Genomic DNA, 121896 nt, shown 5'->3' on the forward strand with positions numbered 1-121896 from the left:
TGGTGATTTTTCGGCGATATTGGCAACTGGCAATTTTATTTGTGTACCTTTGGCATCATTTTTGACAATGATTGGCTATTTTGTGTAATTTCCCGTATTTTTCTGAAGGATATATACATATATATATGGTCAGACTATTTATAAAATCATATTTTTAGTTTCTTTAGGGCATTAATGCATTTTTTATGTAGCATATTCCGTCTGTTTTTAGTTAATATAAAAATTCTAGGCCCAGATATTACTAATCTAATACCAATTACACCAACTGAACAATTTTACATTTGATTTGGAGGTAAATTATCAAATCTGCCTGCTTTTCATCATCGAGGACCGCCTCTGGTCTGCGGACAATAGGTTGAGAAACGCTAGACTAGAGAGAGAAATGACGAATAACGCAAATAATTTTTGAGATATTTACATTTTATGGATACTGTTGATCAGTTTTGGTGTTCATTCACAAAATTAATATGATCCATAGCAGTGTATTTCTCTCTCTTTTTTTTTTCCTGAATATTCTGAGAGGGAAAATAGACGACTTACTGATGTCACAGGCAGAGAGTGCGGAGGCCTTCTATCTCTAGGAGATGATGCTTGACCGCAGCTAAAAATTGGGAGAGCGCCATCTAGAGTCGTCATCGTCAGTCACCGTTTTCAGCGCTCTGTGCTTTTGTTGATTATTTAATAGTTTATAATAAAAAATTGTGCAATAAAATGTAGCTAATGTACGTAGGAATGTGTGAGGAGTATTCTGGTGTTTGTTTGAGGGAATCTGTCTACAAATTCAAAAGTTATTGCTGTTCCACCGTGGCGAAGTTTTAACGGTCACCGTTGGGTCTGAGTTGAAAGAAAGAGATTGGAAAGAGAAAAAACATTGGGTGAGTTTCTTCAAGCTTTCATCGAAAATGAATAAATACGCCTCCGGATTTCATTTAAACATAATTGAAAAATAACTGTCAACATAGTAACTGTGAATGTGCCTGTGTCTCCCCCCCCCCTTCCAAAAAAGGAAAAAAAACTTCTCGGCGACAACGAACATGGGCGACCTCTATGGTTGAAAATGTAAACAAAAGCTAAACTGCCAGTTGAGTTCAAAATTATATCAAATATAAATTGCTGTAATTAATAGAAGCCCAATGCAACATGTTCCTCTTGTTTTTTGCCCCTGGTATTATTGTCTGCCATACAATATTTTGGAAAATTTGTATTTGTGGTTATATCAATGATCTGCCCTAGCTAAAGTACAAAATTGTTGCCATCGACATTACTATCCTGAAAACTGTTGGCTCGATTTCATTTGTTCGTTTTGTAACGGTCTTTAATTAATTTGTACATTACTTTCATATCCTATAATTTTCTGTGTTTGCAGCTCAGTAATTTTTGTCAATTTCGCGGGTTACCGGGTTGGATGTGACAATTTATATATTGGTGGTGAAGAAAAGCAAAAAATTTGCATACTAACTTATATGTATATATAGAATGATTGACATCCAATTTTACATTTCATAAATTGCAAAATTTGAAAAATTTATAAAAAAAAAAAAAAGTGTTCTTCGTATATTTTTGAAACTATTTTTTTATTTAACCCACCTTCAAAGAAAATTATGAAAAACCACACAGAATTTGATGTCTCACTGGACTTGGATTGTAATTACAACGAGGCATCATTAGTAAAAATGGGGAGGAAGTCAAGGTATTATCTTAGATCCTACCTGCAACAACAGGTAATACAAGACTCAATGACGGAATATCTTGATAAAAGATCGACGGAGTGTTCCAATAGTTCCTGTATTGAAATGATGTCACCTACGTCGTCCATATTTGAAACCGAGACAACAGAAGGCTCTCTTAAAACAGAGACAACAGAAGGCTCTCTTAAAACAGAGACAACAGAAGGCTCTTTTAAAACAGAGACAACATCTGAGCAAAAGGACCCACTTGCTGATGGTCAAAATTTCAATACCGACTCTATTATACAACCTGAACTGAAGATACAAGATGAAATTTCTGGGGTGGAAGCTCAAACTGATGAAAATGTTGATGATCACCTTTTGGACTCTCCAAGTTTTCTTGTATCAGATATATTCTCTGGTATTGTTGGACTTTCGAATGATCACCATTCTACTCCAAACAACAATGGAGAAATCAACAACTTAATCATGGACATTATCACCGAGCTATCAATGGAAGAGAAAAGACATCATGTAGAATTAACTGATGCATATAAGCTCAATAATGAAGGAGGTACTAATGCACAGTCATCGTCCCCGGCATCGGTCTCCAACCACGTACCTTTGCAAGCGGAAATAGAAGCACAGACAACTGAGTCAGAGAAACAGAATACCAGATTGTTATTAGGATCACAGACAACTGAGTCAGAGAAACAGAATACCAGATTGTTATTAGGATCACAGACATTTGTTTTTACTCCTACTGATGTCATTCCATCCAAATTCTACATGATCTCACCATTTGGAAACAATAATGATAAATACATTAATGATGGAAATAAGCTGGGAGGCGAAGATGATATTGATAAGTCAACGGAAAATTCAAATCCACGAGTTGTATCTGACAAACAGGATCCAGAGAACGGCACCATTATTCGTGACCTTAAAAGTCCTGAAAAGTTCCTGAATACCAACAGGGCAAAAACTAAACAGAATCCAGATGACAAAGACAATAATGAACATACAAAGAAGAAAGTCAGCAAAAAGACCAATAGACCTGCTGTTGAAGGTAAACTATCCGACCCATTGAAAAGAAAACCAACAAATTCTAATGGGAGCAAAGAAAAAAATAAAAATGATCCCATAGCCTCCACATCACATGAGTACTCTGAACAAGACTGGATGGAAATCATTGCTACAGAGCGTTACAAGAATAATGTCTTGAACATCCAGGACATCTTCCAGGAGATCATACAAATCATAAGACATTCCACAGGCGAAGGCAAGACGTTTAAATTCGGAATTCCAACTCAAATGCGGAAAAAAGCGGAAAAATTGTTGGAAATTGTCAATTTATGGGCTCTTAGCTCCCATAATGATTTAAAAGATGCTTCTACTCAGACTTCGGACAATGTTGAGAAGAAAACAAATACTCCAGAAAAAAACTCTACAACTAGCGACACAACTTTGGCAACTAGGAAAGACAAGATGATACAAGTTCCATGTCCAAGAATTTCTTCTCCTTTAACACAAAAAACCAATTCGTTAACCTCACATAATGAAAACGAAGATGACAGTGCACCTTCATATGTCATTGTAGACGAGTTAGATTGTAATACCTTGCCCTTTCAAAAAGTCACTTATAGGAGGAACCAAAAGAATCTAAAACAACGAATACATACAGTATTATTATACAAAAATAAAAAATCCAACTCGAAACAATTTGATACCACCGGTCCAATTATAATAAAGAAATTTGAAAACAATATCCATGCCATCAGACATATAAAAAATGGCACGGCAATTGACTGCTATACCATTCAGGATTGTCTCAAAATAAGAAAATTTATTCTCAACAATCACTTATTGAGACAAACAATATATGTCATTTGTCCGGAGAAGAATATTTCTGGTCACCCACAACATTGGACTCATGATAAAAAGATTTTCCAGGAAAAGAATCCTCGACTCATCTCACAACCTAAGAATTTCTCTACATACCTTCAGAATAACCCAAACCCTGTGAATAATCACCCGCCAATTTTCAGGTTTGGATCTGGTAGTGTATTGTATAATCGCCAACAAAATGCAAGTTTGGCCAAGCAGCGAACAGGATGGAATCGCACTACAAATTTTCGCAATATGGACATAAACAGAACTCGACTAACTTTCAACATCCTAGATCATGGTGACATCAACAGAGTCGTACATGATTTGGAAGAACAACTGACATACAGTAACCTGCATGAATACATTATTAAAACAGATGCAAATGGAAATCAACTCGTACTGACTTGCACAGATCCATTAGCAGCGAAAATTATAAGTTCGGAGGTGACCAATAACTTCAAACTTAAATTTCACTTAGAAATAACCAGCGACATAAGATATAAATTTTAGAAAAAAGAAGGGCACGCATCATCGAAGTCAGTGTGTCTAAAAACGCAATTTCACTGAATTCAAATTAATCCTGAATAAAAAACAATTTCAAGCTAAAATTTATCTACTGCACACTAAAACTATGTCTCAGCAAAGTCTTAAGGGGCCCATCAAACTTTTACAGTATAACGCTGACCGTGCACAGGACACAACCGAATCGTTCGTAACAATGGCCGGAAAAGAAGGAATTGATTTCATAATGCTGCAAGAGCCGTGCACCAAAAACGGACAACTGCACGGTCTTCCACCGCACTGGAATAGATGGTCATCCACCAACAATAAAGCTGCAATAGTATGTACAAATTCCAACATTCATCCAGCCACAGTATGCAATACAACTTCCACCACAGCTGTTAGAGTATGTCTGAATCACAGTGATCTCATTATCATCTCGGCATACTCTTCTCCGTACGAAAACTTATCTTCTACAATTGATGAAATTGAAAGAACAATAAAGAGCAACAAAAACATACCTATATTTATTGGATCGGATCTGAATGGTCATCACTCGTTATGGGGCTACAGAGATGAAGATTCCAGAGGAAGAACTATTTTACAATTTCTACAAAAGAATCATCTCATACTACTCAATCAAGATCTACAAACTCCAACGTATGTGCACGGAAAGTCTAAAGGATGGCCTGATCTTTCCTTCTGCAATTCTCCAACGCTTTCGGCTTCTACTTCGTGGGAAATAAGCGACAAAGATACCTTGGGCCAACACAAGTACATTCGAATCAGCATTTCTGAGAGCATTTGTGTTTCATCTTATCCTCGATATCACGTAACAGAGAGAAAATTAAGGTTGCTTTGCAAAAAGCTGCAAGAACCTCTGAACAATTTATTGAACGAGCTAAAACACCAAGATACATATAATAATCAAGGATCACTAACCTTAGTAGAGAAAATCTTGGATCTTTTAACGACTGCATGCAGTAATACTTTCACTTTAAAAGTTCCCAAAACTATTTCCAAATTATCATGGTGGAATGAACATTTGACTAAAGAAAAGCGGAAACTTCGTGCAATGGAAAGAAAAATAAATTACGTAAAAGAAGATGACAGACCAGGATATATACTAGAATTTAAGAAAAAGCGTGCTATTTTCAAGAAACTAATTAGAAGCACTAAGAAAAAACAATGGTATGAATATTGCAGCCGAATGAAAGAACCTTACGGGAATTGCTTTAAAACAACGAAGAACAACAAATATTTCCCGCCGCAGCTCCTTCTTCATTTGCAAGATAACCAAAAAATAGATATTGTGCAAGCAGCTGGACGTCAATTAAATCTTATTTATCCAGATCCGATCCGGAACACCGATCTCCAATCTCGTGACATTCCACTGCACACAAGAGATAAGACTATCACACACATGGAGATAACAAGAATCATTAACAAGTTAAACAATAGAAAGGCACCAGGTGTGGATGGAATTTGTAACAGAACTATCAAAAAACTTCATTGTCAGTTCCCTTCTCTATTCTATATCTTGTTCAATAAATGCCTGGACATTGGAACCTTTCCGGAACATTTCAAAAATGGCATGCTATTATTATTTCTGAAACAAGGGAGGAAGCCCGAAGACCTTGACTCTTACAGACCCATAACATTATTATCGAATGCTGGGAAGATATTTGAACGTATACTCATAAATAGAATGGATTATTTCTTAAACAAACAGAATTGGTTCCATCCGCTACAGTTTGGATTTAGAAAAGGGAAATCGACAGAAAAAGCAATAGACAACATGATGCAAGAATTGAAACGACAAAAAGAAAAGAGTAATTTCTCTGCTGTGATCCTTCTCGATATCAAGTCAGCATTCGATAATCTTCGCCATGAGCTCATATATAATAGGCTATCGTCAATTTCAACAATACCTGATAATTTACTTAAAAGCACTTTAAGTATTTTAGAAAAAAGAAGTATATCTATCATGACAGATAGAGGGCCTGCAACAAAGACACAGAAACAGGGATGCCCTCAGGGCTCCTGTAGTGGTCCTTTTTTTTGGAATGTTATTATTAACGACCTTCTCAAACATCAATGGCCAGACGATGTATGCCTACAAGCATATGCTGATGATATCATTCTTATAGTATCAAGCAACACATCAAAATCCATCAATGAAATTGCCACCCGATGTCTAAAAGAAATAGAAGAATGGCTTGAAATTAATCACCTGCAACTTCAAACGAACAAGATTGCATATTTCTGGCCTTATAGAAAGAAAGGACGCCTGAAAATCCAACATGATAACCAACACATCAAAAGAACACGGAACTTTTATCTGGGAATCAATTTTGACGAAAAATTTAACTGGATCTACCACATTGACCAACAAGTACTTAAAGCTCATAAAACACTCCAGTCTTTCTATAGGATTGGGGGCAGCAAGTGGGGTATTAACAGGCTATTCAGAAATATCTATTATCGAACCATTATCATCCCCCAATTATCCTATGGATCGAGTATTTGGTTTGCAAACCCCACCTGCAGAATGAAACGCAAGATGCTGACAGCTCAAAGGCAATACTTACTTTTTGTAACAGGTGCATATAATACTACGCCAACTAATGTGTTACAACTTTCCACTGGAAATTTACCTTTGGACCTTCAAATAGAAGTTATATCGAAAAGAAGCCGACTCCTTCTATTAAGACACAATGTCATATGTAACGATTTCAGTCTACTAGCATCTGCATACGAAGAAAAAATAACCTCATGGCCTCATCATCCAGCCATAGATCTTCAAGATAATCAGCTCATCACTGAAGAAAAAGACATTCCAACTGCCATCAAAATATATACGGATGGCTCGAAAACTTCTAAAGGAGTTGCTTCGGCTTTTGTCGTCTTTCGCAACAACGTCATCATACACGAATGGTCACATAGGCTCCAAGACTTCAACTCTGTTTTCCAGGCAGAATTGTATGCTATTCATCAGGCAATTCTCCATATACTACATGAGAACGAACCTATTCAGATTATATCCGACAGTCTTTCCAGTATTCTCGCGCTTAGAAATAATTTTTCCCCCACCCGACTTGTACGACAAATCAGAGCAAATCTAATTGACAAGCCCAACACTTTCATCTCATGGACCAGGGCCCATGTGGGTAATCAAGGGAATGAATTAGCAGACGCACTTGCTAAAACAGCTACTTCATCAGAAAATATGAACTCTGATGTTTTTCCTCCCTGGTCTCATGCCAAACACAAGATACTTTGTGTAGCGAAAGAAACTTGGCAGTCCAGATGGATTGATGGTGAACAACGGGGCAGAAAGGTCTTCCAAATCATAAATAAGACCAAAATCTTCAACCAACCATGGATTAGAGAAAGGACAATCCTATATAGTGAGCATGGCCCTGTTCCGTATTACTTAAGGAGATTTAAAATATCTAAAAATAAATTATGTGCTTGTGGGGAAATCGGAACATTTCCTCACTATATTTGGTCGTGTCCAAGCACTGCATCCTACCATCAGCCCCCGATTAATCTAAAACATTTCCACGTCTGGAAACGTCAAGTAATAAAAACTAAAAACTGGGCTGACATCATTAAACTTATCAACTTTCTAGAGGAAAATCTGTCGTTACTGCACAGCAAAAATGAAGAAGATCTCTTTGAATCTGATGAGAGTGGTGAAGACATCCCTGTCTTCACCATGGTGACTAGATCGATGGCCAGATCAGCATCGACACCCCAAATCTAATGACTACGCTGAAATTGTAAAAATGTGTTCACATTTTTTTCCTTCTCTCGGACTGTGACGTGCATTGTGCTTACCACAGATGTTTAATTTTTACTGTTTTTTGTGTTTCCCATAGTGATTTAACTGATGTTTATTTTCTATTCCTCATATACATATGTACTTGAACGGACTGTGACGTGCATTGTGCTTACCACAGATGCTTAAGATTTGAATATTTCTTGTGCTTACCATATTTGCATTTTCGTGTTCTTCATATTTGCATTTTCGTGTTCTTCATATTTGCATTTCTGTTGTTCCCCGTTTTTTTTTTTTTTCTCTCGGACTGTGACCTGCATTGTGCTTACCACAGATGTTTATTTTTCATTGTTCTGTGTTTTCCAGTGTTATATAACTGATATATAGTATATATAACTGATGTTTTCCCCCACCCTTTTCATACATACTGAACTGTGACGTGCATTGTGCTTCCACAAATGTTTAATGTTCACATTATTTTGTAAATTACTATATATATTTTAAGTCCCCCCCCCCATGTACTTTGAAAAAGTGTTCTCATGTTTGATCGGGTAGGGTGGATGGATTTGATGGGCTGGGGAAGGTGTTGCTAATTTTCCAACAGATACCCTTTACGTTAGAGGTTCCGTAAGGAATATTAACGTGGGTATCTGTCTGGTAGTTCAAGTTCAAGTGTATTTCTCTACATCACGGGTATCCAACTGGTGTTCCAACTCCAGGGTTCCGCATGATCGGACACCATGGAACCCTTAATATTCCGGGATCCCGGTGAGCTTTCAAAGAATAAAACTTCCTTGGTTTTGATACTGTTCATACAAACTATTCTTTGTTTTAGCAACTAACTATTTACAACAGAGGTCTTCAACCCATGCCCCGCGGGACATATGTGGCCCTTCGGTCGGTGAATATTTTCTGTGTACGAAATCAAAAGCATCCATTCTCAATGGTTTAGGTAAGAACCATGACCCTCCAGGGTGGGGGGCTGGTAGGGGTCTAGCAAGGGAACACAAGACAAATCTCAATATATATTGTTACGAAGGGTAGGAATTTGAAGAGGTTTGGGAGAACGCATGCGAGGTTCGCGCGACATGCGATTGTTAGAAGTACGAGATTTTAAATAGACTCGCGCGGGACAGTAGAATTCGAGGAAAGAAGTGCGTACCTTCTATATTCTAGTTTTTGTAAATAAAGACGTTTCCTTGTTCTCAGATCTTCGTTCCTGTGAGTTTTCGGCCATTTTCAAGTCCTCGGCGAAGAACCCCGGGCAACGGGACGAATCTGGTGACAGAGGTTCGACGAGACCCGGCTGCGCGACGCGACAATATACAGGGTGGTAACTATCGACCGCCCAATAATTACACACGTGATTCCTTGTGAAAAAATAATATGGAAAAGTGTTTTTTGTTTTTCGATCGGATGAATATTAAGTGAGCTATAAGCTTTTAAAATTTTGTGAAATTTTTCTAACGGTCAGTTATATGCATTCTCACTTCTTTAAGCAGGTTGTCACTTCTTAAAAATTAACTGAAACATTCAATCCCATTAGAAGCCAAGTTCGGTTTCTTCCTTCACTATTGGCACTTTTACTCTCAATGCAGTGTGATAGCATAACATTGTTGTTACGTGGAATTACGTATTAGTTTCATCCACTATATCGGCAAATTTATCACCAGATTTTTAAAGTGTTAGCCAAATGAGATCTACTTGAAATTTTTTTTTAACCAAATCAATACTTTTTGCCAAAATGTGGTAATTTGTTCTCTTTCACTATCAAGTCAACATTTTTTGGGGAAGGTGCATACAGTGCGTTCTGTTTACTACGCGATCGTTTTTATACGCTGTCGTTTTAATCAGATTACATATTGATCAATGAAACAAGACAATATTTCTTGAGTCATTTTAAAATCTCATCGAAACACAGTCATGTGTAATAAACTTCAGAGAAGATTGCAAAAATGGTAGCTTGACGAAGGTGACTTGTGAAAACACTAAAATAATAACGGTCAGAAACTTTCAATCAAACTAGTCATTTTATGAATTGGCATATTCTAAATAGTTAGTGGTCTCTCGGATAATTTCTATCTCTATTTCATCGAGTCACGTTTTCATACCGATTTCTGCATGTTGCAATGACGATTTTTCATTTCCTTTTGACTGCAATTGATTTTTATCGCGATGAAATATTAATAAATTTTTACTTTATCTTTTCACAAGAAAGATTTCGACTACTTTGAAATTTTTATTCCAGCCTACGTGATTCGCGCAGATCTTGGTCATTTTTTTTAAATGAAGGTTTATTCAGGGGCGTATTTATTCGATTGGACTTTGATTTTTGTAGCGCATAACCAATTAGGTCAAACTCATGGTCCCCACATCCTGGAGAAAGGCCCCTTGGCTGGGATCTTTGGCGGGCTCCCAAGCCAGACTTTTCGCAGGCCCTTCTATAATTAATTTATTGTATGAAAAAAAGAAAAGAAAATTGTCCGGGGCCCCGGGACTGGAGCCCCACCAGCTCCACCCTTGTGAGGGCCATGGTCATACTGCGCCAAAACAAATGACCAATTGAAAATAATTGTGCTTGTCATGTCAGAAAAGGGGAGGCAATTGCCCTGGGACCCCTCTTAACAGAGACTGACTTCAGGATTTTGCCACCCCGTTGCTCTTATATGTGTATTTCGTTTCTTAATTTTTTTTCCCGAAAAATCATGATTACCCCCCCTCCTGGTTCTCAATTTTCGAAATTTGAGAATTTTTTTATCACCATGTCTTTACTGTCTGTCGCTCCAAATATAGTTTTGAGTAGGGGCCTACTGTTTCATACGCACATTCATAACATAAATGAGATGTCGTAAAAATTTTAAACTGTAATTGTTAAACTGTGTAATCGTGACAATTTGTAACTGTGATCGATTTCATTCATAATGTTTGTTGCGTTACTCAGTTAATTGTGTTGCAGAATTTCAATCAAAAGCTGTGATGCAACATGTAAATCTTTCAGAACTTCTGAATTGTGTGTGGAACTGGGGGAGGAGGGGGGGGGGGCGGAATCTCATTTTAAAATTGTTGATGATTTATTCATTTATGGGGTGTCATGACCCCTGAAGTCGAATTTTCAAAAACATGACTTTAAAAAATATTTCATTCAATCGTGAAAATCAGATGCAAAAAATTTCTTGTCAATCGGGTTAATTTTTTTTTTTTTTCAAAATAAAACTAAGAATTAATGAATTATAGTGTAAATGTGAACAAGAAAAAACGTTTTGAACGCGATTTTCACAAATTGCAGTTTTTGAGCTGATCCGTTTAAGATGTGAAAGAAACCTATATAGGCCCTATATATAAAGTATACTACACCAAAAAATTATGAAATTTTGCAGAAATATTTATATGGCATTTTCTAGTGAGATGAATCTCGAACTTCAATGTTTGATCATCCGTTAGAATTTTACGAATTTTAAAGTTTGAAAAAATGCATAAATTTCCAAAAATATGAGAAAATATTCAATATTTGTTTTAAGAAATACTAGAGTTAACTTTGAAATCCGAAGTTCATTTTACTAAATATGAGCATTTGAGCATGCACATTTGAGCAGAATTTCAGAATTTCCGGGGTGGGGCAGTAGCTTTTTTTAATCTTATGGATGAACTCAAAAACATCTGCAACCTTATATAAAATCGTAATAATTAACACCCACTTAAAAATGTTAAAAGTGTGCACAAAACAATAGATGGAAAAGAAACTGGTTTACTTTCTCGATTGTGTAGGGTTATATCATTGTGCAGTTTAAAAAAACGCCAAGTTATACATTTGGTGTACGTTTGGTGAATTTGGCCGGATTTTTAAGTGACGTCATCAATTTTTAAAGTGTTTTAACTCATTAATTATGGGTCAGATCAAAAAACGGAAAACACTTTTCCATATTAGTTTTTCACAAGTAATCACGTGTGTAATTATTGGGCGGTCGATAGTTACCACCCTGTATATATATATATACATTTAAAAGGTAATTGAATAAAAAAAAGAATACAAAATAGAATTTTATGAGTGAAATAGAACCTATGCAGGGTCGTCATCAGGGGGAACCCCATGCATGATTCGAAAAGAGTGGACGCAATTCTGAAGGTTGGTTATGTCTGATTGCATTAAAAATACCAACCCTTCGAGTCCCCCCCCCCCTCCCCCGATGACTACCCACTATTTCACTAGGTTCTATTTCACTCTCATAAAATTCAATCTTGTATTCATTTTTTCTTCAAATACCTTTCAAGTATATATTTTTGAATGAACAAGTGATCACAGCACTAGCGCTTTCGTCATTCGAAAAGCTTTTTTTGCTATTTCTTCATTCTATATATCTTCATATCTTTGTTTTAACTTGAATCCCGACACGTCTGCCAGTATATTGCACAGCACTTGTCGATTTCGTCCAGGCTGCAAAAGCGGCACAACCACCGGTGACAACCCTAGATCAGATAACTTTTACGTCCTTTTTCGCAAGGAAACCGAACAACGATAAATCATTCAATCATAACACTTCACTCATAGTTAGAAAAACTGGTGGCAGATGGCAGCACTACACATAACAAGCATTACAGAGAAACAAAAAACTTCACGTCAGGTTTCACTACACGTACACGCACATTCCCGCATGTACCGATTCGTTGGGGGTTCCGCGGGGGGGGGGGAAGGTTGTGGGCGGGGTGCATGTGTGGTGTAGCAGTAGTAGGTAGGGCCTCCAAAAAATGGTTCGGGGATCCATGATGTTCTTAAGTCAGCCACCTCGTTGGGCAATTTGCCTGTTGTGGCGTTGTATTTGTATTGTATTGTATTGTAAATGTGTAGTAAGGTCTTATATTCACCTTGCTTAGTTGTTCGCGCACACTATGGATAACATATAATCCTATGTCATCATGAATTTGCACTATTGGTTAAAAATACTAGAGCACTTACCATCGTACATATTAATTCACAAAGAGTGCACAAATTAGAAAAAAAAAACCACATTTTTGACTTTTTCACCAGTATTATCTGATTCAGACTAGTCACTTCCGGAATCACTTCTTTATCTTCCGGGTAGACATAGAAAAAGTCATGATTTGCGTTGTCAGAGTTTGCATCGTAAGTCTTCTCAGCAGTAGATCCATTGTGCGAAATGTCATTTAGTAATAATTATACAATATCATTGTTATTCACACACGTCTGTTTTCTATAAGAGCCATTTCTACGCATTGTGAATGAACCTCTGTTTCCTAGGAAGCTTTCAAAGCGGATAGTGACATGAAGAGTTATGGCAAGTCTAACCAAAACAAAAATTTAGCTTGCCAGGTGAATGATAAAAAAAAAAAATGTTTTCTCATCTTTGATAATAGAGACTATATACACTGGTGAAATAAATTAAGAGAATTTGCATATTTTATCGAATTTCATGAAAAGAACTGAACTGAATGTAAAACCACTGCTTCTAGACAAAAATGCAAATCTTGTACGTCAAATACGTAAGCGTACACGTGTGTGTAGGCGGAGCCAGTAGTGAAACAGGCTTTATAAGCGCGCGTAAGTTAAGACGCATTTCGTTCGCTAGCACACCTCGGCGAATTTCTTTGGTGTTATTTTGTAGCAATCGGTTAATTTCAAATTGTAACAGTAAAAATGAGTAACCACCAACGTTTAGATGATGGAATGAGGTGGCGAATTGTGGGGAGGCTAGAAGCAGGCCAATCTCAAGTCCAGATTTGCAGAGAGTTCAATTTAAGCCCAGCGTCGTGTGTAACTTATGGAAACAGTTCCAGGATACCGGATCCATCGAGAGAAAGCCTGGGAAAGGTCGTCCAAGAGCCACGACGGCCAGAGAAGATCGCCATTTGTCGATTATAGCGAGGCGTAACAGGAGTGCTACAGTTTCTCAGCTCTCTCGTGACTTGCATGCAGCCACAGGAACCTGTGTATCCAGGGTGACTGTTTCCAAAAGACTTCATGAGAGAGGGTTGTTTGCAAAAAGACCTGCTATTTGCGTCCCGCTCACTTCTACGGACAGGAAAATCCGTTAATCATGGTGCAGAGAGCATAGAGATTGGAGTATGGATCAATGGGCGACCGTTCTCTTCACTGATGAGTTCCGGTTCAGCCTAATGATTATGAATTTTATTTGATTCATTATTGATTTCAATATGTGATTTGGGACTTTATATTCGAATTAAGATTTAATATGGAATATATAGGATTATATGCTCGATTTCCGATTGCATACGTAGATTTGTGATCTCGCAATTGATTTTATACTTGTTATGATTGTAATGTATATTTTGTAATGCATGCTTTTTTATGAATAAATTGCCAGAGGTATCCAGTCCGTGTGGACAATGAGCCGATATTGCCATATGGCGATGTGGCTTGGGTATCTTTGGTTTGGGTATCCTGGTTATCCTGGTTATCCTGGTTTGACGGGTATCCTGGGTTTGACGGTTCAGCCTAAGCACCGATTCTCGCCGTACGTTCATATGGAGAGAACCAGGGACCCGCTACCTGCCCTCCAATGTCCGCGAAATCGACCATTATGGCGGAGGAGGTTTAATGGTCTGGGCAGGCATCGCGTTGGATGGCCGCACACCTCTCCATGTCTTTGAAAGAGGCACTGTGACTGGTGTGAGGTCTTGAAGCCCTATGTTCGCCTTTTCAGGGGTGCAGTTGGCCCCGAGTTCATTTCAATGGACGATAACGCGAGGCCACATAGAGCTCTTCTGCTCGACGATTTTCTAGAGAGTGAGGATATTCGCCGGATGGATTGGCCAGCCAGATCTCCAGACCTTAACCCTATAGAGCATGTCTGGGACGCTCTGGGGAGGGCAATTGCAACTCGCAACCCCCCCTCCGGGAACCATCCAGGGAATGAAAACAGCGTTGCTGAACGAGTGGGACCAATTGCCACAGGAAATGATAAACTGCCTTATTTCAAGTATGAAATCACGCTGCGAGACTTGTATATCTGTAAGAGGGGACCATACCCCCTATTAACCCATCTATTAACCCATTTTTTTGTTTATTCTGCAACCGCTGTTTCATACCTTCCGACTCCAATGAGTGTTACGCACGATCATGCATGTGTATTACAATTATTGAATGGTTATTTACACTCATTGCCATAAAAATTTGCGCACCAAGAAATAATTGTGGGATCGAAACGAAAGTTGGCCTGAAGGTACATGTCGGACAGATATGCAAATGATTAGAAATGCAGCGTGATTGCGCATTGCGTAATGCCACTAGAGGGCGTTGAACTTCATTCTCCTTGGAGTATAAAAAAGGTAAGCAGAGCTTGCTGGAGTGTATTTAATCGTTTGCAAAGGTAGACATGCCGTTACGCCGCCGTCGAAGACCGTATGAGCAGTTGTCAGAGTTCGATAGGGGAAGAATCATCGGGATGATGGAAGCTGGGTGGTCAGCTCGGCGAGTAGCTCGTCAACTAGTCCGTTCTGATTTTACTGTGAGGAGGTGTCGGGACCAGTGGACAGAAGAGACGTCCTTTACACGGCGACCAGGTTCAGGACGCCCTCGACAGACCAGTCGTCGAGAAGACCGTCACATCATCCAAAACGCACGCGTAGAGCCAACTGCCTCATTGGCCGCTATTCAGACACAGGCAGCAGCTTCACTACGGGCTCCTGTGTCTTCCCGAACCATCGCAAGGCACCTGGCTGAAGGACATCTGGTATCGCGGCGCCCATTACGTGTGCTGCCAATGACACCCACCCACCAACGCCTCCGTTTGGAGTGGTGTCGAGCACGACGGGATTGGACTGCAACGGAATGGAACCAGGTCGTCTTCAGCGACGAATCGAGATTCAACTTGAGCAGTGATGACAATCATGTTCGTGTGTGGAGGCCCCGTGGTGAACGCTTCAATCCTGCCTTCGCTTTACAGCGACACACCGCTCCCACAGCTGGTGCCATGGTATGGGGTGCCATTGCTTACGATACACGGTCACCCCTAATATTGATCCATGGTACAATGACAGCCCAGCGGTACGTCCATAACATCCTTCAGCCACATGTGTTGCCACTCATGGCAGGGCTCCCAGGAGCTATTTTTCAACAAGACGATGCTAGGCCACACACAGCAAGGATGTCACAAGACTGCCTCCGCCACATTACCACCCTTCCCTGGCCTGCTCTATCCCCAGATTTGTCACCAATCGAGCATATCTGGGATCATTTGGGACGGCAAGTTGGACACCCTACGAGGTTTGTCGAACTAGAGGCGCATTTACAGCAACTGTGGAACGAGATGTCTCAGGACATCATACGGAACTTGTATGCCTCAATGCCCGCTCGTATCGCATCGTGCATTCGCGCTAGAGGGGGTCCAACAGAGTACTAAAACTTCTGTTCATCTGTACTTTTTTCTGCAATAAATGATCCTTTTTCTTGGATTTTCTAATCACTTACTTATATCAACGTAGTACTTACATGTGTAAAATTTCGTTTCATTTTGACGACTTCTGGGTGCGCAAATTTTTATGGCAATGAGTGTATTTTGTATTGTATCAGTGTATGTACATTTAAAATTTCATTGAAATCGGTACAGTAGTTCTAGAGATAATCGACCAGGTCTGCAAATTCTCTTAATTTCTTACACCACAGTGTAGCTAAATAAGAAATGTTATTTTGTTTGTGAATATATATATGAATTTCTGCTATGCCCCCACGAATAGTTTTTTTTAGCTAGTCAACTAGCATGATGCAACAAATATCATTATTTCTTATCTAATGATACGCATCATTCTATCTATATAAAATAACGTCCTAACCATAGACTTAAGATATAAATAGACCGCGCACGCTATTCATAAAACTTGTCGAACGTGAAGAAAAGATGAGCAGTATTGTCGGGGAAAGAACAGGTTCTGCGCTATTACATTTGGCGCGTTTTCGCAGAAGCTAGGATGTTGCTGTAACGAAATTTGACTCAATTCGATCAAGTTGATGAAAACTTTCCTTCATTTTTTCAATGAATTTCACTCATTTTTATGTGAAATATTTACGGAGTATCAGATTTGAAAAAATAAATTCTATAAAATAAACAAATATTGGAAAACGGAACAACGTATATGTTGTAAAGCCGAATTCATTTATATTTTTAAATATTCTCTTCATTCACTTTGTCGCTTTTAATTTCGAAAATTTATTTATACTAGGGGTTATTAAAACAAAAATATATCTTTCCAGAACATTACAATTACTCTATATACTCATAATTAATGTATAATTAATTATAATGCATCATATTATGTTATGTAATGTAACACATTCACACTCATACCATATTCAGTCATGAAATAATATTCAAACAATAAGAAAAAGTTTCATTTCTAACATTCCTGAAAAACCTTTTATAACCTCATCACACAAAACTGTAAACACTTACATAATATTTCAGGATTAAAATAGATTTTACTCAAGAAAATTACAGAATCTCATCATCAATTTCTCTAAATTATAAGAATTAAAATTCCATGTAGAGTATATATGTAATAATTTAAAGTATGTATATATATATATATATATATATATAATATTTTAGGATATAATATTTCATATATATAATATAATATTTACACATGTCACACATATATATATATATATATATATATATATGACATATGTAATCTCTTCGCTCCAAAAGTATGCATATGTTAATCTTAATTTAAGGTATTAAATCGTTTTTAGAATGATTCTTTTTCAAGATAACATCTGAGGTACACAATATATGACTTCAGGTCTTAGTACAGATATTGACTCAAAAAATCAATTGAATAATTAATTTCCTTGTTTGAAGCGGCAATTTCACATACAACAAACATAAATTAATGAATAAAAAAATTTCTTTTCTGTAATAGTTTTATCTCAGGTGTGAAGAGGGGGTAAAAATACTATTACTTTTAGAGGTTGTTATGCATTTTTATGCAAAACTGCAATTGTCTAGAGGGGGGGGGGGAGTTTTCCTCACATTCTATTTAAATAGAATATTTTTCATAAATTTCTCCTTCTGAAAAGCATATTTTCTTCCAAGTTGAGCAAAACTCGAATGAACTCACTAGCTCGCCAAATCTCGCCAAATCTTGCGGAGACGTATATTTCAGTTAAAACTTCATAAAACTCACAATTTCAATCATTTATTGCCAAAAATTCTATTAAAACATTTAATAATGATTCATGACATTTGAATTTTACCAAAACTTGGAACTTTAATTGAATTAAATCCAAAATGGAGTCGTTAAAAACTGAGATTACGTCAGAAATCCATTGCATCGTCAATTTAATATTCCAATTTTTAATTTATAAGAAGAGGAATACGCAAAAAAGTATTCCCTTGTGAAAGGATACTGGTCCCCCTTTCCTAAACCGCTCAGAACATCCGAAAGCTGCGCAAGTGTTGGCCATTCTAATCAAAAATAAGACAGCGCGTGTAGATTGTCATACAAATAGCCATAAGGAAAGCATTGCCAGCGAGATTCCCTGACCAGCCTTTCGACCGGAGTCACGTGACTCCGGATCTTTGCTTCACATTGTAACCCCTCGCGCGCACTCTATAGTATTATTACTCTGTGGTCCTAACTGATTCGCCGATTCATCATCGCCGAGCCGAAACCGCTGAAGCTTTAAACACGGAATGTGGTCAGTAATTTTATGACGTAAAAACTCACTAAGAGTTGTTTTTTTTTAAATTCGACCCTAAGGGGGAGGGTCATGGAAGGGGTGGTTCAAATGTTATATAGAGAAATCATGCCGAGCCAAAACCATTGAAGCTGCAAATACTAAATCTGGTCAGTAGTTTTATTTCATGACGTAAAGACTAGCAAAAAGGGATGGATTTTTTTTTTTGAAATTTCACCCCTAAGGGGGCCCATAAGGAATTTCAAAGGTTATACAGAGAAATCACACTGAGGCAAAACCGCTGAAATGAAAAATATGAAATTTGGCGAGCATTTTTTACTTTGCTAGAGACTCGCTATATAAAAAAAGGGATTTTTTAAAATTTAGTCCCTAAGAGGAGGATTTGAAGGTTGTATGGAGCAATCATCGCTAAATATGAAATTTAGTCAGTTATTTTATTGTATGACGTAAAGACTCACTAAGTGGGAGGTGCTTTTCATATTTCAACCTCTTGAGGGGGGAGGGGGTTATAAAGCGGTTCAAAGAATATATGGGGGAAATCATGGCACCGAGCTGAAACCACTGAAGCTATAAATATGAAATTTGGTCTGTATTATATTTGACAATGTAGAAACTAAGACGGGATTTCTGAAAATTCAACCCCGAAGGGGGATCATGACAATTTCAAATGCTATATGAGGGGAACAGGGCCGTAACTAGGCTGGGTGCAACAGGTGCATCCGCACAGGGCCCACTTGGAAGGGGGCCCAGAAGGGGCCTAAATTCAAATTCTTGCACCGGGCACAGCTGAATGACTTGAATGTGGGGGAATCATCACCGAGTAAAATTTTCAGATTACCAAATTCAATCTAGCGAAGCCGTGGGTTAATATCCGATAAACCTAAAGCAAAAGCATCCAACGCCCGCCGCAACGAGAAAACAATTTTAGACATGGGAGATATTCTTGGCCAGTCCGGGTATAAACGACGATATCTCGCGAACTAAACATTCGGTGCTTTAAAAATTTGTACAGCAATAATGAAAAGTCGCACAGCATGAGATCATGTATGAAATATGTATATGTGTTATGTATATTATGTATGCAATGCCGTCTTAAGGCATGGGCCCACCCGGGCACGGCCCGGGGTCCTCAAGATAAGAGGGGGGGGGGCCCTCACAAAAATGAGATCCGGTTGAAATTTTCGAGAATTTACCTTGTAGGGCCTCAGAAAATTCGCTTGGCCTGGGGGGGACCCATGATGCTCTTAAGACGGCCTTGTATGTATGAGATTATAGCATTCTCAAAATCGAAAACCGCCAAAATGACTGCTCGGGCCGCTCTATTGATATAACAAGGCAAAAAAAGGGGTTAAAACCTGTCTTAGTCTTTTGCCCTATAAAGGGTTGAAACAATCGATGAATTGAATTATTATCGATTTTATCAAGGGTAAATCTATCGTTGTCGATTATCCATCTTAGTTTATAAGACGTATCAAAGCACTAATAAATAAACACACATCTACATGCGTATTCTGTCACGCCATCTTTTAAGTAGATGTTTTTTTTTTGTTGATGTTGTTTTAAAATAGGAATTCACACACGTCTGTGGTTGAGTGGCGTGTCCTTGACCACATCAGAGCAATACAATGAATGAATAACACGTTGCTGCTGCCGCCATTTTGGTCTCGTAATATCGCTGATATTTAACTTCCTATTACGTAAGAAGCCAAAGAAATTTTCTCAGACGTTTTTTTTTTCTTTTACGTCTCTTGAGAGGTTTTTGTTTTTCGGTCACAGTTATTTTTCGCTCCGCCATTTCCGTTTATTAACATACCACGCTTTATGACTTGGAATTCTTGCGTGGTTTTTGTTTCAATTTTTGAGCGTGTGGGATTTTTTTATGACCTAAAAACAACTGGAAAATACTTTCTGAAAAATGCATTTTTGCCCTAAAAAAACTGAAAATATGCCCTTTAATTAACCTCTTCAGTCTTGAACCAGAAATAGCTATTAATTTTTTTTGATTTGTTTGTATTAATTGTACATGAAAATGCCCCCGACCCTCGCATTTCACTTATGAATGCTATAATTAAAAAATAACTTAGATACACACATATGTGTGTGTGTGTGACCTTGGGTTTATATCTTTTCTTGGACTGTCGGAGTTGGCGGCAGTGGTGTATTTACAGGGGAGAGAAGGCTTAGTTCAGAGGGCGGCAAATTTGAGGAATTATTAGCCAAGAAAGTTAGTAGAACGGGAGAACGGCGGCAAAATTTGTATAATCCTCAATTAATCCACCTCTGCCCAGACAGCTAGGGGCTACGTCAGTGATTGACTAAAAAAGTGACTTGGAGATTTTGCGAGCACGTGAGTGAGCAAAAGAGTGGTTTACAGCTTGAGCAAGCACGTGGACGATCAAAAGTAATGATCTACAGAGGGAGGGACCAGGCCAGTTTGTGACCGAGAGCGTGTGCAAGCTTTTGAATGACCAAAACAGGGACCTAAAGAGTGTGAAAGTATGTCTAGAGCGGAGGTTTCCAACGTTAAATTTCGCTTGGAACCCTTGATTATAAGGCTGTTCTACGTAAGTCAAAAAATAAAAATAAAAATAAAATAATAATGTTTCTACTGCTGTCTCAAAACGGCAAAATGAAAAAGAAGTCTTAGGCACCACCTCCAATAAAACATATATCGATAATCATTGTGCCAGATCTCATTGTGGAAGCCCCCTATACAACGTGGTCTCGCATGGCCCTCATAAGGAGGGGATGGGGTTCTGACAGGGCTCTAGCCTGGAGGCCCGAGATGATTCTCTCTCATCATTTTTTATTTTTACCACTACAAATGTATAATAGATGGCCCGTTAATAGTTTGACCTGAGGGTGCACTTAAGATCCCATGTTTTCCACTTGCAAGATGTGAAGGCCATGGGTGCCCGAATGGGACTCATGTGTTTAGATGGTCCTGTTTGTCCCGTAAAGTACAATTAAATTCTGCAACCAAAGAATCCTCATATCTAATGGATAGAGCACGATATTAATTAATTAATTCCCCCTTCCCATGCCAAAAGACTTCTCAAAAGCCACGTATTGAAAATGTGGCAGGAGGGCTGGGACGAACCTGAACACCCAGGCAGGCTGATTCACGATATCCTGCCTCGAGTTGGATGGAGGGCTGTGGGATGGTCACGAGAGAAAGCCATTTTTTTTACTGGTCATGCACCATTCCCCAGCTACCTCGAGAGATTCAAAATATCTAACAACAACAAATGTATGTGCGGAGAAGTCGGCACACCACTCCATTATGCCACCTTACTCAAAAGACTTCCACCTAATCAAACCAAGGAAAGAGCTGCTGAAGGAGTGGTTTGGGAGGATAAGCCGGATCGAAAAAGAATCACGAACACTTGAGAATCTCGTGCGACACCTCGAAAAAGAGGACATCGAGAAACTACACAGGAGAAGGATAGACATAGGCAACCAGACAACTAGACCAGAGCAGCCTACGAGAAGATCCAGCAGCACAGGCAGCAACAGGGCACATTGAACAATAAGTGAGAGACCACGTCACGGCCCAAAAGACCCCCGGGACAAACTGTGATCAGGGCTATGAATGGATGTGCATAAAAAAAAAATGGTTTACATAGCTGCATGATATCTTTATGCATATAATGTATATATCATGTACATATTTCCTGTCTTGCTTTGTAAATATTTTCCATAAACAATAAAAAACCCGCACTAGCCCCTCCTCTCCCCCTAAAGGGATTCGGCAGTAAATTGTCCCTAGACGATGTGCCGGGGCTATCGTCGGCGAATTGAATTGAATATCTAATGGATAAAACATTTCCAAAAAACGCATCAAGAGGTTTGATTATAACCATTACTCACACAAAGAGAGAAATCTCCTTTACAACAACTCCAACATATTCTTTAACAGAAATAATCATGATGCCAATAATTGTGAATCATTAGGGTATTCATCCGAGTTGTCGGTGAATATCTTCTTAGTGAAAATACATCATCAATGATTTATGTGAGTACCATGACGCAACCCCCAAGGGTTTATAGTCTTATAAATAACACTATAAATTCAGTATAGAGGAACCCCAGCTAATATCTCAATCCAGGGAACCTCGCTATAGGTTTTTTTTTGGGGGGTCCAGCATGGACTTAAGATATAAATAGAGTAGTATTATTACTCTGTGGGGCCCAAAGTTAGGTTGGAATGGATTTTCGGGGAAAAGGGGAAAAACATTATTCCCTGCATTAAAAATACCCTCTAACTTTTTTTTCCCAGATTTTTTTTCCCGGGCGCATTCTTTTCTATTTCACCTGCACAGACCTGTTGTTTCTTAGCGCACAGAATTTTGATATCTCGATTATCTGCGTGATATCTATGTATATAAAATTTGTTTTTCTGCGTGTCTGTCTGTGTGCGTGTATGTTCTCTATACAAATCTACAATTTAAGGCCGATCTTCACCAAATTTTGCATTTATACTAAATGGGGGCCCCGACTTGAACTCTAGGATACTGTAAAAGTTTGTCAAAGCTTGGCAAGTGCCCGAAATGGGGGAAAAACTGTCGGGCAACAATGGTTTTTTGGGTCTCAACAATCACTTCCGGAGTGCTTACTACTTCAGAATGCTTCAGATATTCCCTTACAAAGTATTTTGCCACTTCTTTAATCTTATCAGTATTATTTATAAAATAGTTTATTCCTTTATAATTGCTTCCCACTTTTTCAGTCCTCCCAGTAATTGAAAAAAAAACAATACCTATATACAATAGCTATAATACCCGGGAAGCACCGGGTATTATATAGCTAGTGACGAAATAAAATTCTATCTAATCCAATTATAGGAAGTTTTTCTCTGCTCAGCAAAAAACTCAGTGCACAAAGAAGCATTCCCAGTTCGCTTTCGAAATCTAAACGTCCATATTTCGCAAACTTATTCACCATAAAAAAAAAAAATTGCCTTTCTTTGTTACTTTTGTCCGTAACCTATAAACGGGTAAAAATAAAATTTTAGTAGAAAAATGTGCCTTCTGGAAAATATTGAAAACAAGTGTGCGGTCTACAATATATAAACTGAAGAGCCAAAAAAACTGATACAGGCATGCGTATGCAAATAAAGAGATATGGAACCAATCAGAGTACAGCGCTGCGGTCGGCAACGCCTATATAACACAACAAGTGTCTGGCAAAGTTGTTAGATCGGTTACTGCTGCTACAATGGCAGGTTATCGAGATTTAAGTGAGTTTGAACGTGGTGTTACAGTCGGCGCACGAGAGATGGGACATAGCATCTCCGAGGTAGCGATGAAATTTGGATTTTCACGTACGACCATTTCACGAGTGTACCGTGAATATCGGGAATCCGGTAAAAAATTAAATCTACGACATCGCTGCGGCCGGAAAAAGATCATGCAAGAACGGGACTGACGTGCAACCCTTCCGCAAATTGCTGCAGATTTCAATGCTGGGCCATCAACAAGTGTCAGCGTGCGAACCATTCAACGAAACATCATCGATATGGGCTTTCGGAGCCGAAGGCCTACTCATGTACCCTTGATGACTGCATGACACAAAGCTTTACGCCTCGCCTGGGCCCGACAACACCGACATTGGACTGTTGAGGACTGGAAACACGTTGCCTGGTCTGACGAGTCTCAGTTCCAATTGCTTTGAGCTGATGGACGTGTACGGGTATGGAGACAACCTCATGAATCCATGGACCCTACATGTCAACAGGGGGCTATTCAAGCTGGTGGAGGCTCTGTGATGGTATGGGGCGTGTGCAGTTGGTGATATGGGACCCCTGATACGTCTAGATACGACTCTGACAGGTGACAGGTACGTAAGCCTCCTGTCTGATCACCTGCACCCATTCATGTCCATTGTGCATTCAGACGGACTTGGACAATTTCAGCAGGACAATGGGACACCCCACACGTCCAGAATTGCTACAAAGTGGCTCCAGGAACACTCTTCTGACTTTAGACACTTCCGGTGGCCACCAAAATCCTCAGACATGAACATTATTGAACATATCTGGGATGCCTTGCAACGCGCTGTTCAGAAGAGATCTCCACCCCCCTCTTACTCCTACGGATTTATGGACAGCCCTGCAGGATTCATGGTGACAATTATCTCCAGCACTGCTTCAGACATTAGTCGAGTCCATGCCACGTCGTGTTGCGGCACTTCTGCGTGCTCGCGGGGGCCCTACACGATATTAGGCAGGTGTACCAGTTTTTTTGGCTCTTCAGTGTATATGCTGTATACATACTATACTGCATGTAAAACATCATTGTAGGGGAACTACTGCTGTCACCTATCAAATAAAAAATACAACTACTGTGATCCTTCAATTGAAGTGACTGGTTTTGAATAATGCACCGCATAGAAAAAGTCAACACAGCATGGTATTGATAATTTTTTTTTTATCAATATCAGTCGAATTGTCAAGTTTGCTTCGAAATTTTGTATGTGGTAAACTAGCTGTAGCAAAATGCGCAACAGTAAGACTCAACCCGTTTTTTGCTTATATGGATCATCTTTCAATGATTATAAACATTTTGCGCATTTTAGGCCGGGATTACTCTATAAAAGTTGAAAAATCCAACCAATAAGAGCATTGGTAACATTCTAGCAAATGAAATCGATCACCTTATTGGTTGTATTTTTCAAGTTTTATGAATCTCAATTTCAATCGAAGAACCACAACAGTTGTAATTTTTATTTGATAGGTGACAGAGCAGTAGTTTCAGTTCAGTGATGGTTCTTATTTATTCAGAATGATTACTGAATTTCCCCTTGCCGCATTTTACTAGGCAAACTTTTCATTCTAGAGGCATACTTCCAATTAGAAAAAGTATTCAAATAACGTGTAGAACTCAGATACATCATTCATGTTGCAAGGAGTTGCATAGTTATCAAAATAAAATAAATCGACTTTTAAATGTGCACCCTGTCCTCAAAAACCCAATTAAAAACTTGAGAACTTTTAGAAACTTGTCGTGTTCCCTGCCTTTCCTGAGGAGAAAAAAATCCATCTGTTTAAGTGTGATATTCGCAGAAATATTTGAATTCAAAAATCGAGAGAAAGTCTGAAAAAACAGCATAAACTAACAGACAACGCTTCTTTCCTAGATTTATGCTGTTCTTCCAATTTGTTGATTTTTTTCGGGCCACTATCTCGCTAAAACTCAAAATAAGGAAAAGCTTTGCGAGTACTACTAACAAGAAACATTTCTTCTTTGAAAGGTCTCCAGGGTTCCGGGATTTTTATGGTTTCGTGTGGCATTTGATCATCCGGAACCTCAAAAAAGCTGTCACCGGAACCTCAGGGTTCCGCGATACACCAGTTGGAAACCCATGATCCAGTGTGAGAGCAAGCATGTGTGAAAAACCAAAAGAACGACCTACAGAACGAGTAACCAGGTCAGTGAGGGACCTAGAGCGGTTACAAGCATGTGAATAATGACCTAAAGTGTGAGCTAGAGTGCTTGCAAACATGTAAATGGCCAAAAGAATAAAGAACCCAAGAGCATCGCCCCTCCCCCCTTCTTCAGAAATTTTTTCCTCTCATCGCGCCCTAACTCAAGCGAACCTATAGGATCCCATGTTCCATTATACTCGTAGCTTCTATCGCTCCCTTTACCATTCCACCGCCCATCAGGGGTGCAGTATTGCCCACTTTGGGAAACACTGACCTAGAGCATGTGTAAAGGTGTAAACGATCAAAAGTGTGGCCCATGCAAGGAACCATGCCATTGAGCAATCAAAAGAGTGACCTAGAGCATATGCAAGCATGTGAGCATAGGCGGAGATAGACTTATATAGGCGGAGATAGATAGATAGATAGGCGGAAGTCTGGGGGACGGGCCATTATTGCTGGGGGGGGGGGAGGGCACGATGATGATGATGTCCATTCTTATATACATGTATACATTAAATCAGTCGACTCCACCTTCACCCTTCCATGCATGTGAGTGATCAAAACAATGCTCAAGCATGTTGTGAATGACTAAAAAAGTGATTACAGAGTGTGATCATGGGAATGACCAAGAGTGACTCAGAAACACAAATGAACTTGCAGGAGTGTACGGGGGGGGGGAGGAGGGGCAAGCGGGTTACAGCACAGGGTGGCGAATTCGAGGAAAGAGTAGTGAATAAAATGAGACTAGAATGGGTGAACGGTGGCAAAATTCGTGTTGGCGACAAAACCATAAATGCGCCTCTGATAATCACCGGTAAAAGTGATTAATTCAGTGGAAATTTATCAAACTTACCAAAATGTTTGGTAAGTATGCATAATAAATAACCGCATTTATATATATCACATTTATCGCAACATATATAACAGACGGCTATTTTTATGACTATAGAACAGTTTCCCAAACTTTTTGTTCCATCGCCCCCCTTCTCCAGAAATGTTTTTCTTTCATCGCCTCCCCGACTCAAGCGAACTCGTAGGATTCTATGCTAAATACGTAACTTCTATCGCGCTTCCCGGACATTTCCATCACCAAACAGGGGCGATATTGCCCACTTTGGGGAACACTGATATAGAGCATAGTTTCCCAAACCTTTCGCTCCTTATATCGACCCTCCTTCAGAATTTTTATTTCTCTCATCGCCCCCCGACTCAAGCGAACGCATAGAATCCTCCCATGCTATACCCGTATCTGCTATCGCCCCCCTGGACCATCCCATCTCCCACCAGGGGGCGACATTGCCCACTTTGGGAAACACTGCTACAGATTATAGATTCCCAAACGTTTTACTCCATCGCCCCTCCTTTAGAAATTTTTTTTCCTCTCATCGCCCCCGACTCAAGCGAACACATAGGATCCTATGTTATGCCCGTAGCTGCTATCGCCCCTCTGGGCTATCCCTTTTCCCACCGGGGGCGACATTGCCCACTTTGGGAAACGCTGCTACAGAGCATAGTTTCCCAAACGTTTTACTCCATCGCCCCTCCTTTAGAAATTTTTTTCCCTCTCATCGCCCCTGACTCGAGCGAACACATAGGATCCTATGTTATACCCGTAGCTGCTATCGCCCCCCCCGGGCCATCCCCTCTACCACCAGGGGGCGACATTGCTCACTTTGGGAAACACTGCCGTAGAGCATAGTTTCCCAAACGTTTTACTCCATCGTCCCCCCCCCCTTCAGAAATTTTTTTCCTCTCTTCGCCCCCAACTCAATCGAACACATAGGATCCCATGTTATACCCGTATCTGCTATCGCCCCCTTGTGCCATCCCATCTCCCACCAGGGGGCGACATTGCCCACTTTGGGAAACACTGCCGTAGAGCATAGTTTCCCAAACTTATTGCTCCATCACCCCCTCCTTCAGAAATTTTTATTTCTCTCATCGCCCCCCGACTCAAGCGAACGCATAGGATCCTCCCATGTTATACCCGTAGCTTCTATCCCCCCCACCCCCGGACCATCCCATCTCCCACCAGCGGGACGACGACATTGCCCACTTTGGGAAACGCTGCTATAGAATGCAGTAAGTAGATAGAATAAAATGAGTTTCTATGTATATTTATTTGTAAAGCGCAAGTCTCGGAAAAAGTAAATACTCGAGAGAAAGAGAGTAAAACCATGAAAACGACGTCGGTTTTTGCATCATTTATTTGTTTTTTTTACTGCAGTTTTTCGCATTTTTTACGGTAAAAAAAAAAAAAAAAAACCAGCCGGAAACACGACCATCTGAGAACGAACCCCAGCAACGACAAAATAAAAATACATGTACACAAACACACAGAAAAAAAATGCTGCGCAAACTTCCTGCTGTTCTCAAAGAAGCAAAAATGCGAAGATCGAAAACATCCATCATGTGTGTGCCATGTCTGTTTTATTTGCTTTTTTTTTTTTTTTTTTTTAACGACGCACGCACATGTAATGTTGTATATGTATTTCTTTTCCCATGTCCGTTTTTTTCCGATGTCCGTTTCGGTCGTATTTATGGTGTATGTAGTTAGTTGTTTTCAGCTGGACAAACCGACGGACGAGATTTCGCGTTTTGCCACCCATGTCTGTTATTTGTTTTGCTGCGTCAATAACAGCATTTTCGATTCCTCGAAGAGTGACGACCTTTTACGCGAGAATAGAAATGAATAATGATACCTGTTATATATATATATACAGGGCGGAATAAGCGAACGGTCGAATGAAAGTCCGGAATTAATGAAAGTTTAGAATTAATGAAACGTTGGACGAAAATCCAGAATTATATTTGAAGGGTTGAATGGAAAATTAGAATTTAATGAAAAGTTTCACGAAAATCCAGATGCACAATTGACGAAGGGTTGAATGAAAATTCAGATTTAATAAAAAGTTTAAGTTTAAATGAAAATGAACTGTTATATAATGAATGGTTGAATTAAAATCCAGAATGAACGAGAGGTCGAATGAAAATCCAGGATAAATTTAGCGTTGAATGAGAATCCAGAATTAATGAGAGGTTGAATAAAAATTTAGAATTAATGAAATGTTGCACGAAAATCCAGAATTATATTGAAGGGTTGAATGAAAAATTAGAATTTAATGAAAAGTTTAATGAAAATCCAGATGCAGAATCAGTGAAGGGTTGAATGAAAATTCAGAATTAATGAAAATGAACTGTTAATGAATTGTTGAATTAAAATCCAGAATATAAATTTAGGGTTGAATGAAAATCCAGAATTAATGAAGGGTTGAATGAAAAATTAGAATTAACGAATATCTCAGTGAATATTGCACTTAAAAACTTGAAATTTTTTTGTTGGTCTCAGGAGAGATAGGGTAAGAACTTTGGAAGTTTTTTATATAGAGGACAAGGGGACTGTATAAAAATTTAAATTTTTGATTTTGTTACACACTGTATTTTGAATTTCAAAACTTGTACCGGGTAATTTTTGAACACATTTTGAACATTTTCTAAACTGAAACTATACCTCTACGATGGACGGGTGATGAGATAAAGGGCACATTAGCACTTATAGGACACCCTGTATAGCTGCATTTCGTACAAAAATGACAACAAAAGATGTACTTTCTAAAATACCAAACAATTGAGAAAACAAATTAGTATAATGGGTTTTTCTCCGACCATGCATTCGTTATGCACCTATATTCAAATACACACTGGACCATAGAATAGTTAGGTCTGAAATTTATCAAAACTGAGAACTCATGGGAAAATGATAAAGGAATGCATTTCAAAAAAAAGATTCGATTTCAAATAAAAATTTTAGAATCGATTTCAGAATTTAAGAAGAATAAAAATTTATATAGAACTAATGAAAAGAAAGGATAATTTCAAGATTCTGAAATTCAAAAGACGCTCGAAATTCGGAAATAAAGGCAGGGGGGCGGATCTAGAACTCGCTGTTGGGAAGGGTGATTTTTTCACATTGCTGTGGATATGGTGACCATACGTCCTGCATTTGACCCGTATTTTCTGGGGCACTCCTGGCTTTCTCTCTGTCCCGGCCGTTTCCGTTTTTTAGTCGAAGTTTTCTTGAATTTGTTATTTAATCAAAAACGTTGATACAAGTAATTTTCAATTTTCAGCGGATTTATTGAATGCAGTATTATCATATTCGTATTTCTCTTCGGTGGGGGTGATCACTGCGATCAGATCGCAGCCCTCCCCCCTTCCGAATTCGTGCCTGAGCACGGGAGGGACGGCAGAAATTGAGAGAAAGGGATAGAAAATCAGAAAATAATCGAAAAACGGGAAAAAAACTCAAAAAAAGAAAGAAAGTGGTTCTACGAGTGGTAGAAATCTAAAAAAAGATCAGTTATCGGAATGATTTCAAAATACATGGGTTTTTGTCGATAAGTCCCAAAACATGGATACGGCATGTGAAATGTACAGTGAGCCCAGCTTAATCGTTTATCAATGATGACAGCACACAATATCCGATTATGCGGGAACAATCCAATTGGCATTTCACAACGTTAGTGCAGTTTGTACAGGTTGATGCAGGATCAATATTAACAAAGCTTCTCGAACAAATCAGACATTAAAAATGAAATGGAAATTATATTTATAATTACAATGATCACATAGTAATCCTTAAGATTTTTTTAATTTTCATTAGAAAATTAACGCTCTCTATTGGCTCAACAGACAACAAACATAAAATAATTAAATGTACGTTTTGAAGACAAAATTTGAATACTACTACTATCAAAATTTATTCATTCATTTTTTGAAATCTTAACCTACTGACATATATTTTCCATTTATTCCAAATCCTTCATTCAATAAAAACATTATGAGTATAGTGGTTGCTGTGTATTAACAGTTGAGCGTAATATCTCATTAAGAATTTTTCAAGAAAAATTTTGGTGAAAATTTAAGCGGAGTATCCGTCAATCCGTAATGCGATTAAGCGCTGCCGACTGTATTTCAAATCGACACGGACTTTTTGGGCTGTTGATAGATAATCGAAATCACAAGATCGACTGCCACCCTTTCAGAAAAATCAATGGCATTGTTCGCGGTATAAATTTAAATTTTTTAATTTAAATTTTCCTTAACGGTCCATACTTTTGTTTTGAAAAGTTAATTTAACATAATGAAATAGTACATAATAATGCGGGAAACCCGTGGTCATCAAGAAATCCCGTGGGTCTGTACTGATGAACACGAAGTATCGATGAGTAATTACTATGCAATTTCAAGGACAGAACAAACAGATAAACAAAAAAAGAAATCTGTGAGCGAGTATATGTACAATCAGAATACAGTGCGGCATTTCAGGTATACAGTATGCTTTCTTATACATTATGAATGAAGAATATGAAATGCTAGAATGTGCGAGAAAATTGTTTAGACTTCGACACTTAGAGGCAAACAGCAGAAAGTGTACTTAGACATTGATAAAATTTGATTTAGCACTGACCGATGGAGCTGTGTTTTTTGGTTTTCAAAAATGATCGTTTATGTTAGCTAGTATTAAGAAAGGATAATTTTTTTGAACGTTTTTTTCAGTAACGGTATGGAAGATAACGAACGTTAGTTGCGTTATCATGCGTAAGTTTGTTATAAAATTTCGGAATAAGATATGTAAAAAGGTTTTTTTCACTGTGGTTTAGGTATTAAGGGAATATTTAGAATGCTATTGTATCTATATTTGATGTCCTTGATAAATTAAGGGGAAGACTGAGTTGTTTTTTAGTAAGTATAGGAGAATCGATTTGTAAAAGTATAAATACCGCAATGTTAAGTTGCCGGTAAGAGATGGAATGACGGAGTTGAGTAATTTCCAGTTAATGATCGGATTATTTTCATTTGGGTCTGGATGATGGGTCGCAACGTACTGATGTAGTCACTACCCCAAACAGTTAGTCCATATAATAAATGATAATGAAAAAAGGGAATAGTAATATGACCGCAAAAAATGATTATCTAGATAATGTTTCAGATAATAAAATTTATAAACTATAAAACAAAGTTTTGATTGCATATGTTTTACACATGAGAATACCATTTAAAATTTCTATTTATAACAATACCTAGGTATTTAATGGAGCTAACTTGTTGTAATGGAGATCATTAAGGCAGTTTTTATTATCAAAAATGAGATTACAGTTAGGATCCAAATTAGTGAGGTATCAGAAACTAATGTATTCTGTTTTTAGAATATTAATTTCGAGATCATTTGAACGAAACCAATTTCGGACTTTGATTAAATTTTTGTTAATAATATGATTCAATGATTGATGATCGTTCCCAGAATAAAGAAGTACAGTGTCATCCACAAATGTGATTATTTTGGAATTGAGTTCAGGGTTACAGAAATCATTAATATAAATAGTAAAAAGTAACGGTCCCAAAGTAGTTCCTTGTGGAATTCCTCTGCTCATGTTCACTGGACTACTAGTATGTTTACCACACTTAACAGATTGAGATCTATTATTAAGATAGGATTCGAATAATTTATGAGCAGTTCCTCTAATTCCCTGTGTGTGTAATTTAGCAAGCAATATACTGTGATTGATGCTGTCAAAACATTTTCGTATATCAAGAAAAATCGCTACTGTTTGTTTTGAGTTATCTAAGCTATCAACTACAAATTTACTAAATTAAATTAGTGCAGTTTCAGTGCTTTTGTTTGACAGCAAACTATGTTGATTTTCTGAGAAAAAATTATTAACATTTTAAAAACGAGTATACTCTACATCAGCGGTTCTCAACCGGGGGCCATTTGCCACTCCCCCCCCCCCTTGTGGTACTGGTACATTTCAGGGGGGAGGGGCACGGGAGAAAATAAAGTGGAAAAGGAGGAAGCCATGAAAGTTAGTTTGTTGGAGAGATTCTGAGAGCTTAGAAGAAAAATTTAGGTGTGAAGAAATAAAGCTTTTTCAAGTCAAGGGTGTTCAGCCCTTCGAAGAAAGTGGGCCGCAATTCATTGGTTTAAAAACGTGTCACACAACGGGCCAATCAAGTGATCTGGAAATGTGTTGCTTCGTTCATTTTTACAAAGTTTGAGGTCACGGGCCCCATCAGATGACTCTTAGGGCCACATTTAGCCCACGATCCCATGGGTTGGGTTACCCAAAAAACTTACTCGATTAAAATTCGATTAATCGATTAAAATTTGTTGATTAACCAGTTAATAATTTTAATCGAATCCCAGCTATAATTATATTGTAAGACATATAATTTTTTAATTAATATTATTAACTTATGATATAGTTCAGAATTAATAAAAATGAACTTGAGAATCAGTGAAGGGGAATTACTGAAAATTCAAGAATCATTAAGAACTAATGAAGTTCAAATTCTAACTTATAGTGGATTTTCTATCGTTATATGGTTTGTAGAGAGTACAGCAGAAGTTCTCAAACTGTGTGCCGTGGTTCCCTGGTGCGCCTCCAACCTTTTTGCCAGGGGCGTCGCGGAGCGGTGAGCAGACAGAGGTTTTTTCGAAAATTTTCTTTGTTAAACAGCTCTGTGGGGAGCTAGCGGATAAACATCGAATTTATTACAAATCATTTCGATTTGTCTCCTTGCAGATATTCCATTTATTTATTTTATTTTGTCGAGTCATTGTATCTTGATGGGGAAACACTTCGCTGAAGACCGACTAACGAGACTTTAATGGTTTCCTCCAGTTATAAATAGCGTTGATTTGTGTTTCCAGAGAGTTCAATGTTTTTTTTGTTCTCTCTTCGATGAATATTACTCTTCCTGAATAAATATGAAACAGAATTTCGTTGAATGAATAAAAATAAATTAGAAACTAGAGAGCCCGGATTATATGTACTAAAAAGGGGCAAAATATGCAAATATGCACTTATAAATGCAAAAATAAACAGTTGAAATACAAAATGTGCAATAGAAATACCAAAATGTGCACTTGAAATACCAAAATGTGCACTTGAAATACCAAAAATGTGCACTTGAAATACCAAAATATGCACTGAAAATCCCGAAATATGCATTAAACACCCCAGAATATGCATTAGAAATCTCGAAAAAGTCAAAAATTCCGAAATACGTATAAAAAATGAGATAATATGCATTATAAAAAATCATGCAAAAAAAAGCAGACGTGTTTGTAAAATGCATCTTTTCTGTTTGTTAATGCATATGCATTCATTTACAAAAACATATCCCCTTATATACATATATTCGCATATGCAAATATCTTCTACATATTCTTTATTCAGGCATTTTTTAATTTCCAGTTTGTTGTAGCTGCTCGATAACAAAAATACCAGTAACAATAGAATTTCGACACTATTTCAAAAACAATAATAATAATTTACCACTTTGACATATCACTAGAAATAGTCTAAATCGGTTAATATTCATAAAATACTTTACAAATAATTCACTAAATTTAACCTGCGGGAAAAATAACCGATGTTATGAAACAATATTTATTTGAAAAATTATAGAAAAAAAATTGAGAGAGCTTTAATAAACCTTCAAAAACCTGCACTTATACTACAAATTCTTTGATTTTATGCATTTAAATGCATTAATGCTAAAAAAGGCCAAAATATGCAAATGCGTATGTGCATTTTGTATTTAATCCGGGCTCTAATTAGTGAAAGCGATGGCGCAATTTGTTTATAAGACGAATTTATTAGGGATATTTTTCCACACTTTCACGATTTTTCTCACATCTCTATCAAAACCAGGGTCGGTAAAAAAACCGGTTTTTTTGAAAAAAACCAAAAAACCGGGTTTTTTTTGGTTTAAACCAGGTTTTTTTGGTTCAAACCGGTTTTTTGTTTTAAATAGTATTAACATTAAAAACAATGAAATTTCTGAAAAATCATTCAAACTTCTAATAATTAACTAAAATGAAATGGTTATTAATGTAATTAACACTATTCCCATACTAATTAATCAATAAATATTTCTTACATTTTAACAAAAACCAACTTTTGTAATTTAATTATTTTTTGCTCAACTCAATGGATTACTGTGTGTTTGAAAATTCTTTCAATTAATCATATAGTATATAAAGGTTTTTCCTCCAGTTACTTTCAGTATGCTTAATTAGGAAGCTATTTTGAAAAAAGTAATAAAAATTAAGTGAATATAATGTATTTAATGAAGCATAAATAATGCAGATTAATTAGCAATGATTTACGATATACAGGGTGATTATAACTAAGGTTCTGATTTCAAAACACTGTAAAAAAAGAACTATTGTCAAAATGACTTGAAAATTGACATGAATATTCCTGAAAAAATGCAATTTTATTTGGTAAAGGGGGAAAAAATACTTAAAAATTTAAAATTAATGACATCATCCAACACGTGGGAAATTTGCTCGCAGAATGAAAACGATAGTCAGTCATGGCAAAATGATACCTTAATTATAGCATTCCACGATTTCATAATTCATGGAAACATCACAAAAAACGAAGTAATTGAACAAATAACTACAACTTACTTAAGAAATGTTAAATATGTTGTCCAACCTGAGGTTGAAAGCACAAAAATTGTTGTTCAACAACAGAATCGGAGTATGCCATGGTCATGATGTGGATGTGCTTGCAATTCAGCTTCATTAAACCAAACGCGCCCCCATGTTAATATTCCTGAGGAACTTCTACCATATATAAGGGATGTGCTGGAGATTGCAATTCACCAAATTTTGCAATCTGACCACTGTTTATGACATTTTGAGGTACCCCCCCCCCCCCCCCCCCCCACAGCCAGAAGTTAAAAGGGTTAAGGTGCATCCTGTCAAAATGGGTTTTCAGCAGCTGCTTTGCTGGTATTGCAATGTGCATCTTGATAGAAGTTCTATCCACACACTGATGCTGTGGAAGTGCCAAAACGATGTGGTTGCACAAAATAGATTATACTGCTGGCCAAGTACAGCATCATCTACCTGCACATTTTGCACTACTTGCATTTTTTTTTTCCTTTTGCGAAACAAACTTCCATTGCTTCAGGAATATTCATGCAAATTTTCAAGTCATTCTGACCAGTAGTTCTTATTGAATAGTTATGGAATCAAAACTTCAAATTATAATCACCCTGTATATAGCTAATTATTTTTCATAAATCTGTTATTATTATTCAGTAGAACCCTGATTAACTGGGCTTAACAGTGTGAAAGTATAAAAAAAACTACTTTTGAATATTAAGACTGGGAGATATACAGTAGGAGACGTGCTACTTCTTATGGGAAAGAAAATGAAAATGTATGTGAGGTAATGTAACTACTAGTACACTAGTCTTTGTCCTTTAAGGACAGCTGATGTCTTTATTGGATTATAGGACCACCTGCCCCTAGCATGATGGTGTCACTACTGTTGCTGCTTCTTTCTGAAGGGAAAAAGAAACCCTATGAGATAATACACCACTGCATTTAGATGTGTGATGCAATCCTTATTCATGAATTTGCTAAAGATAGAGCATCTGAATGTAGCCAAAGGGTAGAAAATGTTGTAAGAATGAGAAATTTTGGCTTTTGTATATAACTTTAAATAACTAAGATACTTCATATGAAAAATATATACAGTCAAACCTCGTTAGTGCGTCACCCGGTTAACACGTCACTCCGCTTACCGGATCACTTTTTGGAAGTCCCTATTATCTTCAGGCAGGAAATGGCACAGCTAGGGCTTACTCCGTTTAATGAGTCACTCCGCATATCAAGTCGTATTTTTGCTCTCCCAAGATTGACTCATTAACGAGGTTTGACTGTATATATTATGGCCACTTTTACGAGACTTTTTGAAAAAAAACCGCTTATAAAATCTTATGTCGTTTAAAGATATACCATCAGAATGTACCCCAAGGATATAAAATGTGGTAAAAATGAAAAATTTTGGCTAATAATGAACCAATATGATATTTTTCAAGGAAAAAAATATTATATTTAGGCAACTTTTATTTGATTTGTTGAAAAAAACCACTTGGTTTTAACCAAGGTTTAAACCAAACAACCCTGATCAAAACTCTTAAACACAAACTAACGCCATTTCGAATCATGTTGGCGTTGCTTACTTCTTTTCCTGCGAGAGTTTTCAAGAGAATATTGAGCTGTCCATAACTTTGCCTCCTCTCAGCAAAACGCGCGGACATCGGCAGAGATTTATTCTTATAGTCTATTGCCACGAGAGTGATGATAAGTTTCGTAAATGATTTGAGATTTTGTTTAAGGAAGCCCGGAATAAATTGCGTGAGCAAAAATGATCAGAGATCAGGCGAACTATATATCTGTTATCACCGAAAACCAATCCGTCTCTAATCAACGTGGAGTTGCTGTAGTGGTCTGAGTTATTTAAAAATAATAATGAACAAGTGGGAGAAATAATTGGAGGACCACCGGCAAAAATAAATAAAAATTGGAGGCATAATATTTAGATCAAATAAATTAATAGGACGTATAAGAGATCGCAAAAAAAAAAAAAAATACCGTAAAATATGAAAAATAATTTGACAACCGGCAAAAAATAAATAATTTCTGGACTGGCAAAAAATTAGAAAATGGAATAAATTAGTGATTATTAAAAATTAATAATTAATAAACAAAATAGTTTTTAATTAATAATTACTAACTGAGAGAGGACAAGTAAAAATATAGAAATGGGAGAAGTAATTTCTGGACAGCAAAAATTATTTAAATTAATACAAGAAAACAAATTTTTGAAGCTAATAAACTATTAAATAATCAAAATTTTTGATCACAAATAATCAAAAATTTTGTTTTGATATCTGAATGCTGTGAAAAGTTATTTCTGGAACGGAAAAATTGAAAGATAAAATTCCAATATAATTACTATTATTTGTTCAAAATACATGATGTTTTTGGGTAATAAATGGAGCTAGCTGGTTTTCCCTAAACAAATAATATCAATATTCTCATAATAATAGCTATTAAATTTTATTTTTGAGCTCACAAATATCGTGTATGATAGAGAACCATTATTTTACTGGAATGAGTCTGAAGTTATTTGCATATCGAATCACGGTAAGTGTTTTCCTATTTGTTTATTTGTTGCCCTGGCAACGAAAACCTATACAGTAGAATGTACTTTAGTAATTTATACTCTTTGAATGAAAGAAGCTCGATGCAAATAAGGGGTTGTTTACATTGTTAAGATATTGTTTGATAAGAGATTATAAATATTATATGACAATTAGAAATATATTATACAAGTGTGTTTTTTAAATGTAAGAAAAACATTGTTTTTCCGAATTATGGAATAAATTTCGTTTTCATTGACACTTTGGAGATTCGGAAACAAAATTAAATTAATCAATTTGTTAAATGAGGAGAATCAAATTAAATATTTGAAAATGATATACAAAAGTCTATTCTCATTTATGAAATTATTGTTAATCGAAGCATTATTGAAACAATCTTGAATCGAAGCATTATTAAAACTATCTTGAATCGAAGCATTATTGAAACAATCTTGAATCGAAGCATTATTGAAACAATCTTGAATCGAGCATTATTAAAACTATCTTGAATCGAAGCATTATTGAAACAATCTTGAATCGAAGCATTATTAAAACTATCTTGAATCGAGCATTATTAAAACTATCTTGAATCGAAGCATTATTGAAACAATCTTGATTCGGAGCATTATTGAACCACTGTTATACGAAGCATTCTTCGAATCACTCTCATTTGAAACACATTATTGAACTTTCATATATACATAAATTATTTTAAATATTGAAATCTTAGTTTCTTTTTTTGGATATTCAAAATACTTTTACAACCATCATCATCGTCTTAAGGTGTCTCGTACCTTTTAACATGGGGGAAAAAATATGCTCTAATAGGAATAATTATAATTTATTTATATATTCATTCATCATCCCAACAACAGTATTTGAATTATTATAAATAGATATATATCATTCAAAATACTGTTTAAACATTCATCTATTTCAAATTTTTTACGCATGTTCTTGATTGTATGTGCTATCTTATGCTGGTATAAAATTTTACATATCTTGGATACATAATTTTCTTTTTAATTTTTAGAAAAAAACAGCTTGCGTTCATGATGACAAACCAGGACACCGATGTACCTAAATGAAAAATGATTCAAAATAAATGAAATTGTCCAGTTCATAAAGTGAAGCAAAAGTTTGTGATTTCATTGAAAAATACATAAATGTCCCGTAATACGGGACGCAAGTGGTCCGTCGAATTGTATCAGACATTTTGCTGGTCCTTGGGTTCAGAAAGGTCGAGAAACACCGAGATAAATATACTAATGAAGATGAAAGGGAACATAATGCCCAGGGTAAAATTAGTTCAGCGACTAAAAATTGCCCGTATCTTTCACCACATTATTTTGTGGCGTTTACTGATGTGCGAGTTTTCAGGGTGATTTCACTTTGTTGTACACCGGAGTGCCACAAATAATGCGGCGCGCAACGATGACCATTCCGTTGGTCAAATTAATTCTTGCTTCTAAGTAAACTATTCTCTAAGATATTCAAATACGAAAAATGGAGAGAAATTTGGAAAGAAGAAATAACAGCGTTAATGCGGAATGATGCTCTGGACAGAACCGCACATGGACGGGCAGACCTGACTCGAGCCAAGCTCACAACTGCTGATGCTGCCACCAGATGGCGACTTATCAAAAGAATGTCGTCACTCTCCGCTATCCATACAAGGATTTTTATTAACCAGGAATTTTTTTTATTCAAACGGAAAGTGAAAGGACGTGGGTTCGATATCCCCGCAAGAGGGTAGTTGAATTTTCTCTCTTTCCAAAAATTCATCTTCGCAACAGCCAGTTGTTAAAAACCTTGGGGGCTCGCCATCCATTCCAGCCCAGGGGCCCTGCTGTAGGATGTGGGAGCCTCTCGGTACATGCACATACCTTGGTCCCGATGGGTCAAATGGGTCCCGATATATGCAAGAGTTAAATGAAAATTTGACCCAAAATCATAACCGACTTCCGTTACATAAAATCGTCACTAATTTCCGTTGCATAGAAACGGGCCCTTTTTCGAGTTAGTGATTTTATAATATAGAGTAGATTATTATTATTTTGTTTTTCCCTCAAAGCTGTAATTAAACGTCACGACATTCCCGGAGGAGTTTGTGGGGAGGGGGGGGGGGGGTCACGAGGCACTTGCTGCGGGGGGTGGCGTACCAGCCAGCCGCCCCACACACGTTTTATTACTGTTCGCATACTAAAAAGGCAATTACTTGCAGTTTTGTGATTGTATTGTAATTATTTTTCTCATTTAAAAACTGAATTTTTCACAAACGCAACGCTGTCGCGAGTGTAAAATACCGTAATCCGAATATCAGTCGGTGGATTCCTCCCAATTCATGAACAAGCGTCGTTTCCCCCCGTTGTATTCGGAGGAAACCCCAAAGAAGGGAAGTAAGAGAGGAGGAAAAAATAGACTTGGATTCGAACCATGATCCTTTCGGTTACCTTCGATTCTGTGTCGTACCAACTGCTTAACAGTTGCTGTGGGACATCTATTTGTCTCTAATGCGCTCTCAGAATCGACACAAATAGTAATCGTGATCGCTAGAACACAAGTCAGTTTCTTTTGGATAACCTTTTATACGCATGGGAGGGAATGGTAGGGCCCCTGGTTAAAATTTTTGAGTACGCACATCAATTGTTAGGCATTTCCAGCCTACATGATGATCTTAAGACGATCCTGCCGAATTCCTCACACGGTAAGATACCGTGCTTCTATTTAGGAAGTTAATGATGCAACGGAGCTTATGGACAAACGAATTCTTAACACGATTATACTACGGTTATCGTTAAAAGAGAAATGAAACCTGGTTATATATATTACAATGATTTTAATATCTGTGAATCGACGTTCTAAGTTCGATTCGAATGGAAATTCATCAAAAACCATAATAAATTGTCATGATAATAAAAAATTGATCATTTTTACATAATAAGCTATAATGCACAAAAGTTTTTAAGGAAAAAAAACTTTTGATAGCCATTAAAGCTTTCCCAGATAAGACATTACGTGCACTCACAAACAGATGCCAGTCTTGTGACTTATGGCGTATTTGTTCTTTTCCATATACGTGTAGTAAAAAAAAGCCATTTTTTAGAGTTTTCTTTTTTTTATACTTATAATTTATTTATTGTTTTCCAATTAGTTCTTTTTGAATGGTAGATTAAATTCTTGAAACCGCGATTACTCAAAGCATTGTTACAGCCTCTCTCTCTCTCTCTCACACACACACACACACACACACACACACACACACACACACACACACACACACACACACACACACACACACCCTCTCTCTCTCTTAAAATCTTTGAAACCCTGTTCGTATTCTAAATTCCTATACTTCTTTTCCGAGCAAAATTTCTATTCTAAATTCCTATTTCTCCCTAGCGATGGAAAAAGCACCGTTATTCGAAGCACAAGTGAAACAACGTTCATTTCAAGGATTTTTGTACCACATTTCTTTTAAGGATTCCTTAAGGATACAATCATTATTCAAGGCATTAGCTCAGTCCCTATTATTCGAATCATTTCTGAGACTATTTTTTTGAATCATTTCTGAGACTATTTTTTTGAATCATTTCTGAGACTATTTTTTTGAATCATTTCTGAGACTATTTTTTTGAATCATTTCTGAGACTATTTTTTTGAATCATTTCTGAGACTATTTTTTTGAATCATTTCTGAGACTATTTTTTTGAATCATTTCTGAGACTATTTTTTTGAATCATTTCTGAGACTCTTTTTCTGAATCATTTCTGAGACTATTTTTTTGAATCATTTCTGAGACTTTTTCTGAATCATTTCTGAGACTATTTTTTTGAATCATTTCTGAGACTATTTTTTTTGAATCATTTCTGAGACTTTTTTTGAATAATTTCTGAGGCTCTTTTTTTGAATCATTTCTGAGACTATTTTTTTGAATCATTTCTGAGACTATTTTTTTGAATCATTTCTGAGACTCTTTTTTTGAATCATTTCTGAGACTATTTTTTTGAATCATTTCTGAGACTTTTTTTGAATCATTTCTGAAACTATTTTTTTTTAATCATTTCTGAGACTATTTTTTTTTAATCATTTCTGAGACTATTTTTTTGAATCATTTCTGAGACTCTTTTTTTGAATCATTTCTGAGACTATTTTTTTTGAATCATTTCTGAGACTATTTTTTTTTAATCATTTCTGAGACTATTTATTCGAAACATTATTCAACAACATATTGATTATTTAGAAATAGTGAGCGTTAGTCACTATAGAGTTCCAAAAAAGGTATTACGTCTACTCAAAAACACATGGCAGCCAATTTTGCCACTGATTCGTAGCGTCATTTGTTTTCTCGTGTACGTAATAAAAGAAGCCCCATTTTTGTTTCCTTTCTTTCTTATATACTTATAATTTTTCTATTTATTATTTATTTTTAAATGAGAGATAACGTTCTTCAAACCACGATTACCCAATGCATTATTCAAGTTATTATTCAAAGCTTTCTTACGTATATAAAACCCTATTTCATTCGAAGCGTTCTTGAAACCTTTTTATTCGAAGTATTCTTGAAACCCAATGTCTTCCCAATCATTCTAAATTCCTATTTCTTCTTAGCGCTGTCAAAAGCTCTGTTATTCGAAGCATACGCGAGACAACAGTTACATTCCAAGCAGGGGGGCAGAAGGCTAGCAGGGATTTCTCGACAACGTTGAGTCAAAAACCCTGATGGAGTTGATATTGGCCCTAAATCCAGTCCTCGATTGGTGCCGGTAATTTCGACGAAGTCCGGTGGGCCCTGCTCAGTCAAAGCCACTTATCTTCACCTCCACGTCGGGGCCCCCTGGGATCTTGTATGCTAAAGCAACAAGACTCGAACGAAGAAAGTGGTAGCTTCTCCCTCGTGCGATCAGAAGAACTGGAGGAACTCTGTGGGGGATGGAATGGGGTCTCAGAGGATGTCTGCAGTAGAGGGTACAGGGGAAAAACTGGGTTTAGCGTTTCCTGGGCCGCCAGGTAGTACAAGGGCCCGAACCCTGTCTAGCCAACGGGGAGGCTGCCCTATCAACTGGTGTATAATCCCGCTCGTCCTGTATTTCCAGGTGGCACCTGGGTGGGGTAATGCTCGACGATGCGGGGGGCTCTCCCGAGGCCACTATTGCATGAAGGAATCTGGGGTCAGCTCTAGGAAATCTCCCTCTGAGGAAACCCAGGGATACTGGTCGCACAATCTCTCTACAAACTGACCATGAATTTGGAAAATAAGGAAAAAAGAGAAAAAAACGCTGGATGCCAATCCCCAAAGCATCTAACCCCTGCACCAGGAGGAGAGGTGGAAGCGAGAGTGAAAACGAGAGCCGAAGCACGTGTGGAAACACCCGTGGAAGCACAAGCGGAAGCCAGGAACCCTGCTGTAGAGGGAAATCAACTTCTCTCGGCCAACGAGAAGAAGAAAACCAAAAAGAAACGCCAAAGAGAAAGGCGTAACCTGGAGAAAGCTCTGGCAAATGTGACCTTGGCAGAGGATGATGCAAGGAATGAGAAGGCCATTACGCCTGGACCCTCAGGAATTGCATCGGGCACTGCCGAGGCCTCACAGACAAAAGGGGCCATTCCTCGCAAGCGTGGAAGAGTCCCTGGCGACACGCCAGAATCAAATTTCAAGAAGCCTTGCAAGGACTCTTCCTACAGCAAGGCTACAAAGAAAGGCATCACCCTCAGGGTCCAGGCTAAGGATCCAGAAAGGAAACTGACTCCAGCTGATGTGTCCCACATTACCAACTCGGTGGAGGACCAGATTCTGGAGGACACTGGGGGTATTTACCCTCACGTTGATCGAACCATCTTTGGGGAGGAAGGTCTTCGCATTATATGCAGAGACCAGACCACCCTGGGGTGGTTGAAAACAGTAATCAACGGTTTACCACCTCCACCAAACGTTGATGGTCATACCGGGTACCTTGCCCTAGGACCTGGTGATAGACCACCAATGAAAAAATTCTTTGTCTGGATTCCTGGAGATAGGGATCCTAACAAATCCCTTAAACTGCTCAGTAAATGCAATGAAGACCTGGTGTCTGGCCAACTTCACCTGCGAGCTGTCATCCCGGGAAATGGGGGTAATACCTTGGTGATCGGGGTGGAGCAAGCGATGGTGGAGTGGCTTTCCACTAGATCTTTCACTGTTCATTGTGGCTTGAGTGCTGTCACATTCAGGGAGCCATCTCGACAGCACAGGCCAACAATTTCTACTCAACGGCCTGAGAAGCCAACACCTCCCCAGGCAGAAGAACGGTCAGCACCCGCTGATGAAACGGGGTCTACATCCAGACCCTTAGATGCAAATAAGGACAACGACCCAGAGATGGAAGTGGCGTTGGACCTGGAGTATAACACCGGGTCCGACTCTGATCTATCCTAGGACATCTCTGCAACCTCCTCGGTTAAACCTATACACCGAGTGGTATTATTTTACCCACTGGTAAGTAATTTTGTAACATACCTTGCCAATGTTATTTAGGCAGATAAATTTACAACATAGCAAGGCTGCATCCTACAACCTTGCAGCTTCTTTTCGCAACCATAATCATTTTGTAGCTCTGATTCAAGAACCATGGGTCAGAAACGGGATGATTATGGGCCGTCTACCCAACTCCCAACTCTTCGTTAAGAAAGGAACGGGGTTTCATCCAAGAGCATGTGTATACCTTGCCAAAAGTATCCATGCCTGGGCACTGCCACAATTCACATCAGAAGACGTTGTTGCAGTTCTGATTAAGGGCAAGGGACTAAACAAGAATCGCCTTATTATGATCTGCTCAGTCTATATGGCCTATGATCTCAAAATTCCGCAAATGTTCTGTGAACTGGTGGAATACTGCGAACATCACAATATAAGTATGATATTTGGATGTGATGCCAATGCTCACCACACAGCGTGGGGCAGCTCAGACATAAATCAAAGAGGAGAAACATTACTGGAGCTCCTCATGAAAACCAATCTGGTTTGGGCTAACCAGGGGCACACACCGACTTTCCGTACATGTAATCGGGAAGAAGTTATTGATCTGACCCTGGTCTCAATAGATATTGCAAACACGATCAAGAGATGGAGGGTCAGTGATGAACCCTCCTTATCTGATCATATGTTCATAAACTTCTACTACGAAGCAACATTTACTCCCACTTTTTTTCGGAATTTTAAGAACACAAACTGGGATCTTTTTAATAGAAACCTGGAAAGCCAGCTCAACACTCTCGCCAACCCCTGTGACGAGATCTTAACAGTAGATGACTTGGATCACCATGCTGCCATTCTGACAGAGGTGATCAGGAACTCAGCGAATCAGGCGTGTCCACTCAAGCCTGACAAATCTAAAGTCTACTCAAAAAATTGGTGGACTAAAGATCTTGAACTCCTCCGTAAAGAAACGAGGAAGGCACACAGGAAGGCTGTTAGGACTAAACTTGAATCAAATTGGACTTACTATAAGGAAGTCCAACGAAAGTTCAAGAAAGAAATCAGAAAAGTGAAAAATAGTTCTTGGAAGAAGTTCTGTACAGAGATGAATTCACTGTCAGAAACTGCCAAGGTTACCAAATTGATCAAAAACAATTCCTATGATAAAATTAATGTTATAGAACGACCAGATGGTAATTATACTGCCAGCCCAGTGGAGACGCTGGAATGTCTTCTGGACTATCACCTAGGTGGACCAACGGAACCAGACTGTGGTGTACAGGCTACGCCCATCCTGGAACCAGTAGACACCTCAATAGCCAACATGATAGTTGAATATGACAAATGTACCGAAGCCTTGAGGGGATTTTCTCCCTTCAAGTCACCAGGCACAGATGGAATATATCCTATCTTTTTACAAAAAGGATGGAAAGTTATAGGCATTGAGCTGATTCGCCTCTTCAAAGCCAGCCTAGTTTTGGGATATATACCAAAAGTATGGAAGAGCTCCAGAGGTGTCTTCCTACCAAAACCAGGAAAAGACACCTATTATAAATCATCATCCTTCAGAATGATTACATTATCTTCTTTCCAGTTAAAGTTACTGGAAAAACTGATACTCTGGCATCTTCAAGAGATTCCTCTCTTAATGGGTAAGATTAATGTGAACCAGCATGGTTTTAATACAGGGTTTTCCACTGACTCTGCTCTTCATCAACTGATTTGGAGAATTGAAAACACAATTATCAATGGACAATTTGCTGTTGGTATTTTTCTGGACATCGTTGGAGCCTTTGACAACGTTACTTTTGACTCTGTATGTAAGGCACTAATAGATTTTAACATTCCACCTATGTTAACTAGATGGATTGATCATATGCTCAGGAACCGAACAATTACTGCTCATGTTCTTGATGCCCAAGCTGAAAGAGCTATCAGAAGAGGATGTCCGCAAGGAGGAATCCTTTCTCCCTTTCTATGGAACATGGTCTTCAGCTCCCTGATCTCTGATCTAATGAAAGGACCAGGGTATACACAGGCATATGCAGACGACTTAGTCGTGCTCATTCAAGGGCATGATTTATCCACAATGAGGATTCTTGCTCAACAAATTTTAAACTCTGTCAGCAGATGGGGTGACAAACACCAACTAACATTTTCCATGGAAAAAACCAGAATTGTGATTTTCACATGGAACAGAAAATGGGAAATTGGAAACTTAACCCTCAAGGGACAAGAATTAACCATATGTGACAGAGTGAAATACCTTGGATGTCACTTGGATTCTAAGCTCTCCTGGAAATCCCATATTCATGAACGAGCTAAACGGGCCACTAATATACTTATGCTGTGCAAAAGAATTATTGGTAAAGCCTGGGGTTTAAACCCTAAAACCACTCAGTGGATTTATACTGCCATAGCACGCCCAATGCTGAGCTATGGTTGTGTGGTATGGCACCAGGTGTTATCAAAGACCTCTTATGAAACTGTCTTGCAAAAAGTGCAAAGACTAGCTTGCATTCTTATCACGGGAGCCTTACCCAGCTCTCCCTCCATCGCCCTTGAAACTACTCTTAAGATACCACCTCTGAGATGGTACCTACAAGGAGAAGCGTTTAAAACTATGTATAGGATGGAAAGAAATGGTACATGGTGCAATCGACCATATATGGGATACAAACCTTCTTTCAAGAATCATCTTGACAGCTGTCTACTGGGAAAAGCGGAGATACCCTCTCTACTAATGCCAAAAGACTCCTGTTCCAAAACAAAAAATTTTACTAAATGCTTCACTATCCACATACTCAGGAGAAATGAAGTTGCCCACATAATTGATAGCATCTCAACAGGAGTTATTGAATGTTACATCGATGGCTCTAGGATTACTGATACTGGGGCTGGAGCAATTTTCCGCATCTTTGGAGTGGATCACGACTACCATAAGATACATTTGTATCTAGGCAAAACGTCGACGGTCTTTCAAGCTGAAGTATTAGCAATAGCCATACTGGCTGAAAGTCTGATTACCAAAGGGTATCATGGAAAACAAATTGTTATCTTCTCTGACAGCCAAGCAGCACTATTGGCTCTTGACAACTTCCTCAAGTTTCAACTGTGTGTAAAATACTGCACTGACATGCTGAATAACTTGGCCGCATTGAGCAACAACATCAACCTTTACTGGGTTCCTGGTCACGTAAATTTCCAGGGAAATGAACTCGCAGACCAGATAGCCAAAGAGGCAGCGAACATGAAGCTATCTGGTCCTGAACCTTTCTATCCTGTTTCGATGTCAACCATCAAAGGAGATGTCAAACAATGGATAGAAGACAAACACATGCGGCAATGGAACTCAAGGCAGGACTGCAGACAGGCCAAGCTGGCCTTGGGAACCCATCCGAATATTGCTAAAAAACTTATCTCATTGAACAGGAAACAAATTCGACAGGTTATACAGATCATCACTGGTCATGCTAACCTAGCGAAACACCTACACAACTGTAGTTATACAGATTCACCTATTTGTCCTGCGTGTGGAGAAGAAGACGAAACTCCACTCCACTATGTGGGACGATGTCCCGCCTTCTCCATCCCGAGAAGGAACTACTTCGGTGATCATCAGGTGACTCTAAGTGAAGTTGTGAATGCTCCCAGCATTTACAACTTGGTAAATTTTCTAAATTACACTAAACACCTAAATTCATGGTGAGTTTCAATTCTGCTTTAACTTGAACTTTCATGCATTACTATTTAATAACCTCATGTTGAGTTCTCAGCCATATCCCTGAGACCTTCTCTGCTCCTTTTCTAAAAGGGCACCGCAGACAGGAGCAGCCTCAAATTCTCTGACATGGCTTTACTGGTTGCGGTTCTCCTTAATGTCCCATACAGAGACCCAATACAATGTGGTAATAGACACCATAACTCTCGTCCCCGGAGCAGTCACCAAACTCTGGGTATTTCCACAGAATAATATCTTTCTTCATTCTTACATGACCTACAACTCATGTTGAACCACTTGGTGCTAGAGCAATGGGCAAAATTTGCCTAAGCTCTTCCCCTATGGGACGCCAAATGATGATGATGATGTACATTCCAAGCATTTCTATTTCCTTTAAGGCAAGGGTACTTAACCTTTTTTCGGACGCGACCCAAAATCAGCTACACGATCAACTTCGCGACCCGTAAGTGTATTTTAAATTGAAAATTTCTCATAAAATTTTCCTCATTGACAAAACGCTTAATTTCGAAATCAGTCCATAGTGTCTTAACTGGTTGGCGCACAGCTCAGGACCCCCAAATCAAACAGGGAGCCAAAAATTATTCAAAGCTTTGGCTAATTCTGAAATTATTTCATAAATTCAGGATTTATTTCGCTTATTAATTTTCAATTATTTGTAATTAAATCTGGAATCGTTTCCCATCACTTCTGGAATTAATTTTCACCAATTCTACAATTGCGTGGTTCTTTTATTCATTTCGAACTTTCATGATGTCGGAATTTAGTGTTTGATTAACGTGTGTGTGTGTTATTTCTTCGAAGGAAAAGTTATGGGGATTCCTATGAAATGGAGGATAATTGCCAATGAAGAAGAACCTAAAGCAGGAGTAGCAATAACAAACAAACGGATGAATGTGATAAAATTAGAAACCAGTAAAAATATTGTTGCTGCAAAGATAGAAATTGATTAAAATCTCTCTGAATAGAGATTGATAAAACTAAGATTGTATTACATATCTACATATTGTTCTCCATCGTAAGACATAGAGGAACATCTAATACAACTCGAAGAAGTGTGCAATAAAAATGGCAATGGAATTATTATTATGAATAGTGATTTAAATGCTCATAGCAAAATATGGAGACCGGATCTGAAGAATGACCGCATAGGTTAATCCCTGCTTTAAGGGGGGTTGGTGCATGCAAATTTTCCAAAAAACAGATTTTCCAATTTTTAAATACTATAAAATTTTCTGCGTCCAACTATGTTCAAGTTTTTGTTCTACCTGTACTAAAAATATTCTTAAAATATTTTAATACAAACTGCTGGCAGGCATTATACACATGCTGATGTTTTTCTCACTAAATCTATTTCCTCGAACCACCACTCATTCAAATGTGTTGAAACTTTGTGTGTGTGTGTGTCTCAACATTGTGGTGTTACCCATCTTCCATCGACTTCTGGAAGTCGATCGTACAAGCTGCTTTTTGGGTTATTTTTTTTTCCCCTGTCTGAAAAAAAATTCCCGTGATCTAGTGATGCTAACCCTGCAAACCTTTCCTTACTTCGATTATTTTTCCAGTTTTTATGAATTTTTTATGGACTTTTTGACCACCCTGTCTAACACCACTGTGTGAATGAGTGGTGTTCGAAAACATTTTCCTTATCTAACAAAAAAACTTAGTTTTCAGGAAAAACACATTCCAGTGAGAATAGCATTAGCATGTGTATAAAACGCCTGCCAGCAGTTTATATTAAAATATTTTTAGTACAGGTAGAACAAAAACACAGAAAATTTCATAGTATGTAAAAATTGTAAAAAAATTCTTTTTGGAAAATTTGCGTGCAGCAATCCCCTTAAGGATTCTAGAAATTACAACTGTTACGAAAATATCACACATTTATGTATTATTAGGGTGACCATACGTCCCGTATTTCCCGGGACAGTTCCGGTATTTTCTGTTTTTTTGGCTGTCCCGACTTTTTAGCAAAAGTGTCCCGGTTTTTCCCGTATTTTGCACGAAGCCTACTTGAATTTTTATTCTTTATTGAAGTCGAAGATTGAAATTATTTTCAACTTATAAATTATATTATCATAACTGCAACTATAAATGAGTATATGAGTCTCCCACATTTGTCTTTGTGAAAATTTTTTTTCGTGGAATTCATTTTAACCCACTGTAATTAGCAGTAATGCTGCATTTCCCGCCATTGTGATTTCTCCGTTATTTCAACAATATTTGGTGACTTTGTTCGTTTTTTGCGTCATTTTTGGCAATAATTGGCGATGTCCCGTATTTGGAATCCCAATGTCCCGTATTTCTTTCGAGGAAATATGGTCATCCTATGTATTATCAAAGTAATATATAAATTAAATTAATTTTAATATCAATTAACTAACAAACAAAATTCGATCTGTGATAAAATTTTTCACACATAATAAACAATTCGATAGCCAAGAAAACATCGATGTTTTTTCTACATAGTCACGATAGAATAAACTTTTGTTGGCCATTAAAGTTTTCCAGACAAGACATTACATCTACTCGCAAACAGATGGCAGTCATTTCTAGCCTCTGATTCATAGCGTTATTTGTTCCTTTTTTTTCATGTACATGTAGTAAAAGAAGCCAATTTTTGTTTTCCCTTCTCTTTCTTATACGTACTTATTATTCATTTATTTATTACTTCTTTGAGTTCTCTCTGAATAGGAGATTAAAAGCAAGACAAGAAAAAAAACAACCATAATCCCTTGCGGTGCGTCATCCGACATTAATAACCGCGTAATTTCGCATGATGACAGATTATGTGCTGCTTCATTCTCTTTCGGAGGAGAGAGTTCCTTATAGTTAAATTTTTTTTTTTTTTTTCTACCTAAAGAATCGTTAATTTGGCTTCCATATTAATCATTTCCCCTTCTTCTTCTTATCTCTAATTACCATTTTTAGAATATATTAACCATTAAATTTTACGAATATTTTAGGGTTGATTAATTGATGCTTGTTTTCTTTTTATGGGATGTAAATCGCTTGAGTTGCATCAGTAATTCAATTGTTTTATCTCGTCGATTAATTATTTTTTTTCCACGTTGGAATAGAGGAGCGGTAATTTTCTGGAAATTAGTCCCTATGGGATTTTTATAAATTTTCTGATAATGTAGCTCGTTATATTTTGCTGTGAAGGTATCGGGATTTTGATAATTATTGTTAATTGTGAGTGTTTTGTGAATACTTTTATTTTGCGAATAACAAAAGTTTGGTAAATGAAATGTATTGTCCGAATACAGTTATACACACACTGATTTGAATAGTCATGGTTTCATGAATCGAATAACAATGGTTTGGAGATTGCTTCGGGTACCTAAAGATGGCTTGAAGATTACTCCATTACTCGGGATACCGGTGATTTTGAGAATCATTGGTTTTAGCAATTACTCCAGCTAACATTGATTTTAACAATTGCTGCAGCTATAACAATGATATAATTTATAACACACACACACACACAATACACACAATAATTTGGTGTGCATATAATAAGTTGTATTTAAACATTGATAAGTGTAATGTATTACCTATAGTAGGAGGCATTCTCCACTTATATACGATTACAGTATTGATGGTCAATTACTTCTAAGGGTTGATTGTGTGAAGGATTTAGGTGTTATATTTCACAGTTCTTTTTCGTTTAACCAACATATTAATTGTATAGTGTCTAAAGCATCCAGAAGTCTTGGTTTTATAATTCGTAATAGTAAGCTTTTTCCCAGTGTTGAAACTATTTTGTAACTTTTCAATTCCTATGTTCGATCTGTTTTGGAATACTGTAACATAATTTGGAATACACATTGCTTATTTAATATAGTTAAAACTGAACGTGTTCAAAACAGGTTTTTACGCTACGTATATTTTAAGAAACATCAGTCATATAATCACTACTTACCAAACGAAATACTTCGCTCATCGTTCTGTTATGATTCCCTTGAAACTCGCCGTCTCAGGGCCCTTACTAGGTTTTTTGTAAAAATTATTCACACTGATATTGATGCACCTGATATTCTAAACCTTATTACTTTTTATTGCCCACGAATCAATCTTAGATGTCGTAATCTTTTTTATGTTCCTCCATATCGTTCTGATGTTTTGAAAAATTCTCCATTGTACCGATTTCTGAGATGTAGTAATACTGATGATGTATATTTTTAAACTTTGAACTTTGTGTATATATATGTTTTTCTTGTATTCATATATGCAAACTGTAACTGGGCTTTTGCCTGTAGTTTGTATTTAAATAAATAAAGAATTGCTTCGGATGAGATGATTTGAAGCTTGCTTTGAAGAGCAATGATCTAAAAATTGCTTCTAAAAATTGAAGATGGTTTGAAGATTGCTTCGGATAATCGAAGATGATTTGAAGATTCCTCAGGATAACGGATAAAAATGATTTGAAGATTGCTCTGGATAATAATGATTTGAAGATTGCTCTGGATAATAATGATTTGAAGATTCCTCAGGATAACGGATAAAAATGATTTGAAGATTGCTCTGGATAACAATGATTTGAAGATTGCTCTAGATAACAATGATTTGAAGATTGCTCTAGATAACAATGATTTGAAGATTGCTCTAGATAACAATGATTTGAAGATTGCTCTAGATAACAATGATTTGAAGATTGCTCTAGATAACAATGATTTGAAGATTGCTCTAGATAACAATGATTTGAAGATTGCTCTAGATAACAATGATTTGAAGATTGCTCTAGATAACAATGATTTGAAGATTGCTCTAGATAACAATGATTTGAAGATTGCTCTGGAACAACACCATCTATAGCAGAAGGCCTCCGCACGAAGCTCGTGACGTCACTGAAGAAAGGTCATCTTACCTATAGCCATTGGATATAGCAGGCCGACGCATGCGCCATCTTTACCCTTTTTTGTAGTGTATCCAATGGCTGTAGGAGAGATGACCTCCTTCAATGACGTCAAGAGCTTTACGCGGAGGCCTGCATGCTGTAGATATTGTTATCTATTACTAAACCGAACGTGCACATCGAACACATTCCTCTACGGAATTTCTAACGAATAGGCATATGCCGGAATGTGTGTTCTGAGTGTATGCTTGGACCTAACGTATTTACGTTGTCGAGTTGCTCTCGTTGTCATCTGGCTTCTATTTTCTAAAGTAAAGATGGAAAATGCTTGAACCTTCATGTTTTGTCAGCCATTCGTGTTGTAGGTCTGAATGCTTTCTGTGGATAGACTTTTTTCAAATGGGAGACCGGCTCACATTCGTGCCTCGAAGCTGGAAAACCAACTTCAGTCGACCACCACTGTGCCGTCAACACGGTTCCAACTTGGATCCTCAGAGTCCAGCACGATGGCCACACGACCGCACAGCAGCGATGATGGTGTTGTCTGAAATGGATGATAGTGAGTTGAAGATCTTTATTTTGCATTACAATGGTTTGAAAATATTTCCGAATAATAATGGGTGAAGAACGCACATGGTTTTGGATCTACTCAACTAAAATTGTTTAAGATTGCTTTAAATATTAGTGGTTTAAAGATTGTTTCGAACAACAATGGTCTAAGATAAGACTGCTTTGTGCAACAATGATTTCACGATAACATTTTCAGTCAAGATCAAGTAAGAAATGATTGTTTTTCCGAATAATTTTATTTTACCCAATATTTATTAATATACAGTGTCATCGACATTTGAATTGGATGATCTATCGGTTGGTGACGGTGAAGAGCGCTGCCATTCCGTAGCTCATGTGATCGTCGACGTGGCAGTGGAGTATCCACGTTCCAGGATTGTCATTGACCATCTCGACCGTTTCGAAGGATCCCGGGAACAAGTCGACGACGTCCCCTCTCCGCGTCGTGTCCGATTTGAAGAGGAATGTCTGGCCATGGAAATGGGCGGTGTGCAAGTCCTCCTCGCTGCCCATTCCCAGAAGGTACCAAGCTGTTTTGGTTCCGTTCCTCGCGACGAGCCCTTCTATGGTACCGTAGATTCTTCCATTGACAGCTGCATGAGAGAAGAATGATCGTGAATAAAAATGATAATGAATGCAACAAACAAAATTTCAAAAGAATGCAGCAAAAAATATTTCAAAAGAATGCAGCAAAAAATATTTCAAAAGAATGCAGCAAAAAATATTTCAAAAGAATGCAAAAATAAAATTTCAAAAGAATGCAAAAATAAAATTTCAAAAGAATGCAAAAATAAAATTTCAAAAGAATGCAAAAATAAAATTTCAAAAGAATGCAAAAATAAAATTTCAAAAGAATGCAAAAATAAAATTTCAAAAGAATGCAAAAATAAAATTTCAAAAGAATGCAAAAATAAAATTTCAAAAGAATGCAAAAATAAAATTTCAAAAGAATGCAAAGAATAAAATTTCAAAAGAATGCAAAGAATAAAATTTCAAAAGAAAATGCATAGAATAAAATTTCAAATTGATGCAACAAACAAAATTTTGAAAGGATTGAAAAAAAAATGAAATTTTGAAACAAAGCAAAAAAAAGTAATTTCGACAGAATGCAACAAAAAATTCAAAAGAATGCAACAGACATTTCGAAAGAATGCAGCAAAAATTACTTAAGAATGCAGCAAAAATTACTTAAGAATGCAGCAAAAATTACTTAAGAATGCAGCAAAAATTACTTAAGAATGCAGCAAAAATTACTTGAGAATGCAAAAAAAATTACTTAAGAATGCAAAAAAAAAATAAAAATTTCAAATGGTTGCAAAAATAAAAATTTTGAAAGATTGTAACAAACAAAATTTTAAAAGAATGCAAAGAAAATGAAATTTGGAAAGAATGCAACAAAAATTTCGAAAGACTCCAACAAACAAAACTTGTTGCATTCTTTCGAATGCGATACAGTGCTACAGCGTCTCATAATTTCAATATCATCCCGTCAAATAATATTCCTAACAATACCTGAGCGAAAAATTCAAAAATTCAGAAGAATCCTAAACAGTGGTTTTCCCCACGTACGTTCGAGAATTCACTGATTCTCCAACACATTGCTACAACGTTCAATGTTTTTAATATTGCTCTAGAAAACAAGGCTCTTAATAATGCTAAAAAAGGTAAAAAAAACTTCTTGCAGCAGTGACAGCAGTACTCAAACGTTGTGAAGGGTTTCACATTAAATGTGTACTTCGAGGGATAACCACTCGTTACAAATTTCTGAAATTACACTGATGCACATACGCGATTGTATGAAGGGGCCCCCCCACCATCAAAAATGAAAAATAAATTTAAACGACACATTTAAAATGCTTTTAGTCGCTCAAGGTTAGTCACTCAAAATATCTCTCGAAGAGATTCCAAAGGTACCCTTCAAACTTCCAAAATGTTTCCCTTCCTTCCCCCATAATCTGATCTTGCTTACGCCCCCGCGACGACGCCAATAAATGGTTATTTTTTCAATCAATGAATGTAAAGGTATTTCATTTCGGTGAAGCATTTTTATTGCTTTGCAGAAAGAGGAAAACATCAATACATATACTGTATCGCCTCGAATTGTAAAACCTTTTTGCCGAGAAAAACATTCTATCGCCTCAAACTCGAAAGAGACGCATTCCTACAATCATGTGAAACACAATGTTACTGCGAAAGAAGCGCGCAGGAAAACCACCTGAACAGCTTAATACATGTGTTGTCATTTCCAAACGATAAAGAAAATATTTTTGCGATTCTGATGTGCCGCAGATGGCCCGGAATGACATGAGAAAAACAAGTCTCACAGGTGTACAAACGACTGCGTGAAAACTCGAATCCGTTTCGGCTCGCGAATAAATCGCAAACAGTTCGCCATAAGAACATACTTTCAGTTACAAAAAAGTATCCGCATAACGTGCACATTTTTTCTACTACAAGTCGTATAGGCCCGTATATATGTACTGAGATTTAAAAAAACAAAACATGCTCATACGGTTCCCCGCGAAAAGTTGTTGCTCGGTCTGAGCAGAGCAAAAAAATTTTCATGTTTCTGAGCCAGCCGAGATATTTCAGTTCGAAAATAACTGAAAAAGAGGGAAAGAACAGTACATGGAGAGTATATACAGCACAAGGAAACCTTAATACTTAAAGGTTGTTTTTTTTTCCTTCGTTTTCGGCAAATTTCGAACTCAAATACTACAAAGTTGCGGGACCTATTTTATTACGGACGAATGATTACAGATAGAACCTGTTTAGTTGGTGTTTCCTTCGAAGTAATTACACTGTGCAATTATGCATTTATGCCATTATTCCTTCGAAGATGTAAATGCGGATTACAAGCCTTCTTTTGTTTTTTTTTGCCATATGCACCAGTGCCTAGGTACTTTTTCGGAACCTGAGAATCATTACCCCCTTGAGAAAGTTCTTTATCCGAGGAAAAAGGTAAAAGTCACATGAGGAAAAGGTCAGGGAAATAAGCTGGTTGTAGAAGTATCGGATGTGACAGGTAACCATGCGTTGTCACAAGAGGGACCTGTGTGCCGCCCGCCGCATTATCGTGATGGAACAGTCACGACTTGGCCTTCGAAAGAGCTGGTCGCTTGCGTCTCAACGAATCATACAGACGTTTAAGGACTCACGGACAGTGCCGTCTTAACGCATGGGGACCACCCGGGCACGACCAGGAGGGCCTCAAGAGAAAAGGAGCCGTTCAAGTATTACGTCATCTTCGATGGGGGAGGGGAGGGAGTTTCCGATTTGCTGACTTTTGATGACAAGGGGGAGGGAGGGGGGTTTGGATATTGCTTACGTCATCAACCACCCTTTATGAAAATATGAAATATTTTTAACAGCATCTTACGCGGTGCGCCAAAAACGAGAAAAACCTTTCGATAGTTTGTGGGCACTTGAAGTGACACCCCCCCCCACCTTATTGATAAATGCCCTACAGAGCCACTTTAGTGATCTCTGAATCTTTCGCGGATCCAAGTGATCTGGAAATGTGTCCGGGCCGCTTAAGTCATCTGGAACTGTGCCACGCATCACTCAAGTGATCCATAATTATATGCCGCGGATCACTTAAACAATCTGAGAATGTGCCGCTGGTAACAAGAGTGATGTAGAACCGCACTGGGGGCCACTTAAGTGCTCTAAAACTACGCCACATGTCCCTCAAGGGATCTCTAAATGTGTCACGAATCGCTTAAGTGTTCTGGAACTGTGTCCCGGATCATTTAAGTGATCATTAAGTCATTTAAATGTTGATGTGATCATTGTTCACATCTGAAAATGTGCCACGGGCCGCTTAAATGTTCTGGAATCGTACCACTGGGCACTTGAGCGATCTGTAAAAATGTGCCGCTTAGTTCATTTTTACAAAATTAGGTTTGAGGTGGGCAGGCCACATCAGATAACCCTCAGGGTTATTTTCTTCCGAAATTTCAATTAAAAAAAACATTTATATATTTTTAATATATAAATAGTTATATAGTTTTGATCGTGGGAGGGGGCACGAGCCCCCTATGCCCCCTCCCCCGTTACGTCTCTGATCCCACCAATATGCGTTAGGATTCAGAGGGGCAGAGCTGATGACGAAATTTTGCTGACAAGGGGGGGGGGGTCAAAAATGGCTAAAAATTTGCTTACATAATACTTGAACGGCCCCAAAGACGGGCCTCACAAAAATGAGATCACATCGAAATTTTCGAGAATTCGCCATGTAGGTCATCAGAAAAATCACTTGGCCCGGGGGCCCATGATGCTTTTAAGAAGGCCCTGCTCACTGGTCCTTCCTTGTGTCAGATTATCTGTGAAAACAACACATTCCGATACTTCCAGAACCAGCTTATTCCCTTGATCTCGCCCCCCATGTGACTTTTTTTCCTTTTTTCGGATAAAGAATTTGTTTAACCTTTTAAGTGGTTTTTTAAATTTTCCTGATCTGCATTATAACTGCCACTGTGGAAATCACGAAATCTTGTAGAAAGCGCCACCTATTTTCAAAAAAAAAGAATATTTTTCCCGATCTCGTGAGCTGTTGAATGCGTTCCCCTCGACATAAAATAATATTAATAATAGTTTTTTTTGTTATTTATGCTTTAAGCACATAATCGTATATTCCAACCTCGAAGGAAAAGGAATAGCACCCTTCATCTCCCACCCTTCTGTTATCAGACTTTGAATAGAAGCTGACTCCGCCCACTGGCAGTTGATTGACAGGACGGGGGAGGAGAAGAAAAACATGTTATCACGTGAAGAAAACGTACTACGATATGTGGGTCGAGGTTGCCGTTTTGAAAGAGTTTTAAGAACCCGAGATATTTCAGGATTGCCATTATGTTAGGGTTTTAAGAACCCGAGATATCTCGGGATTGCCACTGTAAGAGTTAAGACACAATTTATATCATGTTCCGGTGCAGCGTCGTTTCAACTAAGGGAAAAATATAAGCAGATGCAATAAGGTGGTGTGCAGGAGGTTGTTTTTTGTTATACTCTCAGAGTGATCGTATTTTATCAGGAAAAATGCGGGAAATTTTGAAATGATAATAACGGGATGTCGCCAATTCTCGCTAAATGTTGTCGATTGCCAGACAAATCGCCAATTCCTTGTAAATAACCGTTGGCGAGAAAGTCCTACAGCAATGTCTGTAGTGATTTAAAATGCATTTCACGGGGGAAAAGGTTGAACTCGGCCAGGGCAGTATTAACGGCATCACTGGCCTACAGGCAAAGTGATTTTTCTGGGGCTCCCTACTTGGCTAGAAATACCTGTTACCCAATTTCATACTCTCTGTCGAAAATTTGATCAGTTCTCATTTTCCAGAGTCCCTTTCTGCAACATGTGAAATTAATTTTGATATTTATAGTCATAATTACCACACACACACACATCCATCCGTCCCCTATTTTAGTAAGGGTTATGAGTTAGGGTAAGCTTTGTTGAAAAAAAGAAAACGGTCCTTTTTAATAAGAATAAAAAAAGTCAAGAAGTGCAAAATTACGAAATTTCCTGTGTACGTGTCATATTATCACCATAATTATGACAGAACGGAATAACGATAAAAAATTCGTCGTTATATCCGAGATCGCTGCGTTTCAATTGACGTTATAAGTGAGTTCAGTGGACATTATTCTCAATGTGAGAATTTGTCAGAATCACCAAACAATGACGTTATACCTTGGTTAATACAAAACCAAGTTGCGGCTACAACGCAAGTCGTTACAATCGAGTTCAACTGTATATATAAAAGGAGCCCCCCCCCCAAGGCGGGGTCTTCCATAGAAATTATATACTACAAAGAGCTCCGCGAGCATGAAAAAAAAAAGGGTAGAGAACAGCTGCCTTAGACATTTTTAGCGTAATTCGCAATAAAGATGCGATCACGGACGAGCAAAAAAAAAAAACAGAAAAATCCAATCCTGTCCCAAAGGACGATTTATCATCGAAGCTTTCGAAACGATTCATATAAAAACAAGTATTTTTGTCTCCTTTGGAAACGTTTTCACAATTTAATAAAATACGACATACTCGTGTATAGGTAGGCTGAAAAATAGAAATAAATAGAAATAAATTTTTCGTCGTAGTCAGTATATACTTTTCCTGTACTCATTGCAAAAATGTTAAGAAATCAGATATATTTCTTTTTTTTTTATCTTTTTCTTTACTCCAGGCGATATTTTTCTGATGGGGGGGGGGGGAAACCTTCGATTTTCCTTAAAAAATATATATTTTTTCCTATTTATCTCTTTCCAAAAAAAACAGAATTTTTCCTTCTTTTCCCGAATTTTTCTACGACTCTTCAAAGAGTCCATTTCTCTCTCTGTGTATTATTATTATTTTCTTCTCTTTCTTTTACGATTTTTTTCCCGTATTTTATTTTCTTTCAAGATTTTTTCCCGTGTTTTATTTTCTCTTCCAAGAGATTTTTTTCGTTTTTTTTTTATTATTTTCCTTTATTTTTACGATCATATTCGACTCGAATGAGCGGAAGATCGGAAACTTACGTTTTTTTTTGGGGGTTTTTTCATCTATCTCTTCTACGAAATAAAAGATTTTTTTTCTTCCCGGTAAAACTTTCGAATATTTCTGTTATTTCTTTATGTTTGGGCGCAAGAAACATGTTTTGTGGCAGCAGCATCCGATATTTATTCTTTTCTGAAGAGTTTTTTTAAAGGGTTTTAATGCATATTTATTTATTTTAAACATGATAAAATGTATGTTTTATAGGACTTCTGAATGAATTATGGCTCTAACTAATTTTTCTTTGAATGCATACGTCTTCAAAACAATGGTCTGATCCTCGAACTCTCTTGCATGGAATTTGAAAACTTAGTTTTTAATACTCACGTATCGAAAAGCATAAATTTATTTTTAGATAGAGTTTAGAGGGGTGTGGAGATTAATTTTGTTTGCACGAATTCAATGATATTCCGTTGACAAGAATACGACTATCGATTGATGTTTGTATACGCGAATTCAGACACATCTCCCGTTCATATCTGTATACCCCTATGGATAGGTCGGGTGATTAATGCATATCCCGTCTACAGATCGATTTTGTTTACAAGAACTCACTGATATACCGTTGATTTGTGGATATACATCTAGTGCAAACAAGATTCATTGACGTTAACATTGAAAACGTCTATGGATCAATCTTGCTTGCACGAATTCAAGTATATCTTGGTGATATAAATATGTTTACGGATTGATCTTGTTTACAGGAATCAAATGATATCTCGTTATTATAAATACGTCTATGGATCAATCTTGTTTACACACGCGGATAAGAATTCGTCTATGGGTCCATCTTGCTTGCATAAATCGAAGGATACCCTGTTGAAATGAATACGTCTACGAATTTGTCTTGTTTACGTGAACTCATGGATATCCCGTGAATATGGATACTTCTGCGGATCCTGATTATTTTCATGATTTCAGTGATGTTCCTTGAGTATGAGGAGCTAGAGGGACCTATCTTATTCACACGAATTCTCTGATATACCGTGAATATGAATACGTCTACGAATTGACCTTATTTACATGAATTCAATGATATCCCGTTGACTAGAATACGACTACAGATTAATCTTTACATATATTCACTGTCACATCCTTGATATGTGAATAAACATCGAATGGGTCTTGCTTATGCAAATTTATAGACATTATATGATTACGTCAATAGATAGATCTTGTTTGCAGGATTTCACCGATTCGCTGTTGACATGAATGCGTCTACAGATCAATTTTGCTTACACAGCGATACCCGCATTGACGTCAATACTTCTATACGGATGGATCTTGAATGTATGAACTAAATATCCCGTTCACGCACATAAATATTTCTACGGATAGATCTTGTTTATACAGATTCAATGCTATCTCGGGGATACGATTACGTCTACGGATCGATCTTGCTTCCAAGTATTCAAAGACACCTCGTGGATATGAATGCGTCTAAACAGATCAATCTTCTTCACATGAGTTTGGATATACTCCGATGCTATGAATATATCCACGGATTTCTGGATTCAGTGTCACGACAAAAGATTAATGCCATAAACGACATAACAGTGGAATAGGCTAATGATTTTTTAATTCCCTTAGACTTGTACAAATGGCCATAGGCAGAAGAAAATGCATGAGAAGATGTGTGCAGATACTTCTATAAAGGTACCTGAAAAACCAGACACACTCCCACGTTACTATTCCTATGGAATCTCTAACGTATAGGGAGTGTGCTGGAAAGATCTATAAAGGGAATAAATGTAAGAAATAATTCTAGAATAAATGGGAGAAAAATAATTCTAGAATAAATGGGAGAAAAATAATTCTAGAATAAATGGGAGAAAAATAATTCTAGAATAAATGGGAGAAAAATAATTCTAGAATAAATGGGAGAAAAATAATTCTATAATAAATGAAAGAAATAATTCTATAATAAATGAAAGAAATAATTCTAGAATAAATGAAAGAAATAATTCTAGAATAAATGGAAGAAATAATTCTATAATAAATGAAAGAAATAATTCTAGAATAAATGGAAAAAAATAATTCTAGAATAAATGGAAGAAATCATTCTAAAATAAATGGGAGAAAAATAATTCTAAAATAAAGGGGGGAAATAATTCTAGAATAAATGGAAGAAATAATTCTAGAATACAAGAAAGAAATAATTCTAGAATAAATGGAAAAAAATAATTCTAGAATAAATGGAAGAAATCATTCTAAAATAAATGGGAGAAAAATAATTCTATAATAAATGGAAGAAATAATTCTAGAATTAATGGAATAAATAATTCTAGAATTAATGGAATAAATAATTCTAGAATAAACGAAAGAAATAATTCTAGAATAAATGTAAGAAATAATTCTAAAATAAATGGAGGAAATAATTCTAGTATAAATGTAAGAAATAATTCTAGAATAAATGGAATAAATAATTCTAAAATAAATGGAGGAAATAATTCCAGTATAAATGTAAGAAATAATTCTAGAATAAATGGAATAAATAATTCTAAAATACATGAAATAATTCTAGAACAAATGAAAGAAATAATTCTAGAATAAATGAAAAAAATAATTCTGGAATAAATAATTCTAAAATAAATGGGAGAAAAATAATTCTATAAATGCTTCTATATTCTATATTATGCTTAATTAAATCGTATTTTTGAATCACCTTACATAAATGCTGTACAAATTCATGTGCTAGCTTCATATTTATCATGCATATGATATCATCATGTAACATGTTTTTATTTTTTTGTATTTGTTGTACGAATTATGTCTATATTAGGAATTCATGTTTATATTATTAATATGTTAATTTTTATAGCACCTCCACTGTTGCATGAGTTTATCATTTATTGTTTACTAGCTATATATTACCTAACACTGCCAGGGGTTTCTTCAATTTCTGGAAGAATCGAAAAAAGGGACAAATCATTATAAAGGATAAACTGCTATAGTACTGGCAGCATTAAAGAAGTGACAAACCATTATAAAGGCATATACACGTCGGAAACGCATTGTTAGAGAACCACGGTAAGCAAAGTAAACGTTCGGAAAGTGATTGTTGAGGCCCAAAAACCATTGTTGCTCTACGGTTTTTTGCCCATTTGGGGCATTTTCCCTGCTCTGACAAACTCTTGAAGTAGCCTATCGTTAAAGTCGGGTCCCGTTTGGTATATATATGCAAAATTTGGCAACGATCGATTTAAAATTGTGGATTAGCATTGTAGAGAACACACTCACACACAGAAAAAGAATTATATATATACTAGCTATAATACCCGGCGTTTTGCCCGGGTTTTCTTCAATGAGACTTTTTGGATCACGTGATATCTCCTTCTTTCTTTGGGGGACATACAAACTGTGTCTACGTTAACCAATATGGCGACTTCCTGCACGACTCATGATATAAACAAATCGAGATTTAAAGAAACTAAAAATGAAAATAATTTTTTTTTCTTTTTCAGGGGGCGCTAGGTATTTCGATTCCCGCCCCCCCGGAATTATCAAGTTATCCATCTGGCTATCAAAAAATTTCTTCGATATACTTTACGGGCCCATAATTAATTTAGAAACAATCTGAACTATACGAATTTATGCAGTTGAATGTTAGAAGACAATAAGGAGACATTAATTTTCATGCTTGAGAAGATATCAATAAAAAATTGAAATCAATGTTATTGCATGAATATATCCAACTCAAAAGTAAGTCCGGCTAATTACTTCATATTTAATCTTCTAGGCTTCGTATATCTCTAAGCGAACTGAATATTTCAAAAATCGAGAATTCAATACAATTTTTAAAATTATTGAAGTGACAGAAAACCCCACTAAGAAAAAAATTTCCGCATTTCTACAGTAAAATCGGCAATCTTAACACTGATTTCTATGAGGATCACCCTTTGCCTGACGCTCTAAGTGATGCTGATGATGATTTTGACATCTATTCAAAAAGCCTCATTACTGGGAGTATTGAAAATGTGTTAAACCATTATAAAGGCATAAACTATTATACATACACACACTGGCAGCATTAAAGAAGTGACAAACCATTGTAAAGGCATATACACGTCTGAAACGCATTCTTAGAGAACCAAGGTAACCAAAGTAAACGTTCGGAAAGTGATTGCTGAGGTCCAAAAACCATTGTTGCCCGACAGTTTTTTTGCCCATTTGAGGCCTTTTCCCTGCTCTGACGAAATTTTAAAGTAGATTATCGTTTAAGTCGGGTCCCATTTGGTATACAGTCAAACCTCGTTAGTGCGTCATCCGGTTAACACGTCACTCTGCTAACCGGGTCACTTTTTGGACGTCCCAATTGTCCTCAGGAAGGAATTAGCACAGCTATGGCTTACTCCGCTTACTAAATCATATTTTTTTCTCTCCCAAGAGTAACTCATTGTAACTACACTCATATTGTAACTACTACCTTTCTCTGTTGTACTTTTGTTCACTATATATCTGAAAATAATATTACTGAACTGTATTTTAATAAGCCATTTATTGTAACAACCAATATGGGACATCGTCTCCTTGGTTGCCATCATAAAATATGTATTCAAACAAATTGTAAAACAAATTTGAAATTGAAATTAAAGGCTTTCCTTGGAATTGATAAGGTTAGTTTTTTCTTAGCAGGAAATGTGAAAGAACTCAGTAAGAAAACAACAATGGTCTCTTACATTTATGTTTCATGTACACTGTATATATCTAGCGGTGCTGAGAGTAAATTTACCGCCAGAATAAGTCGAGTTAAGAAGGAGAGAGAATTGATTTTTTTTGGGCTTACCGTGCATGCGGTTGCTGAGCACGAATTCGGCGTCCTTCCTGTCGACCGTTTCCGGCTTCCGGCAGAAACGGCGGATGTTCTCGTCTAAGTACCAACTCGTATTTTCGTCGAAGATTGTGTAAAGAACTGCAAATTCGTGTTCGACATCTTTCCGGGTTCCTGAATAAGAAACGAAAAAGAAATGATCGATTTTTCACCGAACATCGAGGCAAACTTTTCCGTTTCGTGTGATTCGCAATTAATTTATCAACTATCAGTTCGGAGATTGATTTTATTTGAAGCGATTTGGGTACGGATTTTCCACAGTCTTTCCGAATTTTTGTCAACCCTTCAAGCGTTATTCAAATTTCCACTGGTCCGCATTGAACTGCCACAGTGGAATTCGCTAGATTAAGGGTGCTTTAACCTTGAGGAGAGTGTATGGGGCCACTTCATTGATTCGAAAACACGTCGCGGAATACTTGGTTGAGTGATCTAGAACAACGCCGCAGGTTACTCAAGTGATCTGTAGATGTTCCGCGGGTCACTTAAGCCAGGTTTTCCTAGGAGCAGGCTTTCTGCTGCGCGTCCAGCGTGAAAACTGTGATTGGTCAAAAAAACCTGAATTTCAGGTTTTCAACCAATCAGCGTTTTCACGCTGCGCACTGCGCAGAAATTTTAATCCTAGGAAGACCCGGCTTTAAATTACATTACTGTGCCGCGGATAACTTAAGAAATCCGGAACTGTGATAGGTAAATATGCTGCGGGCCACTTAAGTGCTCTGTAGATGTGCCGCGGGAAGCTTGAGTGCTCTATAGATGTGGTGGTAAAATGCTTGTCTGTCACCGTGAAGGTTGCCGTCAGGTCATAGGTTCGAAGCGGCGGGGGGGAAGACTATAGATAACAAGATATTTTCCCCCTAACGAGCTTAAGACGACACCACCGATAGATGGCACCTTCAATTCCATCTCAACTCGTTAACGTCAGTGAATTGTGTATAGGGATATGGCTGGAGTTGGTGTGTGATGGAATAAATATGAGGTAAATGAAAGTAAACAAAGATCTCGTTTGTTTTTAGGCTTAGAAATTATTATTATTTCCGTGAAATAAACATGGTTTACGTAATGGATGAGTTATGAAAACATCTTAAATGTTTAAATATTCGATATTTCAGTGAATACAGTAGACTCTCGATAATCCGGCACATATCAGACCAGAGTGTGCCGGATTATAGAAATCTCTGGAAGATAGTTGAAAACCCCCCTTTGAATAATACAGTAGACGATGCTTATTAGAATCACGGATAATTTTATCATTCGGGTATTGTTACGATTTTTACGAAGTACCAATATCATAATATGGGAAAAAAATTTCTCGGGATTTCGGTTTATGCTATCAATTTTTTATTTCCATCTGAAGTTTCTTTGCGCATTTTAACGCTGAGTTTAGACTAGATTTTTTGCCAATAAATTATCGTTATCAATCTGCAAGATTTTGAAAGAGGCAGAAGATGTACCCTTTCCTTGCCGACAATCGTTTCCATACCCGGTTCACAATACCCTATTTGGGCAGTAGGTTCTATGGGTACCGTACATTGAGAAACATATTGGATAAATCCATTGAAACTTCTCATAACGGCTGAATAAAAATAATAAGCAGTTTTTTTTTACTTTTATTCAGCTATTTTAAATAATTCAGCTTTTTTTTATACCCTTCTTTAAGACAATGTGGAAAAAGAAAACGGCACGATTGAACATTATGCAATCATGGGTGTGAAAAAGAAAAACCGAGTAATCTGGTTTTAATACGTTCCGTTCGATTAAAACTGGAGGTAGGGTCATCGTATTTGCTTTTAGAGTTTCTTTCGGATGCAGTTATCAATCGGTTATTGTTATCAGCCCCGATGTGATCACATCAATCGGCCTGCACTGTATAAACTTCTGCGCTCAGACATGCCGTGACATATTTTCCTCTTCCATGGGCTTGAATGAAAGAAAAACTCCGGATTACTGGTGGGGCCGGATTATATGTCACGATCGAAGTATCGAGAGCCTACTGTATTTAAACATTAAGACCACTCTTAAAAACCTAAACCATGAACTTTTTCCTGTTAGACTGTGAAGACAATGTGTTTGGCAATGTGCAGACATGACTGAAAACACACAGCCACGCTGAATGAGGCTTCTGTTCGCGTGGCGGCGATATCAGAGAGCCGTTTTGTAATTATTGTAAATTTTTTGTTCATAGGATTTTTTTAAATTGCTATTGCGAATTTTTTCCTATTTATCTCTATGCCATTGTGAATTTTTTCCTATTTATCTCTATGCTCTATTGTGAATTTTTTCCTATTTATCTCTATGCTATTGTGATTTTTTTCCTATTTATCTCTATGCTCTATTGTGAATTTTTTCCTATTTATCTCTATGCCATTGTGAATTTTTTCCTATTTATCTCTATGCTCTATTGTGAATTTTTTCCTATTTATCTCTATGCTATTGTGATTTTTTTCCTATTTATCTCTATGCTCTATTGCGAATTTTTTCCTATTTATCTCTATGCCATTGTGAATTTTTTCCTATTTATCTCTATGCTCTATTGCGAATTTTTTCCTATTTATCTCTATGCCATTGTGAATTTTTTCCTATTTATCTCTATGCTCTATTGTGAATTTTTTCCTATTTATCTCTATGCTATTGTGATTTTTTTCCTATTTATCTCTATGCTATTGCAAATTTTTTTCCTATTTATCTCTGTGCTATTGTGAATTTTTTTTTTAATTCTTCATTGTCGTGCATTTAATGCATTTGCAACTTATGTATAAGCATGAAAAAGCACCCGACATCGCCCAGCCTATCCCCCTCCTCATCAGGGGCAATGGCTAAGATTGACAATTGACGATAGAGTCTGTGCTGTTCACGGTATGAAATGTGTTTGACTAATTAAATGTTTTTTTGTATCAATTATAGGTCAAGGGGCAGTAAAAAAATAAAATTTGTATTTTTATTATGTATATGCAGCTCTAATTAAAAACGCATGTCTAAGATCTTACTTTAGTTAAATCCTTTTCACCGGTCTTGTGCAGATCACCCCAGAGACACATGTTTTTCCGAAATTAGCTCTCCAGATCGCAAATACCTTCGAATGCGGTATTGTTGGGATTTCGCTGTCTGGGGATTATGTCCGGAACCAATTTTTTTCGTCAGGATTTCAAAATTTCCAGGATTTTCGTGTTGGAATCTCGGTGTTATAGAGATTTTGGTGTCCGAATCTCAGATTTGTCAGGATTTTGATATCCGGATCTAAGTACTGTCGGGATTTTGACTGGTGAGAACGAGATTTCGGTATATCTGATGTCGGTATTACGTCCGGAATCGATTTTTTTTTTCAGCATTTCGATATTTTCATCATTTTGGCGTCAAGAATTCAGCATTGCCGAGATTTTGGCTGGTCAGTTGAGGGATTTAGGTATTACCTCGCTGTCAGAAACGATTTTTTGTGTCAGGATTTTAATCAGCTGTAATTTCTGATGTCTGGGTTTTTGGCGTCGGGATTATGTCTGGAATCGATATTTTTTGTCGGAATTTTAGTGTCGAGTTTTCAATATTATGGGGATTTCGGTCGATCGGGATTTCTGTTGTCTGGATTTTTGGTGTCAGGATCGTGCCCGGTTTTTTGTACTGGTAGTATTATTCTATGATAAAAATGTATGCAAGGACATTTTCCTGTGCACCTTGTATATTGGGTGAAATCCCGATTTTGATTTGTGAACACACACACACACACCTACACACCTCAAGCAATTTGCAACTCTTACCGTCATCTCTGAGAATTCCAGGCCTGCAAATAACCAGTGGCCCTATGAGACCAGCATTGGTGTCTTTAACAGGATCGACGGCCGAATAATACGTGTAAGGATTGCAGTTGAAACCTCCTTTATCACCAGGTCCGGAGGATTCAGGGACGGTCCATTCGTAAGCGAAAACGTCACCGGGCATCACTGCTCGTTCGTCCCAGCCGAGAGACGCGAAATCTCTGGGCTTCAAGTTATGGACAGCGTGTGGATGTATAGAGTAAGGCCTCGAAGCCATGTTTCTGAAAGTCACCCTCAAGATATCACCGACTTCAGCTTTTATGAACGGACCCATCACTGCTAAGTGTTTCTCGCCATCTTTACGGGACTTTTGAGCACTGAAACTAGAGTCTGTATATTCTCTGTAGACTGCCTTGATGTAACGGGAACCGATTCGATCGTCTCCTCTCAATACAAAACGTCGACTTTCCCTGAAAATATAACGAACAAAATAATTATTATATTCGAAATACCCAATTTTCTAGCATTTCTTCATTTCTCATCGACATTCAAATAAAGCTTACTCGTTGTCACGCAAGCTTCCACCATGTATGAGATGCCGATCTAACGGCGCGTACTCCCATTCTTCTTCAACCGCTGCTATGAAATACTCCCTGATTTTACCACCAGAACTGAAACTTTGCTTGGGTGTCCTGTCACCGAAGTTCGGGGTTAAGACACTGTTGTCTTCGGGAATATCATCTGCGTAGACGACGGAGCTCGATCTCGGTGAAGCGACCCGCTCGGCGTTGTATTGGCGCTTTTTCCTGTTGTTGCCGTTGCAGTTCGAGACTCGGTACAGAGCCCTCATACCTCCGGATAAATGACTGTTTGTCCTGCATTCGACGATCCAGTCTCCTGTAGTAGCATTTACAGAAAGAATACGTTTTATGAGAAAAAAACTTAATGCAGTGGAAAAAAGTATTGCAGTGCAGTGTGGCAAGTGTTGTGCCGCATCTCAAATGTGAGCCCTCTGAAATCGGCTTCGAGTTTTGAAATATGAATGCTTTCTAATCAGAAGAAAGTATGTTTTGAATAAAGTTTTGAAGAATTCAAAATATTATTGTTTCGAGAGTAATTCTTCTTGTGCGTACGAATATTCGACTAAAGCTGAGTCTACACTCGTGTCCAGCTTGGTCGTAGGTTGGTCATGGGCGAGTAACATGGCGGCTCTACCATTTGCAATGATCGTCAAATGGTGGAGGCGTTCTTTCTCCACCCTATCGTCTTGAGTAATTTACTACCGAATGTGTTGTACTGGAAGTGTGCACACGTACCTAACAGTCTGATCGGGTATCTAGTGTTATATATATATGCGTGAATTTTTAGTGCTACTATCTATTTTTCTAACTACGAGTTAAGTGTAATAACTGAATATTTGTACCGTAGTAGATCTTTTGCTCTTTAGAGTGAGATAGATGGCTTTTTTCTCAGCCTGAGATATCAAGGAAACAGTTATTTTCAGGATATTATGTTGAGGTGAACTCAGAAAGAAAAGTCATCAAGTCTCCGCCGGGACTCGAACCCAGGCCCTCTTGCATACCGGGCAAGCATGCTACCTATTTCCTTTATATCTCGAGCTGAAAAAAAGCCATCTATCTCACGCTAAACCGTCCCACTCGGGGGCCATTTCCTGCAGTTATAGAGGCTACTAATGCCTCTACTTCAGCGCCTCACGCCACAGTGCGTGAAATAAGGAAGACAGGGTCAGGTCTCCAGTGGTGTAGATGGTAGCATGCTTGCCCGGTATGCAAGAGGGCATGGGTTCGAGTCCCGGTGGAGACTTGATGACTTTTCTTTCCGAGTTCACCTCAGCATAATATCCGGAAAATAACTGTTTTTGTTTTGCTCTTTGTTGCGAGACTTTTTCACGAATGTTGGAGGCTGGAAGATATTGGAAGGCTGGTTGAAGAGAACGTCTAGGACCTTTCAGCCCCTTCCTCCCTCCTCCCCTCCGACCGAGTCAAAGAAGCTGCATTTGTTTCTGATTTCGCACATGTTGGTCGAAGAATTCCGACAGTCACAACACGGAGAGTGTTCTAGAAGCAAATATTCGCCAAAGAACATTGTGCCAGGCTGGACCAGTGTTTAGTCAGTCTACGTCACGAGTGCTTCAGTACAGTGGGGGAGGCAAACATCGGAACCAAATGTTTGCAAATGACTATTGGCCCTGGACATGATGAGTGTGGCCCTACCTTTACGAGTATAAACTAAAAATACTACATGAGTAATGAGTATGAGAAAAAACTCGTTTACGAGTTACTTGAGCAACATGCGGAAGCTATGATGCCCGTTTATTCTGTTGCACTCGCCCATTTTGTACAAATAAGGTTTACGCCACGAACCCCTTTTTTTTACAGAGAAATATTCAGTTCATACTGTGATACAAAAATAATGATTTGATTGTTCATCATCTAAGCTCACAGATTCATTGAATCGATCTCTGGTTGAAAACGAGGGCTGTAACCCCCTGACTGCGCTCCTATTACTAATGAATGACTTGAATCATGTTAGATTCTTTCAAAATTCTTAGACATTGTCAGTGCCGTCTTAACGCATGGGGGCCCCGCTCGAGGGCCGTAAATGTAACGAGATCTGACTCCATTTTTTCATTGCAAGTGTATAAACTAGTAGGCACATATCAATGGTTCAGTGGTAAGGTGCTCGTTTACTGCTATGAAGGTTGCCGTCAGGTCCACGGGTTCGATTCTGGGGAAAGACATAATTATTACTTGAGTCTATCGAACCTGAGGCGGCCGTCGATAGATGACACTTTTTTTTTCTGACCCAATTCAATCTGCAGTAAATTTCTGTATGGCGAAATGAACGGAGTTGGTGTGTGGTGAAGTAGTAGTAGAGTAGGAAAAAACATGTATTTTTTTTTTCTAGTTAGAAAGGAGCAGCCCCTTCCTTTTCTAGGAAATGCTCATGGGGCCCTGACAAAATTCCCTTTTCCCGGGTCCCATGATGCTCTTGAGATGTCTTTGCACCTTGTGTATCAGGGACGTTGGAAATGTGTGTCATGCTCGGTTTGATCTATAAGAAAATTTTGATTTCTGGATTATTCCTGGAGGCGCTCAGTGAGCAGCTACAAAATACTGTAAGCAGGCCCATCCTGGGCCCAAAAGCTGGGTAGTTTCTTCTGAGCCCTCTTTCCTACCTGCTGAGACGAAATTTACTTTCGAAAATTTTAACCAGATATCATTTTCACGAGGACCCCGCGCCGTGCCAGGATGGGTCCTGGTTGACTCACGACATTGACTGTGAGTGCTTGAACACCCTGGCTCCGATGCCATCGACTGTTCTAAACCAATATTTTTTTCTATTGTCTTTTACTGGTTTGACATGTTTAGAAAACTGGCTTTTTAACGGTCGAAAACTCAGCAAATAATTATATAATTATTTCTGATAAAAACAATAATTATTTATTTTGCGTGCAGATGCCATCATTTTTCTTTGAAGTAATTACAAGAATAGATGAAGGAAGAAACATCGGAGAAAAATGGAAGCTTTCTTGTGTGGAGGTGAATCAGTTACTTGTAACAGACATTGCAGAAAGAGTACTATATAAGTACCTACTTACTAATACATCTACTCCTTTAAGCGTAATAATATCATTTTGTAAATGTTCTGCTTGGTGCCACGCCGATTGATTTTTTCAAGTACAAAAATTGATAATAGTAATGCCTATACGATATGACTTGCCATTGTTTTTGATGAAAAAACTCACGAAATGAATGATGGCATGGAAATCATATCAAAAAAAAAAAAAAAAACTTGTGAAGAAATACAATGTATGAGGTGGAACTCTTCATAAATAAAGTGACACTTTGTATGAATAATATGTATGAAGAGATAGCAATGTGTTGTATATCATGTCATAAACACTGCCATTACCTTCATTTTCGGCGTCCATGGTGACAGAATACAATATGCTCGGCACCACAGTGATCGAGTCACGGTAGACATGATGGTGAACAAAGCTGTTGCCGTGGAAATACGCTGTGTGCAGATCGATGGAGCGGCCGACTCCCAGGATATTCCAGGACACCTTGTCTCCCTTGCACATGACGAGTCCTTCGAGGTTCCCGTACATGCGACCATTGATGGCTAGCGATCCGACATGCAATAAAGTCGTGAATGGCATTAATAAAACAACACCGAAACATTTGTCTTTAATTCGTGTATTAATAATAAATCGGCTCGTTTACTGGTGAATCAATTATGAAACCGATTCTCCGGATTGTCATCAATCAATTAACACTGAAAGGACTAGACATCCTGTATAGGTCTCGGGTAGATAATATACGACAAAAAAACCCATTAATTTTGACATGCAACACAGAATTTTAAATAATAATGGAACTGGATCGCTTTAAAGTCCCTCAGCTTCGAATGAAAGAATTAGATCTTGCAGCTTCGGATGAAGGAATGATATTTTGCAGCTTCTCGGATGAGGGAATGATATTTTGCAGCTTCTCGGATGAGGGAATGAGATTTTGCAGCTTCGAATGAAGAAGTGACATCGTGTAGCTTCTAACGAAGGAATGAAATCTTGTAACCTCGAATGAAGGAATGCAATTTCGTCACTCCGATTGATGGAGTGAGATCTGGTAGCTTTTAATGGAGGAATGAACTTTGCAGCTTCGAATGAAGGAATGAGATCCTATAGCTTCAAACGAAGGAATGAGGTCCTATAGCTTCAAACGAAGGAATGAGATCTTGCAGCTTCGAATGCAGGAATGAAATTTTGTCACTTCGAATGAAAGAATAAAATTTCATCACAGATGATGAAAAGGAATTTCACTTGTTTTTTCAATCAAGAAAAACGAGGTTTTACAGCTGCTAGAACGAAGGAAAGAAACCTCGTGGCTCTGGATAAAAGAATTGAATACAGAATATTTATTTCTAATCCAGCCCAAATCCATTTTGAAAACAGCATCATATCCTTTTCGTCGAGCAACTGAAGAAAATAGAGGAAACCAGTCTCAATGGAGAGGAATGTAATCTTGCAGTTTTATATGATGAAAATTCGAAGGTTTAAATGAAAAAGAGAGTTTTTTCGAAGCTTCGAATGAAGAAAAATGCGATCTCACGGTTTCGAATGAAGGAAAAAGATCGCACAGCTTTAAATGAAGGAGTGAGATCTTACAGCTTCAAACGAAAAAAATAAAATCTTGTGGCTTCAAATTAAAAAAAAAACATAACTTGCGGCTCCAAATCGAGAAAATGAGATCTTGCGGCTTTAATGAAGAAAATCAAGAACTCGCAGGTTCTGGTAAAAAAATGAGATTCAAAGTTTCGAATAAAGGAATAAGATCTTAAGTTCTAAGTCTCAAGACTTCACGTGAAGGAATGAGATCTTGCGGCTTCATATATATATAAAAAGAATGAGGCTTTGCGGCTCTAAATGCAATAATGAGGCCCTCCGGCTTGAAAATGAAAGAATAGCTTCAAATGAAAAAGAGAGAGAGAGATGTGAAAGCTTAAAATGAAGAAACATCGGATTTTACAGTTTCGAATGAAAGAATGAGATCTTGTGGCTTCAAAAGATAAAATTTGAAATCTCAGAGGTTCAAATGAAGAGATTCTTAAAGCTCCGTATGACGAAAAATGCGATATTACAGTTTCGAATGAGAGAATGATTTTGTGCATCTTTAAATGAAAAAAAAAAAAAAAAAAATTGAGAATTTTTACAGGTTCAAATAATAACAGAAAAATAACTTTATTTCGAAGCCTGAAATGAAGGAATGGAATCTTACAGCATCAAATTAAGAACAATGCGATCCCAGAGTAATGAAGAAATGTCTGGCAGGTTCGAATAAAGAAGAATAAGATCTCGCAGCTTTGAATGAAGGAGTGAGATTTTTCTGCTTCAAATGAAGAAATATGAGACCTCTCTCGGGTTCAAATGAAGAAGAAAAAGGAAGGAGATATCTTGAAGCTCTACGAAACTCCGAATGAATAAAAGATACAAATCTCACAGTTCTCAGATGAAAGAAGAAGACCTCGGACTCAAGCGAATAAAGATACCGTACTTTTTAAGGGGAATAAGACAAATTAATGAGGAAATGATTATTCTGAAGATAAGGTTTTCTTGTACAGAGTGAAAAAATAATTTCATGAATAATACTGGAAAAAAACCGTTGTAATTGCTAATTTAAAATTGTCTCATAACCTTTTAACATTTTCAAAAGTCCTGAAAAACTCTGCTCTGGTAGAAAAAGCATAAAAAATTCATTAATGAATCAATCTTTTAATCATTAGTTTATTTCAAATTCTGCACTCATATTTTTGATTGCATATGATTATATATATATTATGTATATATATTATTGTATATGTTATGTTAATAGAATGTTTCACATACATCAAATGCTTATGTTTTTGCATATTTTTTAGCGTTAAGAAAATAATGCGCTATTGTCACTATGTGCATATGATAATATAAAATGACATGAAATCAATATAATTTAATGAAAATTGACTCAATATAAAAGAAATTGTTCAGTTCATAAATGAGGCAAAATATTGGAGGTCCATTCATAAATACTTTAGTTAAAAAAAAACACTTTTTCTTCAACTTTCAAAAGCTTGAATTCCAAACTAAATTTCAAAATGAGATTGAGTCAATGAAATCTAAATCTTTTCAATCATTATACGAACTGAACAGTCTTCCTTATTTTGAATTAATCTTTTATTGAATTATATTGAATTCAGGCTACTTGATCATGAGAGCGAATAATGCATTATTTTCCTTAATGTGCGAAAATTTGCAAAAAAAATAATAATAATAAGTGTTGGAGATATTTAAAACACTGCATTGTTCTACGTATAATATAGCGCAAACAATGGAAAATACGTGTAAAACATTTTGGAATAAATCAACATCAACTTACTTTTTACCATTGTCCGCAAAATAAATCTCTCCCATCTTATTTATGAAAATATTTCTCCCGTTCATTTATCAAATCTCCCATTTGTTTATTGAAATATTTCTCCATTTATTTATTTCTTGCCGGTGCGCAAATTAGTTCTCTCCCAATCAATGATTTGTGCTGGTACGTAAATTATTTCTCCTACTTATTTATTTTTTTGTCAGTAATCAAATTTTCCCCAATTTACTTACTTTTGCCGGTAATCAAATTATTACTCCAATTTATTTATTAAACTACTCTTGCCCCATTTATACGTTTAAATAGTAGTATTTTTAAAAAGATATTTCTACTATAGAACATTTTAGTACACCGCCAATCGACTGCTTTTACAAGGGGACACCAGTATTGATTGGTGAGGGACAATGCAAGGCTATGGTGAGAATTTGGACGCAGGGAATTTTTCTCTAATAGGGTTGTTAATAAATGGAATAGCTTACCCCCGGAGGTAGTAAATTCTAACAAAATTGACACGTTTAAAAAGAAATACGATAAACATGTTGGGGTAAATCGAGAAGCTATCCATACTTAGAATAAGACAACCATAAGTATTCTTTATGGGCATTGTATAATATTTTATCATGCGTATATATTGTTTACAATTTTTGTTAATTGTATTTTTGATTGGGTTGCTATATTTTTGAAATATATGACATCCATATTTTTATGGGCATCTTTTTCTCAGCCACCTCGTTGGGCATTTTGCCTGTTGTGGCGTTGTATTTGTATAACATAGTTTTCGAGAACTTTTAAAAATGTTAAAAGACATGCGATCCCTTAGTAACCTTATCTACGAAGTTGCTCTTTCTTTCCATCCTTTCTTTCTATAATACTGTTAATGATTTCTTTTTCCACACATATATTGTATATTTCTGCTATATACATGTAAGAGCGAAAGAAAACACGTAGGGTTAGGGTGAAAAAGCACTTAAAAAACTCTCTTATCTACCTTTTCTATTGTACTTTTTCTTACTATATATTTTTCTTTTCTCATTCTTCCTTTTTCTAACGTGTGGTTAGATTAGGGCAAGGTTACCAGCAAGGTTTCACCAAATGGAGCTAATCCAAATTTGTCGCCAAAAACCTGTACTTGAAGTGATTAATTCACCCTCAGCTTAAAGTCATGGGAATGTCACACGAAACTACTTGATAAGTGATCACCAATTCTAAGGATCGGAAAACGGACACACAGATACTCACAATATCTCCTGTTAGCAGTCGTAAAATTTCTGTCATAAAAGTCAACACCATAGGGATCTCCAGTGTAAGCAAGTACACTGTCGTCTAAGTAATGAGCTACATTTTCATCTACGGCGGAAAACAGAAGTGAAAATTCTCTGTCTACATTTCGCTGTGAAAAGAAACAAATATACAAAAAAAAAAAAAAAAAAATTGCAAAATTTCACAAATATGTATCATACGTAATTTATATTTAAATTTATGAGAAAATGTGGAGTGAAAAAAACTAACTTGATGACTATTTTGATCCAAGGACCCTGGTCGACAGACTAATAAGATTCCATTAAGCCCGTCGTAAGCGTCTCTCCTGAAATCTTCATCTGAGAAATATCTCCAGGGTAGACAGTCACCGTCCAGCTCGCTTGGACCATATTCACTGCGGATCGTCCAGTAAACCGTCTTTGTTTCGTTCGCCCCGACCGGACCTATGATCGATCAAAGTATCACGTGTATGTGAACAAAATTTGATTTACACCACACATCGAATTTTAAACATATTTATTTCGATATTGGTACGTCCATATTTTTCTGAACCGCACACGATCCGCAGATTATATTTCTGGTACTTATTTTTTTCAGGTCTATGAATTATTTTTCCTACTTATTTATTTTTTTGATCCGCAAATTATTTCTCCTACTTTTATGTTTTTCATTTCGAGACCGCAAATTATTTCTCCTACTTATGTTTTTCATTCCAAGCCTCACACTATTTCTCCTACTTATGTGTTTTTCATCGAGGCCGCAAGTTATTTCTCTTATTATGTTTTTCATCCAGCTCGCAAATTGTTTCTCCTACTTTTATGTTTTTCATTTCGAGACCGCAAATTATTTCTCCTACTTACATGTTTTTCATCCAGGCCTCAAGTTATTTCCCCTTCTGATATGGTTTTCATCCAGGCCATAAATTATTTCTCCTACTTATGTTTTTCATTTCAGGCCTCAAATTATTTCTCCTCCCTATACGCTTTCATCGGTCGCAAATTATTTCTCCTACTGATATGTTTTCATCCGGGCCTCAAATTATTTCTCCTTATATGTTTTTCATTCAGGCCGCAAATTATTTCTCCCATACATTTTTTTCCTTTCCGCAGTTAGTTCCCCCATTAATTTATTTTTTCTGATTCCTCAAATTAGTTCTTCAATTTATTTGTTTTTACCGGTCTGAAAATTATTTCTCCCATCAATTTATTTTTTACCGATAAGCAAATTATTTCTCCCATTTATTTATCAAAATATTTCTCCCATTCATTTATTAAAATATTTATCCCATTTGTTTATTGAAATACTTCTGCATTTATTTATTTTTTTTGCCAATGAGTAAATTAATACTTCCGTTCAATTATTTTTGCTGGTCCACAAATAATTTCTCTCACTTCTTTAGTCTTTACGGTCCACAAGTTATTTTTCTCATTTCCTTATTTTTGACGCTCCGCAAATTAGGTCTCTCATTTATTGATTTGTGCTGGTCCGTAATTAATTTCTGCATTTTATTAATTTTTTGCCAGTTTTCAAATTATTTCCTCCTTTACTTACTTTTGCCTGTCCGCAAATTATTTATCCAATTTTTTGATAAAATATTTCTCCGATTCATTTATTAATAGTTTCTTCCATTTATTTAGGAAATATATTTCCCATTTATTTATTAAATTATTTCTCCTATACATATTTACTTAGATATTTCTTTCACTTATTTACGAAGATATCTCCCCCATTTATTTTTGCCGGTACGCAAATTATTCCTCTAATTTATCTATTCAAATATTTCTCCCATTTATTTATCAAAATAATTCTCCCATTTATCGAACTTTTTCCGGTCCGCTGCTATTGTTCAACTACTTTTACCGGTCGTAGTTGTAAAAGGGTCGAAAAAAACAATAATTTAATACAGGTTTTTAGACACAAAACTCTCATCAATACTTCTTAATAGCGATTCTTCGCCAAATTGTCATCGTTCGAAAATAAGCCTAAACAATCACTCAAGGTTATGAGATTTCTTCACATCTCCTTACGGATGGTAATCACATATTAAAATAACAAGAAAATTTCCTCTTGGAAAATTTCACAATATCTATGATGACGTCAAAAAGAAAATAAATTTCAATAATTTATTTTTCATGTTAATACGTGTTTTTCTATTTTGTGATGAAATAAAGAATGTTCTTCGATATACGTGGTGGGAAACGGGCAAGTGTCAGGAATCTGTGATGTATAATATACGAGTCAAATATGTTTTGAGGAAAAAGAAATAGGAACAAAATAGAAGGTTCCAGATATGTCACTCGCAGCAAATATTTTCTCTGTTGGATTATTTTTATTAGTTCTAGGATGTGCCATTCGGCAAAGAACGTGTCAATGGCAGTGACAGCTGACAATATGGAAGCCGGAATACTTTTATAGATTTTAAAGATCGTCTTTTTTTGGACATGGGATTGTGATTGATGAGCCCGATGGAATCGATGTCCGTGCAAGTTGAGTAAATATCGGAGTTTACCGATTCCGATTGAAACCTATGACAGGATCGAGTGGTATATTTTATTATCCAAAAAGTATAGACTCATTTCAGGGAAAATGAATTTAAGTAATACGCAAAACTTAACCATTGTGGGTTTAGGAGTTCCATTTACGCCGCGCCATTGAAATGACTCAGAAAGCACGCAGATTTGTTTACGAAGTGCATATACACTCATGTCCATAAATTAAGGATAATGCCAGCTCCGGCAAATAAAGGTTCAGAAACAAAACAAACGTTACTTATTCATAAAGCCCATTTATTAAACAAAAGATAAAGGACAAAAACGATGGTGTATGTATGATACCATTCATAAAAACTACGATTTTTGCTCCCTGGGGCAATTGTAAAAAATATCTCCTTTACAAAAACTTACTATTACATGGTTGGTATGATGGTTAATACATTGTATGTCTCCCATGCGATGAAATACAGAGTATAAATTATCGATCTGATCTTGGGGAAGATCACTCCACTCAGCAAGCAATGCTCTCCGAAGTTCCGGTACACATGTAGGAGGTGGTTTACGGGCTGCAACTCGTCGGCCAAGCATGCCCCACACATGCTCTATCGGATTCAAGTCAGGTGAGAATGCTGGCCATTCCATACGGGTTATATCCTCAGATTCAAGGCATTCGTTTACGATGTTTGCTCGGTGAGGACGGGCGTTGTCATCCATAAACACAAATTCTGCGCGCATGGCACCCCTAAACAAACCGTACATGTTGTTCCAGAATGATGTCCCGATAAATTTGGGCTTTCATGGTTCCGGTTTGAACATGCAGATCTGTTCTGGAACCCAGTATAATTCCACCCCAAACGAGCAATGCTGCACCACCGTAACGGTGTCGTTCAATGATGTTGTCTTGGTGGTAACGGGTACCTGGCGTTCTCCATATGAAAGTCCGACGGGAATCAGACTGCAAGCTAAACCTGGACTCGTCGGAAAACATCACACAAGCCCACTGTGACGATGTCCACATTGCATGTTCTCTACTCCAGGCTAATCGCTGCCGACAGTGAGTTGCCGTGAGCGGAACACATCTGACAGGCCTGCGAGCATATAGACCAATATCTCCCAAACGTCTGTACACGGTTTGCCTTGAAACTGTGGTACCCGTGGCTGCAGATAGCTGACGAGACAGGTCGGATGATGTGCTCCGTCTGCTTCTTTTGGCAGTTACTGCCAAATACAGGTCTTCATTCGGTGTTGTAACTCGGGGGCGACCTGTACTGTAACGTCTACTGACATTTCCGTTATCTTGGAATCGTTGCCAAAGCCTAGAGATGACACTTTGGGCAATTCCAAGTTCCTCGGATACTTCCATCTGAGTACGCCCACATTCCAGGCGGCCGATAATTCTACCACGTAAAAAATCATCCACGTGCGTCCTCTGTGTCATAACTATTCGCTTATGGCACTGAGCACCTTACAGAACTCTTGTGAACAATTTTACTTCTTTGCTACCATTCCTTATATACCCCCCTCTTACACTCTCGTCATTGTGACGTACTATCGGCATCATCTGGTGGCTTCCTGAAATTTGCATATCATTCTTGCAGATGTGTGTGATAATTCTACAGGTGAAATTTTTACTTTAGATTTCGATTTCCGTGTGATTCTGAATTATCCGTAATTTATGGACATGAGTGTATTTCCAAATTTATAGGACATCAAGAATTTATGGGGCAATTTACTCCACGGAAATTTAAAAAAAAAAGTGTTTAAATAATTAAAAATGGCGCGTTACTGAAATAATCCTCGATATTTTAAGTATACGGAGGGAGGGTTCAATCAAAAGTATCCGAAACTGAGAGCTTCCAAAATTCAAGTAAAATATTGAAATTGGTCTAAAATACTGTTCCGTGGTAGCTTTATTTTCCCGACAAAAGGAAGCGAAAATGTCAGTTAAAGAAATATTCGTATCTCTCTGAATTATATACCGAAATAATTCAACACTCTGAGAATAAAATTTACGGAAAGGGGTCATTCAAGTATTAAGTCTGAATCGATGGGGGAGGGGAGGTTTCCGGATTTGCTGACTTATGATGACGGATAAATTTGGCTGATGCTTACGTCATCATCCACCCTTTATGACAATATGAAATGTTGTTATAATGCATCTTCACTAAAAATGCGGAAAACGAGAAAAGTTTGGTACCTGGTATTGGGTACCTGAACTAACATTTCCCTGATTGATACGTCCTCAAAAGACCTCCTTTCTTAATGGAATTCTGAGACATCAACAGATGCCTCCCCCCCTTATGTCTTGTCTCACTTGTAAGGGGGAGGAGGGGGTCGGCTAAACGATTTTGTGTCAGTGTGTTCACATGCGTGGTCCTTGAGTGATTTGCTGGACTCCCGTACTTAAGCGGATGCATACTCTACGAACGGGGGGGGGGATGTGGTTCACCGAGGTTGCGCATGGTGATCGGGGGGGGGGGATGATTTGTCTACGTTCGCCCTAAGCGGTAGACGTAATACTTGAATGGCCCTAATTATCGGTGATTGAAATTCTTGATTTTGAGCATTTCCATACAAAAGAAACAGTTTCTGTATCGGAAAATTTTAGGGCTGCAGAAATGAAAATTTGCGAACGGAATGTGAAAAATGAATGAAAATTTGTTTCATTCAATTTTTTGCAGGATAAACTGCTTTCGCCGATAGAGGATCAAATTGCATTGACAATGTTTTGATTTGAGGCTGTATAAAAATGTTAACTTTTATATTTCTTGTAATAATAATAATTTTTTTAGGAAGCTCAGTCAGCAAAATTGATAATTTTCCATGTTTTACGGGAATGTTGAAATGTACCTAGGGCCGTAACTATGCTGGCGCAACCGGGGCGCTGTCCCTGGGCCCCAGCCGAATGGGGGCTTCTCAAAAATTTAAATTTTTTTTGCATAATAATAACCCTTCCGAGAGGTGGCCCCCCAAGGAAAAGTCTGCCACGGCGCCCCGAAAAGGAACACTACGGCCCCGAATGTACCGTTGAATTCTTAACAATATCGGGCACTCTAGGTCAAACACTCTGGTTGATACTGTATTATATTTGTGTGTGTGAGAGATGAATTATTTCTATAATACATTCGAGACTTACTCACCAGATCGTAGGTAATAGGCACCGTGGGTATGTATGGAGTAAGGATACGATGCCCTATTTTTTAGGGTCACCTTGACGATATCTCCGACCTCGACCCGAATTGTAGGTCCCAAAAGGGCCAGGTGAATGTCATCCGGACCCCGTTCCTTCCGCGTCAAGAACGTACTGTCCGTGTACTCTCTATACACTGCTTTGCGGTACACTCCTCCGATGCTATGTAGGCCACGGGTGAAGTACTTTGAAGCGTCCCTGATGATACAAAAAAGTGCACGTCAAAAGGGGAACATAGAAACTCATATTATTACTACAGGCTGGTTCCAAATCGTTCGCACAGCAGATATCTCTACAACCGTGTGTTTTAGAAACATACTTTCAAATACAGCGAATCCTCGGTGTAACAATACCATGCAGGCGAAGATCGTAGTAAAGGATATCGTAGTATCGAGAGAAGTTTAACATTAGACTACAGGCAATTTCAAACAAGATTTGAAAAAAATATCGTTGTAAAGGGATTCATCGCTACATCGAGTATCGTTGTAGAAAGGTTTCACTGGATTACCAAAATCGCTGGATTACTGGAAGTTAAGTGAAAAAAACCCATTTAAAAATAATGTAAACTTCTGCGCACAAATATGCTTTCCTCTTTCTTCTATGCTCGAAGAGAACTCCCGTAAAAATGCCGGATACTGAAATAACTGGACGGGATAACTAACGGGTTATCGGAAGACTACCAAAGTTGCGAAATCATAGCACAGTAGACACGTACTGTGCTATTATTTCGCAACTTATCACTCATGGGTGGAGATACGGGGGGGGGGGGGCCCAGCTTCAAAGGTGGAGTCGACTGATTTAATGTATATAGGTATATATGAATTAACATCATCATCATCGTGCCCCCCAGCAATAATGACCGTGCTCCCCCCCCCCCAGACTTCCAAGTCTATCTCCGCTTATGTTATCACTAGAGCCCGGATTATATGCACTAAAAAAGTGTCAAAACATGCTCTGAAAATATGCTCTTAGAAATGCAAAAATATGCGCTTGAAAATGCAAAAATAAGCACTTAAAATACATAATGTGCACTCAAAATGCCAAAATATATATTAAACAACCCAGAATAGCACTAGAAATCTTGAAAAAGTCAAAAAGTCCGAAACGTACAAAAAATGAGAAAATATAAATTAAAAAAAAACACCATGCAATAAAAAAGCAGATGTGTTTTTTCCTATTTCTTCTATTTCTATTTTCTTCTATTTCTTAGTGCATTTGCAATTGCAAATTGCAATAATTGCAATAATTCATTTGCAAAAAATATCCCCTTATAATATATATGTACCGCATATGCAAATAACTTCTACATATTTTTTAATTTTCAGTTTGTTGTAGCTGCTCAATAACGAAAATACCAGTAACAAAAGAATTTCGACACCATTTCTAAATACAAATTTAACATTTTGACATGCCTCTAGAAAAATAGCCTTACAATAAAACAGTTAGCATTCGTAAAATATTACTTTTATAAATATGTATTAATTCACTAAATTTCACCTGCGGGAAAAGAAACCGTTATGACCGTTATGTTATGAACTGTATTTATTTGAAAAATTATTTTAAAAAAAATGAGTGGGCTTAAATAAACCTTCAAAAACATGCATTTATACAGAAAATTCTTTGATTTTATGCATTTATATGCATTAATACTAAAAAAAAGGCCAAAATATGCAAATGCATATGCACATATGCATTTGCCTGTAATCCGGGCTCTAGTTATTACTGTGTTGGCAAATTTCATTGGCTCAAAAGTTGCCATTTTTAGGAACTGTGCACAAATATAATTAATTTAGCAATTATATTTTTTGACAAGAATTTTTAAAACCGGGAATTTTGAAATTACGTTTTTTTCAGTTTGTGGACCACACCCCCCCCCCCCCCCCCAATCATTAGCGAAAAGTGCTGAGAAGTCAAACATTTCCGTTAATATCATAGGCGGCGATTGACGTGAAAGTCTGGGTGGTGGTGGGGGGGGGGGCACGATGATGATGTCAATTCATATATACGCGTATACATTAGATTAGTAGACTCCATCTTTGACGCTGGGAGGGGAGGGGCAATCTCCCCAATTCCCGCCCATGGTTAATATTGCATTTAATTAAAACTATGCAATTTATTTTAAACAGCTGCGTTTACATTTCACTAATTCGAGTTTCATCACACACAGGGTCTACTACAAATACAAATACAACGCCACAACAGGCAAAATGCCCAACGAGGTGCTGGCTACTACATAGAAAGCTATTTTCCTATTTTCTCGATTATACGACCCCCCCCCCACCCCCCTGAAAAAAATCTAAGACATTCCAACCCATTTTTGACCGCTCCTCAAATTCGTGACCAAATTGCACAATTTTTTAATATGTGATGACTGGTTACTTAAATAACATACTTGAGAAGTTTCAACAAATTTGCCATTAATTTAGAAGGTTTTTCTTTGTAATTAATGTAAATTTACAATTAATAAATTTTCTAATTAATATAAGTTAATGAAATTAATTTAATTAAGATAAATAATGATTACGATATTGGAAAACCTCATGTATCAGATGATGAAAAAAATTATATTTCTGTTCACATAGTCATCGGGGGGGGGGGGGGATCCAGATAGAAAATCAAAATAAAATTTTCAAAAAATTTCATTTTTGTAAAGCCAAAATTTAATTTTTTGTAAAAATATATTAAAAAATCCTATGGCACTCGTCAAACCTTTTAATTTCATACAAAAATTTGAATAAAAATTAATTGAAAATTTTTTTTTCAACAAAATGTTACGCAAATGCAACGTCAGTCGAAACATTTGTTAATTAACAGCACGTCATTTGAGAAAACGTCAATTGAAAGTATGTTTCTAAAGTCAACGGTTGTGGAGATATCCACCATGCAAAACATTTGGTACACCCTGTATAGAAATGTAGCCCCCCCCCCAATTGGGGGGAAGGGGCAATCTGAAACAATTCGGCTCTCCTAAATCGATTAATTAATGCGAATTTTTATCCTTACGGGTCATCGACGAGTTTCTGACCATTGAGGAAATTAATCCCTGATGGTGCGTAATCCCATTCGATCTCGTCGATTCCGATGTGGATTTCTCTGATCCTGCCGTTCAGAGCGTCGCCATTTTGTTCACGTGAATTAGGGCAGTTCCTCACCCTGAAGAATGCTTCCATTCCAGCTGGAAAAAAAAGGAAAAAGTAATAATTAATAAATAACTAAAAAAGAAAAATTATAATCAAAATTTATTTGAAAAAAAACTATTTCTTACAATGAGCATGTGACCCGACTTCACAGCGTATAGGCCAGACCCCAGGCCTTCTGGCCACCATATAGGCTGTAGTGAATTTCGCGGCAAACAGGTTGACGTCATCGGTTCTGAAATTGATTATTGATTTTAATTAGATGATCATCAAGTTGAAGACGGACAGTATTTAATGGATAATGACTAGATTATGTTCATGAAAAAAATCGAAATTCTTCAGCCGGGCCCACACCCGCAGCTCAAAAACCAGTTTTGGGGTGGGGCTACTTAAAATCGACGCTTAAAATCACCCGAACTGCACTAGTCACACCTAAAAAAACCTTTTTGGTGCGGCTGGTGGGGATCCATTAAGCTTGGGTTACAATCGTGTCCAGTCTGGTTAAACAGTCATTCGCAGGTATTTGCTTCCAATATTTGCCTCCCCGTGCTGCTATGAAGCACCAGCTGGCTACATTCTTGCCAAGAATGGCCTAATGTTCCTTGGCGAATATATTTGCTTCCAGAAAACCCTCCATGTTGTGCTTCTTGTCGTTCTTTGACCTATGGAGGTATCTCTGCCTTGGGATGAAGGAAGGAGGGGGGGGGGGTGGAAGGTCCCGGTCGTTCTCTTCGAACAGCCTTCGAATTCCTTCTAGCTTCGAACATTTGATGATTACTGATGGTGGAACGGCCACACTACTATCTCACCACACACCAACTCCGGACATATCGCTATACGCAATTAATTGCCGTTAAGGTGTTGGGTTAAAAATGAAGGCATCATCTATCGGTGGACGCCTAAGCACGTCTAAAATATCTTGTTATCTATATTCTTCCCTCGTTCGAACCTGCCGGCATCTTTCACGTAGTAGACGAGCACCTTACCACCACGCCACTCGCCCATGAGACCAATCTTGGAACGTATTCGGCTGGACATGATTGCGTGCGGCCCCGGCTTTATGAGTTACTAAAAAATCGTCTTACTTATGACCATTCCATTGTACGACATGGCCTTCAAAGCTCGCAGTATGAACATCGACGACATCGCCCATGCCAACCAAATGCCAACTGACCCGGTCACCGACGCAAAACTCGATTCCTTCAAGATTACCGAAAGCGTATCCATTTATAGTGTGCATTAAATTCGATGCCTAAAAATAGAAAATAAAACGCATTTTACAAACGTCTTTTAACTTCATATATACAGGGCGATCATAAAATAACTTTGCCGATGTACGAGTCCCTCACAGTCGCAAAAAAACTAACGAATGCGAATGGAATTCGAGGTGTTTCGCAGGATCCGCTCGAGGATGAACAAAACCCTAGCTGTCGTGGTTGCATCAACAAAATTTCGGAAAATTCGAATGGCAGCACTCGCCTCTATGTATTGCTTAGTGATCGGCGCAGTGAAAAACCATGGATGGCATTGGAACGGTAGCACGATAAGCGCCGGTGCTAGATGCAGACAAAAATATAAGCAACAAATGGGAATAACCAATTCAGCTTAGATTACCGCAGGAGGAATCCCCCCCCCCCCACACGTCCGAGTTCCAATTGGTTGAAAATTTTCCAGAAGAATGTGTTTACCATTTACGAAGAAATGTAAAAAAAAAAGAAGGTCGTAACTCTCTCTCTCTCTAAACTAACGAAATTCGTAAGTAAACATTTAAGGGGCCATTCAAGTATTAAGTCAGCATCGATGGGGGAGGGGGTTTCCGATTTGCTGACAAGGGAGGGGGGAGGGGGTTTGGATGATGCTTACGCCATCAACCATCCTTTATGAAGATATGAAATGTTCTTAAAGGCACCTTATTCGGTGCGCCAAAAACGAAAAAAAAAAACACCTTGCGATAGTTATTGGGCACCTGAACTAACATTCTCCCTATTGATAAGTCCCCTACAGAGCTAATTTAGTGATCTCTAAATGTTTCACGGATCCTTCAAGTGCTCTGGAAATGTGTCGGGGCCGCTTAAGTGCTCTGGAACTGTGCCACGCATCACTCAAGTGATCCGTAATTATGCCACGGATCAATTAAGTAATCTGGGAATGTTCCGCGGGTACCTTGAGTGATGTAGAACCGCACTGGGAGCCGCTTACGTGATCTAAAACTGTGCCACGGATCGCTTACGTGTTCTGGAACTGTGTCGCGGGTTACTTAAGTGATCTTTGAATGTGGAAGTGATCTTTGAGGCCTACTTCAGTGATCTGAAAATGTGCCACGGGCCACTTAAATGCTCTGGAATTGTGCCACGGGTCATTAAAACGATTTGTAAATGTGCCGCTTAGTTCATTTTTACAAAATTAGGTTTGAGGCGGTAAGCCACATCAGATAACCTTCAGGGCCACATTTGGTCTGCGGGTCAAGGGTTTACCATGTATAACTTAAAGGGTGGGTCGCAATGAATTTCTTAAAGAGAAATTTTTTGAGTTCTGACCCTTCGAGTAGCGTTGAAATTAACAGAAATTGATTATAATAACACATATAAAGGTATTTGCTTTTAAAATTTTAATTTTTTTTTGAAAAAATTTTTTGCTTTGAAAATGTAATTATTTTTTTCATCTCGGGGGGCGGGGGGACGTACGAGTCTCCTATGCCCCCCTTCCGTGTACGTTTCTTATCCCACCAATATGCGTTAGGAGGTAAGGAGCAGAGCTGACGAAATTTTGTCGACAGTGGGGGGGGGGGGGGGGTCCAGAGTTTTGCTGACAAGGGGGAACGGGGTCAAAAATTGCAAAAAATTTGCTGACGTAATACTTGAACGGCCTCTTATGGCAAGTAAAATTAAAAAAAAAAAAAAAAAAAAACTCAATAATCAGGCTGACCATATTTGCTCTTGAAAAATGCGGGAAATTGGGCTTTGAAATTCGGGACATTGCTAATTTCGCCAAAAAAAAAAAAAAAAAATGATGCAAAAACCAAGGAAAGTTGCCAAATCATGCTAAAACCACAGAAAAGTCGCTAATCGCGGGAAATAAAGCGCCACTTCAAATTACAGTGAATTAAAATAAAAAAAACATGACAAATATGTGCGATGAATATTCTTATTTGTAGTCGTAGTGTAATTTCTGAGTTGAAAGATAATTTTATCTGTTGCTCTGATGAATAAAATGAAGAATAAAAATGGCAAGTTGGCTTCGTTGAAAATACGTGAAAAGTCGGGAAATCTAGAAAAACTGGGCCTGGCCCGGGAACTGCGGCCGCCTTGCAAATAACTATGGAATTAAACCTAATAATTCCTCGAGCCATCTTAACTACAAACATGGCCAGCACTACTAAAGCCAATAAATATGTTTAGGTACCAAGTAAGAACCATACATTTAAAACTATTACATGCATTTTATATATAAAACAATAACTCACAAACATTTGAATCAATAAAATTTTTGTAGTTTTTTTATACAATTCAGAAACAATGTTTTATTCTATTTTATCGACAAAATCTACGAAAGAAAGGAATTTTTATGGATTTTATTACAATTTGCAAATAATTCTTACAAAACCATAACTTTTTCATCACCAGATGGCTCTAAAATACTGTTATTTCGGGACCAAAATGTACAAATATCCTTACAGTGAAGTTTTTACTAAAACAAAAATTCCCGTGTCTTTTTCTTGTCGGGAAAACGTCAAAATACGTCGCGTCTATACAATGAAATACTTTTAAGTAATTAGATTTTTTTTTATATGTTTATAAAGGGTGTCGTGTAAGTGCTAATGCAGCCTTTATATATTCATATACAATTTAAAAAATGTACAAAAATTACTCTGCACCAGTTTTGAGAGTGAAAATACAGTGTGCAACAACACAACAGATGAACAATCTGAATTTTTATGCGCGGTCCCTCCTTTCCTGTCATGAGATGAAGGCCAAATTAGCATTTACAGGACACCTACCTCTATATGTTATATCCGAATTATTTTCGACCTGGAGGAAATTTTTTGGTAAGTTTTAAGTAGGGTAGTTAGCAGAAGTAAAAATGTGTTTTTAAACTCTTTTGTAACGACATCTGCACTATAACGTCAATATCCAGTGCCCCAGCTGATTCCTATGAAGAATAACTTCAATGAATCTTGTTTATAACGTCGATGAAAACGCAACGACCTCGGATATAACGACACTTATTTCGTCACTTATTTGTTCCGCGTCCCAAATATTTTTCTTTTGAAAATTCTCAGAGAAATGCCTCGTTTTTTTCGATGAAGATAAATCAAATATACAGAAATCCGAGATGCAGACAATTTGTAGTTTTTAGTATATACAGTCAAGGCACTTATTGAGATCGCATCGTAACTCGGGGTTTACTGATAACAATAACCGAATGGTAACTATATCCGAAAAACGTCCCGTTTGCAAATACGGTGACCACATATTCGAGTATTGGTAAAACGGGACAATGTGTTTTTTTCTTTTCCCACGTAATTGGTTGCAGAATGTTCAATCTCATTCCATTTTTTAAAAATTATATTCCAAAACAGGACCTTTTGCCTCCCTTTGAGCTGAAATGATGCCTGCACTTTTTTCAGCCATTGTGAGGCGGTTGAATGAAACTGTTTAATGTATATCGCGAAATTACGATATTTTTTAAATATATTATATATTCGTATTCAGCACATTGAATTAATTAGGAAATTACTATATTTTCCATCTCAAAAGCAGAAAATTTTTGGAATTTTGTTGCCCAGTTTCAGCTGGGCTGGAAGAGATCTCGGCAACGGGATAAGTCCAGTGGCAAAGTTCCGGACCAGTTTTAGCTGTACCTTTCTTAGGAAGGGATTTTTTGAGTCCGTTTGCAGTCTACAGCTGGTAAGGATTTCTTTTACTTTTACGGTAAATCAACCTACACAGTTGATTCACTAACGACTCATTAAAATCTGCAGTTTTTAGATTCGCTTCCTTTTTCTATGGAACTAGGCTTACTCTTAACCCGTGAGCCTACCGTGGCCAGGCACGGGGAATCTTATGAAAATTAGATCTGTGTTTAAGTATATTCGAGAGTAAGTACGCAAATTGATAGGCAGGTATTTTTAGCTAGATGCCCCTCCCGAGAAAAATTCTTATGTCCGGAGACCTATGATATGGGTTCAAACCCTACAGTCACCCCGGTGGTTGGTCTGTTGAAGTTGGTTTAACGTGGTTCCAACTTCGAGGCGCGAATGCAGGACCGATATCTCCGCCAAAAAGTTTTCGTCACAGAGAGCAACAGGCCTACACAACGGTACATTTATTCAATCATTAGGCTTCCCGCATAGTTTGAAAAATTTATAGCAGATATAACGGCAATATAACAAGCATTACACAGAAACAAGCTTGACGTACAGGGCCGTCATTTCAACTTTTTCCAGGGGGAGGGGGGCCAACCATTTTCTAGGGTGGGGGGCAAAGCACATGTACTCAATGTATATATATTTGTGTATATATATATATATATATATATATATACCATTTTTAGTGTATTTTCAAAAGCCCCCTGAATGACGGGCTCGTTGACGTCAGGTGCAGATCCAGGAAGATGTGACGGGAATGGGTGAATTGTGTGAGTTACTTTGATCGTCCCGTATTTTACTGGACAGACAAATTTTCCCGTATTATTCGGCTCTTAGGAGGGGCGGTCGTTCCCATAGCTTTCTTCTGGGTCCACACTTGCGAGAAGGCAGACATCTTCAGCCGCGAATGAAGCCGAGGTTAACAAAAATAAAGACGACTTAAAACTCGAAAATATAAGGCTCTTCTTAGAAAATAACACGATAAATATAACATTCATTTCTTCGAGTCCACTACGAAGTTGTTGTCCCTGCCAACAAATAATAAGTCAAGGTTTCTTGATTTTCATTCGGCACCCCCTATACCAAATTTCGTCAGCTGCGTCAGGCCATGAGTAAAATTTCTCAACTTTCTTCATGGCCCTTACACACGCCTCCACAATATGATCAAAAACGGTGAGCATCTGTTTGTTTTTTATCTCACTAACAGCCTCTTCAAGTGTTTCATTTGAATAATTGCGGTAGGGTCGACTACCCAGCTTCCACACCTACTGGGACAATAACAAACTACTGAAAAAAAGGGCAAAAACCATGAAAAAACTAGATGGCACAAAGTCAGCACCTGAATCCCCATTTTTTTTGTTTATGCGCCATATTTCTGCCGAAAAATGCAGTATTTTTACAATTGAAATAGGTATTTCTTATCGCTAGTAACTTCTACATAGAAATATTAAATTACCTAGTGTCCACGAAACACACACTGTCTGCACCAGGATAGGTTTACGCTCACTTCAAAAATTTCGAGTAAATTAAATTATAACCTGAACAATTCCCTAGACAACAACTGACAGCAGCAGATGGTGCAATAAATGCTGTCGGTGAGTCAACCTACAACTCCTGAATCGGCATGAAAAATTTTGAAACCGATTGTTCATTGATACGCTCCCAGAAAGCGCTTGCGTCCTAAAATCCGTGAATGGCACATTGTCGGAACCTTGGCACAAAGTCATCCCAGTTTACGGTATGTAATACCATAGTGTTGAGAGACCAACAGGGGTATCAAGACATTTGAATGATTGATGTTTGAAAAAAATGTTCCTTATCTAACAGAAAACTTAGTTTTGAGAAAAAAGCCTTTTAGTGAAAAACATTAGCATGTGTGTGTAATCTCTGCCGGCAATTTATAATAAAATATTTTTAGTACAGCTGGAACCTTCTTGTCCATACTTCACAATTTTATTATTAAATAATTAAATAAAACTTATAAAAGTAATTAAATACTACAAAAAACAACGTGCTATTCACGTACAGCGTTCACTGGGTGAGAACAAAATGAGTCTAAAGATGCGAGCGAAAATCACCCGCAAAAATATGTGCTCGTGTGAAAAGGCGTGCGGATGAGGACCAGAGTCCGCTCCGTGTGCAAGGGGCCTGAGCGTACAAAGCATTCCTTAAATAATAATTATATGAAGAATTTTCTATATTAAATGCGTTTCTGTTCGGTTTTTCCACCTTTGGGCATAATTGCTAGACGTCCCATGTGTTCTACAAGGTTCAGGATCATCCGCATGGAGGGCATGCATTGTATATTCATGTATTCCTTGGGGAAGGGAGGCTTAGTCCTCTTACAAAGTTTATTAGGGAGGGTCCCAAACGCCATGAGTCCTCAGATTCCGATGTCTATGCCCAACCAGGGCCGTCTTAAGAGTATCGTGGGCCCCCGGGACAAGTGGTTTTTCGGAGGCCCTGCCGGGTAAATCCTAGAAAATTTCAACCGGATCTCATTTTTGTGAGGCCCTCTTTTCTTGCACGGGTGGGCCCACGCGTTTAGACGGCACTGTGCCCAACATGTTGTAGGTAAGACTAGATGTTTGATCATCCACGGCAAGCATTTTACCGCCACCTTTGTAATGTTGGAGAATAGGTTAAAAGGTAAAATTTAAGCCCCCCAGTTGCTGCCTTGGTCCACACTTCACGCAGTGCTACAGTAATGCGTGCATCTACAGGCAATTCTCTGAATCGAAGACTGATGCATTCATAAGCGTACGCAGAATTTTCTCTAGGGGGTTTACAAAATATAACTATAATCTTAGGTTATAAGGGGGTTTGGAGCGTACGCAAATGGATGTATTCCATCAGGCGCCTAGAACAATATTATATTTTACATTATAACATTCTATAATATTTTGTTTATTGATATTAATAACAAAAATTTCTCTTTTAATCTAGCAATAATTTTTATTTAGAACGTTTGTGTATTTATTTGCTTCAATTTTACTATAATGGTTTCCCTAAGTGTTCCTATTAATTACAAAGTACGATGAGTTGTAACTGAATAAAAAATTTCATATCTGATTGAAGTTCAACATTTTCAGTATAGATGGCAGCAGCAAAATACAGCATGATCCAGTAAAGCTACGGTAGAGCGTTGGGTTACAACGTTATACCAACCGTCCTCCTACGTTTCGGAAAATTCGTTCTTTTGTCCTCCTGTTTGGGTTTCCACAGAATCCCTTTTTTTCTGGGTAATTGCTTTTTTTAATCTGAAACATGTATCTCTTCATTGGTAAAAGTGTTTACACGTGTCTTTTTTCCCACACATTTTTACACGCTTTGACTAACGCCATCGAAATTCCCAGACAAAAATCCAAGACGCCTTCAATGAGTATTGCTTTTAAAAAATGCTCATGAATAATAAGCAAGTGTTCATATCTCACGTAAAATCAGGACCGCAACTAGATGATTGTTCACCCGGAGCAAGCGCGCATTTTCGATGCTTGTAATGTTGAATGAGAGGTTTCAGAATGAAATTTGCGCCGCCTCGGGTCTAGCGTCCGGCGCACAATAGATGGCGTCACTATTCCGACCCATCAAAAAACCGGCCACAACAATAATTTTTCCAAGCAATAGTTTTTCCAGAACTGCTAAAAGAAACAGAAACAGAAAAAATTCTGGGAATTTGGACGGGCATTGGTGAATGCGTGTGGGGGGAAAAACACTCATATCAATGAAGAAAATATATGTTTCAAAGTGGGGAAATTCTTTTTCCCAGAAAGGAAGAAAAATTGTTCCGGAAACTTGAAAAACAGGACAAAAAAAAGGGCGAATTTTCCGAAACGTAGGAGGACGCTTAAAATGACATCAAAAAGGGAACAATTGTTAACCCTAGCCCTGGCATCACTACAACGGTAATCAACTCACCCATTACTAGAAACTAGAAATTTCCAAATAAAAAACACGTAGAAATAATTTGTATGATAACTTTTTTTTCTTCTAATGAGTAGGGCTGGGATCTTTGAAGCATAAAAATCCGAGCCCTACCAATGAGCATGCCGTGAGAAATTCAAAATATACATTTTAAAAAACATTTTTGCTTCTTTGTGGGTATTTAATTTTCAAATGCATATTTTCTCAATTTCAGTACATATTTTGGAATTTTTAACCATTTCTTTTAGGGGTTTTTTTGGTGCACATTTTGGCATTTTTTAGTGCATATAATCTGGGATATATTCATAACTATTAAAACTAGCAAAGATAGAAATAATACAATTTTACCGGTAAAATATTTTAAGGTTGAAAAACATGTTTTTATTTAAGATGAATATTCCCATCATGCCGAAAAGGAAATTTATATTAACAGATAAACAACTCCATGAAAGATATCCATGTTTTCGGCCAGTCAGAGTGCACGACATGTTGCCAAATAATAACGTATGTTTCGATAAGGTTGTTAATTGTCATATTAGCTTTTTTCACATTTATCAACATTTTTAAACATAAGCAACATCACTGATCGAATCCATCATCCTAGACTGAAATTTGAGCAAAATTTCCGGTAAATTTGAATAGTTTTCTTGACGATTTATCATATTTACCGATACGAGTTGGGAATTACGCATAATCAGCGATATATAACTGTGAAAAACAAAATTTATTGAACTTATAAAAATGGTTGGTAACCAAATGTATTTATGATAGCTGGTGATTATGCATAATATATAACCGGAGATTTATTTAATTCCCAGAACATATATATAGCGGCTCTGTTTTAGTTGGGAAAAATTGATGTAGTGACGGGTTTCTTTTTTATTGGCAGAAAACGTGACGGCATCTGTTGTGTAAGTTAGGGATAATTACGTCATCAAAGATGCGCGCAGGCATCCTCCCTTCTGTTTCGAAAATAGTAACCCTCGCTATTAGGCTGGGGTTACCAGGAAAAAATCACACTATTGGTGAAAAGATGTTGTCAGATGCATGTTTGCAGAGGAAAGTGCTCTTATAATGAGTTTAATACTTCTGTCAAATAATAGTGTCTCGAAGAATACAGGACATGCTAGACGATGTTGAGAGCACAGTCATAAGTCACGTCAAAGGTTGTGAATTTTTTGTCTATTCAAGTCGACGGAAGTACCGACGTTGCGCAATATTCTGTACTACTTGTAATTGCTAAGTACTTGAAAGAGAATTTAAAGTAAATCTTTTTATTTGTCACCCATTGAAGGTGTCGTGCGACTGTTAGACTTATTCGAAGCAATTAATCATTATTTACTTGAAAGAAGAATTCAAGAATTCAAAATGCATTGGGCTCACAACAGATGGAGGAAAATCCAAGGAAGGTTGCTGCTACTCAGGCCGTCGTGCACGCGTGGCAGAAGTCGCTCCGAAATTAAATGGGCTTATTGCTACTTATACATTCACAGACAGATCCTTGCACCGAAACCGTTGCCTCAAAATTTGCGAAACGTTCTTGGTGAAGCGGTCAAGTTTGTCAACATTTTCAAGGTGAATCCTACCAACTACAAATTATTTAAATGGTTGTGTGAAGACAATCTACACAACGCTTTGCTTTTGCGCACAGAAATTAGGTGGTTGTCTCGGGGGGCATCAACATGCTCGCTTGCCCCGGATGACCAAGCATCTAGTTGCGGCCCTAGTTCCTATACAGGGCCGGATTAACCATTAAGCAAAATAAGCACGTGCTTAGGGTATCAGTACTAAAGGGGCACCACATAAAGAACATCAAATGGCAGTTTTTTTTTTTAATGTGCAATTTTTTTTCAACATCGATCATCCGATGGAAGATCTTAAAATTTTAAGAACACTTGATTGTATAGGCGAAGATCGTTATCGCAAAGGATGTCACAAAATATGAAAAACTAATAATATTGCAAACTAGACTTCACATTATTGCTGGGTTTTTCGATTAGCTTTTCACAATTTTCATAAAGTACGCCCAGGGCTGTCTTAACATTATCGTACGCCCACATACAAAGCGATTTTTCCTGAAAGAGAGGCACTACTACCTAGCTAAAAATTCCTACCTACCTATTTGCATATTTACTCTTGAAAATCGGAACCAGATCTAATTGTCAATTGACACCCCGGTGCCAGAAGTGCCCAGGTGGGGCCCATGCAGTAAAGCAAGTTCTACAGAATAAGGACATGGTTTTTGTGGGTCATTAGAAGGGCCGTCTTAAGAGCATTATGGGCCCCCGGGCCAAATGATTTTTCTGAGGCCCTACCAGGCAAATTTTCGAAAATCTCAACCAGATCCCATTTTTGTGAGGCCCCGTTTTCTCTTGAGGCCCCCGGGCCGTGCCCGGGTAGGCCCATGCCTTAAGACGGCACTGGTCATTAGTAGATCAACTGTGTGGTTTGATCTAGAGAAGTAAAAGAAGTGCTACCAGGTGTAAATTACAAACTTGAGAATGTATCTAAAAGAAAAAAAAATACCCAATGTGATTCGTCAGAAATAAGATACCTACTGGCAGGGCCGCAACTGGATACTAGGTTATCCGGGGCAACCACTCATTTAGGCACCCCCCCCCCCCACGTAATGCTGAAGGATAGGTTCAATGGTGAAATTTGCGCACCCTTTTGTAATGCGCCCGGTTCACCAGACCCACCTGCTCCCCCCACTAGTCGCGGTCCTGCCTATTGGTAATATTATGGCCATTCTAACATTCAATGGTTTCTCCTTGGAGTGTTGTTACAGTGTTTATCTCATCAACCGTTCGTCGAAGTGGTGGTATAGTTCTAATTTTCAAAATTCTCAAAATGCGACCAGAAATCACCCTGTACGAGTTCTGAGGATGGAAAATACAGTGTACACGAAATAAAAAATGTAAATTTTTATACGATCCCTCCCCTTCCCCGTCCTCTAACTTCAATTGGACAGTTGTTGCTCTTTCTTTTCTGAGCCTAAAGAACAAATTTCAAGTTTTTAACTGCATTATTGTCTGGGATATTTAAATTCCAATATCGGAGACAGGTCCGGGCTTAGGAGAATTTCGCGGCCCAATGCAAAAAAATATTTGCGGCCCCACTCTAAACATTTTTTTTATGTAGTTGCTCCCCGACTTACGAACTTTTCGAGTTACGAACATAAATCTTGAAATTTTGTTTTCATGAAAAGAACGAATTCTATTACACTCGTTTTTTTTCCATTATTTCAGGAACGCGTTGGTTGTCTGGATCGTAATCAAACACGATCCATTGATAGGGAATGACATTTAAATTAATTTTACGCAATTCATAAATTATTAATAATAATTAGCGTGATCCGGCAGCACCAACAGTATATAAATCAAGCCTCCATCGAGCTTATATTACTGGAGAGAGTATGACGTCAGCGGTCTCCGCCTTGGCAGTGCTGAGAACGGTGTCCCCCAACATCTTTCGACGGAAGTGTGACTCGGTGAAAACACACACAATCCCCCGTTATTTTCTTATGGCATCCACAGGAATTTAAAACAATAAATGAAAGAGATAATTCCAGAATTAATGAAAGTGATAATTCCAGAATTAATGAAAGTGATAATTCCAGAATTAATGAAAGAGATAATTTCAGCAATAATGAAAGAGATAATTCCAGCAATAATGAAAGAGATAATTTCAGCAATAATGAAAGAGATAATTTCAGCATTAATGAAAGATATATTAATAAAATTAATGAAAGAGGTAATAATGAAATTAATGAAAGATAATTCCAGAATGAAGGAAAGAGGTAATTCCAAAATTAATGAAAAAGAGATAATTCCAAAATTAATGAAAAAGAGATAATTCCAAAATTAATGAAAAAGAGATAATTCCAAAATTAATGAAAAAGGGATAATTCCAAAATTAATGAAAAAGAGATAATTCCAAAATTAATGAAAGAGACAATTCCAGAATTAATGAGATATAATTTCAGAATCAATGAAAGAAATAATTCCAGCATTAATGAAAGAAACAAAGAAACAAATCCAGAATTGATGAAAGCAATTATTCCAGAAGTAATGAAAGAAATAGTAAGTAAAAAGGAAATAATTCCAGAATTAATGAAGGAAAACTCAAGAATTGATGAAAGAAATTATTCCAGTATTAATGAAAGAAATAATTTAATATTTTTTTACCTTTATAATTTTATCCAACATTTAGAGACCGAACTGTACATTTCTATGAAAAAATTGCCAGGCGGGAACTTTGTTTTCACCGAGTCAAGTGATTTCCTTGCATTCGATGTCGCTGCAGTCGCGGCGGCTCTGGATGCTTCCTCCAGTAATATTAGCTCAATGCAAGACTCCTCTGTCGTCTGCTTCTCTCCAGGTTACTTGTTTTGGACGCCTCCTTGTGTTCCGAACAAATTACTGAACTAGAAGTTTGAACTTCCAGTTCTATTTGTGAGCTTAGCTTGTAAGGAACCGAACAAACCGACTTCTTGTCTGTCGTCTGCTCATTAAGAGGTTCTTTGTTTTGGACGACTCCTTATGCTCAAATAAAATAACCGAACTTTCAGTTTAAATTCCCAGTTCAGTTTATGAGCTTTGTTTATAAGGAACTAAGCGGAATAAAGAATATAGTTTTTTTTACTTTAAACTTCATGATCACCACTAGAGTCACTTTCAAAATAGAGATTAGATGGCAGCACATTACTATAAAGTGGAGTGTGGGAAAATTCACTTTTTACCATCTTACCTGTCGTATGCTTGTTTGGAGGTTCTTTGTTTTGGATATGTCATTGGGTCTTGAAAAAATAACCGAACTGGAAGTTTGATCTTTCGGGTCAGTTTATAAGGAGCTAAGCTGAATGAAGAATTTAGTTTTTTATACCTGAGCTTCTCGCAGGGCCGTTTTAAGAGCATCATGGGGGGCCCCCGGCGCAAATGATTTTTCTGAGGCCCTACCAGGCAAATTTTCGAAAATCTCAACCAGATCCCATTTTTGTCAGGCCCCCTTTTCTCTTGAGGCCCCCGGGCCGTGCCCGGGTGGGCCCATGCCTTAAGACGGTCCTGACGGTCCGGCACTTCTGATTTTGAAAGTAGATAGCAATTTTTATTCAATAATTTTTTGCAAGTTAAACACGGTATCTGAGCTTCATCTAAAGAAAACAAGAAAAGTTATATTACGCAAAAGGGAACTCCGCCGCCCAGGGTGAATAAATTAAATTTTGTTTCTCGTTGTGGGCCAAAAGAACCCAAAACCCCGAATGGAACAGTTGGGCCAAAATTATTGTGAATGCTTTCTTCAATTCTCATATTATTTCTTTTATTAATCCTGAGATCTCATCGATTCTTGAATTATTTCTTTCATTGATTCTCGAATCTTTTCTTCCATTTATTCTGGAATTATTCCTTTTAAAAATTCTGGAATTATTCCTTTTAAAAATTCTGGAATTATTTCTTGCGTTCATTTAGAATTATTCCTCTCATAAATTATGGAATTAGTTCATTAATTCTGAATTTTTTCTTTCAACAATTCGGATTTTTTTCTTTCAACAATTCTGATTTTTTTTTTCTTTCAACAATTCTGATTTTTTTTTTCTTTTAACAATTCGGATTTTTTTTCTTTTAACAATTCGGATTTTTTTTCTTTCAACAATTCGGATTTTTTTTCCTTCAACAATTCTAATTTTTTTCTTTCAACAATTCTGATTTTTTTTCTTTCAACAATTCTGATTTTTTTTCTTTCAACAATTCTGATTTTTTTTCTTTCAACAATTCTGATTTTTTTCCTTCAACAATTCTGATTTTTTTTCTTTCAACAATTCTGATTTTTTTTTCTTTCAACAATTCCGATTTTTTTTTTCAAGAATTCTGATTTTTTTTTCTTTCAACAATTCTGATTTTTTTTTCTTCAACAATTCTGATTTTTTTTTCTTTCAACAATTCTGATTTTTTTTTCTTTCAAGAGTTCTGATTTTTTTTTCTTTCAACAATTCTGATTTTTTTCTTTCAACAATTCTGATTTTTTTTCTTTCAACAATTCTGATTTTTTTTTTCTTTCAACAATTCTGATTTTTTTTCTTTCAACAATTCTGGACTTATTTCTTTCATTAATTCAGAATTATTTCTTTCAGTAATTCAGAATTATTTCTTTCAGTAATTCAGAATTATTTCTTTCATTAATTCAGAATTATTTCTTTAATTAATTCTGGAATCACTTCTTCCATTGGTTCTGGAAATAATTGTTTCATTAATTCTAGAATTATTTCTTTCAACAATTCTAGAATTATTTCTTTCAACAATTCTAGAATTATTTCTTTCAACAATTCTGGAATTATTTCTTTCAACAATTCTGGAATTATTCAATTAATTCTGAATTTTTTCTTTCATTAATTCTGAATTTTTTCTTTCATTAATTCTGAATTTTTTCTTTCATTAATTCTGAATTTTTTCTTTCATTAATTCTGAATTTTTTCTTTCATTAATTCTGAATTTTTTCATTCATTAATTCTGAATTTTTTCATTCATTAATTCTGAATTTTTTTCATTAATTCTGAATTTTTTCATTCATTAATTCTGAATTTTTTTTTCACTAATTCTGAATTTTCATAGGTGCTGATATTATTTTACTTATTTTTAATTGCTCTCAACCCTAAATTTTCATTAGTCTTCAAATTATTTTCACTGGTTCATAATTTCGGAATTATTTCTTTCATTGGGTCTTAATTTGAATCTGTGTTGGAATTACTGTATTTCTTTCTTTGTTTAACATTTTCTTTCGTTCGGAATTTTCATGAATTTGAAATTTTCATTAATTTTTTGTTAATGTACATTTATTTACTCGCATATTGTATGTAAAAAATTTTTTTTGATGGATATTTTCCAGCAGTCCTGTGTATTCTGAAAATTTAGTATTATAGTAGAAAATTTAGTACAATTTCGTATCTGTTTCTTCTGACGTCGATTCCACCTACCCCCCCCTCTCTCTCTCTCTCTCTCACACACACACACCAATATATATATATATATATATATATATAATAACATGGCCAGACTGACTGATTCATCATCGCCGAGCCGAAACCGCTGAAACTATAAATATGAAATTTGGGCAATAGTTTATTTCATGATGTAAAAACTCACTAAAAAGTGTCCTCCTAAAAAATTTCGGCCCCAGAAGGGGTTATAAGGGGGCGTTCAAAGGTTATATAGAAAAATCACGCCGAGCCGAATCCGCTGAAGCTATAATTATAAAATTTATTCCGTATTTCTATTTTGTAATGTGGATATTTTCTAAAAAGGGATTTTTCAAAATTCAACATCAAAGGGGTCGTAGGGGGGGGGGGCAGCTGGTCAAAGGTTATATGTGGCAATCATCACTGAGCCGAAAGTAAAGCGACACGCGATGCATTTACAGATCAATCAAATGGCCCTCGACCAACACCACAGAACAAGGCCTCCGCACGAAGCTTGTGACATCAATGAAGACGGCCATTTCTCCTATTGCCATTGGTAAAAAATTGCCCTGCAAAAAAAAAGGGTAAAGATATCGCATGCGTCGGCCTACTATATCCAATGGAAATAGGTGAAATGGCCTTCTTCAGTGACGTTAACGAGCTTCGGGCGGAGGCCTTGTTCTATGGTGGTGTTACCTCGACTCGTTTTCAAACCAATGAAGTTGATAGCACTCTACAAAAGGCTGAATAATCTCGCTTTATACAATAATCACGAATTTTTAATGAAAAAAAAATTTCATTGATACTGACTCGGAATTCAGCATCCTTCTTGATGGCTTCCTTGTCTTCAGACGTGAGTTCAGGTGCGTAGTTATCGATGTTCTCATCGATGTAAATGCTCTTATTCTCATCGAAATTCATCAATACAAGCACAATCCTTCTATCGACATTCCCGTTCCGTAAAGTACCTATAATGACACAATATTACAAGATTTACAGATGACTGGATGTTGTGAAGATATTTGTTATTTGAGATGTTAATTTTTTAAGGAAGGAAAAAACTCATCTCTGCCTCTACCGGGAGTCGAACCCGGGTCCCTCGATTGCCGGACGAGTGCTCTGACCACTAAGCTACAGAGGAGATAGAGATTTTCCTTCGCTAGAGCGTATATATGCCGAACGGAACCGTGCAATGGACGGTGAAACCGATCAGCTAATAGCTCATGGACGACGAGCCACCAGAGGGCTATATATATGACATGAATGTCGCTCTCCACTTGTTAATACAAGATTGTATTAACAAGCCCTCTGGTGGCTCGTCGTCCATGAGCTATTAGCTGATCGGTTTCACCGTCCATTGCACGGTTCCGTTCGGCATATATACGCTCTAGCGAAGGAAAATCTCTATCTCCTCTGTAGCTTAGTGGTCAGAGCACTCGTCCGGCAATCGAGGGACCCGGGTTCGACTCCCGGTAGAGGCAGAGATGAGTTTTTTCCTTCCTTAAAAAATTAACATCTCAAATAACAAATATCTTCACAACATCCAGTCATCTGTAAATCTTGTATTAACAAGTGGAGAGCGACATTCATGTCATATATATAGCCCTCTGGTGGCTCGTCGTCCATGAGCTATTAGCTGATCGGTTTCACCGTCCATTGCACGGTTCCGTTCGGCATATATACGCTCTAGCGAAGGAAAATCTCTATCTCCTCTGTAGCTTAGTGGTCAGAGCACTCGTCCGGCAATCGAGGGACCCGGGTTCGACTCCCGGTAGAGGCAGAGATGAGTTTTTCCCTTCCTTAAAAAATTAACATCTCAAATAACAAATATCTTCACAACATCCAGTCATCTGTAAATCTTGTATTAACAAGTGGAGAGCGACATTCATGTCAGACACAATATTAAAACAATTCAAAATTCAAATTACTTTAAATATTCAAATGTATAATATAATATGATATGATATATGATACGATATATGATATGATATGATATGCAGGACGCACAGATAACAGGGTGTATGGTATTTTACTGGCGAACCGTTAATCCTAGAGGCATACTTCCAATTAGAGGAAGTATCCAAACAACGTGAAGTACTCGGATTTGTTATTCATGTTTAAAGGGGTTGTATAGTTATTTAAATAAAAAAAAATTATTTTTTTACTGTCCCCCATATGCCCAAAAATCTAGTTAGAAATCTGTTGCACTGTCTCTCCTGATGCCAACTGAAAAAAATTCCACTTTTCTAAATGTACCATTCGAAAAACAGTGGAAAGTTGGGGGGGGGGGAGGGGGGGGGGGACAGCATTAAATGCGGGAAAACCGTTCTACCTCTGAGGAAAATTCGGAGGGGCTGCAAATTTGAGAAATTAGTGGTCAGTTAGTAGGAGGGAATATGTATAGCTCATAGACGGTTAAGAAATAAATCCGCCTCTGCCTAGAAAGTGAGGGGGCTACGTCAGTAAATGGCCACACAGGTGACAAAGCGAGTTTGCAAGCATTTGAGCGGTGAAAAACCAGTGACCTAGGAGTAGTGGTTCTAAACCTTCGGGATCTCACGGTCAGATTGATTTTTTTTTTTAGTGAGGGACGCCCAGTCATATATAAGGCTAAAGGATAATGTAACGAAGAATCACTTACGGCCCAGTTTGACTGATGTCAGGGCCCGATGGTTCTCACTGTCAGTGACCAACAATGACCTAGAGCGTATGCAGGCATGTGAGTGACTAAAACAGTGTGCAAGCAAGTGGATGACCTAAAGAGTGACCCAGAGAGTGAGGGACCAAATCTGTTAGAGACCAAAAGAGTGACCAAGCAAGACCACAACATTGTATAAGCATGTGAATGACCGTATTATTGTGCGAGCATGTGAATGACCGTAAGAGTGTTCAAGCATGTGAATGACCGTAATAGTGTAGAAGCATGTGCAAGTCCAAAACAATGCGCAAGCATGTTATGGACCAAAAGAGTGACCTAGAGAGTGTGTGAGCATGTGAGTGACCTAGAGAATGTGAGAGCACGTGAGTGACCTAGAGAGTGTGAGAGCATGTGAGTCGCTTGGTGTATGAGGATGTGAGTGATCTTGAGAGTGTATATATTTACTTGTACCGGATAAAATGTCCTCCATTGGTCTAGAACATTCTCGATGATAGATAGCTGTAGTTTCTGCTGCTATAAATCGGGGTTCATGACAGACTCCAGGATTTCATGGGGGGGGGGGGTCCACGATTGAAAATGAGGGTCCACGGCAGATATCAAGATTTCCTGGGCGAGAGTCGTGACTGAAAGTATTTGGGAACCGCTGGGGGGGGGGGGGGGGAGTCTAGAAAATCAGACAAGAATTAGAAAAGGGTGACGAAATGTATGCAGCCCGCAGGCGGTAATGCCATAAATCCGTCTCTGATAATGGGGGTTGGGCATTGGTGTTTTGCAGCAAGGTGGGAGAAAAAGTTTACTGCTCTTGATCTGAATTATTCTGTATAACCTTTCTTGCAGACTAGTAGAGGACCGAGAAGACCAGCATGTAATTCGGTCTCGCCACTCCTATGCGAATGGTACATCCAAGTTAAACAGTCAGGATCATCCTTAGTCGGAGCATCATGGTCATTCAATAGCCATCTATAGACGTGGCGCTGTCCAGGCTGTACCCGGTCGTCCATCTTCTGCTCTGCGGTCGTGTTGTCGTCGTACAATGCTCCTTTAACGAAACAGAAAATTAATTTCTCAATTGACAGATTTGCATCATAGTATTTCCATCGTGTAATGTTCACACGTGCAGGGTGGTCATGAAATAACTTTGCCAATATGCGTACCCCAAGCGGCCACGAAAACCAACGAATGCGAATCAAGTACCAGATATAGGTGAAGATTAAAAAATAAATCTAGCTCTCACGGTTACGGTTATAGCAACAAAATTACGAAAAATTCCAATGGCAGCACTCATTTTTATGTATTGAAAAGTGATCGACGTAGTGTGAAAACGTGAATGGCTTTGAAACCTTTAACCTTTTAAGGGTACCTTGAAACGGTACCTGTAGCAACATAAACGCTGGCGCAGGACGCAGACAAAGAAAAAAGTTGTCGCCAAGGAGTTGGTGCTCTCTCCTTCTCTAGTGGTGCTCTCCCCTCGGTGGGGGTTAGAGCACCACTACATACTTCCTACGGCAGTAATGCAATCTGCAATGGTTGATTCTACATGCTTCTTTGTCTACATCTAGTGGCGGCGTTCACCATACCACACGTACCGTTTCAACGTCATCTCAGACGATCACTTTGCTATGCATATAAGTTAGTGTAGTCATTTGAGGTTTTCGAAATTTTGTTGCTGTGACCGTAATCGCGAGAGCTAGGGTTTAGTTCCTTGCCGCATTCTCGAGCGCATACTTTCAAACTCCCATAACTCAAATTTCATTCTCATTAGTTAAATTTTCCAACTGCTAGGGGCTCGTATATCGGTAAAGTTATTTTATGACCACCCAGTACAACAGATCATGGACTAACCTTCGTGAATCTTTTGATACCTCACGCCATGCGGATGAATGGATATCGTATGTTTGCCCATGTTGTAAAATTCTATGTTGAAGATATCGCCGACTTCGCCCTGGATTATTGGGCCTAAGATCCCCAGCCATGGCTCTCTAGGTTTCTGGACCGTGAATGTATTGTCCGTGAATTCACGAAGGACAGCTTTCCTGTATACTTGGCCCAACTTCAGCGGGTCTTTAGTTTTCGTGAGGTACAGTGGTAAGTATCTAGAAAGGAAAAACAAAATTACAGCAGTGCCCGTCAAGAACTACACGACATCCTTTGCCCCATCCCGTGAAGAACTGCATTGAGGCTTGATTCAAGTAGGACAGTAATTACCAGACGCCGTGGGCCTGGTACGAGGAGAATAGCAGGGCAAAAATAGTTGACCCAATCAAAAGCCTGACCCGAACCCTTATCGCTACGCTAAAAGCCGAACAGCTCAAAAACCGGGTTTTGAGCGGTTCATCACGGCGTCGAGGTACGAGTGTGGGTCAGGTTTAAAGTTTGGAATCAATTTCTCTGACTAATTTGGAATTTTCATCGATTCTGTAAAAAAGGATTTCTCTTATTAGTTTTCGACTATTTCGTTTATAAATTCGAATTTCCATTTTTCTCGAATTGCAGTACAGTAGGACATCTATTACCCGAACATCAATTTTCCGAACAACTCGGTCAACCGAACACCTTTTCAACCAAACTCATTTTTAGTTTCCTATAGTCAATGATGCTGAACGCAGTTGGTATTTTCTTGGAACTTGAATCCTCTCATCTCCCCCAACTCGATAGCCTCGTTCTATTGCGCAATAATCCACTTCCAAACAATTGCACATACCGTACCTGTGAGCTATAGATGTAAACAATGGCGCGCGGATCCGCGTGCAAAGTGTATGTAGTTATAAACGATTGACAAGCAAACAAACGCGTCAATGGGAGCAGATTTAGCTGTCGTCTTTTTTCCTTCTACGAATTCATCTTAATCCTGTGGGTGTGCCTTAATGAAAGGGAGGCTATAGCGTGTTCTTGACTACAAAACACAGTTCTTATCACGGTTTTGTCAGGGGGGGGGGTATCTTTCCTAGCTTGCTTAAAAACATTTTTCAATCTTTCCTTAGCTTTAGTAGTTCCAACACTTTTCTTCTTTCTCAAGTGTACAATGGCGGAAAACGAAAACGATTTGCTTTAAACATCGGAGAAAAAGTGGAAATTGTGAAAAGACTAAAAGCGGGTAATGGTGGAAACTTGCAGCTGAATACGGAGCCGCTGTGGTGGTCGAGTGGTCATAGTGACGGACTCGCATCCCGGGAACCCGGGTTCGAGCCCCACCGTCGCCACAGTGGTGGTCGGCTGAAGTTGGTTTTCTGAGGTTCCCAACTTCGAGGCGCAAATGCGAGCCGATCTCCCCGTTAAAAAGTCTCGCCATAGAGAGCAACAGTCCTGCAAACAGTACAAATATTCAGTCACTACACATCACTCACTTTACTACTGAGATATAGATGACAGCACTGAAAAATCATACACAGCACTAGATACGCACTCAGACGCTCAACAGATACGCACAACACAAGGTACACACACACTTACACTTCCGGCACAACTCACTAGGTAGTAAATTTCCTATGGCAATAGACCTGAGTTGTGCTCGGTTTGAAAAAAAAAAGAAGCTGAATTTCGAATCTGGGACCTCGTTGTAATTTGTTTTACCAATTTATTTCTTTCTTTTACAATTTTCTCTTTCGTACTGCTTTTTTCATTTACTTTTCAGAATAAGTCAGTTAAATTTAATTATTTTACCGTTTTTGTTGCTGAATTTCAATTTATTCTTTTGTGTGTTATTGAATTAGTTTCGAAATCGATTTTCCGAACTTTTCATTTTTCCGAACACCCTTCGGTCCCGATGTGTTCGGATAATAGATTGTTCTACTGTACTTCTTTTATTTTCCTTTCATTAGTTTCAACACGTTTTTTTTTTCATTAGTTTCAAATTTTTATTACTTCTCGAATTATTTCTTTCAATATTTCGAAATTTTCATCATTAGATTCCGTGCTATCATTTGCATTTGTTCTCGGAATAAGTTTATTATTGGTTTCCGAATTGATTTTTCATTAGTTTCAAAATTCTCATTTATTCTCGAAGTATTTCTTTCATTATTTCCCGTTGTATTTCTTTCATTATTTCCCGTTGTATTTCTTTCATTATTTCCCGTTGTATTTCTTTCATTATTTCCCGTTGTATTTCTTTCATTATTTCCCGTTGTATTTCTTTCATTATTTCCCGTTGTATTTCTTTCGTTATTTATCGAAGAGAGTATGTCTTTCACTATTTATTGAATAGAGCATTTCTTTCATTATTTATCGAAGAGAGTATTTCTATAATTATTTATCGAAGAGAGTATTTCTATAATTATTTATCGAAGAGAGTATTTCTATAATTATTTATCGAAGAGAGTATTTCTTTCATGATTTATCGAATAGAGCATTTCTTTCATGATTTATCGAATAGAGCATTTCTTTCATGATTTATCGAATAGAGCATTTCTTTCATTATTTATTGAATAGAGTATTTCTTTCATGATTTATCGAATAGAGCATTTCTTTCATTATTTATTGAATAGAGTATTTCTTTCATAATTTATCGAATAGAGCATTTCTTTCATTATTCATCGAATAGAGCATTTCTTTCATTATTTATTGAATAGAGTATTTCTTTCATAATTTATCGAATAGAGCATTTCTTTCATTATTCATCGAATAGAGCATTTCTTTCATTATTTATTGAATAGAGTTTTTCTTTCATTATTTATCGAAGAGAGTATTTCTTTCATTACGTATCAGATTATTTCTCTAGAAGTTCCAAATAGTTTCCATCATCAGTTTCAATTTTTTATTAGTTCTCGGTATTATCTCTTTGAATATTTTAAAACTTTCATTAGTTCTCGCATTGGTTTTCCATTAATTTCAAATTCTCTCTCATTGGTTCTCGAATTATTTCTTACTTTACCGTCAATTTTTTTTTATCGCAGTCCAGTATTTCTCGCATTATATAGAAACGTCCTCTCCACTTGTCAATACAAGATTCATCGAAAGACTAGTTATTTGTGGAGATGAAGATTAGAGTTAGATGAAGATGAGTGCTTTCGTCCGGCATTCGAGAGACCTATGCCGTGGCCTGCTTGAGTGATGTGTAACTGCTCCGCTGTTGACTTAAGTGATGTGAAACTGCACTACGGTTCACTTAAGTTATCTGTAAATGTGGAGGGTTCCCTCAAATGATCTGAAAAATTTCATCGGGGCCCCTTTAGCTACCTCGAACTGCGCCATGAGTCGCTAAAGTTATCTGGAAATGCACCGCGGATAACCTACGTGATCTGGAAGTTCGTTGTAGGTTTCTTGGAACTTCGCTGTAAGTGTCTTGGAAATGCGCTACGGGCATGGCCCCCACAAGGGGGAGGCTGACAGGGCTCCAGCCCTGGGGCCCCGGACGATTCTCATAATTTTTTTTTGTTTTTTCATGCCATAAATTCACTATAAAGGGGCCCGTGAAAAGTCTAGCCTGGGGGCCCGCCAAAGATCCCATCCTAGGGGCCCCCCGCATCAGGATGTGGGGGCCATGGCTACGGGTCTCTCAAGGAGATCTGGAACTGCGCCGCTGGGGTCCATTTTAAGGATCTAAAAATGTACTGTGCGGTTAACTTGAGTGATGCGGAAAAGCACCGCGGCTCACTTAAGTGTTCTGTAAATGTTGCGTGGGTCATTCAAGTGACCTGTAAATGTGACACTTAGTACGGTTTTACAAAATTTATTTTAAGGTCGGGGGCCGCATTTGGCCCACGGGCCATGGGTTTTAAAAGAATTATTTTCAGTTCCTCTACTTACTTAGGGTTACCCACATACGAAATTTACTGGATTCCACAAACTGAAATGTAGAGGTTCCTTTTTTTTTTCTCGGCAATGCAACTAGCCTTTGTTTGCAACAGATGGCGCCACGGTACCGACAAGCAACTGCAATAGTTTACTGAACCAAAAAAATGTTTACATGTATAGCTATTTTTTTCTGCCACTGTCACCAGTGCACATATCACTTTACAATAGCACGGGTGTGCAATCTCCGTCCCGCGGGCCAGATATGGCCCCCCTCAAGAGCTTCTATCTAGCCCGCGAAATTCGTTTCTGTGTGTGAGGAAAGTGTTAACACACAACATGATAAATTCCTAGGCTGAGCATATTTTCTTTCAGAAAAAAATACGGTATATCTCGCCAAAATGTTGTGAAGTTTGTAAAGTTGACAATCATAATTGAAAATATTTTCAAAGGCAATTAAAGTTGTCCATTGCAACCAAAAAAAACTCCTAAAGTCATTTATAGACGAACAATTTCTCAAATTCAAGTTCCCAATTACGGGCAAAAAAATTGTCGAAGGCGAGTAAAGTTTGTGAGAAACGTTTACAATTTGAGCCAAAAAAATACTGTCAAAGGCAAGAAAAAATTACCGATTACAGTAAAAACAAAAAGCATGTAAAGCTGCCATTTATTTATAGCCGAAAAATGTAACAAAGGCAAATAAGATTGCGATTTATAGCCGAAAAACGTATTAAGGGCAAGTAAGATTGTAAGAAGGGGAGAAGAGCGGCAAATTCGTGCAGCCTACCGGCGGCAAAACCATAAATTCGCCTCTGGCTACCAGGCCGTAAGTAACACTCAGGCTGACCTTTTTCCTCGAGAATTCAAGAGTAGGCTGCTTTTCAAAATACGTGGAAAAAACGGGACATATTAACAAAAAAGTCGGGATGGCTGGGCTGAGCATATTTCCTCGAGAGAAATACGGGATAATACGGGACATCGCCAATTATCGCCAAAAAACCGAACAAAGTGGCCAAATGTTGTTGAAATTAGGGGAAAAATCACAATGGCGGGAAATGAAGCAAATTGCAGAGGATTAAAATGAATTCCACGGAAAAAAAAACCTTTCACCAAGACAAATGTGGGAAATTATATTAGGATAATTACGACTATAAATGAGAGTATTAATTTATGAGTTGAAAAATCTTAATTTCAAGCATTGACTTCAGTAAAGAATAAAAATTCAAGTACGCTTCTGTAAAATACGGATAAAACCGGGACACTTTTGGCAAAAAGTCGGGATGGCTAAAAAAACCCCAGAAAATACCGGGACTGTCCCGGGAAATACGGGACGTAACGTAAGGTCACCTTACGGATGGCCGAAATTACGGCAAAAAAAAGGGAAATACGAGTCATCGCTGGCGAAACGCACAAACAGAAAGTTGTAAATGAAGTTGATAGATGGCAGCAGCATCAGTCCCACTTGTTTGAATGAAAAGGCTGAAATATAAGAGTTACCATCCGTCTCCATTTTTTCGTCCTTCCGTCCTCCATTTTTCAGGTTTCCGGAATCACTTTTTTTTTCCAGGAGAATTTTTTTTTTTTTCGTCACTGAAAAATATATATCTCTCCATTGACATTGAGTGTTTGCGGCAATTTCCCACACGCTTTGACCAAGGCCCTGGAAAAACTCATATGAATCGAAGTTGCCTCAAAGCAGGGCAGATGCTATTCTAACCATTGCTTTGCTTACTTACCCCAGGGTAACATCACGAAGACTCGGGAAAATTAGAATGACCATACTTCCCGTATTTCCCGGGACAGTCCCGGTATTTTCCGTTTTTTTGGCTGTCCCGAATTTTTGGCAAAAGTGTCCCGGTTTTTCCCGTATTTTGCACGAAGCCTACTTGAAGTTATATTCTTTATTGAAGTCCCAAAGATTGAAATTATTTTTCAACTCATAAATTATATTATGATAATTACAACTATAAATGAGAATTATTAGTCTCCCACATTTGTCTTAGTGAACGTTTTGTTTTCGTGGAATTCATTTTAATCCACCGCAATTAGAAATAATGCTGCATTTCCCGCCATTGTGATTTTTCCGTTATTTCAACAATATTTGGCAACTTTGTTCGGTTTTGGCGTCATTTTTGGCAATAATTGGCGATGTCTCGTATTTTCCCGTATTTGGAATCCCAATTTCCCGTATTTCTCTCGAGGGAATATGGTCACTCTACGTGTTCTGAAGTGGGGAAGTGAAGGTCGGGGGTTGCTTATTCCATTCAGAAATAAAGAAAACAGGATGCAAACAACACACAATGCTGATTCTTCTGGCAAAATATTAAAAAAAGAAAGAAATTCGGAGCGTATCTACAGAAAAGAAAACCCCCATCCTTGTTCCAGGCGAAGTAATAAAACTGACCAGAAAGTTGGCACAAGTCATTAAAAGTAAGGGAGACGGTTCGTTATATTTTTTTCTTTTTTGCTTCAACTCCTTTAATGTCAAAATATCGAGACGGTTGAAGTCTAAGACTAGGCCGTTATCATCCTACCCCTCTCCGCGTGGGTCTGAAATTCTGAAGGGGGGGGGGGAGAGGAATTAACCTGAGGGAAACCGATGGCTCGGGGGCCGGGACGAGCACCCGCCCCAGCCCTTCCGTCCTTCTATATCAAGACCCTACCCAACAGGGGTAAAGGGCTTATATCCCTCGACGGACAAAATCTGGGTGATGCCTAGCCTTCAGGGTGCTGCACTATACACATATGTTGCTATGAAAACTAAAAATGACTGTATTTTAACGTGTATTTTAACGAACCCCCCCCCCCACTCATTTTTGGGGCTTAAAATTTCGGAAAAAAAAGTTTAAAAGATACATCTAATGTTTAAAATACAGTCAAACCTCATTAGTGCGTCACCCGGTTAACACGTCACTCCGCTTACCGGGTCGCTTTTTGGAAGTCCCAATTGTCCTCAGGCAGGAATTGGCACAATTATGGCTTACTCCGTTTAACGAGTCACTCCGCTTACTAAGTCACATTGCTCTCCCAAGAGTGACTCATTAACGAGGTTTGACTGTATATGGCATTGTATATCCATGTATAAGGAAGGGATCAAATTTTGAGAAAAAGGGTTCCTTATACACATTAAAATACGGTAAATAAAAATAAGTGTTAGGAGAAAACATAAATTATTATCATCACTGTGCAATGTGATCTTCCTTCACATTTATCAACATTTTTAAACATAAGCACCATCGCTGATCGAATCCATCACCCTGGGCGTCTAGGGCCTAGTTTTTTTGTTTTTGGCCTAGACTGAAATATGAGCACAATTTCCCGTAAATGTAAATAATTTATTGGCGATTTTTATGATATTTACCAAAACGAGCTGGAGTTTACGCATAATCACCGGTAAATGTGAAGAACAACTTCATTAAACTTACAAAAATTTGTTTGTAACTATGCACAATGACCGGTGATTATGTATAATAGTCAGATATATAAAATTTCTTTAACGCTCATTACGGTTTTGTTTTAATTGTGAAAAATATTGCTGTGGATATTTAATGTAATATATTATGTAACACTATCTGTTGTGCGAATTGGGAGAAATACGTCATTAATTAAGAGTGCGCGCAGGTGTTCTTCTTTCTTAATTTCCGAATATGGTAACGCAAGTCCGGGAGTTCTAACGATAGTATGATGACCATACATTCCCCCCATACGTATTTTCCGGGACAGCCCGGTTTTTCCTCTGGTTGTCCCGACTTTTTTTTTAGCAAAAATGTCCTGGTTTTACACGTATTTTCAACGAAGGAATTGCATTTTCAGGAATTACATTACGATAATTAGGGGCCGTTAAAGTATTACGTAAGCAAATTTACAACCATTTTTGATCCCCCCCCCCCCCGTCAGCAAAATTTCGTCATCAGCTCTGCCCCTCTGAATCCAATTCATATTTTCATAAAGGGTGGTTGACGACGTAAGCATTATCCAAACCCCCCCCCCCTCGTCATCAAAAGTCAGCAAATCGGAACCCCTACCCCCCTCGATGATGACGTAATACAGTCAAACCTCGTTAGTGCGTCGCCCGGTTAATACGTCACTCCGCAGAGATTGAGTTGAAAATGCATTTCCTCCCTAAGAAATAGGAAAAATAATGTCGGGAACCGGAAAAAGGAGGACAAAAGGGCGAATGTTCTAGACCGGGGGTGTTGTTATTAACCTATGGGTAGCGACTTAAACTTGGGTCGCAGGGGCTTCCGAGGTGGGTTGTTGCCCGAATCCAATCAGTCCTGATCCACTAAGGGGCCGTTCAAGTATTACGTCAGCAAAGATCAGCTATTTTTGCCCCATCATCTTCGCTCCTTGTCAGCAAAACTATGCCCCCCCCCTTTTGTCAGCACAATTTCGTCAGCTTTGCGCCTTACTTCCTAACTGATGTTGGTGGGATAACAGACGTACGGGAGGGGACATGAGGAGTTCGTGCTCATGTTAACCCCCCCCCCCCCCCATGACGAGAACTCGAAATTTCTTTTTAAGAAATTCATTGCGACCCACTCTCTAAGCCTAAGCCATATATGGTAAACCCCAGAGTTATAATAGTATATCTTTAGTCTATGGGTAAACCCTTGGCCCACGGACTGAATGTGGCCCTGGGGGTTATCCGATGTGGCTTGCAACCTCAAACCTAATTTTGTAAAAATGAACTAAGCGGCACATTTACAGATTGCTTAAGTGGCCCGTGGCACGATTTCGGAACATTCAAGTGGCCCGTAGCACATTTTCAGGTCACTCTAGTAGGCACACTCAACTCACCCACGACACAGTTCTAAAACACTTAAGTGATCCGTGGCGCATTTAGAGATCTCTTGAGTGGCATGTGGCACGGTTTTAGAGCTCTTAAGAGCCCACCGTGTCTACATCGCTCAAGTTTCCCGCGGCACATTCCTAGATTACTTAAGTGATCCGAGGCATAATTACGGATCACTTGAGTGACGCGTGGCACAGTTCCAGAGCACTTAAGCGGCCCAGACACATTTCCAGAGCACTTGAAGGATCCGTGAAACATTTAGAGATCACTAAAGTAGCTCTGTAGGGGACTTATCAATAGGGGGGAATGTTAGTTCAGGTGTCCATAAACTATCGAAAGGTTTTTTGTCGTTTTCTTGGCACACCCAGTAAGATGCCATTGAGAATATTTCGCAATTTGTTATCAAAGTTCAGCGAATCTAAAAACCCTCTCCCCATTCCCCTCTCATTGATGCTGACGTAATACTTTAATGACCCCCTTAACAGCCGGGGACTCTCAACTATGGCTCCTGACCGAAACGCATGGGTTTCCAAAGAAGGGTCGTACGAATATACAGTGGAACTTCGGTTAGCGAGCAATTCGCATAACGAGCAAAAATTTTGCGATTTGTTTACTTATTGTCACGTTTTCACAACTAAGCTGATGATTTTTCGCTTTCGTGCACACACGTATTGTGGAATTGTAGGTAATATTCTCCCCTACAGTGTCCGATCAGCGTACCTCACTGGAAAATTGAGTGTGACTATTATACGAAACTAGATGTCGCACTGTAATCGCGCGTATGTGCGCTTATTTTTTTTTATATAAATTCTGCTTGGCCAGGAGTTGACCATAGACGAACTGATGGACCTCCATTGCATGTAACACCAAGGTATCTTTTTCTAAGGAAGAGAGAGAAGAAATTTCACAATTGAAAAGCGAGAAATCATTTACTTTTCAAATGTGATTAGAGAGATGTGTAAAATGTGGGAATCCGTGCAAAATTCTGTAGAAAAGTACCAATGAAATAGAAGCACAAGCGATAAATCTGTCCAACGACAGTGGTCTGTAGATCGTCCAAGACGAGATAGTCCTCTTCTTTCTCGTTGTTTGGAGTAAGATAATTTGTATACATTATCGTATCGCGTTTATGGCGACATTATATATACTGTACATATTTCACTTCAAAGCACCTCTTTTCTGTGTGTGTGTGTGTGTGTGGGGCCCCTTCAACACTTGTCGTGGCTCCCCTTTTCTATCTGTGCTCCCTTTTAGAGTATCCCATGGCCACAAACGGACCACATGGTATCAGTTTGCGAACTTCTGCAGCTTATTATATAGCATGAAGAAAAATCATTTTACTGGAACTTCTTTGCTCCCACCTATCGAACAAAACTGTTTTAATTTTCCGACTGAAGTTTTTGACCGGCTTCTGAATAGCGTAATAAAGTAATAAAAAAAATATTGCATCATGATAACAGTAAGTTAAAAACAATTAATATATATAAAAATATTGAATTTGCTTGAAAAATTTTATCAGTTAATATTTATAAACAGTAATATTATATTAGAAAATTTTACAAGTTTAGTCGTCTTGTTTAATCAGTGATTGAGACTACAAAACGTAAAACAGAATCGAACTAGATGTTTCTTCACCATGGACGGCTCTATTTTGCAAAATTACTCACGTTACTTTAATTTATAGAAATATTAACCGTTAAAATTTTGAAGCAAATTTAATATTTTAATAGTTATTATTGTTTATAAAAATATTTTATCACATAAAATTTAATTATTTTTAAATATTTATGTATATTTTCTACCAATCAGAAAATCTTTCACGAATGTCAATTGAAAAATCGTATTACTTTTATTCGGTAGATGGCAGCAGATATTTCAGATCAATGATCTATGTTAGTTTGCATCAAAGCGTATTAAAGACGCGCTTTGATTATTGATACGCTTTGGTTTGCATGGTCCATATGGCCCTCTAGTGTTTCCGGGATATTCTGGGGGGGGGGGGGAGGGGACACAGGTGAAAATCGGATGAAGGGGACAGAATGCTGAAGAGGGCCCCTCAGAGAGAGAGGTGATAGATTTCAAGTGAATTATGGTGGGAGAAAATGTTAACATTTTCTGAATGCAGCACAGCATGGAACCAAGACCAGCTAAATCCGCGGGCCCATATGGCCCAGGCCCTCATATGTATAGGGGGCACATTATGAGATCTGGTACTACAATTTCTGGATGTAACTAATATGTAAGCTATTACTTCTCTTCAGCTAAGTACGGGTGACCCCAGAACACTTTGTCAGTGCCGTCTTAATACGTGGGCCCATCTTGGAACGGTCCGGGGGCCCCAAGTTTGAAAAGGGTGCTCATGAAAAGATATTTGGTCAAAATTTTCGATACCTTCAATATGTGGATAGCATACTAGACAAGCGTTTCTATCCAAGTACGGGGTTTTAGAAAAATTACTGTATCCGGGGGGGGGGGGGGGGAGCCAATCGGGCTCGTAAGACGACTACACTTTTCCTGAGGACTCATGATGTTGAGACGCCCTCCCCGCAAGCGCGGGACAAGATCAATATCTCCGAAAATCCATTGGCTCGCCCAATATAAGTATTTTATTGTATTATATACATATTATTATTGCATTGCATTATTGATTAAATGCCGTTCTTATTAGTCATTTTTATGTGAATGAATAATTGTGGAACGAATTATCCGTGTTTCCATTATTTTCTATGGGGGAAGTTTGATTCGAATAACGAGCAGGTTCGCGGAACGAATCAAGCTCGTTAACCGAAGTTCCACTGTACTTAAAGCCATAGATTCTTGAGGTATAAATCACGACCAAAGCTTCATTAGCAGGGGCCTTCCGAGATAGGTATCTTGAGCTATGTTGCTCACGACCCCAAGCGTCATTCGCAGTAACTTCGAGATGGGTTATACAAATTCATTTATAGCCAGAGATTATTGAGGAATAGATCATGACCTAAACTTATGAGCCTAAACTTCATAGACCATGAACCCGTCATTCAAAAGGGTTTCCGAGAAGGGTCGTACCAATCCACTTACAGAGGGGGAATTCTCGAGCTACGAGTCACGGCCTAGTCTTGATTCGCAGCGGCTTCCTTTACAGTTCTGTTACAAATGCGTCACTGGTCTCACTAGTTTCGAAAGAAACGTCTCATGGGTCACGAAGCTGATCTTGTTACTGATTTTGGGTCGCGGCTGAAAAAGGTTACGAACCTCTGTACTGAAAAAATCCCCCCCTCCTAACGCATATTGGTGGGATCAGAGACGTACGCGAAGGGGAGAAGGGGGGGGGGGAAGTCTCGTGGCTCGCCCCCCAGACGATAAAAAAAAATACTTAAAAAAAAAATTTAAATTTCGAAAGAAAATCTTTAAAAGTTGTTATAATGAATTTTTGTTAATTTCAATGCTATTTGAAGGCTAAGAACTCGAAATTTCTTTTTAAGAAATTCATTGCACCCACCCTCTAAGCCACGTAATGATATATCCATGTCCTGCGGACCAAATGTAGTCCTGGGGGTTACGATGTGATCTATACCCCTCAAATCTAATTTTGTAAAAATGGCACAATTCCAGTCCATTTAGGGGCCCTGCCAAATTTTTAGATCACTCAAGTAGGCCCGTGGCACAGTTGCACATGCACAGTTCACTTTAGTGACCCGCGGCAGTTCCAGAACACTTAGGCGATCCTTGCACATTCAAAGATCCCTTCAGTGCCACGTGGCACAGTTTTAGAGCACTGGTGCGGCCCCCCAGTGAGGTTCTACATCCCTCAAGTTACCCGCGGCGCATTCTCAAATTACTTAAGTGATGCGCAGCGTACGCGTGACACGGTTTACCAGCATTTAAGCGGCGCGCATCACATTTGTAGGCGGGGTGCATGCGTGGTGTAGCAGTAGTAGGTAGGGCCTCCAAAAAAAAATGGCTCGGGGATCCATGATGTTCTTAAGTCAGCCACCTCGTTGGGCAATTTGCCTGTTGTGGCGTTGTATTTGTATTGTACAATTAAATGTAAATTAATGAAAATTTCCCACTGAAGAAAATTTTAAAATGAAAGGAATAATCAAAAAGAAACATTAGGCCCTACTTATATAGAAATTGTCTGAGAAATAATGAAAATCCAGAATCGATGAATCAAAAATAAGAAAAATAATTGAGGGACAGATTTTTCCAGCACCCATGTCAATCCGCAAGTGGCACAGTGGTCAGAGCGTGGGACGCGCATAGTGAAGGTCGTAGGTTCGATTCCCTCAAACCCGGCCCGAATGGCGTGGCGGTAAGATACTCGTCTACAACCGTGTGAAGTTGCCGTCACGGTCACAGGTTCAAACTCGTGATGAATTTTATTTTATTTTCCCTAACGAACTTGAGGCGACCACCGCTAGACGGCGCCTTCATTTCCAAGCCGTCTCATTAATGGCAGTGAATTGCAATATAGCGATATGGCCAGAGTTGGTGAAGTAGCATCCATATGAGGTAATTCAGAAAAAAAACCCCAAATAATTTCAGAATTGATAAAAATCCAGAAATTATGAAAGTTCGGAATTTTTTAAAGAAACAATTCCAGAATCGGTGCAAAAATTCAGAATTTATGAAAGAATTATAATTCCAGAGTTAATTAATTTAACCATTAATTCTTTCTAGATAAAAATGCAGACCAAAAAATGGACAGGAATTCAGAATTTATGAACAAAAGTATTCCAGAAAATTGCGGGAAATTCAGAATTCATGAAAGAAATCATTCCAGAATAGCGAGAAATTCGGAATTTATGAAAGAAATCGTTTCAGAATTGCGGGAAACTTAGAATTTATGAAAGAAATCATTCCACAATTGCGAAAATTCAGAGTTTATGAGAGAAATAATTACCGTAAGTGCTAGGCCCCCCCCCCAAAAAAACATGGGGCCCGGTTCGACAACACCTGTTGCACCCCCCCCCCTCAAGGACGGCGCTGCTGAGCAAACAACGACATTCTCAACAAGTGTATGTTGCGATTTTGTTCTTCCAGAGTTGTTTTCGGACTGTCTTTTTCATATTTTAAATGGAGCAAGCGGGACCGTGGTCGGAATAGGGGAACTTTGATTAGCGTTTTCTGCGAGTATCATGACGGCAAACATAAATGAGGACGTCTGATAACCCTATTGGAAATGTCAAAATCAATCCTATTCCAAGTACTGTACTTAGGACAAATTCCAAGTAAGGATTTCAGATCTCAAAAATGAAAATGCAGGACATGGATTGGCTGTTAATCGAGAAGAGCGGCACCTTCAGATGCACACGATCATGCACTTGAATCATGACTAGAGCCCGGATTAAATGCAAATGCATAAGGGCATATGCAATAACATATTTTAGAACTTTTCATTGTGCATATAAACGTATGAAATAACCGAAATTTTAGAACGAGTACGCATTTTTAGCATTTTTTCCTATTTTATCGCATTGTACTTGTTTTAAAAATCATTTTCATATCTTTTTTTTTTTCTTCAAATTTAATCAAATTTCTTTAATTTTTCCAGGAACATATTTCACCATTGAGAATTGTTCATTTTGAGGCATATTTTTACGCATTTTTAAATGCGTGTTTTCTTCATTTCACGCGCATATTCTTCTAGTTGTAATTCATATTTTTCTTTCCTTTTAGTGCATATTTCAATGCTTTTAATATGCATATTTTTTTGTCTTTCATTTTTTTGCGCATATTTTCCTTCTTAAGGGAAACTGGATAATTTTTCTAATTCATTTTTATTTTATTTTACGCATTATTATTGTTGTTATTATTATTTTGAATTCCTACATACATGCAATTTAGGGGCTTACTGAAGAAAATTCCTATAAGGAATATTTTTATTTTATTCATAGTTCGGTATTTTTTAAAAATGTATATTTCTACATTTTTGAATGAATATATGTTAGTGTTTTTAAATACATATTTTTTTTCACTTTTTTTGCTGAAATTTTTATGAATTTCCTATTCTTTAGCACATTAAAATGCATGTTTTTTTTAGTTTTTGAGTATATTATATACTTCGGCATTATTAGATGGCTTTTCCGCACATATTTTTTTTATAACGTGCATATTTCACAATTTTTATTGCATATTTCAGCTTTTTATAGTGCATATTCAGCTTTTTTAGTGCATATTCAGCTTTTTTAGTGTATATTTCCGCGTTTTAAGTGCATATTTTAGCATTATTGGTGCATATTTTAGCATTTTTAGTGCATATTTTAGCATTTTTGGTGCATATTTTGGCATTTTTGGTGCATATTTTGGCATTTTTAGTGCATATTTTAGCATTTTTGGTGCATATTTTAGCATTTTTAGTGCATATTTTAGCATTTTTGGTGTATATTTTAGTATTTTTAGTGCATATTTTAGCATTTTTAGTGCCTTATTTTCCACTTTTTCTGTATGTAATGAAGCTTCAAATCGGACTTACTCTTCGGCACCAGGTCCTAATTGGTTTCCATTCGGCGCATAATCCCAATCGACTTCCACTGCTCCAATGTAAAACGTCCTTACCGGTCTTTCTGTGTCGGTGTCGGTGGTTTGTGCACTGTAGCATCCAATAAGAAGTGTCAAGCCGATGATGACAATACACGATGGACTTCGTTGGTTCATCACGAATGGTTCACGGACATCACAAAGGGGGGTTACAAAGTCAGATTCAACTCCTTCCAACACGTTGCAGAGTCACACTGAGGAATTTGTTTTTTCGGTGAGCACCAGAGGAATTCTGTGACGTCTCAGGAAGGGAAAGTGTAACAGTGGAATTATATCGAAAAGGGTCATCAATAACTTTCTCCGGCCTTAATTCCTTTTGAGCTGACATGTTTATTACTTAAATCTGGACATAAATCGATCGTCTAATAAATACAAGATTGATCCCTACAGAGAAGAAACGAGATTTCTGTTACGTAATCTTTCCATTCATTAGCATTTACAGGATGGGTTCCGACTTCCGAGAATATCAAAAATGGTCATACGTATAATATACTGTTAGTTAGTTCAGACTTATCAGAAAGTAGAACTTCTGGACACCATACTGAGCAATTCTGTCAATCTATCGCGATCATTGAGCCCCCAAGAATTGACTTTTATTTATTGAAAGAGAAGCTGTTGATAAAATCGCCGACATGATGAAGACATTGAGGGAGCTGAAAGTCCAGCGGAGACGAAAGATGGATGATCGCTGAATGCGTTCGTCGGTTCGCTCACCATATCTGATGTAAGCACGTCGCGAAACGCA

General features: G+C 37.7%; 1 protein-coding gene across 1 annotated transcript; it reads right to left on the minus strand.

Annotated features, from left to right (window-relative positions):
• Nucleotides 1–53732: 53732 nt before the first annotated feature.
• On the minus strand, nucleotides 53733–121395 carry Mco1 (Multicopper oxidase 1). Its single transcript, XM_089234311.1, has 15 exons — nucleotides 121087–121395; nucleotides 105950–106200; nucleotides 104934–105146; nucleotides 102259–102416; nucleotides 86791–86957; nucleotides 85834–85940; nucleotides 85572–85743; nucleotides 82519–82766; nucleotides 77136–77329; nucleotides 76866–77016; nucleotides 72628–72840; nucleotides 69255–69588; nucleotides 68695–69161; nucleotides 64901–65059; nucleotides 53733–54169 (listed from the first exon to the last, which is right to left on the minus strand). The coding sequence occupies exons 1-15, from the start codon at nucleotides 121266–121268 to the stop codon at nucleotides 53868–53870; spliced, it is 3318 nt and encodes a 1105-aa protein (XP_089090437.1). The 5' UTR covers nucleotides 121269–121395; the 3' UTR covers nucleotides 53733–53867.
• Between the last annotated feature and the right edge of the window lie 501 nt (nucleotides 121396–121896).

Source organism: Pholcus phalangioides, unplaced genomic scaffold (genome assembly GCF_987345545.1).
Source record: "Pholcus phalangioides strain wild (caught in Gottingen) unplaced genomic scaffold, Ppha-v1.0 ptg000008l_1, whole genome shotgun sequence".
NCBI lineage: Eukaryota > Metazoa > Arthropoda > Arachnida > Araneae > Pholcidae > Pholcus > Pholcus phalangioides.

What these genes read in the sequence shown, in the direction of transcription:
- Mco1 (XM_089234311.1), bottom strand. Translation starts at nt 121,268, where the DNA reads ATGAACCAACGAAGTCCATCGTGTATTGTCATCATCGGCTTGACACTT. An exon ending in GACTGCTAACAGGAGATATT is followed by an intron (nt 72,841 to 76,865) that starts GTGAGTATCTGT and finishes TCGGATCGCTAG; the next exon opens with CCATCAATGGTCGCATGTAC. An exon ending in GGAAGCTTGCGTGACAACGA is followed by an intron (nt 69,162 to 69,254) that starts GTAAGCTTTATT and finishes TTATATTTTCAG; the next exon opens with GGAAAGTCGACGTTTTGTAT.